At 45.8% G+C, this 104,182-nt stretch overlaps 4 protein-coding genes across 7 annotated transcripts; 2 read left to right on the top strand and 2 right to left on the bottom strand.

Moving 5' to 3' along the window:
* The first annotated feature begins 20,496 nt into the window (after positions 1–20,496).
* KIAA0232 (KIAA0232 ortholog) lies at positions 20,497–76,889 on the top strand. Of its 3 annotated transcripts, none has more exons than XM_077310605.1 (9): positions 20,497–20,667; positions 39,906–39,947; positions 57,698–57,835; positions 62,454–62,520; positions 63,124–63,205; positions 65,777–69,074; positions 72,692–72,800; positions 73,681–73,778; positions 74,352–76,889. In XM_077310605.1, the coding sequence occupies exons 3-9, from the start codon at positions 57,788–57,790 to the stop codon at positions 74,529–74,531; spliced, it is 3,882 nt and encodes a 1,293-aa protein (XP_077166720.1). In that variant the 5' UTR covers positions 20,497–20,667; positions 39,906–39,947; positions 57,698–57,787; the 3' UTR covers positions 74,532–76,889. The 3 variants fall into 3 exon arrangements, with proteins under 3 accessions (XP_077166720.1, XP_077166719.1, XP_077166721.1); XM_077310604.1 differs by having other exon boundaries at positions 39,906–40,409; XM_077310606.1 differs by lacking the exon at positions 39,906–39,947 and having other exon boundaries at positions 20,523–20,667.
* CFAP184 (cilia and flagella associated protein 184) lies at positions 76,233–83,952 on the bottom strand. The gene is made up of 2 exons (XM_077310796.1): positions 82,783–83,952; positions 76,233–80,524 (listed from the first exon to the last, which is right to left on the bottom strand). Exons 1-2 carry the CDS (start codon positions 83,950–83,952, stop codon positions 79,979–79,981), a joined length of 1,716 nt encoding a protein of 571 aa, XP_077166911.1. The 3' UTR covers positions 76,233–79,978.
* Positions 83,953–84,162: 210 nt separating this feature from the next.
* Positions 84,163–90,802, top strand: TADA2B (transcriptional adaptor 2B). Its single transcript, XM_077309640.1, has 2 exons — positions 84,163–84,471; positions 86,417–90,802. The coding sequence occupies exons 1-2, from the start codon at positions 84,202–84,204 to the stop codon at positions 87,407–87,409; spliced, it is 1,263 nt and encodes a 420-aa protein (XP_077165755.1). The 5' UTR covers positions 84,163–84,201; the 3' UTR covers positions 87,410–90,802.
* A 1,286-nt stretch (positions 90,803–92,088) lies between these two features.
* GRPEL1 (GrpE like 1, mitochondrial) lies at positions 92,089–102,335 on the bottom strand. Of its 2 annotated transcripts, XM_077309641.1 has the most exons (5): positions 102,297–102,335; positions 97,279–97,484; positions 95,404–95,575; positions 94,786–94,867; positions 92,089–93,407 (listed from the first exon to the last, which is right to left on the bottom strand). In XM_077309641.1, exons 1-5 carry the CDS (start codon positions 102,318–102,320, stop codon positions 93,061–93,063), a joined length of 831 nt encoding a protein of 276 aa, XP_077165756.1. In that variant the 5' UTR covers positions 102,321–102,335; the 3' UTR covers positions 92,089–93,060. The 2 variants fall into 2 exon arrangements, with proteins under 2 accessions (XP_077165756.1, XP_077165757.1); XM_077309642.1 differs by lacking the exons at positions 97,279–97,484; positions 102,297–102,335 and adding an exon at positions 96,387–96,541.
* Positions 102,336–104,182: the final 1,847 nt, after the last annotated feature.

Below are 104,182 nucleotides of genomic sequence, written 5' to 3'. Positions count from 1 at the left end.
CTTGTCTTCCTCCCCAGCTGCTGCCTCCAGGGCTGCCCTGCCACTCTGCCGCTGGCTCACCTTTGGTGCTCTCCGGTGGCTGCCATGGCTGGGGCTCCCCCTCGGAGGGCATTGGACAGCTGCTGCTGGCAGCGCCCCCAGTGGGCGGCGGGAAGTCAGGGCACCGGCGGGAAAGCAAGCAGAGCAGGAGCTCAGGCGGCGGCAACGTCTCTCAGCAAAAGACTACCCCCCGGACCTCATAAAATTGTCAAACGTTGACCGGTCCCTGGTGATAAAAAGGTTGGGGACCACTGGGTTACACCATACAATCCACACTTCAAAACATCAAAGAGAACTATAGTCTCAAAATAAGCTGTAAATCTGGGGGGTCCCCAGGTCCCACCTGGAAACTGGCATCCTGTGTCTCCCATTTAATTGTCTGATGAAGTGTGCTCTACAAATGAAAACTTGCACATGGAATAAAGCTTAGTTGGTCTTAATGGTGCCATTGAACCCAAACTTTGTTCTGCTACTTCAGCCCAACACAGCTACCTACTTTAATTCACCTTCAGTCAAGTGAGAAAGGTAGACTATAAATAATAGACTTAAAATAAAAAGCCATTAGAGCAGCAGCAAACCTAGGTACGGAAGGTATGGTATGTGCCCTGGGCAGGACTTGATAGGGGCATTACAGCTTTCATTAAAGTCAGACAAGCTATACTTGGATAGTGAAAAGGAATTTTCTTCAGATATATGAAGAAAAACTGTATGAAAAAAACTGATTTTGTTTCAGATTGGTCTATAATATGGTCAAGGAAAGCAAGGAAAGTGCAATTATAATTACCTTGTAGTGCCATCATTTGTTAATTAAAAGATTAACAAGTTTGACTTGAGTTTACCCCCAAAGCCAGAAGGACACCAGAACATAACTCAATGTGCTGACATCAGCTGGAAGTAACGCTAGCATGTTGGGATCTTCAAGGGTGTTTGTCCTAGGTGCCATTTTCCATAGATATGCCTGTGCATTAGAATCCACTCTCCAGGAGGAATTGATCTCTGTAGTTTGGAGATAAATAAATTCTGGGAAATCTCCAGGCCCTGTGCCATCCTCAAAGTGGGGCCTAGAGATCTTCCAGAATTCTAACTACTCTCGATACTACAGAGATCAGTTCCCCTGGAGAAATAATGGCTGCTTGGCTGATTGGACACTGTTGTATCTCATGCCTACTGAACTCCCTTTCAGTAAATAGCGGACTCAATAGCATAGTGGCTGCCGTTGCAAAGACCAGGGTAAACCAATCATGTCGGTCTGTTCTGTGATCAGCTGCTCTAGCACACAGTCATTTATTATATCCCAAAACCTTGTCTGCATGGTGTGTGTAAAGTGATGCAGAAGAAGAAAACGGATGCCTAGCTAAGCTTAACCCAAGCAGCCTTTAAAGTGATGGCTTGTAGTGGCTATTTTAACCTCCTATGGGAAGGCAAAAGCACCAAGCTGCTTAACTAGGTACAAATGAGACTCCTCAGAAACTTGGCTGAACCCTTTTTCTGTCTCCCCACAGAGTGATACCAGCTAGCTACTTTACAATGTTGTTGAGAGTGGGGGCTTGGGTTAAGGCAGAAATACGAGGCTGCTAAGTCAAGCACATACAAACTCAACCCAAGCATCACTCTCCATACCTGCCACTCTTTCCTTTGGAATAAAAACATTTTTATTAAACCTCTCATCCTGTCAAAACAATACAGAACCATTTAGAATCGACAATAAAACGAGCACAACTGTACAACAAATCCAACAGCGTGCAAAGGACTCATCATCCTCTTCGTATCATGATTGGAGATGGGCACGAACTGTGGTTTTGCATTTTGTTGTAGTTTGTAGCTGAATTCTCATTCTGCTTCTTCATTTCAGTACATTTATATGCACTACAATGCATTTATATACAGTTTTTACTGCTTCTTCTTCCAAGTTTGTCTTCTGCTTTCAAAGTAAGCACTCCATCTCTCCTCAAATTAACCTGTTTCTCAAATAGGTTGTTAATTTTGCCATTACTGCATAGTCAGCAAGTTTATTTTCCCATTCTTCTAAGCCTGAAACGACATTTTATTTCCATTTTGCTGCAAAAATTATTCTAGCCACTGTCACCATGTCTTTGAAAATCTCTTCCAATACTTTTAGTGATTTGTTAGATCCTCTTAAACTTTTAAGTGAACTCCAAAATATTACAACAAGGGGGCCAGGCCACAGGGGTGTCACAAAAAATATGTTGATGTTATTTAAAAGACCCTCTTGAAATTCAGTTGGTGGAAGCATATGAAAAGAACCACAGAAGATGACATCATTGTGCAGCTAGGTTTTAATGGGAGAAGGTACTTTTAAGATACTCTGATCCCCCATCATACAGGGCTTAGAAACACCCTTTCAAATCTCTTTGAAACCAATTGGTAACTAGTATAGGTACAAAGTAAATAAAACATGCTTCCAGATGCTTGTTCCCACCAACAATCTGTCAACTACATTCTGGGCCATTTGGAGTTCCCAAAAGCTCATCTACTGTAGTGGTCTGCCATCTTCACCTACATGCTCTGTTGGATCCTCACATATTTTTGCATCTACCTCACCTAGTTTTCTATATAAGAGCAGTTTCAAGCTGAGCTATAGAGCTGAGATAGTACTGGTTATCTAAGTTCATAATCTCCATCGTTGTTACTCCAGCAGGGTTTTCTGCCTCGATGCAGTGGATCATGTCTTTTAGGGACATTTGGAAGCAGAAGTAGGTGCCAGGAGATGTCCCTTGGATGGGTTTAAATTGTTCTTCATTGACCAGACCCAAACAGTTGCTATTGGAAATCAGTTATCTTCTGCAAGGGGGATGTCTTGGACTCCAAGGGGTGCATTATTATCCCCTATGTTATTAATCCACTCTGTAAAGCCTTTATAGTTTCATTCATTCATAGTTTTGTGTCAATACAGTTTCAATACTGTTAACAACTGCATGAGATACAGAATTTTAAGCTGGTAATATTGGGATGGAAAAAAATATGAACATGGGACTTGTGCCATCTTGCACAGAGGATAACATCACAGCAGCAGATAGGACACTGTAATCACACATACACACAATACCTTTATTGGCATAAAGCAGGTTAGCAAAATGAACAGAGATAGTCAGGATACATCAGTCAGTTTAAGTTTAAAAACTGAAGACAAAAATTCAGCCATAATTGGCATCCTTATCACTCAATAAAAATTGGCAGATCAGGTCTTTTGAATGGTTTCTCCGTTTCGATATTAAAGGTATAATATGCCTTCGCTGGACAATAAACAAGGGACAATCCAGTAAGATATGTTGCATGGTGTCAGGAGTGTTTAATTCACAGGGACATAGTCTATTTTTGAAAGGAATCTTGGCAAATCTCCCTTGTAATACTTTGGATGGAAATGCGTTGAGCTGAGCAAGCGAAAACGCTCTGCGATAAAGGGGATTTGCCAAGTTATAGAAATAATCCTATTTCTATGTTTGGTTCAGTGCAAATTGGATTATGTTGGAAGGTGATTCCTAAGTATTTTAACCATTTGACCTGCTCAATTTGATGACCACCAATACGCCACTTTGCACTTCTGTGCAAAGACCATCACTTTGGTTTTTTCGAAGTTAATCGATAGGTCATTAAGTTAGCAATATTCATAAAAAGCATTCAGATATCTTTTCAGACCAATTCTGGAATAGGAAAGCAAGAGTGTATTATCAGCATATAGAAGAAGTGGGATTGGCAGTTTATCTAGTTTGGGAGGATGACCATTTATGAGTCTTAGGGTTTTTGGAAGATCGTGTAAAAAAAGGTTAAATAAATGAGGAGCAAGGACGCGGCCTTGTTTAACTCCTCTCAGGAAAATCTATTTACTTGGAATGTATTTACTGCATACAATACTACATTTCTATGACTGTGCAACTCTGCTATATTTCAGTACGTGACCGAGACCTGGGTACGGAGTGGCGAAACGGTCGCCTTAAAGGAACTCGCCCCCCCCCCCCAGGTTTTGCGGTCCTGCACCAATCTTGGATCCAACAGTAGGGGAGTGGGGGTGGCAATTGTGGTCCAGGATGCTTTAGCCTACAGGGCTCTCCCAGCACCTAACATCGGGCAAGTGGAGTGTGTCGGCATTGCGTGAGTCTTGGTCGAGAGCTTGGCTATCTGGTTGGTATACTGTCTCCCCAATGCGCCACCAGATGCCCTGCCGAGCCTGCTGGAGGCAGCAGCTGCCTGGGTTTTGCAGTTCCCCAGGCTTATAATCTTGGGGGACTTCAATGTTCATACGGACGCGCCATCCACAGGACTTGGCTTGGACCTAGTGTCCATGGCGACACTGGGGCTCTCGCAGTTTGTTGCTGGGCCCACCCATCAGGCCAGCCACACCCTTGACCTGATCTTCGGGGCTGGGATAGAGGTGGTTCTGGATACGGCTCTTGACATACCACTACACCCTGCGGGCTTGGATCAAGATCCCACCCCCTCCCCAATTGGGCAGCGGGAGCATTTTTGCCCACCCGCGGAGACTTATGGATCCAGTTAGTTTCCAGAATGCTCTGCGGGACCCGATGCCTCCTGCCATCTCATTGGCAGCCATGGTGGAGGACTGGCAGTCCCGCCTGTCAGCTGCCATAGACAAGATTGCTCCTAGATGTCCTCTCCGCCCTCGACTCAGACGGACTCCCTGGTACACCGGGGAGCTCCGGGAGAAGAAAAGTGAGACAACTAGAGCGAGTGTGGCGGAAGTCTTGTGACGAGGCGGCAAGAACATCTTATTGCACGCTTATGAGGGCGTATGAGATGGCAGTGAAAGTGGCAAAACTCACCCAGCTTGATTATTTAGGGTAGTTTGATCTCCCACCGCCCTGGAGGAAGGGCACCAAAATAGTAGAAAATTGGCCCTTAACTGTGAGGCATTTGCGAGCTACTTTGCGGATAAAGTCTTGTCACTCCGCCGCGACCTTCCTGCTATGGTTAATATAGTAAATGAACTGGATACGGTCCTTCCTCCAAAGCCAGATACAGAGGGTAGCCGTGGGGGAAGAGTTATTGGGCCCTTATTGGCTCCCTTGTGGGGTCCCTCAGGGCTCAGTGCTCTCCCCCACATTATTCAACATCTTTATGTGTCCTCTGGCTCAGCTGGTGCGGAGTTATGCACTGGGTTGTCATCAGTACGCTGATGACACCCAACTCTCCTCATGGATAGCCACCCAGACTCTCCCCCAGAACCATTCACCAAATGTTTGGAAGCTGTGGCTGGATTGCTCGAGCAGAGTTGCCTGAAACTCAGCCCCTCCAAGACGGAGGTTCTTTGGCTGGGCTGTAGGGGGGCAGACCAGGAAGCTCACTTACCCACTCTGGCGGGGATGCAACTTAAGATCACGTCCCAGGCCAGAAATTTGGGGGTGATCATTAATTCCTCACTAACACTCGAGGCACAGGTCAAATAGGTTGCTGGCCAGGCATTTTCCCATCTTTGCCAGTCTCAGTTACAAGCGCCCTATCTGTCCTTTGAACACCTGGCAATAGTCACCTCCAGAATAGATTTCTGTAACTCGCTCTACACTAGCCTACCTCTGGGCTTGATCTGGAAACTGCAGCTGGTCCAAAACACAGCTGCTAGGGTCCTCAGAGGCACATCTTGGAGACCCCGCATCCAGCCAGTGCTGAGGCAGCTGCATTGGCTACCAGTTATATTCTAGATCAGGTTCAAGGTTTTGGCTTTGACCTTTAGGGCCATCCATGGTCTGGGCCCAGTGTATATGAGCAACTGCCTAATCGCCCTATGCCCCCTGAAGGGCTTTATGCTCTGCGGGTGCTAACCTATTGGTCGTCCCTGGCCCCAAGGAAGCTCGCCTGGCCTCAGCCAAGGCCAGGACCTTTTCGGTCCTGGCTCCAACCTGGTGGAATGAGCTCTGGGAAGAGCTGCGGGCCCTGCAGGAACTTCCAGCATTCTGCAGGGCTGGCAAGACGGAGCTCTTTCGCCAGGTTTATGGTTGAGGCCGGGCAGCAAGGAAGATCTGCCCCCCTCACAAAATGGCAGTAGCGTGTTTCATTAGCTCCCCTCCATCCGCCTTTTAGATGGGGATGCGATTTGGGTGAGACTAGGATGAGTTTCGCCACCATTCTTGATCAATAGGTTTTATTATGTTAGTTTTATTGGCTTATTGGTTTTAGGGGATTGTGCGGATTTTATGTGACCCACCTTGAGCCTTTGGGGGGAGGTGGGATATAAATAAAATAAGAAGATGAAGAAGAAGAAGAACGAGAACAAGAACAAGAACAACAATAATATGCATATTCCCCAATAAGGACCAAATTTGCTGATCTATGCAAAACTGAATTACAGGGCTTTTCTACACAGATGATAGGTATTGTTTGTTTGTTTGTTTGTTTAATATAGGGCCATCCCCGAAGGCTCAGGGCAGTTTACACGAAACGGGAACAATACAATTAACTCAGTTTAAAATGATGTGGTAACAACAGTAACAGTAACAACCAGATAATGATAGTAATAAACATTGTAGAACAGTAGAATACTTGAACATTGATTAACTTGTACTGAAGCCCAGTGATTTGGGCGGATCTGTAATTATTGTTGAAAGGAGGCTTGGGGGGCCATTGGGAAGTGATGGTTCAGATCGACCCAAACCTGGGGGAAGAGCTCCCTTTTGCAGGTCCTGCAGAACTGTTGGAGTTAAATCTGTGGGTTCAGTAAGACACAGACATTCAACTCCAGCAACATCACTGGAACCAGAAATACTGAACACAGATGCTGAGAACCAAGGAACGTGCTTGAGACTCCTGCCCCTGATAGATCCGTACGTCTGTTTGCTGATTGGTTGCAAAGCGGGGCCTGGGAAATTCCTAACATAAGCTCCCGATTCCATAAGTTCAGGATACCACAATAATAAGAAACGTTTGGCCCTGGAACGGGTCAGGAGTTTGCCTCTTTTCCCTCTGCTGGCCAGGGGCTTGAAGGATTTCCAGGCAACTCTCCTGGCAGGTCTGGCGCTGCTTTCCGTCCCGGACCTCTGCATGTATACCAGGCCACCAGATGTAGCTTCTGGCTCAGGGTTTCAGATGCTTGGTGCCTGGTTGGCTTTCATACAGGGCCTCTAATACTCGGAGTCTCAACTTGGTCGACATTACCATTTGATGTCCCCACAACAAACATTCCTCTTGGGCAGATAATTTGTACTGCTGGGATATAAAGGGCATGAAAACTGAGTGCTGCCTCCCCCACATGCTGGGTGACCTGGGCTTGCCACAGCACTGATAAAGCTGTTCTGACCGAGCAGGAATATGAGGTCTTTCTCAGACTCACCTCCCTCACAGGGGGTCTGTTGTGGGGAGAGGAAAGGGTAGGCGACTGGAAGCCGCTTGAGACTCCTTTGGGTAGAGAAAAAGCAGCATAGAAGAACCAACTCTTCTTCTTCAGTAATATCAGGGCTCTCAGCCTCACCCACCTCACAGGGTGTCTGTTGTAGGGAGAGGAAAGAGAAGGCAACTGTAAGTCACTTTGAGACTCCTTCAGGTAGAGAAAAATGGCATATAAGAGCCAACTCTTCTTCAGTAATATCAGGGCTCTCTCAGCCTCACCCACCTCACAGGGTGTCCATTGTGGAGAGAGGAAAGGGAAGGCGAATGTAAGCCACTTTGAGACTCCTTTGGGTAGAGAAAAGCAACAAAAGCGAGTCCCAATGCAAGTTTAGGCCGAACTGGGATGGGGGCCGTCGGAGTGGAAGTCCCTGTAGAAGACCTTCGTTCACCCCCTCTTGTGGATCACACGCTTTCCGCCCGTTCCTGAGAGAGCCCCCCAGCATGCCCCTGCCAATACAATCGTGGTTGAACGGGCGGAGAAAACTACGTGCCTACTGGTGAGAAGAGAAGAGCTGCCCCCTGCTTGGCCTTGGAGTCCGGCTTGGTTCCCCTGTGTGGACACGGTGGTGAATTGCGGTGGCGGCGGTGGAGGGGAGCGGCTGGATCCCCGGGGCTGGCTGAGGGAGCTGGGAGATGTCTGAGGAGCCCACAGGAGGTACCAGCACGCAAGGGGAGAGAGGCCCGGGGTGGCATCCTGACCTACTCGCGCCTGCAGGACAGCTCTGTCCTCACCTGTAGAAGCACAGCCTGGAGGACAGAGAAGCCTTTGCTGCTTCTCCTTTAAGATCTGGAAGGAGACTGATGAAGCAGAGACCAGGTCTCTTGACTGCCACCTAGAGGTAATTGGAATATCGCCCAGAATTAATTCTGGCTTTTTGTCTCTCAGACTCCATCTGGTGGCTTTGTCCGGAACAGCACTGGACCTGTCTCCTTTTTATTGCTTCTGATTGGTCTTCTGTTGCCAGTTCTGTTCTGTGTAGAAAGAGGGTGATTGGGGTGCCATCACCGGGAGAGGATGAGGGATAGAGTTAGGCTCAGCTGAGCTGAGGAAGTTGACCCACTGGCCAGAGAGAACCCCTGGTCCAGGTGGGATCTCGTCAGGTGGCTAGACTTACCTTACTAGCTGCTAGGATAGGTGGGTGAGGGGGGGAGGGGTTGGGATTGGAATATAGTGGGCCGGGTGGGTTAGGGCAGGCGTCATGCAGCTAGGGGAGGAGAAGCTAGCTTGGGGGAAGAGTAGTGTCCTCTCTCAAAGAGCGGAGAGAGGGGTTATGGATGGGGAGTGGTTTTCTGCGGGGGGGGGCTAACACTGGGGCCGGGATTTCAACGATCATGGGCCAGGAGCGGTATGGCTGGGGGAGGAGGTTGGACAAGAGAAGGGTTGGGAGCACTGGTGTCTCGTTTAGGGCCCAGCCGTGGAGACACGACTGGCACCCTGGGTGCGCTTGATTCCCTTCTAACCTATGTCCCATCCCCAGATTGTGAGGCTGGAGGCTAGAAGAAAGGGTCCAACATTGGTCTTGTGCAATACAAGGTCGACTAAGAACAAGGCTGTGACCCTGCAGCACTTCTTTGTGGAGTCGAAGGCGGACCTTGAGTGCGTGATTGAGACCTGGGTGAAAGAGGGAGAGTCGGTGGCCTTGAAAGATCTGGCCCCCCAGGTTACTTGGTCCTTCACCAATCTTGGAGCCGCAAGAGGGGGAGGGTGGGTGGCAATCCTGGTCCGGGAGGCTTTCGGCTACAGGGCTCTCCCGGGGCTGGAAATTGGGGGAGTGGAGTGTGTCGGTATTGGATGAGGCGTGGTTGAGAGCTTGGCCATCTGGCTGGTCTATCGTCTGCCCAATGCGTCACCAGATGCCCGGCCCCGCCAGCTGGAGGTGGTGGCCGCCTGGGCGCTGCAGTTTCCCAGGCTTCTAACCCTGGGTGACTTCAATGTTCACGCAGACTTCAGGACTTGGCAGAGACCTGGTGTCTTCCATGGCAACACGGGGGCTCTCGCAGTTTGTTGCCAGCCCTACCCATCACGCCAGCCGCACATTCAACCAGATTTTTGGTGCTGGGATAGGGGATGGATCTGGATGCAGATTGCCCCTAAACATCCTCTCTGCCCCCAATTCAAACGGTCCCCCTGGTACACGGGGGGACTCCGGGAGAAGAAAAGGGAAGTGAGACAACTGGAGCGAGTGTGGCGGAAGGCACATGACAAGGCTACAAGAATATCTTATCGCACGCTTATGAGGGTGTATGAGATGGCGGTGAAAGTGGCTAAACGAGAGTTTTTTGCCATGGAAATTGCGTCCACAAACTCTCGCCCGGCCCAATTATTAGTTAGATATCTCACCACCTTTGAGGGGCGCCAAAATACTAGACAATTGGAACTTGGCATTCTTTTTTAGTAATCTCAGGGCTCTCTCAGCCTCACCCACCTCACAGGGTGTCTGTTGTGGGGAGAGGAAAGGGAAGGCATATGTAAGCCGCTTTGAGACTCCTTCAGGTAGAGAAGAGCGGCATATAAGAACCAACTCTTCTTCTTCTTCTTTAGGCCATTCACACTCGGTTAAGGACTTGGGAAATCAATCATTCACTGAATGAGCAGTCGCACTGGAAGTTTGGGGAGGCATCTGGGGAAAAATATTGAAGAGCAGCACGACATGGGCTGGCAAGGGATCTGCATGAAAATTTGTTAGTGGTAAGTGGCTGAGGGCGTCAGCATTATCCATGCCTTTTCCTGGATGATATTGCAAGATTTAGTCAAAGCCATTGAGGAAGATGGACCAACTGAGAATTCTTGGGGATAGTATTTAAGTTATTCAACTGTCTGCAGTAAAAAGGCCCAATAGCGGTTTGTAATTTTTGACTATTCTGAAATGGCAACCAGATTATATTTGTTGATGCCAGCAACAATGGTGAAGGCTTCCTTGGCAATTTATGCATAGTTCTGCTTGGCCTAGGACAGCATGCAAGTGTAGAAGTTGATGGGTGCCTTGCGTCCATCAGGTAATCTGTGGCTGAGGACCGCTCTGATCCCATACAGCAGGGGTAGTCAAACTGCGGCCCTCCAGATGTCCATGGACTACAATTCCCACGAGCCCCTATGTCAGGATCAGCTCCTCTGATCTCTGCCATGATTTATTGATAGATGAAGTAACCCCATTTTGCCCTGGTAGTATGTTGTTTGTATAACCTTTTATATTTATATTCCTTTTATGGCCTAGGCCTGGTTTTCACAATCCTGTGTTATTTCTGCTAGCTGTGTTTTGTGTTACTGTCAGGATCAGTCCCCTGATCTCTGATGGCCCTGAGCTTTTTGCACTGCATTGTCCCCTGCTGTGACACTTTGTTGCAAATGCCCTGTGAACATCTTATCTACAAAGAGAGGCGCCAATTCGACCAAGGCTGCTGGAGCCAGGGACGGTCTCTCAGGAAGCCCGGGATGGCACCTGGTGGGGGGGAATATTCCTCCCTGGGAACTGGGGACATTTTGGGCAGGAGAATTGTATTGATAACTGCTTGCTTTTCCTATATCGAACAGTCTTGACTTCAGATGTTAGAGTGATCAGAACTACTTCCAATTAAAGCTTTCTATTAAACCAGAAGCCTTGTTGTGAGTCTGTCTGCCTCTGACACCCTGCCAGCAAATGCAGTTTGCCTACCCCTGCCATACAGGAAGGCATTGCATGCAAGGACAATCAGTTGGGACTCATGAAAGTGAACCAAAATGCCGTCGGAGTCCAGGAGGCTCTTGATAGTTTCAAGCGCTGTTTGTTGAATGTGACCTATGAGGCTTTCTTGTTCAATGCAACAACTTGCCAATAGTTGCCTTGTTAGGAAGGAATAGATGATAGTTGCTCAGTAGTCCTAAGAAGGATTGCAAGCTGTGCTTCAGTTGCAGAAGCAGGGCTTGCTTGTTGGCCTTCAATTTGGATGTTGTGGGCTGCACCCTGTCAGTGTCAATCCAGAACCAGATTGGTACCTCGTTACCCGAGATGGCAGTTTTGCACTTTAAGCCTGGTGCACTGGAAATGGCACAGGACTTCTTGTAGGCATGCTGCAAGTTCAGTGTCAGAGCTGGATTGACATCTATGTCTTGGACCGACATCACACTCCATTGTCCCCCACCCCCTGCCAGAAATAGCTCAGCAGCCTCTGCTGCTCCATACCCCCCCCCCTCCCAATGCCTGGCTGTTCTCAATGGAATGGCTTTCCTGGCCTTGGCACTTGCCTGCCTGTCGGCCCCCTTTACCAAGATCCAGGCATGCTGGTGAGAAAGGCAGTTCTCACATACAATTCAGCAGGCTGATGAGGTTGTAGGCTGGCTTATGAGGGATGGCCATAAGCCAATGTTCGGATTCTCTCGATTAGCCCAGGGTGGCTAGCCCTGGCATGGAGGGAAAAGCAGAAATCGGTCAGTGAAGGGGGAGGGATTTTGGGGCCCCTTTCTCATGCATTGCAGGGAGTTTCCCCTGTTTTCAGGGCAAAAGATGCAGTAATGTCCCCATATCCACCCACACGTGAGCTGCCCCTGCGCTTAACTTTCCTGCCCCACAATGAATCTAAAAAGTCAGGCCAGGCTTTGCTCTGTGCTCCGGCCAGCTGGGCTCATCACAAACAGCTTCCCATCCCCTCATAGCTCTTTTTTAATGCAAATTTGCAACAGTTTGCCTGGGCATGCAGTGAGGACAAGCACCTTGCTTGTCCATCCTTTCTCCTCCTCGGGCAATGGCTGGGATGGGGTAGCTGCAGTATATCTCATTTAACTCCCCCAAGAATGGAAGGAAGGGGCCAGGGTTGTGTCCAAGAAGACACAGCACTGCTTTCTGTCCTTGCTCAAAGGTGGAGCAGTGTGGGAGGGGCCAGGGGGACACAGTGCTCTGTGGTTTTCTGCCTCGCTAAGACCAGAAACGGCCCAGTGTCCTACTCTGCTGGGCCTGTAATAGGGTTAGCGCAAGTATCCGCCACTCTGGATGCCAGTCGTTACCACATGCCAACAAGGATTTTTATGACCAGCGCCCCTCCCCTTTCCATCCCCTCCAGGGGCTTTGTTGGCCATGGGGGGCAGGCAGGTTGACATTACTAAACATGATAATATAACCCAATAGCATTTTATACAAATTAATATCAAAAATTAATTAACTCCCACCCGATTGGTGAAACCCTTCCAGGGCTGTCAAGAACCCCTAGGGCTGTTGAGCAAGTCCAACTTATATGTTGGTATATTTTCACATACCCCTCAAAAACTGCCCGAACTCCCACAGTTCCGCAGGGCCTGCAAAAGGGAGCTCCTCCACCAGGCATTTGCCTGAGACCGACCACAGGTCCCCCTCAGACATCCCCTCCATGGCCTGAACCAGTCCTGTCTCTCTAGGGGTTTTCGCTAAGTTTCTGTTATTGTTATATTGTTGTTGTTCGGATCACTGAAGTTGTGTTGTTTAGAACCACTGTTGGATTGTTATTGTTGTATTTGACTATGTTGTATGTTGATTGGTTCCATGTATCCCCCTATGATGTTGTATGTAAACCGCCCTGTGCCATATGGAAGGGCGGTATAGAAATCAAGTCAAATCCAATCAAATCAATCAATCAGTCAATAAAGGAGGGGCTTCTAAGTGAGCATCAGGAAACTCCTGAGTTGAAATTCATATGCAGATTTCCCCAGTGCTTTTGACCTCAATAAGGTCTGGGAGTGGTAAGCACACCACAGTCATTCCTTCTCCTTATGCACACTGCTTGCCTTGCTGATGTGAGTGGCCCACGCCCACTTGGACGAGATGATTTACTCCTTTGGCTGCATTTAATTTCCATGTGTGCTGTGCCCAGTAACCTGCCTGCCTCTTGCCTGCTTGACCTTTTATCCTTATTTTGTAAGGCCCTAACTTCCCTCCCCTCTTCTGTTTGTTGTACAAACAAATATCACACTTCATCCGCCTAAGTCAGGGGTAGTGAAACTGCGGCCCTCAGGATGTCCATGAACTACAATTCCCATGAGCCCCTGCCAGTGCTGGCAGGGGCTCATGGGAATTGTAGTCCATGGGATCTGGAGGGCCGCAGTTTCACTACCCCTGGCCTAAGTTAACACAACTGTGTACACAAAATACCCAGTTTTTAATTTTTGCACTGACATCATTTAAAGTGTGCTTCCTCTCCAAGGCTCAAGGCACATTCCACACAAGAAGTCGATACCATCAACAGGTTGGGAAATCCAACTGACAAGGGAATAGGATTTGACTTGTAGAAATCTGGAAACCGGCCAGAGGTGAATCATAGTGTAAGTATGACATCTTAAACAAATGCAAAGCTTACATACTAGGAACCACTTATAGGAACAGATAGTATGAAGTTTACATAGTGGTTTAGTCTAGTAGCCCCTACCCTTTACCCTATGTTTCTTTCTGAACCATATTGTTGCCATGCAGCCCTACTTTCTGTGCAAAACGCCTCTGAATAACTCAGCTATGCATTTCTTGATAAAGCCAGGAAAATGGGGGTCTTCCTGACGTCTTTACGCAGACCATTCTGTAAGATGGGGGCCACAACAGGGAATGCCACAACAAGAACTTGGAGTAATGGGTTTAAACTACAAGTACAACAATATAGGCTAGATATCAGGGAAAAAAATTTCACAGTCAGAGTAGTTCAGCAGTGGAATAGGCTGCCTAAGGAGGTGGTGAGCTCCCCCTCACTGGCAGTCTTCAAGCAAAGGTTGGATACACACTTTTCTTGGATGCTTTAGGATGCTTTGGGCTGATCTATGATTCTATGATTCTATGTCTGTGTACAGGCAGTTTTGTATAGTTAACATACAAAGTGAAACAACGCCTCACCAGGCAGCAGAAGGCACATGCTGCATTGAACAGGTAAGTACCCCATTTTGTACAACCCAGAAAGGTAGTAAAAACTGGGAAATTATATCAAGTGCACGATAGGCTATCGGGTATAGTATGCTATGTGTTGTGTAGACCTGGAGTACAGCAAGTATTCTATTGCAAATTCTATATAAAAATGCATTGCTTCATATTTCATTAGAATCATAGAATCATAGAGTTGGAAGGGGCCATACGGGCCATCTAGTCCAACCCCCTGCTCAACGCAGGATCAGCCCTAAGCATCCTAAAGCATCCAAGAAAAGTGTGTATCCAACCTTTGCTTGAAGACTGCCAGTGAGGGGGAGCTCACCACTTCCTTAGGCAGCATATTCCACTGCTGAACTACTCTGACTGTGAAATTTCCCCCCCCCTGATATCTAGCCTATATCGTTGTACTTACTGCATGTCCTTTCCTCTGCAGCCAATCAGAACAGCATCCTGCCCTCCTCCAAATGACAACCTTTCAAAGAGGGCTATCATGTCCCCTCTCAACCTCCTTTTCTCCAGGCTGAACATTCCCAAGTCCCTCAACCTATCTTCATAGGGCTTGGTCCCTTGGCCCCAGATCATCTTCGTCACTCTCCTCTGTACCCTTTCAATTTTATCTTCTTTTAAAAGAAGAGCTGTTTTTAATACCCTGTTTATTACTAGCCAAAAGAGTCCCAGAGTGGTTTATAAATAAATTTCTCATCGTAAGGTAGGTGGGGCTGAGAGACCACTGAGCTGGCTACAAGGGGAGGAGTGGGGAATCAAACCTAGTTCTCAAGATTAAAGGCTGCCGCTCTTATCCATGGCACCAAGCTGGATCTCAAATAAATCAATTACCAAAAAAAAAAAGCTTTCTGACTTTTGGGAAGAAAAAATTACAACCACCAATTAATTAAGAAAAACAGAGTTCCAACCAAATGTGTTCAGTAGAAGCCAGTGTCCAGTTTTTGATGCAGCACTAATACAGATGTGATTAAAAATCTAATGAAATAAAATCATAGAATCATAGAATAATAGTGTTGGAAGGGACCTCATGGGTCATCTAGTCCAACTCCCTGCACTATGCAGGACACTCACATCCCAATCGCTCATCTACTATGACCTGTCAACCCTTTGCCTTCAGAGAATCAGCCTCTCCGTCAGATGGCTATCCAGCCTGTTTAAAAATTTCCAAAGATGGAGAACCCACCACCTCCCGAGGAAGCCTGTTCCACTGAGAAGCCGCTCTAACAGTCTGGAACTTCTTCTGGATGTTTAGATGGCATTTCTTTTGAATTAATTTCATCCAATTTGTTCTGGTCTGTCCCTCTGGAGCAAGAGAGAACAATTCTGCTCCATCCTCCATATGGTACCCTTTTAAATACTTGAAGATTTAAATAAATAATAAATTATCATTTAAATAAATTATAAATTATAAAGGAAGGCAATATTGCTCATTGAAAGTGTCGATATTCCCATCTACAGAATTGTCATCTCTCTCTTCTCAAATTCAAGTTCTGAGTATTTGTATCTGATGCTGTATTATAGGGACAGGACACAAATCCTGGTGTATTGACTGTCCTGCTGTCAAAAAGTTACCATAACTGAACCAGTTTTGTGCAGTGGTTAGGAGTGTGGACGTCTAATCTGGCATGCCGGGTTCGATCTGCACTCCCCCACATGCAGCCAGCTGGGTGACCTTGGGCTCACGAAGGCACTGATAAAACTGTACTGACCGAGCAGTGATATCAGGGCTCTCTCACCCTCACCCACCTCACAGGGTGTCTGTTTTCGGGAGAAGAATGGGAAGGTCACTGTAAGCTGCTTTGAGCTTCCTTTGGGTAGAGAAAAGCACCATATAAGAACCAATTCTTCTTCTTCTTCTTCAGAAGGTAGTTCTGGAATCTCCTTGGCTTCTGGTTGTGTGAAAAAGGCTACCGTTTTCATCATGAGCAGTGTTCTTGGCTTTTGGGGTGTTTTCAAAATTCAGTGACATAACACTTGTACTGAATTGTTTTTTCTCTGAAGTACAAGGGATAGGTAATGAGGAAGGAAGATTTCTATTTGTAATGGACAGATCACCAATTGTGAGGTTTATTTTTGCATGTCCTTATGGTTTTCATGCAGTGCCTGGCCACCACTGGGGGGAGGCTGGGAGGGAGTACCTGAGAGAAATATTAAGAAGAAAAATAAAGCCTGGTCTTTACAGGAAGTTCCGACCACAGAGTATTTAACAATTTCCAGAGCTATCCAGAAGTGACAAGGATAGCACTGTTAATTCATTAATTGCCAGAAAGTCTACTATCAGAACTTCCTATAAATGATTTGGCCTTATTTTTTTTAAGTTTATTCCCAGAATAATTGCCTCCCCTTCCATTTGGCCTATTTCCACCCAAGAATTAGTTAAGCATTCTCAAGAAAGGGCTACAATTAGCTGGAGGCCTCCCAGCATAAGTATGCAAATGGGAACCCTATCAGTGATAGATCATCATAAGGTTCCTAGTTCAGTCCTCTTAATCTCCAGTTTAAAAGATTCAGGTAGTAGTCACCAATCATGATGGTAGTGAACCATTTACTTTGGCCCATGTCTGAAGATACTGGATCCCTATGCCTTCAAATTGTCCTGTTTACTGCTATGGCAGGATAACTTCCATTAACAACTCCCCAACCCTTCTCCCCGCTCAATAGGGCTGTGATGGTGGTGGGGAATACAGGCATTCATATGACAATGTGATGTAATTTCTAGGGTGAACCCAGAGGTGATGTCACACCACTCTAGGATTCAGTGGAAACTCTATGATTAAACCATGTTTCCATTGCGTCCTAGCATGGTATGACATCATCTCCAGGTCTGCTATCATGTCAACGCCCCCCTATGACCCCCCCCCCGTCTCCTGCTAGTTGCTAGCCATCAGCTGGCAACCCTCCTTCAAAGTAACACTGTGTGGGTATTCTGCATCACATGCAGGTCACTTCTGTTGTGTTCTGTGGGGTAGGCACCCATAGGACAGACACAGAAACTCACCTAATCAGTTGCAAACATGGAATGGCTTTTGTTAAATCCATGGGCTCAGCGGTGGACACGGACACCAGTAGCGATTTGAGTTCTTTATTAGGACCCCAGCATGGTACAAGCAGAACTGAGAATGGAACCAACAAACCCAGAAATAACCCCAATTTATATACAACCCTCCCCCCCCACACACAAAAAGATCTTCCCACCAATGTACTCTATTGGTCAGTTTCACTTTTCACTGATTGGATCTAGCAGCTAGGATCTAGTCGTTCATTGGTCAATTTCAGTGCAGGCTTGGATCTCAAACTTGATCCTCAGCCAATCTACAGACAGAGCAGCTTTTAGGGAGACCTGATACTACTCTGTGTATAGAGACAGCAAGACCTGATGCCTCTGCCTCACGGCCATGTCTGCTGATCCTAACCCTGCTGAGTAGCAGGGCAGCATGGCTAAATTACCCAACTGTAGAGACCACCTCTGTTGTGATTCAGCTGCCTTTTGGCATAGGAGAGCCAGTTTGGTGTAGTGGTTAGGAGTGCGGACTTCTAATCTGGCATGCTGGGTTCGATTCTGCACTCCCCCACATGCAACCAGCTGGGTGACCTTGGGCTCGCCACGGCACTGATAAAACAGTTCTGACCGAGCAGTGATATCAGGGCTCTCTCAGCCTCACCCACTCCACAGGGTGTCTGTTGTGGGGAGAGGAATGGGAAGGCGACTGTAAGCCGCTTTGAGCCTCCTTCGGGTAGGGAAAAGCGGAATATAAGAACCAACTCTTCTTCTTCTTCTTCTTTTCAGCTGGCCTTTAGTTGAGTTAAGCTGTTACAACTAATGATTATTCTGGGTTATTCCTTGTATAAAGATGATGGCTATCAGCTTCAGTGATGTCTGTAGCAGAAAAGAGCAGGAGTCAAGTAGTACCTTAAAGACAAACACAATTTGTAGCTGGGTAAGCAGTGACGAGTGACTCATGAAAGCTCCTACCCTGCCACAATTTTTCTTAGTCTTTAAGATGCCCCAGGACTCTTGCTCTGTTCTACTACCGTAGAGACCATAAATCATTCCAGTATTTTTTGTTGTTGTTGTTCTTACAGGTTGTGTCTTCTGGTGCAACAGGACACATACTCCTAGGGAGACATGCAATCCTTCCTAATGTCACTTCCCTGGGAGGGTCATTGGACAGCCCTAAGCAGGATTCTGAGTAGACCTGGGGCTGATTCTGCACTTTGTTTTCTCTGTTGTGGAATTCAGATCGATTTGAACTCGGGTTTTCCTCCCCCCCCCCCCCATTGAAACAGAAAGTGTTCTGCACTTGATTTGGAAAACTCAGAGCGGGGAGAGGAGCCAAGCGCAGTGAGTCTTTTTTTTCTTGAATGACGGGCGGGTGGGGGGGGGGGAGAAGATTGGAGACAGCAGAGGAGGGGGGAATAAATCCAAGAGGCAAATCTCTGCTGAGAGAAGTTGGGGCTTCTGGAGCACGGTCACTTTAAGACAAGCCTTGCAACTGGGAACCAGGAAGTCTTTGATGTCCTGACCAATCAGGGAAGACTGCTTTGCTAGAGGCACTGAGAAGGGAGTTAATTTGCAAATAGCAGGAATCTGCACACTTAGTCCGTTTACGCACTGGGAACTTCACTGCCCCAGCTTCCATACAGGAGCCACGAATCGGGGGCGGATGAGGTACACCAGGGCAAATGCTCCCCCATGTGGGTGCAGGAAGGGGTGGGACAACTGGCCACAACTAAAACTCCGGCCTGCAGCTTGGCATGAAACCTTCAGTGCATAAATGGTCTTAGTCAGGGGTAGTCAAACTGCGGCCCTCCAGATGTCCATGGACTACAATTCCCAGAAGCCCCTGCCAGCATGGACATCTGGAGGGCCGCAGTTTGACTACCCCTGGTCTTAGTGATGCCGATTTTTCAAATATTGAGCCTTATATCCATTTCTGGATATTGCAGGGGAAAGGTAGGGTCACTCTGGATCAATCATGCATGTTGCAGAGGGAAAATTTAAAGCACCCAAAATCAAAATGGAAATCGAATTCAGTGTAGACAGCAAGGATTTATTCGAACTGGGAGCGGGTATAAAGCCCTGTGCAGACACACCCTCCTTAAGCTTGCTCTCATAACATCCTCATTGTTTGTTGTGCTTTGTAAGCTGCCTTGAGTGGGGGGGGGGAGTCTTGGGAGGGTGCCATAAATAATGAAAGGAAAAACAATAATGTTTCAGACCCCATTCTATAAATAAATAAATAAAAATTAAAAACACTATAATAATCTTATTGTACAGCAGTAGGATTACAAAGTGATACAACGCAATATCATCAGTTACAGCTTCAACAGCATCAGGTAGGAAGCCATGTTGGTCTAAAGTAGAAGAACAAAATTTGAGTCCAATGGCACCTTTCAGACCAGCAAAGAATTATTCAAGGCATGAACTCACCTCTTGAGTAAATATTTGTTGGTCAAAGGTGCCATTGGACTCAAATTTTGTTCAGCTTCACTAGCAATCCATTTATCATCTTAAAATAGTGAGCATAAAGCCCCACCTTGATCTCCAGGTCTGACCTGGAGATGTAACACATCTCCATTTTGCAACTCCAGCAGCAATCCCAAGAGTCATCTTTAGTGAGCTTACTAAATGCTACTCTTATGACTGAATGCTAGCAGTGTTTGATGGAAAAAAATTGTCTACTTTGCATTCTGTTTATTAACTCTACCCAATGGTTTCCTATTTTCGCATTGTGGCACTATTATTATTAGATTTGTTATATAAAATATAGGAAGAATATCTGGAATATCTGCATCCATTGGATTATGCACTTTTAATGTGTGTTTTAGAAATAGATTATCCTGCTCCACACCGGAAAATCATGTTGCAGAAACACAGTGAAAGCGGATTATCCGCCATGTGCGGAAAAGGCGCCAAGAATTTCGCGGGGCCCGGCCTCAACAGAACAGCGGCGGGAGAGCCCCGTCAAGTCCCCTCAGCCCATCCCACTGAATAGTCCCGGCCTCGGGGAGGCCAGGCGTGCTTCCCGCCGGCCGGGGACCACTAATTTCCTCGTTCCCGCCGAGCCTGAGCCTGGACGGCGAGGCCGCCGAGGTGTTTTGTGAGGGGGACCCCGGGCCTCAGACGCGGGTTTCGGCCGTGGAGAAGCGCCTTCCCTCCGCCCTGCTTGGGTCACGCGAGGGCCGAGAGCGACCCCGGCGGCGGCCTCTGGGCGGAGGGATCCGGGCGGAGCCGCGCGGCCGCCTATCGGTGGCGCAGTGGGCGGAGAGGGCGGCCCTCCTCCTCCTCCCTCCTCCCTCCCTCCCTTCCCCTCCCCTCGGCGGGGCCGGCGCCGGTTTACGTAACGCCTCTCCGGGCAAATTCCGGCTCGGTCCCGCCGCCTGACTCGGGACAGGTCGCCAGAGGCCCCGGCAGGTAAATCCCACCGGGCGGGGAGGCCTCCGTCCCGCGCAGCCCCCTCCCCGCGCGCCTTTCCCCCCCCCCCTCCCGAGGCCTGCGCCGCGGCGGGCACGGGGCGGCCCGGCCTAGTGCGGCCGAGGGGCCTGGCGGGCGAGAGGCGGGAGGCCAGGGGCGAGGGGCTGGGGCGAGGGCTGGGGTCGCCCCCCTCCTCCCCCGGCTGTCCCCCTCCTTCCCTCCCTCCCTCCCTCCCTCGGCGGGCGGCGTCGGGATCAGGCGCTGGAGGGCGGCCGGGCCGGCTGAGGGGAGGACGTTGTAAGTCGATCTGCGGGAGCGGCGGCGGCGGCAGGCGGGCCTCGCCGTGACCGGGAAGCCCCGCCGTCGGCCCCGTCCCTCGCCGCTCGCCTCAGCCGGCCGCGTCGGGCGCCCGGCTCGCTTCGCCGGCTGCGCTGGGAGAGGCCGTCGGGGGGGCCGCGACCCCCACCCCTCTGCCGCGGCGGCTTGGAAGGACCCCCCTCCCCCTGCGGCGCATCCCGGCGGGGGGCGGTCGCGTCGGCGCCCTGGGCCTGTCCCGTGCGGCGGGGCGGGGGGCGAACAGGGGCTCATGGTCAGTGTAGTCCGTGGGCATCCCGTGTTCCCGATGGGCTTGGCGTCTCGTGACCCTTGCGAAGGCCGAACCAGCCTCAGCTTTTTGAGTGAGAGAGAGAGAGGGAGGCGCCCCCCTCCCCCCCCCCAAAAAAGAAGTGCTGGCGGTCAGTCCTTGCTTGGCGGGCCCCGGTAAGGAGGCATGCCTGCGGTGAACTTGGGCGTAACCCCGGCCCCTTTGGGTCCTTTGCCCTTGAGGAGGCCGGTGGAGGGCTCCAGCACTTACCTCCCTTTGTAAGCCGGCACCTCATGAGGACTTCCTGCCTGCCTGTGAATCCCCCGGACAGCCTTTGCCGGAATAAACTCTGGTTGGTCTGTAAGGTGTTAATAAGACTTTTGTTTGTTTTATGTACTTATTTATTTTTGTTTCGCTGCAGTGGGCTAATGTGGCCACTCCTCCCGAATTACCAATGGGTTCAGCATTTGTTTATTACATTTCTCGGCTCCCTTAAATGCTGATGCACTGGAAGTAGGAGAGGTTTCTATTTTGGGGTATGAGTAAAATGCATGCTTCATACAAAAAAAGAGACACATTAAAGTAGGCCCTCTTTTTCCCTTTTGTTGCTTCCCTCTCACTAATTTCTCCTTCCCTCCCCATTCTTGGGAGTTGATGAGAAAATTGAACAGCAACATCAAAAGGTTATGGTAACTTCAGCGCTTTTAATTTTAGCGAGCAGATTGTTTTACGGCTTGTCTGAATCCAAAGTGAGTTTAGTGCTGCCGTACAAATAGCTTATACTGGCTTCCCTGTTCTGATACTTAGTTGTTGGAACAGCGACATGGTGTAGTCATGGACTAGAGCTGATTATAGCTAGATTATTGCCAGACTGAATGTTTAAATGACAGGAATGAAAAGATGATGGAAGTACAAGCAAACCTGTGTTCTGTCTGGAGTGTCTGTGTCTGTGTGAGAGAGACAGAGAAATCTGCTGATTCCTCCTTGTTACTTCAGCCCGGTTTGACCCTGCATGCTGCGTTCTTCCCAGAGGTCCCCCTGACAGTTGGGTTGGCTTTTACAGTCACATAGGAGGAGGCTGTGAAAAGGGATTGGTGGAAACTGTTCCTCCCATTAATTCTCAGCCATTGCTTGCTTCTTATCCTCCCAAGGCATTGAGCTTTTATTATCTTGGCTGTATCCCCGTGAAGCTGCAGTCATATGCACCTTTGCATATGCACTCCTTTGGGAGTAAAGCCATTGAACTTAGCAGAGTTTTATTCTGTGTAAATATCCTTCAGGCATCAAAATAACTGTAAGCAAAATTAGCTATCCCAAATGTTTGTTTACTTTATACCCTGCTCCCTCTGAGTAAAATAACTTTAGAAATGCTAATATGACTCAGTCATTTCTCTTTAACAATATTATTTTAAAGCAATGCTTTGAAAAAAAATCTGAGTTTTTTGTTTTTCCTCAAATGTCCAAGTTTTCTAGTAGAAGCAGATCTATTCATATTGCCCCACCCTTCACCTCTCTAGTGTCATCATTTTTTTTAGACCAAGCATCATTTCTCCTCCAAGAAGATCATTCTATAGGCAAAGAACTTACATAAAAACAATGATTTCAGGTCTCCTGAACTGTTCAGTCCCCCATAACTGTTTGGAGCGTTTTCAGTTTTCATTTGGTATTTAAAATTACAAAAATGTTATTCTATTTTTGTCAAACAGTGAGAATAAAGATGTACATAGAATAAGTTTAAAAAGAAGCAGTGATGGGACATGGGAATAAGACGGGCATGCATAATAAGTTAGCCAATATTATAAAGGAGAAGCAGGTGTAATGTGAGTGTGTTCTTGTAATGGGGCGGTCTGACTTGGAATTTAACGAACTACACCTGCTCTGGGAACTCCCTGTCAGTTGGGAAGACTGTCATGCCTTGACTGATTGCAGGGCGCAGGCCTGAAGGTTGGCTGTTTGCCTAGTTTAATGTTGTGTTGATTATGGTGCCTATAGCTGGAGCTTTGTAGCATAGCATAGGATAGCATATTAAGTTGGAACTTCAGATACCTGACTGACCAGCAATGCTGACTGTGGGTGATCTATCAGGGGTAGTCAAACTGCGGCCCTCCAGATGTCCATGGACTACAATTCCCATGAACCCCTGCCAGCGAATGCTGGCAGGGGCTCATGGGAATCGTAGTCCATAGACATCTGGAGGGCTGCAGTTTGACTACCCCTTATCTAAGTGAAGCTACCATTTCTCAGCCAAAGTCTCCTGCCTTATATAACCTTACTGATCTTACTGGGGTGAAATACTAAGGACATGCGTAGGCTTTGTCTGCACAACTGTAATCCCTTGCTGAATTAAAAACATCTATTTATTATAGTTTGTTCAGAGTCTTAAGAAGTAGGATAAAATCACAGCTATGAGTATTCTGGGTATCCTCCACTTTCTACAGTGTTTGTAGTATACTCAGCCGCAGGCCGTTTGTTGTTGGCATTGAATTCTAGTTTAGTAATCCTAAACCTTTAGCATTGGACGTCTTCTGCTGAACAATTGCATTGAGTTTTTTGTTCTGTAATCCAAATTGCTTGCGTCTTCTTATAATGAAGTTGGGATATCTTTCGATACATTATTCTGATGACTAGAGCTGTGAATTGTTAAAAGACAGAGAAGGACTCTGTTTGCAGAAAAATGTGAAATCTTGAAAAACAAATACACTGGACAGCTTAAAAAGTCTGAAAATGATAAAAGGAGCACCTGTAACTTTAAGCAACAGATTATTTCAGTGGCTGTTGCTAGGCAACCGCAGCATTCCAAACTTGGTTCTGTCAGTAAAAGCCAGGGAGTAGGACCGTTTCCAGTCCAATTTTGGCATTTGAGGGAGAACTCATTGAGGCCAGGCCTCCCTTGCATTGCCAGCTCCAGGTTGGAAAATTCCTGGAGATTTTGTGATGAAGTCTAAGGAGTGCAAGGTTTGGAATAGGGAGAGACCTCCACATGGAATAACACCACAGAATCCAACCTCCAGAGCAGCTGTTTTCTTCAGGGGGCATATGCTCAGAGTTCATTTGTAATTCCAGGTCTCACCTAGAAGCTGGCAACCCTAGGCCTGACAGTAACTTCTGGGTGACTTGCATAACTCAAATAGACATAGAGGCTTGCTACTGTTCACCAGCAGTAACCCTCATGAAAGCCAGTGTGGTGTAGCGATTGAGCTTCACATCAGGGTCTGCAGGTTGAGATCCCCGTTTTGCTGGGATCTGGATGCATTTGGACCAGTCATATACTTTCAACCTAACCTTATTGGGTGGATGAAAAGGAGGAGATAATGTAAGTTGCTTTGGCCCCTGCTGTGGAGAGAGGTGGGGTAGAAATGAAGTAAATAAAGAATAAATATAGCAGAACATGAGAGGCAGATGCAAGGTAGGTTGGTGAATGATTGAGAAGAAGAGAATGAGGCAGGGAGGATATGGGTATTGCCAAGAGGACGGAATGCAGTTAGGAAATTCCTAGAAAGTTTGGGGGAGGGAGTCCAGGGAAGGTGGGGTTTGAGGAAGGGAGGGAGCTCAGAGGGTTATAATACTATGGACTTCCCCCTCTAAAGCATCATTTTCTTCCAGAGGAGCTAGAGTGGCTAACCTCCAAGCAGGGGCTGGAGATCACCTGGAATGACAGCTACTTTCCAGATGACAGGTCAGTTCCCCTGAAGAAAATGGAGGGTGGACTTAATAGCATTATATCCTGCTGAGATTGTTCCCCTCCCCAAACCTCACACTCTAAACACTCTACCCCTAATCTCCAGGGATTTCCCAACCTTGATCTGACAACCCTGAGGGGACCTTACCTTTAGCTGGGAGATATATTATGATTCCAGGAGATTTCCAGCCTCCATATGGAGGCTGGCAACCCTAAAAGGAGAGAAGGAAACAGGAAAAGGGGAGAGGCTATGGTTGCTTTCAGGAAAGGGAAAGAGGAAACAGTGGGGGAGAAGGAAATGAGATGCTTCCTGCCTTTACAGATTACCACTTCTTGTCTTCTAATTCTGCAATCCTAGTGTGCTATTCATTGGATGTCTTAAGCTGTTTGATTGCACTAAAAAAAAAGATTCCTTGAGTCTCAGGAAGAAAGGCAGGCTATAAATAAAATCTTATTAAAGTTTGGCTTAGAAATATACTTGCTTAGCAACATGACTGAGAGTATGTCCTATCCATTTTGAGCCTTGGGGACAGAAAAATTGATATTGTTACTCATATTTGTTTTATTATGCTTATTTTATTTATTTTTCTTTCTATTCATTAATATACTGCCCTCCTTTGCAGCTCAGGGCGGTTTACATAGAATGTGGGAATAAGTATGGTGCAACAACTTCAAATAAGAGAATAGTAACAGCAATAGTAGTCTCAGCAGCCATAACAGCAGTTCTAACAGCACTTCCGTACTACAACAGTTCCAACATCAATGGTGAGAACGTTGTCAACTATGGTCTTATAGGTTGGTCAGTTTGGGGATAATTTCATGGGAACCCAAAGCATTTTCCATCACTCAACCCCCCTCCCCACTTGAATTGCCTGAGTGACCCTGGGCAGTCACCCTTAGTCCCATCTACCTCACAGGGTTGTTGGGGCAAGGGGTTAACTGCAGTTAACTAGCAATAAAGCATTGATACACACAAGGCAAATTTGAAGGTGCCCTTTCTCTCCCAGAAGGGGCTTCAGACCCAGTCAGTCAAAATTACCCCAGTTTGTTTACTTCATTTTCACTCTTGCTTTCTCCTTGTAGGGACCCACAGTAGCTTACACCTTTCTCCTTTCTTTCATTTTATTCTGTGAAGTAGGTTAGGCTATGAAGTGTGCAGCTGGCCCAAGGGAACCCAGCAGGTTTCTATATCATAGCGGCAGTTTGAGCCTGGGTCTCCCAGATCCTGGTTTGACACTCCCAACCGTTTTAACATATCAAAAGTATTAGTCCTAGCCTAGCACCGTCCTCTTCTAGCAGCAGTTGTCTGTGGCCTCAGACAAACGGGAGAAAAGTCTGCCTTCTTTCTTCGCCACTTCCAGAAAAGTCTTCAATCCAAGGCAGCCTTCCATTTCTTCCTCTGAAATTCAGTGCAGCTTTCCCCAGATTTGAAGACTTGTACATTAAGGTGGCATCACTTTAGTCCTGCTTCCCAGGTTCTCTGTTCCTTTTCCCATCCTGCACATCTTTTGTGCACTTGGAGAAGTGGACCTGAAAGACAGAGCTGGCTTAGCAGGGGTGTCTCCCTTTAGAGGAGGTAAGCTCTGCCTCAGATGCTGTCTTGGCCAACTGTTGTGTTAGCCTGCTTTCCAGCCTAGCAGCCCCCTGAATACCAGACATGTGCCACAGCTGTCATTCTCCCCTCTGTTAAGGGGTGGACAGCTGCATGGAGTGTGACCAGGCAGTTAGGCAGCTGTCAGCCTCCTCAGGCAGCGTGGGCCCTGCCTGGCTCTTGCCGTACTTTCACATTAAGCCTGGGCACTGTGGTCTTCTAGACGTCAGTTTTAAATAGTGGAAAGGGCCAGGCAGAGAAGCTGCTTGGAGGCTAGCAACCTGCCTGCATCTGGCCACTTGTCCTGCAGTCATCCTTTTCAGTCTCTTAGAAGAAGAGTTGGTTCTTATATGCTGCTTTTTTCCACCTGAAGGAGTCTCAAAGCGGCTTACGGTCACCTTCCCTTTCCTCTCCCCACCACAGACCCCCTATGAAGGAGGTCAGGCTGAGAGAGCCCTGATATTACTGAAGAAGAAGAAGAGTTGGTACTTATATGTTGCTTTTCTCTACCTGAAGGAGTCTCAGAGCGGCTTACATTCGCCTTCCCTTTCCTCTCCCCACAACAGACACACTGTGAGGGAGGGAAGGCTGAGAGATCCCTGATATTACTGCTCGGTCAGAACAGCGTTATCAGTGCTGTGGCAAGCCCAAGGTCACCCAGATGGTTGCATGTGGGGGAGCAGGGAATCAAACTCGGCTCGCCATATTAGAAGTCTGCACTCTTAACCACTACACCAAGCTGGCTCTCTTAATAGAGAGGGGGAGACAATGACTAAGGTATGTGTAGCAGGGCAGTTTCCAGCACTTGTGTGTAGTTTGCAGAACATATTCTTGATCACAGAAGCTTGTGTTCTGGAGGAGGAGGAGTCCAGACTGGCAGGGTAGATTTCATTTAAACCACTAAGCAGGAAGACTCGATTTAACCATGGTTTTGTACACAACTCTATTCTTCCTGGTTGTTGCAACTTTAATACATATTCACAACTCAGAAAAAGATGCAGGAAGCTAAACATACATCTGTGAGTTTGAATTTAATTACATTTTGTAAGATATTCCTTTAGCATATCAATAGCGTCTCCTTTCAGTATTGACTATCCACAATACAAGAAAAACGTAATACTATACCATTTTAAACAGATATCAGAAACATTATAGGAGAGAAAAAGAGCACAAAACATACCCTCACCCCCTCCTTAGGCAGCCAATTCCATTGCTGAGCTATATTCCACTCTGACTATATTATCTCATACTATAGAATGACATTACGAATTAATAATCCTTATGCTAAAATCAGATACCTTTGAGTTGTCATGTACCTTTACATAGGGTTTTCTTCAAAAAGCGATTTATCAAAGAATCTGATTTAAGTTTTTGAAATCTGATTTTTTTTAAAGAGAAAATTGTATTTTTATTTATTTATTTATTTATTTCTTTGATTTATCGCTCACCTCTCCCCAGAGGCTCGAGGCGAGTTACAAGATATAAAAAAAACATTAAACCCATACAATAAAACTTATAAAAAACACACATCCTACAAAATTCTCCACATAGTAATCAAGATGTAGTAAAAAGCTCAATCTACACTACCCCTCAGTATCCCCACTATACAAGGGTAGGGAGGACAGAGGGTGTCAGAAGGATTTTGGTACAGATTTTCCATGCAGCCCAGCCTCATCCCACGACCTGGCGGAAGAGCTCCGTTTTGCAGACCTTGCGGAACGCCGAAAGCTCCTGCAAGGCCCACTGCTCCTCTGGGAGCTCATTCCATCAGGTCAGGGCCAGGAACGAAAAGGCCCTGGCCATGGTTGAGACCAGGCACATTTCTCTGGGGCCGGGAATGACCAATAAGTTCGTACCTGCAGAGCGTAAGGCCCTGCAGGTGGGCATAAGGTGACAGGCGGTCCCTCAGATACGTGGGCCCAGGCCGCATAACACCTTAAAGGCCTTAGGTTGACTTTTATCCACTCTGTGTGTTGGAAAGGGAAGAGATACAAGCTAACGTGAAGTCTTCAGACCTTAAAAAGCTACAAGGAAAAAATGGTGACTTATCTGTTCATCTGGTAGCAAGATTGACTTGGGTTCATGACTATTGGTTAGTCATAATTTGATAATTAGGTAAATATACTCAGGCTAGTGGGTGAAATCCTGATCCTCAGAGATGCTTAAGCAGCCTGTTCTGTGCCATCTGGCCCAGCTGGTCCGGAGCTTTGGGCTAGGTTATCATCAGTATGCTGATGACACCCAGCTCTTTCTCCTTATTGTCGGCCAGGTCTTTGACTGAGGCAGAAGATTGGGGGCTCCTTCCACACTAAACACCATCTGTATTGGGAGTTTCAGCACTCCAAGTGTTATGCCTCCCTGAGATGCTGTGGGAAGGAGGGGAGTGGGCAGGGTAGGACTTTTTTTTTTTTTTTTTACGGATTGTCTTGTTGCTGGAGCAAGTTTTTGGTTTTCTATGTAACTAGCAAGAAAGCCCATTGCAATCAGGAATGCAATGGCTGCTAGGACCCAAGGGACACTGGCAGGCGCAGATCTCTCTCTCTCTCTGGGAGGGAGCAGAGGCCCTACAAATGTTGGTTCATCATCCATCTTGTTGTGCAGTCCCACATTGGGACTGCGCTTGCGCAGGCCTGCCACTCGGAACTTCTAGCTAAAAATCTCCAAAGAGGGCACTCGCCCACGTTATCTCGCATGCGCGGGTTTTCCCGCCAGCCGATCACGTGACTACCCGGCGGAGTGCCCACCCTCCTCAGTTCTCTTTTCGCTGCCGCGGATAGTGGACGTCTTTTTGCTAGTCTCCAGCCTATCTTTCTCCTTTCGCGATCAATCGTCTCTAAGGTTTTTATATTTGCGTTATATCTCCCGGGGCATGCACGCGTACACTCTCTCTCTCTCTCTCTCTCTCTCTCTCTCTCTCTCTCTCTCTCTCACACACACACACACACACCAGCAGGAGCCCGGGCTGTTTGTAGCAGGGAATGAGGGCTCGTTTGGGTGGCTCTCCCTCGCAGCAGGAGCCATAGCAGGTAATCAGGTCTGGTTTGCAGTTTGGCAGGGCTCTCTGTGGCTCTGTCTCACGCACTGGCTCCTGCAGAGTCTGAGTCCAGGGAGGGAGGACGGGAGCTGTAAGTGCAGGGCCAATCAGGGTGCGGCCAGCTCTCCATACCCAGGACTGTTTCACAAATATATTAAAAGGAACGATGGATGGATAAGGATTGGGGTTTTTATCGTTTTATTGCTACCTGCTGCAATATGCTGTGCAATAAAGGTAAAGGTAAAGGTATCCCCCGTGCAAGCACCGGGTCATGTCTGACCCTTGGGGTGACGTCCTCTAGTGGGTACTCATTTTACTGACCTCGGAAGGATGGAAGGCTGAGTCAACCTTGAGCCAGCTGCTGGGATTGAACTCCCAGCCTCATGGGCAGAGCTTTCAGACTGCATGTCTGCTGCCTTACCACTCTGCGCCACAAGAGGCCATTATGCTGTGCAATAGCGGCAGATAATAAATCCAAAGAACAACAATAACAACAATTCTCACATACTACATAGCATAGATACACACTTACTTCATTTCCAAGGCAAGAGTATTACTACTTCATATTATGAAACCATTAAATATTGATTGTTTTTAAAAATCTGTGTATATGTAATGATTTGTTATAGTAGTGAGTTAGCCACGAACCATTGTGAATCAGGCTCACATGATGATACAATAGTATACAAGGAGGAACCATCTAATCCTGTTTCACCAGCCCTGTTAATAGAATAATTCTTATTTTAAAACAATAATTAACTAAAAGTAACAAAGCAGGTACAGCAGCTTTCACAGGAAAATACTATCTGAAGATCTATAAAAATTATAATATATGTTTCCTAAGTGATTGTAACTATTTTCCTTTGTTCTGTGCTTACTTGGCTGGTTTGTCACTGCAAATGTTTTTCTGTCTAGTTATAAAAAATAAATAAACCAGTTGTCTATTGCATTAGTTATAGGCAAAAATTGAAATTATTGTACTGAACATGAGGGATTTTTTTAATATGCTAGAATTTCAGGACCAATCACCAAGGACTTTGCTATTTTTATCCATTCCTTTGATGCCTGCCCCCCCACCCCCACTCCTCTTAAAGTTTAGGATATTTTCTGATCAACAAGGATCATAACTTGCAGCAGTCATCAGAAATTTCCCTTCCTGTCTTGTGCTGATTTATTTGGAAATAGACTTGGGGGGGCTCGGTTCAGACCGGGCCCCATAGCAGATTCCAAGCCAAGTTGTTAGGCGGGCTCTATGGGGGGGGCAGTTTGAACTGGGGGCCCCAGCAGATCCCAAGCCCTTTTTATTTAGCAAGCTTTCCCAGGCCCCAATGGATCTTGGACACTTTAAATGCCTCAGAGCCAAAAATAACTTGACTTTTCTGAATATTTTCTGAATCCTAGTACCATACTGATAATTGGAGTTTGGAGTATTAGGAAATATTGATATTTTTGAGGTCCAGTATACCTCAACTGGAAAAATACTGGGGGGGGGGGCGGGATTTGAACATAATTGCTGCAGACCCTGCTGCCGCCACCTGCTGCTGTATTCTTGGGGATCCCCTGATGCTTTGGAGCAGCTGGGGGAGAGGGGAAACATAGGAACAGAAGAAGGAAAGATTCATTTTGTAAACTATCGTGCACAGTTCATAGAATCAACCCCTCCCCCCCAGCAATAATTATAGAAGGAGGATAAACCACTTGGGTAAGTCACTGGGCATTGATGGCCACATAAATATTATAAGAGAATTTTTGATTGACAAGCTGTCATTCTAAATAAGTTCAGTCCAAAGAGTGTTGGAAGGAAAATAGAAAGTAGCCTGCTCAGAAAATGCTGGTGCTGATTAAAACAATTTGATAGCACTTTCCATGATTCAGGTTGTGCAAGATGTTTCGTAAATTCAGTTGCTACCTCTTTTGCAAGTAAAATATCACTTTTAGATTTATTTTCACTTTTCTTTCATGAAATTCTATCAGGAGATGTAAAACAGAGCTATCACAAGGAAAGATGTTTTCTTCATTCAAAAGAGCATCTTTGCATCTGAACCAATGTCTTGAATTATACATTACCAGGTACTTGGTAAGATGAAAATCAGTATCAAAACCTGATCTCACCCTTTAAAATCCAGAACTGTATGGACTAATTCCACTTTTAAAGTAGTGTGTTAAAATATGGACTGTATTTTGGCATGAATTGTAAAACCAGTTTGCAAATATTCTTGCCATGGTAGCAGAATACATGATTTTTCTCGATATGATCAGATTCTTGAAATCACACAACGGCTGTGCATACTGCTTTTTAGAAATATTAATGGTGCCTATAATATGAAGTTCTATGTATGATTTTCCACTCTTTATAATACCGATCTGGTAATCTGCAACTTGCTTTAATAGAGATGTAAGTCAATTTAGCACAATTGAACTGTCAGTGCAATAACAATAGAATTCTTTGTTCTCCCTCTGAGGTGGAGGACATCTTGGTGGAGGACATTATTAACTTAGGGAGGCTGGAAATACTTTTCTTCTTCTTCGGGTCTCCTTGGAAGGCACCCAACCTGCAGTTTTTTTCTTGCCTCCACAGGGAAAGCAGCTAGATCTGTAGGCTCTCTAGCGTCTACTTTTTGTATTTAAAACTATTCAGCTATTCTCCTATTTCTGCCTTTCCCTCCTGTACTTTGCACCATGCATGCAGCTTTATCTTTCTCCTTTCGGTACTAATCTGCCCTGTGCCTCACTACTGACTAGCTAAAGACTCAGCGAAGAGAGGAAAAAGCTCCTTTCTTGTGGTGGCCATTTTCTGCAACTTACCTGTCAGTGTTGCAATTCAGCAACGTGGTGATGTCTGAGAAGGAGCACACTGACAGCAGATTTTTTTAAAATCTGAAAATGATTTGGAAGTTCTGATAGCAACAGGGAGTCATGAGCCAATGATGCCAGTGAGTGTGCTCTCAAAAAAGGCCAACTTACAGAGCGCGTTCTGGAGCCTAAAAAACACCAAAAAGCATGCATTCCAGAGCCTAAAAAGCACAGAGCAGACACACCAGCAGACGCTCAGTTTACAAGGCTGCATCCTTGTGGTGGCCATTTTGATTGCTCTCATCCCATCAATCCAGAACAACCCAGGGTTTCATCAAGCCACGAGGGCTGACAGGCAGTAATGGAAGCAGCCCCCATACCATTTATTTTGCCACCGGAATTCTCTTAGACTATGAGATAAAATATTTCCATTAGACTCCAATCAAGCTGTCCTGCATCCCCCTCTCCTCCCAAATACTGGGGACAAAGGGACTTTGAAAGGGACTTTGAAAGGGGCAAATGATTTTGTTGACCATCTAAAGCTGCCGGAAAGAGGGGAAGGAGCAGCCCATTGCTAGATCATGCACAATCCTCTGACAGTGATACCAACACTAGAGAGGAATGGGAATTCTTCTCAGACGAGGTGGAGGGGATGCAAGTTCCTGAGCAACCTCAATATTTGTTGGTTAAGTTTGTTGGTTAAGTCTTTGCCAGTCCTTGCCAGCTGATGAGCAGATTACTGGAGCAAAGGGAATGAGGAATTCTTCCCTAGTGTAGACACTACCCAAAAGGTTTTTTTCACTCCCAGAATTTTTTGAGAAATTGCTGAAAGCTGAGTGGTTTAAACCGATGGCAAATAGATAATTTCTATCATTTGTTTAGAAAAAATTATATGTTCTGCCTAAATCAGGAAGATCTGGTTGGGGAGTGTTGTGATCTGAGGTTTGTTTTTGATAATTACTATAATTTACTGCAGTTTTCCTCAACTTTTGTTTTACCATTGAGAAACCCCTGAAACATTCTTCAGGCTTTAAGAAACCCCAGAAGTGGAAGGATCATGCAGAATATGGTTGGGAAGTAGAGCTGTGTCCACATCCACCCAAGGCCCCTCCCCTTCCCATCCTCTCCAGGCCCATCATTGGCTATTTTGGGATGGTGGGCGGGGCAACATGACCATATGATCATATCACAGTAAATGTTTATCAAATTTAAAATTCCACCCATTCAAGAAACGCTTCCAGGGCCATCAAGAAACCCCAGGGTTTCACAAAACCCTGGTTGAGAAAGCCTGACTTAGTGGTTTCTGTGCATCATACCAACAGAATTTAGAAACTTCTAAACCTATATTTTGGTATAAAAGCCTTCTTCCCTCAAATGGAAGTTTTCTTCCTCTCCAAAGTGGGCTTGGTTTTTGGAATCTTCACTGTACTGTAACTTCAATATTGTACCTACTAGTTGATCCATGAGGTTCCTTCCAACTCTATGATTCTATGATTCTAAGAAACATTTAAGGTCTCCCACTCAGGTTGTTGTTGAATTGAAAGACTTGAGGCCTAGTGAACAGGGTTGTTTTGCAGATGAAACAGTAGACAAAAGAACCTCTGCAACAGCATCCAGTTTCGTCTGCAGAATAACGCTGTGCAGTAGGCCTCAAATCTGCAGAGAGTCGCTAAGAAGAAATTCACATGGCTTGGCTGTTTCTTCTCTCCAGCAGTGAAGCCAGCCAGAGCAATATTTTAAGTGGGAAGGAGCTTTTCTGTGGCCTCCCTGTCACCTAACTCTTTGGCAGAAGGGGAAAGCTCCCCGCCCTCACAAGGAATGCTCACACCCATACCCTCAGACTCCCTGCCTTGATCTCGGAAATGCCTCCCTCCCGTCACTCAGGGCCTGTCAGAGGCTCCTTTGCAGCAGGCCTGAAGGGAGGGGAGAGGGAGAGCACTCACCAGCCTCCTGCCAGCTCTGTCAGCAAAGTGAGGCAAAGTGAGGGAAGTTACAGTTGGACATGACAGTTAGGGCAGCCTTAGGGCAAAAAGGGCTGCCGCAGGCTGTCCAAGCCCCCGTGCTCATCCCCCTCGGCAGCCTTACCAACCTCCTCTCTCTGCGGTGGTCAGGGGCACACTGGCAGTGATGTCTCCAGATTGCCCCTGGCTGGGCTGGGTGGGTGGGCCCTGTCAGAACTTTGGCCCAATGATTGGGCCAAAGTCCTGAGCGGGCGTGACCTGTCTGCGACAGGGCCCACTTAGTCCTTAGCAAATTATATAACAGCAACAGTGAGCCTGCTGTTACATTGCATTGCATCTTTTGGATGCTTCCCTTGCTCTTCAAATATCTACTGCAAGTGTCCTCAGTGTGGTGCCTGTCTGTGCTGCAACTTCTCTGGTGCCCGCCAAGTGTTTTTAGGAAATGGCTGGTCCGGGGGGGGGGGGGGTTGCCCAGCAAGGCTTCTGACTGCCTGTTAGAAATTTGATTGGCTGTGCAGATTATTAAAAATGTGTTGGCTACAGCTGCCGCCACAACACTATGATCTTTACTGTGTGACTGAAATTAACCTATGGCAGTCATTTTGTCGCAGGCTTTTGCTCCTGTAGCAGTCATTGTGTGGCTATATCTATCATGCTATGCCAGAATTTCAGAGGTCTCCACAAGCTCAAAAATGTTGGACACCTTGGTGTATTGCTAATTTTCCCGTCCTTCTTTCAGAGAGATGCTTTATATCCAGTTTTGTCATGGTTCTAATTTGTGTGTGTGTGTGTGTGATTCTGTTTCAGGCTACATTTCCTTCATTTTCCCCTTGACTTCTGAGATCCATTCCAGCTCCAGTTTTAATGTTTGTCTTCAATACTGGTATCTGTTATCATGTGCCTTCTGTAACAACTTTAGGAACCTCATCCACTGATTCTTTTCTTTGATTTCAACTCGAGCCCAATTTTTCCAGTCATATATATTGAATAAGATTATGAGAGAGACAGATTCCACGGGGTCAAGTATTTTCACTCATCAGAGACCATGGTAAAAAATAAGCCTTGTCTAGTTAAATAGATTGCATGTTTATCATTGGTGGAGCCCCTTTATCCTAGTCATTGAGTGTTTGATAAATGCTGCAGCATCTTAAGTTGATTCATTTGAACGCTTTTCATTTGTTGAAGCAAAAAATTAATGTTAAGCGCTGCAATTATAGGGTGTAGTTTTGTATCCATTGTGGGGGCTGTAGTTCCGTTGTACAGCCAACAAGCCTGCATCTCTCCTTTCATACGTAATATCAAAGATTGCATATTTTAAAGTTAGAGATATTTTACACCATTAATTATTAATTAAGATTAAATAAAAAGCAAGTGTTGTCAAGTTTTTTGTAGCAAATGTGGAAGTGCGAGTGTGACTTACCCATGTTTTGCAGATATGAAACTTAACTAATGTTTTTGGAAGAATAATTAGATATAAGACTAGAATCACTCTGTTTTGTTGTGCTAGTTGCAGTTTTTGGTGATCAAGAAATGGTAATTAACTTTATTAATATCAGCACCAATGGCACTTGTGCCTGGGTGCAAGAAGGTAAATTAATGGACCCATAGTTTAAAATTGGGATGTGGCCTCTGTGATTCAATTGACAAAGCTATGCATGTATCACAGTGGGAAGATATGTGGAAAACTTGTTTTCAGAAAATGAATTTTGTTTGTGATCTTTTGTTTTGGAACAAAGTAATATGCATTAATTTGTTGTCGGAAAATCACGATGACTTATTTGGCTTTCTACATTGCCTCACGTAATTGCATTTTCCAATTTTTGGTTTTAGGTCATTTTTAATAAAATGTAATTTAATTGGAGTACAACATTCTAAAAAAAATACCCTGGTAGGGCTACATTCCAAAGAAGCCTGTTCCGAACTGTGTTGCAAGTTCATCCGGAGGATGTGATGCATTATAGTTTGCCTTGAGCCCTTGGGATATGGCACAGAGACACAGGCAAGGCTGGTGTCAGTATTCCTGTTTGTTGCTCACCCTGACCTCCTTAAGGATAAGTGTCAGTTCTATAATTGAGCTAATAACAAAGTCTTGGAGTGCACACGGCAAACATAAGCTGCTTAGTGTTGGACCTGATGGTGCCCCTCTTCTCTTAGAACTTCTGGACTCATAAACTACTAGGAGCTACTTCTTTGCCATGTCAGACTATTAGACCCAGTACTGTCTGCCTAGATTAAAGACACAGTCTTTACAGCTTATGGACAAAAGTGTTGTCTGGTCAACTCGGTTGCTTGAGTTGTGAGGAATTAAACTTGACCTGTTGCTCCCACTCCCCAGGACCTCAAATCAGGACATTTTATTTCATTTTTCTGTGACATTTCTGGTAGCCTCTGTGGAAATACAATGAATTCTTTTTTCACAATTGTGTACACTAGAACAGGGGCAGGGGCTCATGGGAATTGTAGTCCATGGACATCTGGAGGACCACAGGTTGACTACCCCTGCACTAGAACATGAAGCTGTCCAGGAAACATCTCTGTACCACCCATATAGGCACCATTATGACATTCTCAGTAATGATGGTTGGGTTTGAGGGAGTAGCTGTAGTGTGGCAGAAGAAAAGTATGCTTAATCTGACTGCGTTGCATTTTAAGATATTCTCCTTGCTGAGCTGCAAGTGCACGGAGTGCAAAATCAGTTGCACCCCTTTTTTTTAGGAACCCAATCATGCATGGCTTGGAACTCCTGGTAACCACTATGTATTTTAGAACTGGGAATTATAATGAATAGCTGTTGTCCTGTAATGAGCAACATTTTGTTGGGTAGAAACCAGATATTCTGTTTTTGTTTTTCTTTAGACTATGCAGTCATATGTTGTGCCCAGAAAGATGGAAAGGTACTTTCCATCTCTATCAGTTGTGCTCATAATACTGATGTGGGTTGTGTGTGTGTTTTTTTTTAATTACTGTGAAAATACAGTACTATATAAACTTATGTTAAACAGTACGTAAACTAGGGTTGAGCATTTTGGTGCGGGTCAGCTGCCATGGCGATCACCAAAGCCCATGGCAGCACAACGAGGAGGGCCGGCAGTGGTGCATCAGCCAGCGGCCGCACACAGGTGCCTGCAAGCGGCCACCAGCTGGTGTGCAGCCGCCAGCCCTCCTCTCTGTGGCGCTGGCCGCCTTAACTGTAATTTAAGCTGCTGTTCATCTTGCGTCTCACTGAGAAAGATTTGTGATAAATGAAGTAATTAAATGCAATCTATAAAGATATCAGTAAATCTTAATTCTGAACATGACCCCATCTTCAGATAATTAAACTCCCACAGTTCCGCATGGCCTGCAAAAGGGAGTTCCTCCACCAGGCATTTGCCTGAGACCGACCACAGGTCCCCCCCACCTCTGACATCCCCTCCATGGCCTGAAGCAGCCTGACCTCTCTAGGGAGTTTAGCTTGTATGTTGTTATTGTTGGGGCCACTGAAGTTGTTGTTAGAACCTCTGTTGGGTTGTTATTGTTGTATATTGACTATGTTGCATGTTGACTCGTTCCGTGTATCCCCTATGATGTTGTATGTAAACCACCCTAAGCCATATGGAAGGGCGGTATAGAAATCAAATGAAATAAAAATAAATAAAATAAATTTCGGGCCATAGAAATAGAAAACTTTTTCTTCAAGCTTGGGGAACACACCCCCCCCCCCCGGTTTGCAAAGAACTCTGAAACTTAACCAAAAATAGGATTTAATCCTCCAAAAGATAAATGTGGTCTGTACAATTAGACAGTGTTCCTCCATTGACCTGTGGTGCTGGAGAAAGGGGAGAGAGCAGGAATTGCTACTATGCCCCCAAAGAGGTAGGAGACACATTCCCCCGTCACTGCTACCATCCACCCTGCTACTGAGGTGTCAAAGCAGTGTAGTGGTTACAGTCAGACTAGGATCTGGTTCGGATTCCCATTCTCCCATGGGTGGACCAGTCACGTGATTTTAGACTATCCTACCTCCCAGGGTGGTTGGTTGTGAGGATAAAATGTAGGCGAGGAGAAGGTGAGGTATATAAGTAAGTAAAAAAATTGCAGGTGGGTAGGGGAGGAAGGGCTGCGTCTTACCCGATCTCAATGTGCAGGCATTGAGGTAAATTACTAGGTGGTGGGGGAGAAGGAAATGTGGAAACCACTGCTAATCCCTGCCATTCCCCCCTGCACCGCAGTAGGATGATTAAGGAAATAAGGCAATGGCAGGAAGTACTGCAACCAAGAATATCACTAGTAGGTCTGCGCTTCTCTCAGTTCATTGCTGTACCCTGTTTTTATAGGTGAAAGTTTTGAAGAATAGGATTGGATCTTAAAGGTGTAGCAAAGCCTTGAAGAACTGCCCTGCTTGGAGTTCAGGTCTCGAGCTCCTTCTTGGCCTGGTTCTCTTTGAGGCAAGATCTCAAACTGCTGTCGGGTAAACAGTGGACAGGCTAAACTTTTTACTCTTATTATAACCTCCATTTGGATCCCTTACCTTACATAAAGCCAAGCTGTAGATTGGCAGAAAAATCAATTCATAATTTCAGGCAATTTTCTGGGCTTTTCTGTGGTATTTGAACCAACAGCTCAACTTTCTGTTCCCCCATCATCATCTATGATGTTTGTCGTTGGCTTAATCTGCAGTTCTTGGTTCCTTTGACAGAACAGTGGGGGTGGGATAATGAATGGGAAGCAGGAGGAAGCCTCACCCCCTCATAAATATGAAGTCCAAGTGGTACTCAGAAATTCAAGCACTCAATGAGGAAGTAAATAAAGGATGAGGAACCTGGCTAATTTGCCACTTGTGTACCTGTCCATGACTACTAAAATTGCCCTAAGGAGTGTTCATACTTACATGACGTAGGGCCTATATACATTGCAGAGTTGTGATACACAGTGCCATATTGTCTTTTAAAAAAATCTAAAAATGCATTATGTAGTGCTTAGGTACAGCATTTAAATATTCATGTAAAATACTCATAACAGGCTGGGTTCCGCCCAGGAGATGAGAAGAGTTTGTCCCCTCCTGTCTCCCTGACTCTATAAGTTTTACGGGCCTGATGAACTTGCTCCTCCTCTTCAGGTCATTCTCAACAGCTCATTTTTTCATCAGGCTATTCTTGAGGGTGTTTCCTTTTTCATGTTCATTTGCAAAGTCATTATTTCTTCTGAGTAAGTAGAAACCCTTACCCTATTAGTGTGTGGTCTAATACCACTGCTTTTGCAGTTGGCGCTAGGCTAGCTAATTTCAATATGGTGATGTGCATAACTTAGTCAATTTTGTAGACTTAGCAATGCTTTCTCAAGGTTTTTTTTTTTTTTAAGAGTTCCCTAACTTCAGGGAGAGAAAGATTGGGTATCCATACACTTGGGCATACCAGGTATCTTTCCAAGTCTCATTTTTTCATGCTCTGAATATTCTCTATGGGCCCTTGTCTCAGAATCTTCTGTAGGTGTGATTATTTTTGTAATAAAATAAGAGTTATAGGAAACGAAATCCATTGACATTGATTTGTGTGTCCTGCTGAATTGTCCTTTGTCCTCTTGATGGATGTCACAACTTCCAATTTTTTCTCTTATAGGTCCTGCTGGGGATTTGCATCTGGCTTCAATGTGAAATTAAGGTAGAAAAATGCACATAAGCATGTGTTTCCTGATAAGATTTAGTGTACTCAGTGGTTATGCCTGAAGAGTGGGTCTTGTCTTTAGACGGATAACTGCCAGGAAATATAAATGATTGCCCTAGAAGTCAAGCTTCTCTCCTTACTGGAGTGAAAAAGTCCACCTCCAGGTTCCCACGGAATATCATCTGCAGAAAATGCATCACGTTCTAAGGATGACAGCCACCTAGATTCATGCACCCAATCTATACAGTTGTTGTGGATGGTTTGCCATCTGAAAGCTCCTCAAGTTCCTGTCTGGGCCCAGTACCTGTTTCTGAAATGTCTCTGCTTCATGCTTTGGGCCCCGTGCAGACCTGGCTGGGACAAGAGCTAGAAAAATGTGGCATTGATGCCATGATTTATACTCGCTATGTCCTCAGTCTTCTGCTGCATGATAGTTATGACTACGACCTACAGGAACAGGTATTTACTTATTTTAGATGTGTTTTGAGTAAAAATGAGTGCATGTTTTACTTGTATGATACATGTTGAAATCCTGTGTGTTCCTTGATTTTAGTTTATGGCTTAAATGGTAAATGTTTAGAGAAGAAAAAGACATGCTTGGATCCAGAGAGCTGCATTGGGATTTAGGCATGTTCACAGGATGTTGAGTGGTGATTAGCTGACTGTTGTGTCATACCATAACCTGCTTCAGAAAGCCTGATTCAAAGGCAGTTTGCCAGGTAGCACCCAAGTACAGACTTCAAAAGATGCATAAGGATTGCTTGGATACAGTGTTGTAGGATTTGTGTAAAATGAGATTTCTGTAAAATTGCTACATGAAGAAGTTTATTTATTTCTATAAATTTCTGTAAATTTCTATATTTATAATATAAGTTTCTAAATGGGATGACCTGTAAAAGAACTTGCATGGCTTCTCACTGAAACATAGATACGTTGAGGTTCCTTACTGTCTTCTAAATATCCTGTCTTATCTCGTCAGATACAAGGTGGTTAGCAAAGCAGCAAAGGTTGCAATGACCTTAAAAATATAACCATCCATCAACAAGTTAAAAGCAGAAAGCAGTCCCAAACACGCCAGGTTTGCTGGACTAGTTTACCCTCCATCAAGTTCCCCTGGAATAAAACCATTGTGCACACCTTCCCCTTGGGGAGGGTCCATGGCTCAGTGGCAGAGCATCTGCTTGACATGCCGAAGGTCCCAAGTTCTGTCCCCAGCATTTCCATGTCAAAAATGCCCTAGTAGGTAATGTGAAAGACTAAGACCCTAAACAATGGCTGCCAGTCTGAGTAGACATTACTACCCTTGACAGACCAAGGGTTTGTTTACTATATGGCAGCTTCATAGATGTAATGCATAAGATGAAGGTGCCTTCTAAAACCACCCTGACAGACTGTTTCAGAAGAAAAAGCTCGTGACCATGTGGACCCCCCTAGGAAAAAAAATTGATTGGAGAGCTTGATGGGCATATGAGCATATACAGGGAGATGCTGCCTGATAAATGATGGGCTTTAAGGCAATAACCACCATTTTGAATAGGGATTGGGATAATACATGATAACCAGTGTAGTTGATGCAGTGCTGGATGTTCCAGTCAGCCAATACCAAACAGGAGTCATCTTGTTGCAGCATTTTGTGCCTTTTGAAACTTCTGATAAGAGTCCCAGTGTAGAGCTCATTTCACTAACCCCCTGTACAGGTTACAGTAGTGTGATTCAGTGTGACTAAGTTAGCAGAGCCCAAATAAGGGCCATCATGTCAGCCGGATGTAGTTGAAATAAGACACTCCTACTAACAGTGCCAGTTGATTTGTCTATAGTCCTTGTCAAGTGTAAAAGCTTTCCTAAGTATCTTGTCTTGCTAAGGAGAGTTTAACCTACTGATAGATTGGTATCACCCAAACCCTTTGCCTTCCCAACCAGCATTCTCCACATTGTCTGGAATAAGCCTTGGCTTGCTCCCCCTTTTTTTTCAAAAGAAAACAGGAAGGGATATTGGATACAGTTGCCAGTATCAAATTGCTGAGGCCTTGGGAACTCCAGAATGTTAAGCTTTCTTCTACAAAATGGTTTGTATAGGTTTTGGGTCCAGGGCAACTGCTCATATGTAAAGCTTGCTGCATCAGCATGTTTTCACACAGCAGCCAACCAGTTCTCCCTGGAGAGTGAACCAACAGAGCATAGAGGCCAAGGCCTTTCCCAGTTACTGCTTCTTAGCACTGGTAAACATAGGTTTGCTGCCTCTGAATATGGATGCTCCCTTTATTCACCTTGACTAATAACTTTGATGGATCTCTCCTCCATGACTCTGTTTAGCTCTCTTTTAAAGAAATGTATGCACAATGTCTGCTGGCAGCGACTCACACTGTTCAATTACTCCTCTGTTCTGAAACTATTACTCATCAACTTAGTTGGCTATCTTTGCATTCTCACTCTAGGTCAGGAGGACAGCTTGGTGGGTGATTTCCCATCTCTCTTCGAGGGAGGCAGGTCAAAGAAAAACTTCCTGTCTCCCCAGTGGGAAACGCCCTCCTTGCCCAGTCTTCTTCCTGCCTCGCTTGAGGGAGTGCACGCAGACTAATGTCTCCGGCTCAAAGAAGACTTTTTTCCTTAGTGTTAACCTACTTCTTACCGATCATACCCCCCCCCCCATCCTCCCCGCCTTCTGATTCCAGTGTTTTTCCAGGTGAAAGAGGATAGAAAAGGAGTTTGGAGGGCAATCCGACCACTCGGCTGCTCTCCCCCTCCAGGTTCACACGCTTTTAGTCGCGTTGGCCATTTTGAAGCCGCATTTTTTCTGCATCTCTGGCCTTTTGTGTTCCGACCCTACAGCAGATGTATTGAATGTTTAATTTGCCCAGAAGGGTTTGAGATCAAGTGATGCTAACATTGCCAGGTTGCCATTAACAACAACACCCTCCCCCGCCTTGATGATATCTGTTCCCCTAAACTTACTATGATATATTATACTTTTATTATATATTATTATATATTAACAATTAACAATAAGATTCTTGGCCAATGTAGAGTATAGTACTAAGTGTAGTACTAAGACAGATTGGGACGTTCAAACCATGTCAGAGTGCTGAGTTTTGGTGAGCCAACATGAGATAAGTGAAAGAGGATTCATCTTCTACTTCTGTGCTCCGTTGAAGGTTAGTTCATTCAAGTGACTAGAACATTGGATCCCCAAGTCAAATAAGAATTTCTTGAGGCATAATTTCTGTTACAGAATGAGATGGAGAGTTCAGGAGAGACATAAGAAACATGTCTGGTTATAGATGCATGCTTCCCAAGAGCCAGAAAATAAACTGTGAGCTGGTAATTTTCATCCTCCAAAGAGAGGGTTTTTTTTAATCCCCCAATCATTCTGTAGCATTGCGTACCTGGAAGTAATCTCCTAATGTTCAGTGTTCCCAGATAAAGAAGCATAGTGTTGGACTATGAAAATCACGTATTATAATAAGGGGATTTATTTTTTGGAATATATTTGTGGTACTCACCGTTTTAAGGGTAGTTCTGCCATTTTTGTTCTATATCTGCCATTATTGCTGTATTATTAACAAAGCTTATTCTATTTCTTTGCATAATACTTGGTTATACTACTTCTGTTATGTTAATAATTGGGTCCTCCCACCAAGGAGACAGTAAGGGAGAAAAAATAGTTCCTGACTCCTTAAGTGGACAGTAGGAATCACTCACCAAGATATCCTCCACTCAGAAGGAGAACACTTCAAGGACCACTGACTACTCTTGATAAATTCCTTTAATAATTTTGGCTCTTGAGGCATAATTATTGTTTACTCGGGCTATAGTTTTGTGGTTTTTTTCCTCATAGTATAGTCCAGTTTTCTCAGTATAGTCAACATTTCAGTCTAATATGATAGGCCCATTCTAAGGAAGTGGGTGTGGTTTAATGAATAGCTAATGGAAAAATGGAAGGAAGAAGACATACAAAATAATAGAAGAAAGTATGAATTTTCCAGTCAATGTGAAGTCCTGAACTGAAATGCTTTTTATGAGGTACACATCCCCTTTCCTTGAATCAAGTCACAAAAGACTTATTTGTATTACAGAGGAGCTGATTGCTTTGGTCTCAGCAGTTTGATGTAGTGGTTAAGAGTGATGGCCTGTAATCTGGAGAGCCAGGTTTGATTCCCCACTTCTCCATATGCAGCCAGCTTGAGCTACCCGCAGTCCTGTTAGAGCAATTCTCACATAGCAGTTCTGTCAGAGCTCTCTCAGCTCTACATAACTCACAGGGTGTCTTCTTGCTTGGAAACTCCTTTGGGTAGCGAAGAGCAGGATATAAAAGCCAACTCTTCTTCTGTATGATGCCTCAGGTTCCACTCCAGTTTTTCAGCAAAAGAGGAGAATTTTGGAATGTGTAGTAGGAATGGAACATGCATATATATGCCTCTCTACCCTTCTTTTGCTCGTTTTAGAAAGGAGAGATTAATGGAATACAATTACAATGCATATCTTTGATCAGATCGTTTCACTGGACTGGAAGAGAAGGTTTTGTCATGGCCAGACTGTTATCCAGTAGAGCTTGGGCTTGCAAGGACCCTGAAACTCTACAGGACTGGGGGGGGGTGTAATTAAACTCTTGGAGACAGACCTAATGGGCTGGTTTCACCTAGGCTTTCACTATTAAAGTGTCTGAGGATGGTGTCAAAACCCTCCTCAACATCTGAAGTGGGCAGAGAGCTCAGGTGTAGGGTTGGGTGCTTTGGCGGCCGCAGCACTGGCTGCTTCGGGCTGGAACAGCTGCTTCGGCCATCAAGGCACGCAACCTTACTCAGGTGGTAGACATGTTTGTTCCTAGAAGACTTTTCTCACCAACTGGGACCCAGCCATCTCCTTGATATTCCCAGGCACTTGCAGTGATGAAGTAGCATGAAGGGCTTGACTGAGTAATGATGGTGAAAGACTCATAAGGAATTTACTTGGTAATGTGTTGGAGCTCCTCTTAAAGCCTATTCTTTGTCAGAAAAATAAGCACTGCCATCGTTGCAGTACATTCCAATGGAGCCATTCTGGTCCTCATTTTGTTATTTGTTAGTATCCAAATAGACCTAGGTTAACTATGATTTGGTGTGATGTTTGAATTGAAGTTGTCTGGTATTCTTAAGGAATAGCAGTGAATATCTTGCAGATGTGCAGAATTGGTTTGGCCTGCTGAATCCAAATCATCCCCAAATGTATTTACAATACTTTTACCATGTTTTTCAGAACAGACTTATGGTGTGCATGTGGCTAAACAGAGCCCCAAAAAACCTTACTGGGTATTTTTCAGGCCAAAGAATCTGTTTGGCTACCCTTATAGTTCAGCTCGAAGTCCTCTCCCTCGGCCTCGAAGCCCTTTCCCGCCCGCGAAGCCCTCTCCCCCCCCCCCCCGGCCCAGCTTCCTGGCTTCGCAGCCGGGGTAAGGGACCAATCGTTACCCCCCCCCCCCCAATCCTGGACAGTGCCCACCCCTACAGGCCTCACTCTTTTATTTATACCGCTCCTGTGGAGCGGTTTAAAAATATTCAGCTATACCAGTCAACTGGGATGGTGGGAACTCCTGCCACCCCAGCTGATCCTCTCAGGTCTCTGTGCAGGATCTAGGTCCCTTTAAAGGGATCTAGGTCCCTTTAAATGCCTCGGACTCAAGGAGCTGAAAAAATCCACATTCTGATTAATGTATTTTGCTACGTGTTGAAAACAAAATATGTAGAAACTTGTAGATTTTGTGTTGTGCGTCACCAAGCAAGTTTGAGGTATGTTTCTTCCAGTCTAAGCCCAGAGCACAACAAGCATATAGCCCTAAATTCATCTTTGTGGCTTCTGTGCAGTCACAGGTGAGACTGAGCAAGAGCAGACCAGCCATGGAGGTGAAACTTCTTTGCTTTCTCATGTTTTTTACACTGCTAGAAGCACCCTCCTCCCCTCAGTTTGCATTGGATCTTCTCACATAAACCTATGCATGATCAAAGGGAGGAATGATGGTGAACGGGATCTTTGGGCATCTTCCAACCCAAATTGTTTCCAAATGCCAAGAAGAAAGATTTTGGTCCACTAGGACGGTGCTCCCCAACCACCGGGCTGCGGCTCCCTCTCCCTGCCCCCCCCCCCGCAGTAAGAAACTTCCCAGGCCGCAAGCAAATCGGCCGCAAAAGCAGCCGATTAGCTTGAAGACCAGCAAGCTTCGTTTTGTGAGAGGGGGGGAGAGGGAAACAGGTCTGCACATGCGCATTTGCGCCATATGTGGCCACAAACGTGAATGTGTGGCAGTTTTGCACATGCCCGGAAGTGCCACGCATGCGTGTTGCAGCCACACATGGCGCAACCCCGGATGCGCGGCATGCGCGGCTGCCCTCCCCACCACCACTGGTCTGCAGCCTTGGAAAGGTTGTGGACCACTGCACTAGGAGATGGGCTGTTAGACTACCAGACTGTGCTATAATGCATTCGGATCTAATATTTCACAACTGTCAGCCACACCTATGTGGATAGCTGAGGGAGCCTGGTTTCAAGGCATAACATTGAGTCAGACACACACCTGGGAACTCTGAGAAAATGCTGCAGAAACGATTATCGGGGCGGTTCTATATTGTACGTGCAATCTGGGTGCCAGATGGTGATGCCATAGCATAGAAGTGGCAGGGGTTTTGTGCGATATAACTGAGTAGCCAGAGGAATGTACTGTCCACCTCTTCTATGGAGAAATTTTGTCACAGCTCCCTCCTTACTTCTGAAAGAGTTGGAAATTTACTTCAGGTGAGGTGTCTAGTTAAGGGAATGATGAAAGGCTATTCCTAGATACCTGAATGTGCGTACCTGCTCAATTTTGTAACCGTTGATTTTCCAATTTGTTAATTTTCTTGGTTCTGCCAAAGACTAAAATTTCGGATTTTTCATAATTTATGGACAAAACGTTGGCTTTGCAATAAGATGTTAAGGAGTAGAGAAGTCTCAGTCATCCTGTAGATGCCAGCCAATGCACTAACCCCCATACCAACCCCAGTACTAACTCAGTACAGAGGGCAATAATGGGAGGAGACATCAAGAAAAGTCTAAGAATAAGAGGGCTACAAGGTCTCCTAGGGATCAGCCCTGTTGGGAGAGATCATTCCAATGACTAGGGGTAGTCACCAGCACATCTGCTTTTGTCACAGATCAGTTTGCTCTTTTCTGTGATGCTTGGAAGAAAATCCTAAGAGAGTCTTGGGTCTTCTCCACAGTCTGTTCTTATCACTACTTAGACACTATAGTTTGAGATTTCCCTATTGTCCAACCTTTCCTTCCTTACCGAGTTGTTCTCCCTCTGCTATTGAATTCTGAATGGCTACATTGTCAGATGTGCTTTCCTTACTGGAGATGAGCTCCTAGTTTACATCTTGTTGAAAATACTTGCCTTACCAGTGTAAAGGTGATTATTTCCAATACACTATGCAGTCCTGCAACATTTTTCTGCCAAGGCAGCTATCATCTCCTTTCTCCTCCAGAGGCGGAAGACATCTTGGGTGTTTTCATCCCTTGGTTCAGGGAGGCAGGCTCACATTTTTCTCCTCTTCCTGTTTCTGGTGTGGGCGTGCCTCTCTGTCCTAGTTCTTTTCTGCCTTTGCCAAGGAAGGCTTTTCGCTATGCTAGCAGGTTACTTTAACTTAATCTAAACTCTTAACTTTTTCTCTTTCTCTTTCATCCTCTACTTTTTCACCTTATTGTTGCTTGTCTCCTACTCTCCTTTTATTTTGAAGCTACCAGCCGAGGGAGTTTTTTCTTTTGGAGTCTGCAACTCTCCACGGAGACTTCAAATCTCCCTGGTAGCACAGGAGAGACACAGCTACATCGGAGGTGGCTTGATGGCTTCACGGAGAGACGAGGAATTCCTCTCTGAGGAGGATGTCTCAGCAGCCGCACTAGATGAAAATAAACAGCTCCCTGGGCCGGCGGGCACACCCTCAGAGGTCCTCCCGTGTCTGGTCAGAGCACAGAAAGGCGGACAGGGAAAAAAGTGCGCCAAAACCCTGAAGACGAATGAAGCACATTCCCCTGGCGAGCCTCAAGATAGCAGGGGCCATCTTAGTGATTGGCGATCCTTCTGTCAGGCCCTCCAAGTCATCGGGATCATAGGCTGGATGGGAGAGGATAAGAGAATAGTAGAGGGTATCAATAGGATATTGCAGGCTGCTCTCCCTCAGCTGAACATTCATGACTGCACATTCCAAAGGGGAGTGGCCTCATTGTCCAACAATTAATTAATATCTCTCTCTCTCTCTCTCTCTCTCTCTCTCTCTCTCTCTCTCTCTCTCTCTCTCTCCCTCTCTCTCTCTTTCTCTCTCTCTCTCTCTCTCTCTCTCTCTCTCTCTCCTCCCCCCCCCCCCGCCCGCCCGCCTGCCCGCCCACTGCAGAGGCACTTCGGAAAACACTTGTTAGAGACTCCCTTCTTTGCAAGATAGTTTTTTTCCCCCAAAGCATCAGTACAGGAGCAGGATTTGAAAAGGGAAGCTTTTTATTGTGTGCATGTAAAGTGCTGTCACATAACAGCTGATTTACAGTGACTCCAGCAAAGGGCTTTCAATGCAAGTGAGAAGGAAAGGTGCTTTGCTGTTGCCTTTATCAACAATCTTTCTTTCCATTTACTGATCATGGCTAGGTTCCGAGATTTGTCTGAAATCAGGCTATACTGTAATTCTTTTCTTAAACCAAGCTTTTTATTAATGGTAGTGTAATTTATCTTTTTCTGGCTGAGAAAAAATCAGAAAATAACATTAGCACTTAGCTTGGGGGGGAGCTTCTGCTTTGGGGAAGGGAAGGAACTTTGACATGGGTAATTCCATCAGAGATGCAGGATTAAAATTCTTCCAACTTCTTGTTTCCTGGGTAGAGTCATCCACTTTCTTCAGCTTGATAACTCCTGAAGCAGCATCTACAGCTATGTCTGAGAAAAAACATTTGGGGGAAGTTTCTTGATCCCTGGCAACTATAGGTTTGTAAGTCAACAGTTGGGATAGTGGAGGCAATCTGGAATGGAGAACATGGTTACCCACTGAAAAATGGAAAGGGAAAGACTCATGAGGCTAGGTTATTCATGGGATTTCTACACTGAGGATTTATAACTCTTCAGGGAAAGTGTGTCCAGGTGGTGCAAATGTTAACACCTAGAACCATTAGCCCTACATGATACCAAATCCTGGAGTTCCTGCTAGATGGCAGAATGAGCTGGTGGTCCCCTTGTATTCCCGGGCTGGTTCTCTTGGCTGTCCAGTCGTGCGGTGCCAGAGTGCGGTCTGGGGACTGAGGACTTGAGCTGGAAGTCCAAGGCATCGGATAGAATGCAGCCCAGATGTGTGAGACTTCTGCCGCCTTCATTGACACTGTAGATCTTTAGGACAGTGGTGTGGAGCTTCCTTGGCGTCTTCTTTCCTGACGCAAAGTCTTGCAAGGCTCGGGGCAGCAGAGGTACCAATGGAATGGCAGCCTAAGAGGAGGCAGGACTTTGCCTTTAATAACTGGCTCAGTCATTGGAGTGTGGAGGGAGGACAGTCTGTTCTTTTGCGCCATCTGTTGGCGATTAAAAGACCTGGAGGAGCTGTTACCTCTGGAACGCAGAGACAGGGTTTCCAGTGTTGCCCAATGGTGGCAAGAAGAACTGGACTGGTCTGAACTATCTTTGACCCATCTGCCTGGTCTTAGGTCTAAACCTGGGATCCAAGATATGTGAGGGGATTGCTCTGTGAGATCAGCAGAGAAGGGTAGGATGACTTGGGCAGGATTTTTTGTCACGGCTGGGAGGCTGGAGTGGGGCTGAGAGAACCCCTGTTACAGGTGGGATCTGGCCATACTCCTTCCTCCACTAGTGCTAGTGTTGCCAGCTGGTAGGCTAGGGTAGGGTGGGGGGAGGCTGTTTCACAAATATATAGAGGAACTACCTTTACCCTGCTCTGTGGGGGCGGAATAAATAAAACGCTAAGGGCTATGTGGGAGGGGTAGGTCCGGGATGGGGGGGGCAACGATTGGCCCTTGCCCCCAAACTGACATGCGGAGTGCCCAGTTGGCTGGCAAAAAGCGCCAGCCAAATGGGCCCTCTGCTTGTCAGCTTGCCTCCTGAACCGCCCACCCCCCAACCTAGCCCGTCTTCAGATGCAGCCGCCCGCTCTACCCTGCCATGTGGCCTTGGGAACGATGGGCTCACCACGCACCACCCACCGGACCCTTCGCCTCCCCCCACCTCATTACCCACCCCTGCCCACTACACTCTGCCCCCGCCGCTTCACTCCCTCCTCCGCCGCTGCTTTCCTACCCCCCTGCCCTGCACACACACACACACACTGATCTTCCACCGCTGCCTCCCACCTGCCACCGCCGTTCCACCGTTGCTTCCCTGCCCCCAACCGCTGAGACACCCACCCAGCCACTGCACGCTTCTGCCCCCCCACTATTCGTCCCCGAGCTCCCACTCCCCTCCACCGCACATTTACCCACTCCACACACCCAGCCACCCACCCATCACCCTCTTTCGCCTCCGCCCCCCCACAAATCCCTCTCCGAACGGCAGTCACTTTCCCCACCCCAAACACCTACACACCCTCCCCTCTCTACCCCACAATCTTACCCAGCCACCCCCCTTCCCAACTGGCCCCCCCTCGCAACTCCCCCCCAACCATCCTGCGGACCCTTCACACATCACCCTCCTTCCCCCCCTTTCCCATCCCATCCCATCCCATCTTCCTTCCTTCCTTCCTTCCTTCCTTCCTTCCTTCCTTCCTTCCTTCCTTCCTTCCTTCCTTCCTTCCTTCCTTCCTCACTTCTTCTATTTCTCTACCTCTTCCCCCCCAACTCCCGCTCCCGATTTGCCCCCTCACGACTCCCCCCCAGACCCTTCACACACACCCCTGTCCCATCCCATTCCACCTACCTACCTACCTCCCTGCCTGTCTTCCTTCCTCCTTCCTTCCTTCCTTCCTTCCTTCCTTCCTTCCTTCCTTCCTTCCTTCCTTCCTTCCTTCCTTCCTTCCTTCCTTCCTTCCTTCCTTCCTTCCTTCCTTCCTTCCTTCCTTCCTTCCTTCCTTCCTGACTTCCTCTAATTATCTATTTCCTGCCTCTTTCTCTCTCCCTCTCACTTGCTCTCTTTGGCCCTTCCTGTCTTTCTGCCTTTTTACCTTTCTCCCTGCCTTTCTTTCTGCTTTCTATCCATCCCCTCACCCACCCCTTGCCCTCCTTTCTCACTCCTATCCCTCCTCCCCTTTACTACATTTTTCCTCCCCATCCACTAGTGCCCAGTGTATTTTATGTACAGCAGGCTTACTTTCTAGTAGATACAATAAGACTAAGCAAATACACTAACACCTACAGCAGAAAAAAAAAAGGTAGGAAATGGCTGAGTTTGGGGAAGAGGACAGCACGGTTCATAAGATTACCAATCTTGCACAGAGAAGTTGGGTGCGCTGAGGACGGGGGGTCAGCAACACGAATGAAGCCAGCATCCGAGTCGGGCGTCACCAGAGGGAAGTGATCACCCTGAGGGCTCCAAAGAAGGGTTTTTAATACCCTTTCCTTAGTAAATACGTGGTAATACGTGGTAAAAAGTCACGTAGGCAAAAAGTGGGCTTTGGACAAAAGGTGCAGATGCCCCCTTTGATGTGGGCCCAAAAGGTTGATTTATCCAGGATCAAAGTAATCGAAGAAAATGATCTGGGAAACTTGGGACCTGGTTTCATAGAATCATAGAGTTGGAAGGGACCTCATGCATCATCTAGTCCAATCCCCTACACTATGCAGTACACTCACATCCCAATCACTCATCTATTCTAACCTGCCACCCCTTTGCCTTCACAGAATCAGCCTCTCTGTCAGATGTCTATCTGGCCTCTGTTTAAAAATTTCCAAAGATGGAGAACCCACCACCTCCCGAGGAAGCCTGTTCCACTGACAAACCGTTCTAACTGTCAAGAACTTTCCCTGGATGTTTAGATGGAATTTCTTTTGAATCAATTTCATCCCATTCGTTCTGGTCTGTCCCTCTGGTCCCATCCTCCATATGGCAACCTTTTAAATACTTGAAGTTGTTTATCAGATCCCCTCTCAGTCGTCTTCTCTCTAGGCTAAACAGACCAAGCTCCCCCAACCTTTCTTCATATGTCTTGGTCTCCAAACCCCTCACCATCTTTGTTGCCCTCCTCTGGACACGTTCCAGTTTGTCAACATCCCTCTTCAACTGGGGTGCGCAAAATTGAACACAGTACTCCAAGTGACGCCGAACCAGAGCAGAGTAAAGCGGTACCATCACCTCCCGTGATCTGGACACGATACTCCGTTTGATACAGCCCAAAATCCCATTTGCCTTTTTTGTCACTGAGTCACACTGCTGACTCATGTTCAGTGTATGGCAAGGAAGAGGAAGAAGAAGAGTTGGTTTTTATATGTCACTTTTCTCTAGGTGCTGTGGCAAGCCCAAGGTCATGCAGTTGGCTGCATGTGGAGGAGCGGGGAATCTAACCTGGCTTTCCAGATTAGAAGCTGCTGCTCTTAACCACTGCACCACGCTGGCTCTTTCAAGCTCTCTTAACATGATTCTTCATCTCTAGGGTAATGGCTGTCATTTTTCTGTGAGGGGGTATATGGATGGGGAGGGGCTGACCAATTTGGGCTAGTGATTCATGGCATTTTAAATCTTCTGTCCTTGGCACTGCCATGACTCGTGGCATTGTCACCATATGTGATAATCTTCATCATGACAAAGAATGGATCCCTGACCTGGCAAGCTTAAAAGCACAATTTTAGTGGGACGATGAGTCAGGGAAGAATAGAAAGGGAAGGCTTAATGAGTGGGAGTTTTTCTCTTGGGAATGAGGACTGAGGTGTTAAGTCAAAAGCTGAATGGGGAAAGTTTAGAGGACAGGCTCCAAGCTAAAGAGCCCAGCCTAAATGCTGTTGAAGAGAGTTCCAGGCATCAGCAGGCAGTAAAGCAGAAGTACTTTGCAAGCAGCAAACCTTCAGGCAGCTGAGGACAGCAGAGCTGGAACTCTGGATCGGCCTAAATGCTGTTGAAGAGAGTTCCAGGCATCAGCAGGCAGTAAAGCAGAAGTACTTTGCAAGCAGCAAACCTTCGGGCAGCTGAGGACAGAAGAGCTGGATCGGTAAAGAAGGCGACTGCGGCCTTTGGCTGTATCAACAAGGGCATCACATTAAAATCACAAGATCTCATAGTCCCGTTGTATACAGCATTGGTCAAACCCACCTAGAGTACTTTGTGCAGTTCTGGAGGCCTGACTCTAAAAAGGATGTGGACAAAATGGAGAGGGTGCAGAGGAGAGCACTGAGGATAATCCAGGACCTGGGGACCAAGGGACTTGGGAATGTTCAGCCTGGAGAAGAGGAGGCTGAGAGGGGACAGGATGGCTCTCTTCAACTATCTGAAAGGCTGTCTCTTAGACGAAGGCAGAAAAGGTGCCTGTTGGGGAGCAGAGGACTGGAACTACAGTAATGGCGTTAAACTACATGTAGAACAATGGTTCTCAACCTTCCTGATGCTGCAACCCTTTGATACAGTTCCTCCTGTTGTGGTGACCCCCAACTATAAAATTATGCAATTGTTCTTTCACAGAAATTAAACCAAAACTGACCAATGACGTGAAGATCCATTGTTCATGATTGGAAATAAATTGGTTTTTCTCCCCGGGATTTCTCAGTTCAGTTCTGCCTCTTGTCCCACCATGCCAATCTTGCTCTTTTCCGCTGCTCCAGACAGATGGATCTACTCCACAAGTCTGTTGTGTAGATGGTGCCCTCTCCACTGGCCAAGCCGCTAGCCTTGCTGCAACCCCTGTGAAAGAGTCGTTCGACCCCCAAAGGGGTCCCAACCCCCAGCTTGAGAACCACTGATGTAGAACGATATCAGCTAGATATCAGGATAAATTTTTTCAAGGAGTAATTCCGCAATGGAGTCGACTGCCTAAGGATGTGGTGAGCTTCTCACTGGCAGTTGTCAAGCAGTGGCTGGACAGATATTTGTCATGGATGCTTTAGATTAGGGTAGGCTTTCTCAGCCAGGGTTTTATGAAAACCTGGGGTTTCATGACGGCCCTGGAAGGGTCTCCCGAATGGGTCGCGGTTAATTAATTTTAAATATATTTAATTTGTTAAACGTTTATTGGGTGATATGACCATATATGGTCATGTCGACCCCTCCACCCCCTCCCAAAATGGCCAGTGAAGGGCCTGGAGGGGATGGCAAGAGGAGGGGCCTGTGGTGGGCATGTACACAGCCCTGGTCCCCAACCACACTCTGCGGATTGTGCCACTTCTGGGGTTTCTCGAAGTCTGAAGAATGTTTCAGGAGGTTCTCAATGGTAAAACGTTGAGAAAGGCTGGGTCCCGCAATGAACAGGGGTTGGACTTGATGGTTCCTTCCCACTCCGTATGTGTTATAGAAGTAGAGCTGCTACAGTCCAGTAACACCTTTAAAGATGAGAAGATTTTTGGCATATGAGTTTTGACAGCTCACACCCTGAATATCATGTTGGTCTCAAAGGTGCTACTGGTCTAGAATCCAGCTGTTCTGCTGCCCTGTGAAATGATAGAAACAGGCATTTAACTGGCAGTAGGTATGGAGACTAAGTATGAAAGTAAGGCTTTGAGGATGTAAAGATTTTGCACGGGCTGTGGCAGATGATGGGACCGTAAGGAGCTGAGAAGGAGAGTTATGTATCCTAGACACTGGCAGCAGAGTTCTGCAGAGCGGTGAGAAGGTGGAAGTTTTCTTAGTCAAGGTGGGTGGGGATCAGTTTGAACAGAGAGATGATGAGTAATAGTGCCTTTTCACAATTGTACCTGGGAGAGTAGCATAACAAAAGCAGGTAGGTTTTTCCTTGTTCTTGGTATCTGACCAAGGGGAGCCCTGGCTCTTGAATGCTCATAACCTGAATATCTTTATTATTTATTTATTTATTTGATTTCTATACCACCCTTCCATATGGCTCAGTGTGGTTTACATGCAACAACAAAGGGGGGATACATGGAACAAATTAATATATAACATAAGCAAATACAACAACAACTAAATAACACAATTTCAGTAATCTTAAACAATATAACAGGAACAGGAACTTAGCTAAGGCCCTTAGAGAGGCCAGACGGGTTCAGGCCATAGAGGGAATGTCTGAGGGGGACCTGTGGTCAGTCTCAGGCAAATGCCTGGTGGAGGAGCTGCTTTTTGCAGGCCCTGTGGAATTGTGGGAGTTCGGACAGGATAGAAAAAGCGCTGACAGGTTTCAAAGGGCCTACTGGCTCTTCTACTGTAGACCAACACAGCTACCCTCTGAAACTATTTCCTCAGTCTTTGCCACACTTATAAAAAGTTAAAGCAGGATATTCTTGCTCATTTTGCAGGGTTAGCGGTCAGTGGGTATAGTTAAGGAGGGAGCGGTTTTGGAGGAACAATGAACACTTTGTTCTTGGATGATATATTTGGTACAGCAGTGAAACAAGTCTTGGTCGGGCTTCATCAGCATATAGGTAGTACAGAAATTCATGGGATTTTTTGAAATGGCTTGTGGAGGTGACTTGTAGACAGAACAGCTGGGGACCAAGAATCACATCTTAAGAAACGGCTCCCTCTCTAGTAATACTAGTACTAGAGCATGTAATGTAGTGGGCAGTAGAATCAGGACAGACAAAAGGGAAATACTTCCTTATTCAAAGTGTTATTAATTGATAGAATTCCCTACCTACCACAAGATGTAGCAGTGAGTTTGGTCAACTTTCAGAAGGGATTAAACAAGTTCATGGGAGACAAGTCCACCAGTAGCTAAAAGGAACCTCTGTGTTCACACTCTGTGTTACTCTGTGTAAAACTGCATACTCATGTTTGGGGGCCTTTGCTTCCATGCCCTGCTTCCATTCTGAAGAGATCTGGGTGGCCGCTGGATGTAGGATGCTAGATGGACAGTTGGTCTGATTCAACACAGGCTTGTACATTCATATGAGGAAGACAGCTAAGAGGAAGCTTTATTTCAGGCAAAACATTGAACGCATAGTTCTGGGGAGAGCCAAATGAGAATAGTGTGTCAGAAAGACGTAGTAGAGGTAGTCATGAAGATTAGAGATGTCACCTATATCAAAAACAGCAGAGAGGAAAAGGGCATGGTGCAGAGCTTTAGATCTGGCAGTCAGAATTATAATTTCAACAGGCTTATTCCAGCACAGAGGAGAAGTTGGATTATAGGAGGTTAAGAAGAAGTGTTGGTTCTTATAGGCCACTTTTCTCTACCAGAAGGAGTCTCAAAGCAGCTTACAATTGCTTTCCCTTTCCCTGTGAGGAAGGTGAGGCTGAGGGAGTCCTGAGATTACTGCTTGGTCAGATCAGCTATATGTGTGCTGTGGCGAGCCCAATGTCACCCAGCTGGTTCCATGTGGAGGAGGAGTGGGGAATCAAACCCAGCTCGCCAGATTAGAAGTCCGTACTCCACTACACCAAGCTGGCTCTCTGATTAAGGTAGATATTGGAGTTTACAAGCCAAGGCCTCAGCAGTAAGAGAGAATGGAGTTTGAATTATGGGTGGATAGCAGGATGTGTCAAAAGAGAACATGGGTGAAATGTTTGAATGCAGCAGGAAAGGGAACATAGGAGAGTTGATATGGAGATGAGTCTTGATTCCACCATTCTGCTCAAGATGATTCTCCTTCCTATAGTTTTTATTCATTGCCTCACATAGCATTGGAAAAGTCTTGAATACTGTCCAGTCTGTCTCTATAACTGCTGTACCCATCTGAATACTTACTTACCTGTTAGATTCCCATGCTAATAATTCCCAGTTGAGAGACTGGATTTTTAATTTAATTTAATTTCTTTATTTCTACAAAGTCAATCTGCAGTGTGGTTCAAGTTATTTAAAAATGCTAATTGTAGATCATCTTACCTAGCTGCGATCTCAAATAATAATTTAAGTGCCCTTATAGCACTGCGCTCCGAAACCACACCAACCACCATCCAGTTAGGCTGGTAAAACAGGACACCAAAGAATGAATGATTTTGTATTTGTGGACTGTGGAGGATTTACCACATTACATCCTCAAATGCCATCTGTATTTGTAACTTAGGGCCAAGTTTGTAGACTGGGTTCAGATATTGTTTCTAAGATCTCAGACTGTCTCTGTTTGCTAGGGCAGTAAAAACAGTAAGAGCCAATCGTATTTTGTCAAATGTGGATACTTAAGATAGCTTTTATACGTTTTATGTACAGTATTTGCTGGCGTATAAGACTACTTTTCCCCCCTGAAAAACATGCCTCCAAGTTGGGGGGTCGTCCTAGACGCCGGGTGCACTTCAGTTGGGATAGACATAGCTGCCCATAGTGGCCCATAGTACTGTGATGTAATGTAACAAACTCTATATTTTGAGTGGAAATGTTGGGGGGTCGTCTTATACGCCCAGTCGTCGTATACGCCGGCAAATACGGTATGTTACATAAAAGATTGTTGAGTATATTGTATGCTGTACATATATAGTGTTTTACAGTAGTGTTTTACAGTGGTATACCGTTTTGAGCTCTGTTGAATGTATTTTATTCTTGTGTGTTTTGGGTCATATGCAATAAAATTGTTCCTTTTCTTTTACTACTTACTTTATATTACAATATATGCTTCCTGTGTGTAACTCTGCCATACGATAAATCATCATCATCCTCTTAAAAGTGATCTCCAGTAAAATATTCTAGCTATTTTTAATACTCTTTGCCTCATTCCCCCCCCCCCCCTTTTAGGAGAATGACATCTTCCTGGGCTGGGAAAAAGGAGCTTACAAGAAATGGGGAAAGAGTAAGAAAAAATGCTCTGATCTAACACTAGAAGAAATGAAAAAACAGGCTGCTGTTCAGTGTCTTCGCTCTGCTTCCGATGAAGTAAGAACCAACACAACCGTTTTTGATGTGTTTAATTTTTTTTCCTGGGGTAGATAAAAATGATAGTGGTCAACAAAAGACTGTTTTATGTTTTAGTATGTTTTACATTTTGGTATTTACTGTAAAAGAGCCTCTTGTGGCGCAGAGTGGTAAGGCAGCCGTCTGAAAGCTTTGCCCATGAGGTTGGGAGTTCAATCCCAGCAGCCGGCTCAAGGTTGACTCAGCCTTCCATCCTTCCGAGGTCGGTAAAATGAGTACCCAGCTTACTGCTGGGGGGTAAACGGTAATGACTGGGGAAGGCACTGGCAAACCACCCCATATTGAGTCTGCCATGAAAACGCTGGAGGGCGTCACCCCAAGGGTCAGATATGACTCGGTGCTTGCACAGGGGATACCTTTACCTTTATTTACTGTTTTGTGTTTATTTATTTATTTTATTAGATCTTTTTATACCGCCCTTTCCATATGGCCCAAGGCAGTTTACTTGGAATGTTTTGGGAAACATAGAACAAGACATTACACTCTGCAATTTAGGTTAAATGAATAAATCACTCCCCCCCCTCCCCCCCCCGTCAAGTCACTGTCAATTTATGGTTACCATCTACATCTAGGGTTTTTAGGGCAAGAGACCTTCAGAGGTGGTTTGCCATTGCCTGCCTATGTGTAGCAACCCTGAGCTTCCTTAGTGACCTCCCATCCAAGTATTGGCTAGGGCCAACCCTAATTATGTTCCGAGATCTGACAAGGCCGGACCAGCCTGTGTTATCCAGGTCAGGGATTAAGTAACTTTAAATCATGCACCCACTTCGTAATATATTTTTGAAAATTTGTGTGTCCTTATTACCACAACAACTAAACATACTGAAATCCCTGGCCCCAAAGAAGTACGTTGGACCTCAACAAGGACCAGAGCCTTCTCTGTACTGGCCCCCACCTGGTGGAACGAGATCTGGTCGAACTCTCAGAATTCCACAGGGCCTCCAAAAGGGAGCTCCTCCACCAGGCATTTGATTGAGGTTAATCTGACTTCGAAACATCTGACCAAAAACATCTGGTGGTCCCCCTTAAGCCATACTCTCCATAACCTGATGGATCCTGACCATCCTAGGGGTTGTTCTATTGAAATTGTTCAATGAATTAACTATAGTAATCTGCTAAAATTATATTTATTGTTAGAACGGTTACTGATATGTTATGACTGTTATTGAAATATGATGTTCACGTGCGTTTTGTTGACCTATTAACTTTATTCCTTCAGATAATGGTAATTTCAGAGTTGGTGTCGTCCTTTTGCAATAGCAGATTAATTCTTTGAAATCCTACTGTTTCTCCAGCATAACAGTTTGAAGTAATAACGTCTGTAATTATCAGTATAATGTAACACATCTAGGAAGCTTTCTATAAATTTTGCCAAACCCAGTTTTGGACTGGAAAATTAGGGTGGAACGAGCAATGGGATCTGCTTGAGTAAAATGTATCCTAGATCTTTATTTCTTCATTGTGCTTTTCTATATGCAGTTTTCGGTCTCAAAAATTCTAACATTTCAAAATGAATGTATAGTCTGTTAAGGGAAAATCATGGCAAAAATAATGCTGATGTGTACACAGAACCTTACCTGGACATGTCATATGGCTTGTAAAACTTCTCTTACATTTTTAACCACCACTGCTTCAGGGAGTGGTAGATCTAAGTCTTATTGTGCAAATCTGTATGTATTGCGACAGATGTAAACACTTGGTGTCATGGTGCATCATCATGATATTTAAGCTATCATTACAGGCAAATGGTATCTCCATTTTATGGATAGGAGGAACTAGGTGGACATATTTTTGTATTTGAATAACAAATTGCTATAACAAGCTACAAACAATATAAATCAATTTCAGTCCTTTGAAAGAACAGATAAAGCCCTCCAACTAAGTTGGCCGTACAGGATATAAATATTTAAAAGCTCACCTGCCCCCTTACCACGGGTACCCCGAATTCAAGCAGCCAGCTGCAGTTGCCTGCTTTATTGTCATGGCTTTTATGCAGTCCCACATGCAAACCATGCGAGCCAGCCACAGAAGGCTCCAGAGTTGATCAGTGCAAAAGGTGCTCCCCTTCTTCCTCTTGTCTTTTCCACCTATGAGTCACTGAGGGGAGACATGGTCCTCTTGAGTCACCATAAGAATTCTCCAACACTTACACTGGGAGAAGCCCGTGGTTGGAACTCCAGCTGTTGATTGGGTTTCCCATTGCAGTGAGTTGCAAGCTCTTGCAAGTAGACAGTGCCTTGTATAACTCTGAGCTCCTACACTTGAAGAAAAGGTTCTGTATCAGCGTCAAGGGAAACTTGTGCACAAGATTTTTGTCACACCACAGTTTGTCTAGTTTCGAGACTCTTGAGATATGCCAGTTTGCTGTTTGTAATGAAAGACATAAAAATATTATTTGATTAATGGATTTGAATTTGTTATATTTAGTAGTTGGCAGGAATGCTGGTGATGCTTTATTGCATCTTGGAAACGTGTTGATATTCTGTTCAGTTTCAGTTTGCTACTTAGTAGGAATAGCTACGGAACAACGGTTTAGAGCCAGGGCTTCAGTCCAAGGACAAGGCAAGCAGCAGTCAGAAGCATAATAAAAATAAATGGGCAGCAATTAGGGACGTAGTCAGAGGCTGGGCTGAACATTGAAGAAGACAGAGGGTCAAGGTGTGGTCCAGAAGCAGTCCAACAGGTGAAGGTCAGGGTTTTGGAGTATGCCGTGTGGGTTCTGTGCAAAGGTGAAACATTATTCACACATGTTGCACCTACATTGACCTGCTTTTGCAAACCACTTATATAGGCAATTCCTAAGTCCAGATCCTGGAATTACTTCCATCAACTGGGTCTCTGTATTCAGCCCTCATCCTCCGAAGATCTCCCTTCTTCCAATTCCCTGAGATAGCAAGCTTGTAGACAAACAGTACCTATTTTCTCTTTAAGTTATTGTCTTTCCTGCTGTCTTTGCTCCAATGGTGTGCATGATTCAGGTGAGATGGATACTTCTTTTTCTGACCTGCTGATGGCTCAGGTGTGGGAGGTTCGTTATCAGGAGATGAACCTTATGTAGAATCTCTCTCCAGAGACTATACTTCAGAATGTTTGCTGATTACACTTGGATCCAAACTGAAAGAGCCAGATTCCTTGTCTCCCGAGGAGACCTCCTGTGCTAAGGGCCAACTCATGGTACTATCCTCCCCACTCAAAGCCCCCCTCCTCTATACCCTGGGCTCCTGGCTTGTGTAGATATGCGTGATGAAAGGCTTCCAGCAGTGCAGGTGCAAGATTCTGATATGTGGGTTCCCACAAACGCTTCTCAGGGCTGTACCCAACCCAGTCAATCAGATATTAGAGACGCTCGCAACATCATCAGGAGACCAGTACATTAGCTCCTTCAACTTTTTCATAGCCACCAATCGTTACAGGTGGCAGAGGGAAAAACTGCATACAAATAGAGTCTTGGACCATTTACGCACTGGGAACTTCACTCCCCCAGCTCTCATGCAGGAGCACAAATCGGGGGCGGATGAGGTGCACCGGACCAAATGCTCCCCTGTGTGAGTGCAGGAAGAGGTGGGCCAACCTGCCATGGCTAAAACTCCAGCCTGCACCCCGGCATGAAACCTCCAGTGTGTAAACGGTCTTGGGGGGATACAGGGATTGAAAGTGACCAGTGAAATACAGGGTGTACTTGCAGATGGGCTGGTCAGGCTACCCAAAAGGCAACAGGGTGATTTGTTGAATTACACGGAAGGGCCCATCTGCTTTCTAAAGTTTCATCTCTGCATACAGCTGGGACCAGTAACTGCCAACCCAAGCACTAGCCAACAGCATATAAATTTAAGCCATGTTGGATCAGGCCAGTGGCCCATCCAGTCCAGCGTTCTATGTCATGCAGTGGCCAAAACCCAGGTGCCATCAGGAGGTCCATCAGCAGGACCAGAACTCCAGAAGCCATGTTGGATCAGCCCAGTGGCTCATGGGGAGGTTCACCTCTTTAGAAATGGTTGCAGAGCCTGGGGAGGGGAGTGAAAAAATCCTTCTCCATGTTTCCTACTATTAATTAGAATTAGATTGGGGGGTGGTTGAGACACCTAACTATAATTTTGGTGTATGGAAGGTTTCAAAGATTGCAGCGTACCTACATCATCTGGTTTCAAGGAGGAGAGCAACAAAACTGCTGTTCTTCTGCAAATATTTGCTTCTGTGCTTTTATCTTGATATCTTGTATAGTTTTCTGTATCACAATAAGAGCCTTAAAGAGATTGCCAACAACTATTTTTCACTTTGCAAATTGATATAATTATGAATGGAATGCAACCTGGTGTAGCATAATGACTAAGATAGTCGGCTTGAGCAAAGGGAAGCCTGCACTACAAGTATCGCCTCAAACCAGAGCAAGCTACCATTTACTTGGTATCCATCTTCAGTTTCCCCACAGGAATCCGTAGGGCGGGGATAATATTGATATACCATACAGTATTTGTGCAGGCTGAATAATGCTTGTGGATCTCTTTAAACACTTGAAAAGATAATGAGTAAATTAGCATGCTGTTGAATAATATGCCCATTATTCATTGTTATTCTACAGAGCTCTGGGATTGAGACTTTAGTGGAAGAGCTCTGCTGCAGATTGAAGGATCTCCAGAGTAAACAAGGTGAGAACTCATTTTAGACGAAGTGGCTTCAGATATTAGACTTCGGGTCAGTGCCCCCCCCCCCCCGATATAACAGACTCTATGATGGCACAGTGCCTCCAGGGCAATTCCAGGGGTGCCTGATGACTTGTCTAGCCAACGAGGGGCCCAGATCTAACTCGCCCTGGCTTCAACCAAAGACTTGGCAGAGGAGCTCTGTCTTGCAAGCCCTGCAGAACTGAGAAAACTCCGTCGGGGCCCCTCATTTCTCCCAGGAGTTCTTTCTACCGAAAAGGCCCTGTCCCTGGTCAAGGCCAGGGAAACTTCCTTTTGGGCCACTCCTTTTAAATCCGTTAACTCTCTGTCTTGCTTGTCTCCAAATGAAAAGAATAGTATGCTACTAAAAGCTGGTGATACCAAAGCTTTGTTTGTAAATCCAGCATTTTTAATGGTTGCAAGAACCTATGAATCTTTAGGAGTCACTGAATCGTGGGGTTGTATTATTGTAGATTCAGTTCTGTAGGATGATGAATGCTTTTGTGTATAGTAAGAAGATATATAAGTGCAAGGGGGAAATGAAAGTCTGAGGCTGTGTTTTCAGGTGATTATCTTATTCTAAAACAGAAGAGAAGATTCACAAGAAACTTGAGGGCCCTTTGCCTCCTGAAGCTGATTTATCTCCTGCGGCAAAGGATCAAGTGGAAATGTACGTCTCCTCCTTTGTTACAGTAAAATGTCCTGTTTGCTTTCTGTTTACATATACCTATGCACACTTTGATGTATGATCCAGGGCTGCTTTGAAAAGACGACACTTTATTGTTACTACCTTGAAAGACAGGTTTGATAAACAGATTTGATCTCAGAAACCTTTTATTGGTTAGGGATGAGGTGGCTGATGACAGGCCAGGCTCCACTCTTCCTTGTCTAGGGTGTGGTGGCAGAACAGCTCCAGGATTTCCTGAATGACAAATCTGCCCTTGACACATTTCAGTCTGTTTTAGGCCTGGGTTTGGTACCAGAATGGCTTTAGTTGCACTGATGGGTGATCTTGGTTTAAATGTGGACAGGGAATAACCTTCTCCGTTGATGGGCCTCCCAGCAGTCTTTGATGCAGTTGACAACACCATTCTTATCCATTGGCTAGGAGATGTAGTTGGTATTAAGGGCATTATAGCCCTTTTGGTGGTTTCACTGTTTTTACTGTTTTATGTCTGACTGGAAGTGGCGTCTCCACTGCAAGTGCAGAATCAACCGAGTGGAATTTATCTTGTGGGATGTCACACTGTTCTGTGGTCTAGTGATTAAGAGCAGTGACCTGGATTTCCCACTCTTCCCCATGAAGCTTGCTGGGTAACCTTAGGCCAGTCACAGTTCCCCCAGAACTCTCTCAGCCTGATGTACCTCACAAGGTGTCTGGAACAAGGAATGGGAAGAAGATTGTAAGCTGCTTTAAGACTCCTTAGGGTAGAGGAAAATGGGATATAAAAGCCAACTCTCCTCCTTTCACCCATATTCTTTAAGATATACATGAGGCCACTGGAATGGCTGCTTTGGTGGCTGAAATGCCCAACCCCAATTGATATCCTAGATCAGGCTTTCTCAACCTGGGTCTCATGAAACTCTGGGGTTTCTTGATAGCCTTGGAAGGGTTTCCCAAATGGATGAGGGTTAATTAATTTAACATATTTTTAAAATTTGTTAAACATTTATTGAGTGATATGATTATATATGATCATGTTGACCTGCCTCCCCCTCCCAAATTGGTCAGTGATGGGCCTGGAGGGGCTGGGCGTGTCCACAGCTCTGCTTCCCAACTGTATTCTGCATGATTGCGCCACGTGGGGTTTCTTGAAGCCTGTTTCAGGGGTTTCTCAACCGTAAAAAGATTGAGAAAGGCTGTTCTAGATGGACGGAATCCACTAGTCCTAGATGAAGCACCATAGGCTTTTTAAGAGCTTGGGGGTGCTCATGAACCCTGATGCACAAAAGGGACTCACAGAAGCTTCTGTCCTGCCACAAATCTCATATGCCTGTGAGGTGATACAGGACTCTTTTTCTGCTGCTTTTCAAATAGCGAGGCAGGGCTCATGAACACCCCCAACTTCCTAACCTGCTCTGAAAAGCCAGCGTCACTCTTCTAGGACAAGCGGATTTAGTCCATCTAGAGCTGGGGTAGTCAAACTGCAGCCCTCCAGATGTCCATGGACTACAATTCCCAGGAGCCCCTGCCAGCGAATGCTGGCAGGGGCTCCTGGGAATTGTAGTCCATGGACATCTGGAGGGCCGCAGTTTGACTACCCCTGATCTAGAGTAAGGGTGGCCAAACTGTGGCTATCCAGATGTTCATGCATGGTGCTGGCAGGACTCATAGTAATTGCACTCCATGGACAGTTAATTTGGCCATCCCTGCTCTTAATTACACTGGTTGAAACATTGCATGCCCTTACATCATTGGGGCAGTGTTTTTCTCATATCAGTAATGTTGCCAAAAAGTTTGTTAGTTAGTTGTATATTATTAAAATTAGAATTAGAATTAGAATTCATTAAATATGCTTTTTGTAATCCATTTAAAAAGTAGGCAGCATTTTATCTTTTTGGAAGAGGAAATAGAATACTTTGAGATCAGCAGGCAAGGGTGTTCATAGCACAAAACAGAATTATTGCTAAGTAGCCAGTGACCATTAAAATTATTGTATCTGTGGCTCTTTGAACAAAGTAGAATTAGAAGAGATAAGTATAATGAGAGCCAGTTTGGTGTAGTGGTTAAGAGCAGGGGCCCTCTCATCTGGAGATGCGGGTTTGATTTCTCACTCCTCAACATGCAACCGACTGGGTAACTTTGGGCTAGTCCCAGTCCTGCTAGAACTTCGTATTGGGTATTTCCCATCTCAAGCACTGAAACAATGCTGCATTAACTACAACAGTGCTAGGAGCCAGCTTGGTGGCATGATTAAGAGCAGTGGCCTCTAATCTGGAGAATTGGGTTTGATTCCCCACTCCTCCTCCACATGCAGCCAGCTGGGTAAACCTGGGAGAGTCACAGTCCTGTTAGAGCAGGTCTCACGGAACAGTTCTGCCAGAGCTCTCTCAGTAGCCCCACCTACCTGTTGGGGTGTCAGTTGTGGGAAGAGGAAGGTGATTGTAAGCCACTTTGAGGTTCCTTTGGGTAGTGAAAAGCAGGGTATAAAAACCAAGTCTTCTTCTTCATAATAATATGTAATCTTTTTTACTGGCCATGTATCAATATAAACGTATGGAATTTCTTGTCTCTTTTCAGGTACTATGAAGCATTTCCACCTCTTTCCAAGAAACCAGTTTGCCTGCAAGAAATTATGACTGTATGGAATAAATCCAAAATTTGTTCTTACTCTAGCTCCTCCTCTTCTTCTACTGCCCCTCCAACTAGCACGGATACATCATCATCTCCCAAGGACTGCATTAGTGAAAATGAAGTATCTAAAGAAAGAAACAGCAACAAAGGACCAGCTGATGTGCACGAGAGAGCCTCACTGAAGAAAGATAAGGATGAAAAAGAGAACCAGTTTGGAAGCAGTGCTGTCGAAGAGAAACCCACTTTATACAAGAAGCAAGTCCGACATAAATCCGAGGGGAAGATGCGTCCTCGATCTTGGTCTTCTGGCTCTAGTGAAGGAGGTTCCAACTCTAGCGGCAACCAAGCTGCATTCAAAGCCACCACCAAATGTGTTAAAGTGAGGCATAAAACAAGGGAGGTTCGGAGCAAAAAAGGACGAAATGGGCCAAGCAGGCACTTGGTAAAAGCTAGTGAGAAGACCGAAAGAAAATTTCACGGTGGCGGCAGCAGCAGCAGCAGCAGCAGCAATGGATCTCTCAAACAACTGTGTAAAAGGGGCAAAAGGCCATTCAAAGAAACTGGAAGGAAAGATGTTGGGAACTATGAGGGAAGAGAGCTATATTTTGATAGCAGAAATGAAAAAGAATATAAAGAAGAGCCCTTGTGGTATACTGAGCCAATAACCGAATATTTTCTTCCCCAGAGTAGGAAAAGTAAGCTTGAGACCACCTACCGCAGCAGCAGGCAAGATGCGTGTGAGAGAACATCCGAGGCTGTAGAAGGACTGGCTGAATCAGTGCAAGGTCTTTGCATTAGCAACAATAATATTAATAAAACATACCTCGCGGCAGGTACTTTCATCGATGGCCATTTTGTGGAAATGCCTGCAGTTCTAAATGAGGACATTGGCCTCACTAGGACCTCAATGTGTTCTCAACCAGAGGACGACGCACACTCAGATGGTGTTCATCTGTCAGAACTAACACACTTCTATGAAGTGGATATTGACCAATCCATGTTGGATTCTGGTGCCTCAGGCAAGATGCAAGGAGAGAGTCGGATTTTGAATATGATTCGGCAGAAGAGTAAAGAGGGGGCTAATTTTGAGGCAGAATGTTGCATAGTGTTTGATGGGATGGAGTTGCAAGGGGAAAGTGCAATATGGGCAGACTCAGCCACCTCTGTTGGTGCTGAAGGGTGGTTCTTGCAAGATCTTAGTAATTTAGCTCAATTTTGGGAGTGCTGTTCATCTTCTAGCTCTGGTGATGCCGATGGGGAGAGCTTTGGAGGAGATTCTCCTGTTAGGCTTTCCCCTCCCTTAGACAGCACAATGCTTAATTCACACATGCTAGCAGGCAATCAAGAGCTGTTTTCAGATACTAATGAAGGGTCTGGTTTAAATTCTTTTTCAGTGTTTGAAGTGCAATGCAGTAATTCTGTCTTACCATTTCCTTTCGAAAAACTCAGTTTGGGAAATGAAAATACAGATTCTAGTAGCAATGTTGGTATGTTTGGGAAAACACAGTCTAGATTGTTAATATGGACCAAAAATAGTGCCTTTGATGAAAATGAACACTGTTCTAATCTATCAACAAGAACTTGTAGTCCATGGTCATACTCTGAAGAAACACGTTCAGACAATGAAACTTTAAATATTCCATTTGAAGAATCCCCTCAGTTTAATTCGGATGATGTTAATTATGTAGTTCCTAGAGCATCCTCAAGTTATGTAGATGAAGAAGTTATAAATTTTTTGCAAGAGGAAACCTGCCAGGAACAGGCTAGACCTTTAGGAGAAATGCCCACCTTAATTTTTACAAAAAAATCTAAACTAGAATCTATTTGTGGAATACAGTTAGAACAAAAATTTGAAGGCAAAGAATATGAACCTACACAGGCGTGTAGTGACAGCAGTCCACATGAAGATGACTATGGCTCAGGGGTTATTAAAGACATTTGGACAAATGTGTCAGACAGAAGTTCTGCAGCAATTGTGGAAATAGATGGCATAGAAGAGGAGTTATTTTCAGCTGATGTAAATAATTATTGCTGCTGCTTAAATAATGAAGCAAAGGAAGAAGTTCTTCAGGATCTGAATAAAGCTGTGCAGAGATCAGAATATCATCTTTGGGAAGGTCAGAAAGAGAACTTGGAGAAAAGAGCTTTTGCTTCAAACCGTGTATCAAAAGTAGATTGTGGCGATTATACTACACCCTCCAAACCGTGGGACGTGAACCCAGATAAAGAGAGTTCCTTTATTCTTGGTGGAGTCTATGGGGAGTTGAAAACGTTCAACAGCGATGATGAGTGGGCAGTGGTGCCACCCAGTCACCCAAAAGGCAATTTATTGCAGTGTGCAGCATCCGATGTAGTTACAATAGCTGGTACAGATGTCTTTATGACCCCAGGACACAGCTTTGCCCCTGGCCACAGACAGTTATGGAGACCACTGCTATCGTTTGAACAGAGCGAGCCGTTGAAGTGTGGTGATCACGGATTAAATAGGGGCTTTTCGTTTATCTTCCATGAAGACTTGTTAGAAGCTTGTGGTAATTTTCAAGGTGAGGAGTCTGGTGTTGAATACTCATTCTCTTCCTTTGACTTGAATAATCCATTTTCACAAGTCCTTCATGTAGAATGTACATTTGAACCAGAAGGGATTGCATCCTTCAGCCCTTGCTTTAAACCCAAATCTATCCTTTGCTCTGGCTCTGATAGAGAAGTTTTCCATCCTCGAATATGTGGTGCTGGAAGGACGCAGTACAGAGCGATACGGATTTCTCCAAGAACTCACTTCCGCCCAATTTCTGCCTCTGAACTTTCTCCATGTGGTGGAAGCGAGTCTGACTTTGAATCGGAGAAAGATGAGGGGAACGGTGCTGCCCCCCCTCCAGCGGAAGTGTTTGACGATCCACAAGCAGATCTCAAGCCACTGGAAGAGGATGCAGAAAAGGAAGGACATTATTACGGCAAGTCAGAGCTTGAGTCTGGGAAGTTCCTTCCGAGGTTAAAAAAGTGTGGGATGGAAAAGAGTGCCCAGACGTCTCTAGATTCCCAGGAAGAGTCATCTGGAGTGTTGCTGTCGGAAAATGAGAATTCTTGCTTGGAGTGCAGCAGGAACGAACTGCAAGACCCGAGGGCGGGGGAAAGCTCCCAAATGAATTGCAATGTTGTGGAGCCACAAGAAGAGGAGGCCAAGTCTTGCAGTTGTGCAGATGACTCGTACAAAGATAATCTTATTTCTTCAGCACAGCTGAAAGAGGTACCTTCTTGCATAATATATGTCTAGTGTTTTTTTTTTAATGTAGCTAAAAGTCGCTAGAAAGACTTTGTTGAATCACACGAAATGTAGTAGTTCAGCCATGCCTTAGTGCATTCAGCCCTGCAGAGCATGCAGATAGCCCTTGCTTGGCCTGGCAGGGAGGGCTGCAGGAGGCACCCAATCAAGCTGACCAAGAGGTGGGGCTGACAGGACCCTTCTCCATCCCTCCTTTGTGGAGGCAGGGCTGGACAGGCCTCGGGGGTGTGGCTCTTGTCTGGGGCCATTTTTTTCTTTCCAGGCTGCTTCTGATGTACTACAGAGGATAATTGGGGAAGATTTATTGAAAAAGCTGGCTGGAACCAACCAAGGATGCTTAAATGTCAAAATCCTGGCTTTTCCTGTATCCTCCGCTTCTGTTGGCCGCAGAGGATTGGTACCAGTTCTTCTGTGACAATGGCTTTAAACTACATGTAGAGTGGATATCAAGGGGGGAAATTTCATAGAGTAGTTTAGCAGTGGAACACACTGCCTAAGGAGATGGTGAGCTCCCCTCCCCCCCAGGGATCTTTAAGCAGTGGCTGGACAGATACCTATCATGGATGCTTTAGACTGATCCAGCATTGAGTAGGGAGTTGGACTAGAAGGTCTGTTATGGCCCCTTCCAATTCTATTTTTCTATATTATTTGGGGGTACATGGATGTGAGACATAAACCTGAGAGGTCTCACTGAATGGTCAATCAGCCAAGGATGTCTTGAGGACAAAATAGAGCAGCAGAATTATGAGGAAGGCTACTCTGGGCTGCCTGGAGGAAGGAATAGGCTAAACTGTATTTTAAAAGATTTTAAAAACAAAGGACAATTTGTGGCTGCTCTGAGGCTTGGAGACAAGAGGTACGGTGGAATTTGGGACCTAGAGTTCTTAATTACTTGTCTAAGTCAAGTGTCACAGGATTTGCGGGCCCTTCTGGTAGTTAAGTACCTTGTGTGTGCGCTTACCAGTTAAGCTGCAAAGTTGAACTGGTACCAGTTCTTCTGTGACAATTCCAAGTGGAATATGATTATCACTAGATGTAGCCAAAGATGCAGCCTATTCATAGTAATGCCCAGTTTGTGTAGACTCAGTTGTGCTAAATAGCAAGGCTTGGATCCATCAATGTACCTATACACACTTTTCCTATCCCCCTTTTACTGAGCAATCCCTGAAACATCTGAAAATCTGGATGTCCCAGGACCCTCAAAAGGACAAAAAGTCTTGTAGCCCGTAGTAGTGGTGGGGAGCTGGGTGAAATATCCCTACCATCCCCTGCCCTGATGGGAGCAATGCTGGCCAATAAGAACAGGAGGCCATTTCACTGAGTATCCCCTCCTCTCTACAGCCTGCTCCACAGTTATGTGTCTTGTGTTCTCCAGTGTCAGCTTTGAGAGGACTGGTCTGCAATTTATTAGCATAAATTATTCCCTACTTTCCTTCAATCGAAAGACAAAATACTATGCAGGTGGTTAAAGTTAATATGCTGTGTGCAGAAGGCAATAAGCATTTAAAGGCCAGTGATTGAGATGTTAAGCCCCCCTGGATGATTCAGGTACAGGTTTGGTTATGAATTTTGTAATATGTTTTGGATGATGTCATTGACTTTTCAGATTTAGAAAAGAAACACGAGTGGTGAGTTTGGAGCTTGATGATGCCTCTTTCTGGGTTAGAGCCATCTTTACCACAATAATTACAGTCCCTTTAATAACATAATCTGGATCTGTGACTGGCAGGACTCCAATTTAGTAGTCAGGCCAAGCATCTGCTCTCATACTTGTTGCTGTAGAAGGCATTCTGTCAATGAGCGCTTGAGAAGCACTCTGATTTCTGGTGGTGTGCCAGTTTCTTGCATGTAATTTCAGGCAGCAGTGTTTCCTTTCTTTTCTAGGGTAAGCCTGGACCAGTACTAAAAGGATTCCAAATAACTCTCTTTTTGGGGTTTGTTTTTTTGCCATCAAGTCAAAGCGAGAAACACTCAGAGGTGGTTTGCCGTTGCCTGTCTAGGTATCATCACCCTGATATTTCTTGATCGTCTCCCATCCAAATACATATCAGGGCCGACCATTGTTAGTTTCTGAGATCTGAGCTGTCTAGGTCAGGGCAATAATTCATTTTGAAATTTGTACTGCAGACACAAACACACACACACACATCCTGCAGCACTTCCCCCAGTTTGATATCACAGTTCTGTCCATCAGAGATGCTTAGATCACGTGTCCATCAGAGACGGGTTCTTATTTCATTATCACCAGTTTAAATGAATGCACTTCAGCCAGTCCTCTCTCAAGCAGTTGCCTTGTGATTCACGGGAAAATGCATAATGTATTTAAAAGGCAGAAGCTAAAACATCTGCCCAGTAGTATAGTCCTAACTTTTCAACTTTCTGGAAGTGACACAGTCTTGTTTAAAATGTTCTGATCATAAACTTGCAAGGAAGAAGAAACAAATCTCATTTTAAAAATATGTGGCTGGAAAAGCATGGGGACTTTCTGAGGAGGGCAGGGCTTCCGTCTTGCAGGATGTGAGCGTGCATAGAACCTTTATGACGGATTAAACACTGCCCGTGCCTCCAGTGCAGTCAACCTGGGTGTTAGCATTTAACTAAAAAGCCAAAAGCTTAAAACGAGAAACAGGTACAAAATGAAAGTATGTGTAGGTGAAAAACCATAGCCAGGAATATATTGCACATTGAACTTCTCAGTGAAATTATTTGCATTACTAGATTTAAAGCTTGTAGAATCTGTAAGTACAATGGGTGCTAGCATCCCCATCCCTCTCTCCTCCTCCCCGGGCAGCCCACCAGCACTCCCCCGTGCCCCGAAAAGGCCTGCCACGGCTTCTCCAAGTCTTGCAGGCCTTTTCAGGGCAGGGGACTCCCTTCTTGCTCCTCTCCCCCCCTGGCCAGCCCCAATGGTGCCAGTCAGGGGCAGACTGCAATTGCACCAGACTGCCCCTCACCAGGTTCATTGGGGGTCAGTCTGGCCTCTTTATTTCCAGTCCATGGGCCAATCAGCAAAGCTGTGCATGTCCTGATTGGCCCATGGACCAGAAACAAAGCCTGGACAAGCTCCGCACAGAAGGCCGCTGCCCAAATGTTAAAGGTAAAGGTATCCCCTGTGCAAGCACCGAGTCATGTCTGACCCTTGGGGTGACGCCCTCTAGCATTTTCTTGGCAGACTCAATACGGGGTGGTTTGCCAGTGCCTTCCCCAGTCATTACCGTTTACCCCCCAGCAAGCTGGGTACTCATTTTACCAACCTCGGAAGGATGGAAGGCTGAGTCAACCTTGAGCCGGCTGCTGGGATCGAACTCCCAGCCTCATGGTCAGAGCTTCAGACAGCATGTTGACTGCCTTACCACCCTGTGCCACAAGAGGCTCTTGCTCAAATATTAAGAGCAGCTATTTGTTAACGATTAGTATATAGAACCAATCAAGGATAAGACGGAGCCATTTAGTATTGCTAATAACACAAATGCCGTCACAGCTTGTTTTCACGTACAGATGAATCTTAAGCCACACCTGTATTTCATTGTGGTGAGATGGGCCATTTGCTTTGGACTGAAATGCAGTTATTCTCCAAACAGTTTCCTGGCTTGAATAATGATCTTCAGAAAATGAGCTACAATCAAGCAAAGCAGAGCTGGTGGGAGAAAGCTCTCTATACCCCACTCTTCCCTACGCCACAGTATGAAGGTAGCAGCATCTTTTTTGGCTGAAATGTAGACTAATTGGGTGCCCATAAATTAGAAGGAAAGACATCTAGGAAGCCAGTCGTCTTACCAAGAGGTGGAGAGAAATGTGCTGTCTTCTCCTTGCTGTGGCTTCCTTTCCAGTGCAACAGTGTGGTCAGATTCTAATCCCTTGCCAGAACGCTTGCTGGAGTCCCATTAGGGGTCTACATAGGGATTGTGGTGAAGGGATCGTTGCGCATGGTCCCGGGGCTGCCACAAACCCAGGATGAGGCTGCTGGCACAACTGCACTGCCTTTTTGGTTCTGCTAGCAGTCTTCTTCCTTCTGGTTTGCTGCTGGAAAAAGGACAGCGGAGCATGTCTGTATGAATTAACTAACTAATTAGTACATATTTATTAAAATATTAATAATACCCAGCTTTCCTCTTGGCTCAAGGCAGCTTGTCACACTGGCCTCGCTGCTTCCAGCTTAGCAGGATGGTTGGATTGATCAGCTTGAGAAGATACTGATGCATCTAGGAAACTAGGAGTAGTGAATTCAGAAATATGGGGAAATTGGGGGACACACACACACAAAAAGGTGCATTTTAATTCATGCTTTTATTCTGTCCTTTTTTGGCAAGACAGCTGTGCCAAGAGGGTGTGGTATAGAAATCAATCAAATAAATACATAAATAAAAAGGCCACAGAAGCCTCTTTCTTGTACTGGCTTGCATTACAGTTCTTTCTCCCTTTTGACATTTTAATTATTCTAAGTACACATCCTTATTTATCACCTAATAAAGATTTTTAGCATTACATTTAATTAAAACAACAGGTTGTAATAGAATTCCATTTTCTCTCCTCCATCTTCCAATGAACCTCTCAAATAAAACTTTTAAAGAATGCTGTACAAGTGTCGAGAAGGCGATTGCTATTGGAGAATGTACAGATATAAAAGAAATGCCGCACACTGAAGAACATCTTTTAGATATTAATATGGTAAGATTTTTTTGGTCACTATGGCATTGATTTCAACTGTCATATGACTAGATATGAAGCAATCTGGACCATATGCCTGTCTCCTTTTTGTTGTAAAACCATTTCATTCATCGAGGTTATTGGCCAGAATGGGATGTATCTGAAATGAATGTGATTTTTGCAAAATAAAATCATGCCTTGTTATGAATTCTTGGAAGGTTGCTTTGAAGGTGGCAAAATAATTGGGGGAAAGTTTTTAACAAAACTGTACTCGGGGAAATGAATGTGAAAAGCCAAGATTCAAGGAAACACTTGACTGAGAGGCAAGTCACCTTGTTGAGGGGAAGTTGTTGATTTCCCTTCTCAAAAAAGTCCACTGCTTTGAATTTCCTTTGGAATATGGGAAGTCCCAGGGGCTGCAATGGGGAAAGCCATATCCAGGTGTTCTTTTGAATCAAGGCAATGATGTGAGGATATAACTGTATATATATATAGCAGGGTTACTTTGCTCTGGGAAAAATATTATTCTTTACCATTCTTCTCCTTTTTGTAAATCCTCGTGTTTAACAACTTTTTAAAAACATGAATCCGTAGGTATCTTCTGTTCACGAAGCAAGATGTGCAAACCCTACAAGCTGCGAAACAAAATCAAATGGCTTTAGGAAGAAGCTCTACTCCAGTGATAGCTCCAGCTCTGAGGGCTCAGCTTCAGAAGGGGGAAATGGATGGGCAGATCCCTGCGAAGAGGAGCTTTTTTCTCGAACTCACCTGTAAAGCTACAAAGGAAAAGCGGATGATTAAGATTAGCCTGAGATGGAAAACTCTCTTCCTGAGAATCTGTAACTTGAAATTAAATTGAGTTTCCCCTTCAGTTAATGGATTCAGAAGTGTATTTATCTTTCTCTTCTTGGTATTTTTATTTTCAGTAGGTGGGAGCGCTGTCCCACTGGAAGGCTTTTTTTTTTTTCTCCCTCCAAACTCTTCGCTTCTTGGCTATTTGGACCTAGAGTAGATTGTGTTGTCAAATCCAGAATGGATGTGCATGTGATTTGTCTTGGTAGTATCACTGCTCTTTTGCATTCTAGCTGCAGTTACTTTTCTTTTGAACTGTAGCCCTGTCAGTATTACTACCTTACTAGCATTGCAGTGTCTACAACTATTCAGAGATTTTAACCTTTTAGCACATTAGGCTTTGTTCTTTAAGATTTGGGAGATAAATACTTAACACTGTAATCTATCAGTGCCTTTCTGAATGTGGGAGGAACGTGTGTGTGTGCCGTGTCCAGTCTTTAAGATCTCATAACTTTGGAGTAGGAATCCTAGGGCTGTGCTTTAGAGACTTTCAGAAACTGTGTTTTCTATGCTATGATCTCTCTTCTTGACTCAGACAACACAGTTGAAGCTATCATTTGTTTCCTTCTTGCTAACTGAGGAAGTCAAGGGTTTGTGTAGGCAAGGGGGGAAACCACAATTTTCTCTCCCCCTCTCCCTCTTGTTTGTCTTTTTCAGGGTTTGGTGTTGTAAAGTAAATAATTAAAAGCAAGGGACACTTAACTGACAGTTCCCTGGCACACTTCTTCATAGGAAAGCCCTTTTGATTGAGTGGCACTTGTAGCTAAGTGTGCCTCGGATTTTGTCCTTAAACTCCCCCCCCCCCGGGAAATCAGTGGGCCGTGGATTGTGTCACTATCTACAGAGATCTGGCCTGGATGACTGAAGCCATCTCAGAGTCACTGTTCAGCCGTTTCTATGCAGAGGGCTGGCGGGTCATTCAAAGGAAATCCAGTGGCTCCTGCAGTTAGCTATTCTTGTGGCTCTGATTTAGCAAAACTGGTAGCTTAAACTTTGTCTGAGAGAATGTTAGGAATAAGTTGTGTGTTGTAAGTGGGAGTGGAGGACATGTGTGATTGCAGTAGTGATTGTTGCTTTATGTGACCTGCTCTTAAAAGTTTATTTTAACATAGTCAATGCATTTGTCTTGTTGTAACTGTGCAAGACTATCAACTCCCTGTGCTACTAACGTATTATGCAAATCATATGAGCCAGGAGGAGCAATATTGGTTTTTATCATTTCATAGTTTAAAAAAAAATGATCTATACAATAGTAGCATGTTTAAGACATCAGAAAAGTGCAGAAAGTTTACTATTGACTTGAAAATGCTAAGCCATTAATTTTGAGAGGCAAGAAACTCCTAACAATTATATAGTTAGTTGTCTGAAGTGATGGGCTAAACTGGCTTTGAAACTCTATTCTGTACTAGTGAGCTAAACTGAATTTGAGTTTTGTTGCCTTTTCTTAATTGGTAGTACATGATTAAGATCTCGGGTATCAACACCTTCTAAGGTTGCATGTATCTTTTCTGTTGAAATTGGACTCCATTGGCTTGGTTTGTACTTTACAGGGAAATGTTATTAATAACTGCTTTTAAGCTACATTATTTTATTCAGTGAAACTTTACAGCGTTTTTTTTCCTGTTCTTCTCCTTCCTTATTTGAGATTCTGGATAAGTTTTCATTTATTTACTTTCTTCTGGAGCTTCCTTAAAAATGTTGTATAGCACATGCACTGAGAATATTGTCTGTTGACATGAAAGCAAAAAGAACGAAACCAAGAAAATCCTAATGATTAACATAACTAGAGTGTCATTATTAGAATAAAGAATGACCAAACAGGAATATTTGGGAGGGAAAACCCACACCTTTTAAACTCAGCTTATTTAGGATAGAGATCTCAGTGAAAGGGTGATGTTGATGTTGGTTATCTTATGATTTAATATTTTAACACCTTTGGAAATTTACATGTTACATGTGTGGGCAATAACAAATAATATTTATTTGTTTTCATAATTGAATGGAAAAAAATTGAAGCTTTCCAGTGAGAAGGTTGACGTGTGAGTTTGTGTTTTTGGGGTTTTTTTGCAAGGATAATTTAAAAGTGGAGATGCTGAAATGCACTGTGGTATGAAGCGCATATCCGTAGCACTGAAGTATCAGTTTTTCATTCCTGGGCTGAATTTGTTTCTACTTTTTTGCTTCAAGTGCTTGTATTGTTCTGATTTCACATACACCAGAGTAACTGAATTTGTTTTTTGTGGAGTTACTTAACACCAAATAAAAGATAAAAGGACAGTTGCATTGGTTTTGCTTTGTGTTCTTCTAATCAGCATACAGGATTTCCCATTTAGGACTGTGATAATGCTCATGAGCGACAAATTATCCAAACACTAAGCAAACTAAATGTACGCAAGACAACCATCTGGGCTAGAAGAGGATTATACAAAGAAATCTATTAGCCTAAAAAGAGAGTTGGGTTTTATACCCACGTTTTTTATATCCCCTTTTGTTGTTGAATTCCTCACAGTAATGCTGGCCCTTTTCCTATTGAAATTGCAGTTGCAGAGAAGACTTCTGTACCTATTCTTTGATTTTAGCACCCTTGGATCTCTCAGCTTCCTTACTACCATTTTTGGAGCCTCTTAGGAGAACTGTCTAGGAGTTGGGGTGCCTCTACCACACTTATTCCTAACTTAAGTGGACTGTACCATTGCAGCAAAATCATTTTTAAAGAACTGTTTTGATGCACTAGAACTTATTGTCTTCTCTCAAACCTCTTAACATCTCTTCTTTACATCTCATAGGGTGTTCTCCCCCCTTCTGTACCATGGGGGTCAGTTCTCATTGCCCTCTCTAAGAGGGTTATACAAAGAAATCTATTGGCCTAAAAAGAGAGTTGGTTTTTATACCCCACTTTTCACTACTTGAGTCTCAAAGCGGTTTACAATTCTCTCCCTACAACAAGACACGTTGTGAGGGCTGAGAACTGTGAATGGCCCAAAGTCACCTAGCAGGTGTTATGTGGAGGGAGAGTGGGGAATCAAATCCAGCCCTCCAGATTAAGAGGTCGCCACTCTTAATCTAATGCTGGTTCTCAGCATGGACAGCAAAGTGGGCGAGCCTTAAGAGGACTGAAAAAGCCCTGCCTTTGGTCCTCCTGGCCTCCACAGGTGGGGCATAGAGAACAGAGGACTTTCTTGTGTGAGATCTTAACGGGTGGGCTGGAATTACAGGAAGAGGCCAGCCTTCATGCGCCCTAAACAGTCAAGTCTTTACTGTGCACAGCTAGTGCAGCTACATCTCTGGATTGTTACACCCCTCTATCAGTGGCTGTGCTCGTTTCAATGGAGAGCAAAATCTTTGCCACGCATTTCCTTTCATTTTATCCCATTCATTGGGCCGTGGCATTCCTTAGCGTATCTATGGCTTCTCTTCCTCCTCACTGTGAGAGCTTCCTGAAGGCAGGCAAGCTTATGATACAAGTAATGACTCAGACTAGGCTCATTTGAATTGCTCGCAAGTTGGAAAGCCATTAGCCCTCTGCTTCTCAAGTCAGGACAGTCTCAGCACTACAAGAGTGCCTTTGGCCCTTAGCTGCTTTCCTCCTGGATCATTTTGAAGCACACATGTTGCTTTTCCATGGAAAAAGAATACTCAGCTCTCCTTTATGCCAGGCTGAATTGCATTTAGCTCAAACGACAGCCCTAATAGCCAAACATTTATGTCCACTAGAGTTCTCTTGACAATGTTTGAGGGGGGACCCTGTGTTTATTTTCTGTTCTTATTTAATCTATTGCATATATGTTTCTCTCTAACCTACCTAGTTTTACAGTACTGGTGGGAAAGCAGCGTTGGGCGTAAAGGGAATGTTACATTACAGCATGCCTCATGCTTTCACTCTGAGCCTCAAGGGTAGCTGCCATAGAATTATTAAAAACAATAATAGTGTAATTTTAAAAATACCATCAACAAAAGAACCACTATTGGGTAACCAGCAAAATGTAGCAAGCTATCTACATTTGTTGGGTTTTACTGAAGTTTTACATTGTCAGTAATCTCTCACATTGTGGGATGCAAAACAAAAATGTTCTAAACAAAACAGGAATGTTATTACAGACTCCTTTCTTTAACTGGCATTTATGAAGAAGAAAAGTTGGTTTTTTATACCCCATTTTTCAGTGCCCTAAGGAGTCTCATGGCAACTTACAAACACCTTTTCCTTCAACAGACACCCTGTGAGTAGGTGGGGCTGAGAGAGCTCTGACAGAAACTGCTCTGTCAGAACAGCATTATCAGATCTGTGATGAGCCCAAGGTCACCCAGCTGGCTGTGCATGGAGGAGCAGGGAATCAAACCAGCTTGCCAGATTAGAAGCTGCCACTCTTAAGCACTACATCACGCTGGCTCTCAGTAATAGTGTAATTTATGCTACATTTACATTAAATGTCATACTATTTGCTATCTGGTGGCTTCATACCTGTACTGGTTTCCCTCATGAAGATAAACAGGATTTTTTAACCTCTCACAGTCGCTATTATGTATGATTGCTGTCAGTATAGGCTAAAACATGATTAAGAATCTACAGACAGTGTTGGGTTATACTCTCACATGGCTGAGCTAATCATGCAGGAAGGCGGTGAAGCACTTGGTTTAAAGTTATGAATACAACTGAGAATCCTTTCACACACACCCATTAAAATGAACAGTACTGACAGGTGCAACTGAATCCAGTGGCTGCCACCATGCAACTCGGCCAGTTTTCCTGGCTGCCAAAGGGATGGAAGGAAGAAAAGTTGGAGATAATGGAGTCAGATAATGGTTGGTTGGTTGCTGAGTGGGAAGAACAAAAACAAGTCAGGCAAGGGGAAGATTTGGTGAGAAGGGAAAGAGAAATAGTGGGGGGATGTAAAAATGAGATGCCCTCAGCAAGTCCATGTGGTCTCCTCCTTGTACAATTCTAGTAGGGAATACCAATGTGCATTTTAATTCTCCAATCACACAAAAGGAAGGGTATTATGGCCTTGCCCCCCAAAAAGGGCTGCATAGTTCCATCCCAAAAAGAGTAGCAGCAAGGAAAGATCAACTAGCATTCTTCCTAACTGGAGATAAATATCTTTAGCAGCACTTCACTGTTAAAATAACAGCCTAAGGGCTAGGTGGGCAGCTAGGGACAATCTGGTGGTATCGCCGCCAGTTTGCCCCCGGCCACTGAGACCGCGGCAAGTAAGTGTTGTCTTTTCATATATGGGCCTGCCACCAGTGTATTGAATGCTTTATGTGAGCCAAGAGGCAAACCACTTTTTCTCAGGAGAATAAAAATGCCATAAATATATTTAATATTCTTTGTTCACACAAAAATGTAATTTCGACATGGAACTCAAAGTTGTTCAGATAGGCAGGAAAGATTTTATTCCTCTGATTTTCTTCTTAACTCCATCACAGGTTAGGGCAAGTCCAGCATGCTGAAGTTTCAGTACTTCCAGCCTCTCCTTCAGTACCTCCGCAGCATTCACTTTCTCCTCAAAGTCCCTCAACAAGACTTTATCGCCAAGCAAGCCACATTTCTGGTGAAGCTTTTCATTGTCTATTCGCAGCCTATCGCGTGCCTGTTTGGTCTTGGTTAGGATATCTCTTCTTTGGGCTACCAGGGCCTCCACTGCCATCAGCTGAGCCTTTTGGCCTTGATTCTCAGCTTCCACAAACTGCAGTTTTTCCTTTACTTGGGTTAGGACCTGTACTGTGTTGGTGATCTTTCTCCGGAGCTTCAGAAGCTCCTCATTGCGTTCTTCTATTTTCTCGTTGTAGGTCTGGTTTTCAATCTTCAGCTGCTCAAAATCTATTAAATGCAGACCCTCTGCTAACTCCTCCTGGGCTTTTAAGCTTGCTTCAAGCTTAGAGATCCTGTGTTTCAACTTTATGTTTTCCAGACGGACCTAAAATGATTTAAAACAGGTCAACTACACTGGCAAATCATTTGTCTGTTCTAGTTTTACTCAAGCTGTACATTGATGCCAGAGAAGAGGCAGCAGACAGGCACCCTTACATTATACCTGGATAATAAAGTCAGAGTCCAATAGCACCTTTAAGACCCACAGAGTTTTATTCAAGGTGTGAGCTTTTGAGTGCAAGCACTCTTCCTCACACTTTGAATAAATCTTTGTTGGTCTATTGGACTCTGATTTTATTGTGCTACTTCAGACCAACCAAGCTACCCACTTGAATTTATGCCTGGATGTTCACCTTGATAAATATGGCTACCAAATGTCATAAGCAAGGCCAGAAAATGAAGAGGCAACAACCAGGGATGGTGGGGATATCTTGCTGCATCCTATTAGCCCAGGGATTCCCAACCAGGGGGGCTTTGGTCTTCCCCTTCCTGACTCAATGGATTTGACCACAAGCTAGGGAACTGGCTGGGTGGTGATGTCACTGTAGCAGGGAAGCATGGCCAGGTGACGAACACTTCCAGGGCTCCTCAAAGCCTAAAAAATTATCTCAGGGTCATGGTCAAAAGGTTAAAAACCTGGAACCTGCCTTTCATCCATGCAAACAGTTCAGAGACAGAGATTGGCCCTGCTGAAGGAAAAGCATGCCTCAAAGAATATGACAGAGATGGAAAGTGAAATCTGATGTCTTTATTATTATTATCCCCACTTTGTAATTCATTAGAACAAAGTTTGAGTCCAGTGGCACCTTCAAGACCAACAAAGTTTAATCCTGGGTATAAGCTTTTGGGTGCATGCACACAAAAGAATTAAACTTCATTGGTCTTAAAGGTGCCACTGGACTCAAACTTTGTTCTACTGTTTCAGACAAACATGGTGACCCACCTGAATTTGTAATTCATTATCATATAAGAACTAAATTTTAGGAGTGAGGTCAATTTAAAAATTGCTGAGCTGCCCATTTATCTGTCCTTTGGTGTGCTGGTGATTTCCTAAGTCACACATATGATATTCCCCATGCTAAATAAATCCAGAATGACTGTATTAGTCTGTTGCAGCAAAAATGAACTGGAGACACTCAGCAAGCTTTTTATTACAGCATACTGTTTTCTGGACCAGTGCCCAAGTATATCAGTTGCCCTGAGTTTTAGTCTACAAAAGCTAACAATTGTTGACATCCAGGTTTGATCAGTGGATTTTGCTGAGTGTGGCAGCGTGTATAAGCAAGGAAATGGATTACTACCTCCACAAAAATCAGAAGATGAAATCTAAAGTATCTTTAGGCTATGAAAAGGCTTTTTGCACATCCACTTAAAGCAGGCTTTCTCAACATGTTTTTTTGTGAAACCTTGGGCTTCTCAACAGCCTTGGAAGGATTTTGCTGATTGGGTGGGAGTTAATTAAAATTCATTAATATATTTTAAGTTTGTTTAAAAAATTTATCAGGTGATATGACCATATACAATCATATTGGCCTGCTTCCCCTCCCCAAACAATGATGGGCCTGAAGGAGATGGGAAGGCTCATAAAAATCCTTGCTGACTGAGGCTCATTGCATGTGGCTCATTTTAACTTAACTGCACGGGGGAGGATGACAACAGTGCTGAATGCCTGCCCCAGCCCTGGGCCACAGAGTGCTCTCTCTTGGGCTGTAGGCAGCCCCTTCCTGGCATGGCTGCAGGAGGGGAAGGGATGGGCAGATCTCCACATCCCGATTTTTTTCTTTTCCTCTGGGCTGGGGCTGGCTGCTGAGGGAAGCAGAGTGCTGGCTCATGGCTGCCTCTCTTGAGCCACCCTGGTTGAGCCTTGTGACTGCAGTAGCTAGCTGAAGTGTGTGAGAGCTGCCTTTCTGACTGGCACACTTGAAGCTTGGGGAAAGGGGCAGACAGGTAGGCCGGCACCAAGGCCAGGGAGCTATACAGAGAGCGCAGCCAGTCACTGGTGGGGGAAATGGTGTAGGTCTACGCTGGTGCAGCAGAATGAGCTACTGGTTTATTTCTGGGGTGTGTGACGTCACATCCTGTTGGAGTGTCTGGGTGATGTCACTTCTGAGGGCATAGCTGGGAGTTGTGGCTTGCCGACATCAGTTCTGGGGTTTCTTGAAGCTTGAAGGGGTTTCTCATGGGTGGTAAGTCTACCAATGGCTGACTCAGAGTAAATTATTGTTTAGAAGTAAAAACAGACACCCATAAGGTAAATGGGCAAAGATGACAAGGCACTAAACCTTCAACACTGTCTCTGCTCACCTCCGTCATCTCCTTTTCCTTGCTCTCCTCTCTACACTGGATCTGGTCGACCTGCTGGATGGCGGCCTGCTTGCCGCCCAGGCGCCGGCCCATGGTGTGGACGGCCACCTCCTTCTTGGCGGCCTGATAGGCCCTCCACTGGCCGCCGACCTTGGCCAGCTTCTCCTCGCAGGTGTGCCGGAGGGCGTCCACCTGCTGCTGGTACCAGCCCATCTCCTCGTGCTGCTGGCTGCGCAGCTCCTGCAGCATGGCCAGGTAGCGGCCGTAGCGCTGCTCCTTGTCGGAGATGTGCTGCTCGAGCTCGGCGCGGGCGCGCTCCTTGCCCTTGGCCTTGTTCAGCGCCTCGGCCAGGCGGCTTTGCAGCTTGGAGCTGTAGCGCCGGAGCCGGGCCCGCTCGGCCGCCAGCTGCCGGTACTGCTCCACCAGCTCGGCCCGCTGCCGCTGCTCCTCGGCCCGGCGCGCCTCCGCCGTCTCCTCGCTCTCGGCGTCCGACGGCGGCCCCTCGGGGCTCCCGCCCGGCTCCAGCGCCTCGCCGCCGCTCTGCGCCTCCAGCTCCCGCAGCCGCTGGCTGATACGGCGGCCCAGCGGCTCGCCCACCTGCAGCGCCGGCGGCTCCGGGGACTCGCCCTCGTCGAAGCTGGCGCTCGTGGGCAGCAGCCCCGCCAGGGAGCCCTGCCGCGGGGGAGACGCCGCCGCCGCCGCCCCCTCCGGCTCCCCCTCCGGCCCCTCCTCCGCCGCGCCCCCCTCGGCCCCCTCCTCCGGCGCCCCCTCCTCCTCCTCCTCCTTCTCCGGCGACCCCTCGGCCTTCTCCGCCGCCGCTCCCGCCTCCTCCTCCTTCTCCGGCGAGCCCTCGGCCTTTTCCTCGGGCGACCCCTCGGCCTGCTCCTCCGGCGAGCCCTCGGCCTGCTGCTCCTCCTCCTCCTCCGCCGCCGCCTCGGGCTGCTCCTCCTCGGGCTGCTCCTGGACCTTTTCCTCCGCCTCCGCCGCCGCCAACAGGGCGCTGGTGGTGGACGCGGCGTCCGTCATCCTGGGGCTCCCCTCCGCGCCGCCCGCCGTGGCCTCCTCCGCTTCCCCCTGGGCCGGCGGGGCCTCCTCGGGGCCGGCGCCGGCGCCTTCGGGCAGCGCCTCATCGCGGGGCTCGGCCTCGGCCGCCGCGGCCTCTCCCTCCATCGTCCCCTCAGCGGCGGCTCGGCGCCCGCGTCGCCATGGCAGCGGCCCCGCCTGCCCTGGGCCAATGAGGCCGGAGGAAGAGGCTTCGGCGTCTGGTTGGCGGTTGCCCGGGGGAACGGCGTCCCGCGGCCCGCCGCTGGTTGGCTCCCCGCGCGCCGTCCGCCAATGGGCCGAGGGTCCCGCCCCCGTCGCGGTGGGTGACGCCGCCTCCGCGCCGGCTGGCGGGCGGGTGGGCGGGGGGCAGGCAAGATGGCGGAGCTGGGGAAAAAGTACTGCGTGTACTGCCTGGCCGAGGTGAGCTCGCTCCGCTTCCGCTGCACCGAGTGCGCCGACATCGAGCTCTGCCCCGAGTGCTTCTCGGCCGGCGCCGAGATCGGCCCGCACCGCCGCTGGCATGGCTACCAGCTGGTGGACGGCGGGCGCTTCACCCTGTGGGGCGCCGAGGCCGAGGGCGGCTGGAGCAGCCGGGAGGAGCAGCTGCTGCTGGACGCCATCGAGCAGTTCGGCTTCGGCAACTGGGTGAGCACCGGCGGGCGAGGGCGAATCCCCGGCCCGTCCTCCGCGCCTCCTTGCGGGCCCGCGAACGAACCCCGAGGCAGAACTGGAGCGCTCGGCTGAGGCTCCCCCTGGGCACCCCTTGGGCGATGCGCCTTCCGTGCGCTTTGGGAGGAGGGCTGCCTCTTTCGCACACGGAGATCCAGCGGCAAAAGCACGCGGAAAGTGCCTCGTGCAGCGGTGCGGAAACTGATTCTGCAATGGGTTGTATCCAGGAGGACTGCAGATACGAGAGTCTACTGCTGGTTGTTAGCTCTTAAGGGAATATAACCGCTGTTCTTTGTGATGGTGTACCCCAGGGGTAGTCATACTGCGGCCCTCCAGATGTCCATGGACTACAATTCCCAGGAGCCCCCTGCCAGCGAATGCTGGCAGGGGGCTCCTGGGAATTGTAGTCCATGGACATCTGGAGGGCCGCAGTTTGACTACCCCTGGTACCCTATTTTATGTAAAAGGATTTGTTCTGATACTGAAGGGCACCCAGTTTCAAGTCCCCACTTGGCCATGAAACTCAGTGGCTGATCTGGAACTAGTGAAACACATTCTGAATATAAACTGGGGGAGGCAGGGTGGGATAAAAATGTGAAAAGTAGGTAAAAGAAAGCTAGTGAGACGGGAAGATAAAGCAACCCTTGCAGAAATACAGTATTTGGTATGCACCCATACCAAAGTGGGGGGAGGGGATGATGAGCAGGAGTGCCACAGACTAAAGTGAATGACCTGGAGGTCCCTTCCAACGCTATGATTCTACATGTAAAGCAATCATAGTTTGTCAATAGTAGAATGAATCTATAGAATCCTCAGTCCTTTTCCTAGTATCATTTACTTTTGATTTTGTGAAGCCATGGTTTGTAATTCAAAGATGATTTCAAAAATATGGATTGTTACGGAACCTATTACTTTCTGAACTGCTGTGGGGAGTTTGAGCCTTATGAACCACACAAGCGTTTCTGTAATGATGAACATTGGATTTGTTATTGTGTACAAATCATATTAACAATGTTCTCAACTTCTTTGGCACCAGCTTAATAGAATTAGTATATGTAACTAAAACTGAAGATTTAAAAAAAAATTTTAGATGCAATGCATTATGGTTTTATTATGTGATTAAATATTTTAAGTCCTTTCTAAGATTAATTGGTTCTGTCCTGGGATGGTAAATTAGCAAGGGAACACTGGTCTCATCAAACTGATTCAGTTTTTCTGAGTCAGAAACAGATACTCTGTATGCAGATATTCTGTTTTGCTAGAGAGGTTCTATGTGATAAAGTTTACAGGGAAAGAAATGGCTAGAACTATCACATCGGATGTATTTGAAACTGAACAAAGTTCAATTATTAAAGTATTTATGCCACATCTTTCCTTTTTGACTCAAGTTTGAACTCTTCTAATTCAAGCGTCCCCAGCATGGTGCCTCAAGTGACCTGCTACTGGCTGACTCTTTTCCTGGTGCCTCCCAAGTGTTTTTAGGAAGTGGGCAGACCTTGAAAGACCACTGAAAACTTGATTTGCTGTGTAGATTTTTAACAGCATTGCTTTGGTAGTATTTGCCACCACAGCCTGAGGATCTTTATTGCATGGCTGGAAGTAAGCTGTGGAAGCCATTTTGTCTCAACCATATTGTGGCTGTGCCCATCACATTGTGTTGAAATTCCAAAGGTGTCACCAGGATAAAAAAAGGTTGGGGACCCCTGCTCTAACCCAGCAAACCTTCCTCTTTGGAGGAAGGCTCCTTTTGGTGTAGGAAAACTGCATGGAGGATGATTGGTTCCACTCCATTGCTTTTTAATATTACAGAGAATGTCACTGTCTACTTTTTAGAAAGTATTTTGTGGAATTTGTGTGAGAGCTGTTTTCTAGAGGTTCTTCATACTTTTATTTAATGTTTTGGACTCTGTTTTCATTCTAGGAAGATATGGCCGCCCACGTTGGAGCATCACGGACTCCTCAGGAAGTGATGGAGCACTATGTAAGCATGTACATCCATGGTAACCTTGGAAAAGCGTGCATCCCTGACATCATCCCAAACAGAGTGACTGACCACACCTGCCCAAGTGGTGGCCCGCTTTCTCCCAGCCTGACCATGCCTCTGCCGCCTCTAGACATATCAGTGGCTGAGCAGCAGCAGCTTGGATATATGCCACTCCGAGATGACTATGAAATAGAATATGACCAGGATGCTGAGACTCTGATCAGTGGTCTGTCAGTGAACTACGATGATGACGATGTGGAAATAGAATTAAAGAGGGCTCATGTGGACATGTATGTGAGAAAGCTAAAAGAGAGGCAGCGCAGAAAGAACATTGCCCGTGACTACAATCTAGTTCCTGCTTTTTTAGGGAAGGATAGAAAGGACAAAGAAAAACCTTCCAAACGCAAAGTCACAAAAGAAGAAAAAGAGCTGAGGTTAAAACTGAGGTCTCTCTACCAATTTATGTCTTGTAAGGAATTTGATGATTTCTTTGAAAACCTGCACAAAGAGAAGGTTCTGCGAACCAAGATTAGGGAACTACAGCGGTATCGTCGGAATGGAATCACAAAAATGGAAGAGTCAGCAGAGTATGAAGCTGCTAGACACAAACGAGAGAAGAGGAAAGAGAACAAAAATATTACTACTGCTAAGAGGGGAAAGGAAGATGGCAAAGATGGAGAATTTGCTGCCATTGAAAATCTTCCTGGCTTTGAGCTGCTTTCGGACCGAGAAAAAGTACTTTGTAGCTCTATAAATCTGAGTCCAGCACGTTATGTGACAGTTAAAACTATTATAATTAAAGATCACCTACAAAAAAGACAAGGCATTCCATCAAAAAGCCGTCTTCCTAGTTACTTAGACAAGGTACTAAAGAAAAGGATTTTGAATTTCTTAACAGAGAGCGGTTGGATATCCAGAGATGCTTCTTGAATCTTGTCTTTATGCTTTGGCATAGTATTCACACGAACAAAAGGGCTCATCACTGCCCTAATTGTTACAATCTTCCCTTTTCTCCAGCCCTAGGATTTATCTTGTGAAAGTTTGATACCCTCCGTTTAAATGGATTCTTTTTCAGTGTTGGATCATGCAAAAGTTGAACGGTCCCACTCCTAACTTCCTTAACCTGAGGAAGTTTGCCAAGTGGCTCACATATACTGAGACTGGTGAAATGAGACGTGGAACCCTGACACTGTTACTGAGCAGCGCTTTTGCGACACCAGTTATTTGTGAAGACCCCCATCAGCTTGTATTGTGCTGGCCAACATTATAAGCTTTTGTGCTCTTTACTCGGGAGCAAGACCCATTGCATTCCATGGGACTTGTTGCCAAGTAAACCTGAATAGGGTCAGGCTGCATGTGTCTTTTTACTGAATCCTGTACATTGCAGTTGAGAAGAAATTAGAATTTCTTGTTGAATATCCTCATAAGTGAACCTGTTTTTGTTTTTCATTGTCAAAGCTTATCTATTTCATGGGACGGGCAGCAGACCATTCAGAAAACTTGCTGGGAGTATAGAAGGCAGCTATAGGGTTGGGAAACAAGGAGTTGTTGCATTTGCTCGAGGGGCAATACATTAATGATTATTGGGGGGGGTTGTTGGGCTTCATAATCTAGGTGACTGCAGAATAGTGGAATCCTTTTGGCCAGTGGTCCCCAACCTTTTTTAGGCTGGGGACCGGCGGGGCAACTGTCCCGCCCGCGCATCGTGCTTGCGCGGGGGGCCCGCGCAAACGCCATGCGCGGCCGAAATCGCACATGCGCGGCACTTCGTGCATGCGCACATTGCAAATTGCAGCACATGCGTGATTTCGGTCACGCATGGTGCAGGCGTGGCCCGGCCTGCGCGATGCGCAGGCGTGGCCCTGATTCCCTCCCCCCCCCTTCCGCAGTAAGAAGCTTCCCGGGCCGCAAGCTTGCGGCCTGGGAAGTTTTTTACTGTGGGGGGACGGGGAGAGGGAACCACGGCCCAGCGCCATGGCCTTCGCGGCCCGGCACCAGGCCGCAGCCTGCAGGTTGAGGACCACTGCTTTTGGCCAATAATGAGCATATTCTTTGTGAATATAGTCATGATTCAGGAGCTCTTGTATGAGTGCATAGGGGCTGCCCTGTTACTTTCTCAGTGGTTGTGAAGGATGTATGCAGGCATGCACAGAACGCCTCACTTAATATAAATGACAATGCTAATTCAAGGACTGTTTGGAAAACACCAATTAGGTAGGAGTAATGCAGTCTGGGATTTGTAGAGTTAATCTCTGCATCATGTGTTGGAGCCAATCATCTGTGAGTAGTGTGAATTCTTGTGGCCCTGTTTTTTCTGTGATGAAAGAGAACCCCAAGGACACTGTACAAGTGGTTGAAGGAGGGAGACTTGGCAGAAATCCCCCTGGGCAGCTTTTTGGGAAAAGTCACCCAAGAGCAGAGAGGGATAACTTATTCTTTCTTTTTTCCCCCTCCTTTCTTGCTTTGATCATAGTGTCCTTAAGGGTCCCCCAGTATTCAGGGGCAGCTTTTTGGGAGTGCAGCTATTGTGAAGGGTAAATGGCAACAAGGCTTCTATGAACTTGTTCTGCTTGCAAGTGGTAGGATCCATCACCTACCCCAAGGTTGTAGCAAGGCCTGCCAGATGTTTGATAGTCCCCTGGGTTCTTCAGCAGCAAAAATGGAAGGCTTACTAGGCTCCTGCTGGGAGGTTGGCAATGGATGACTTGTGCACAGGCCTGACTTGGGGCAAAAGATGCCCATGTCAACCATTGCTAGCATCAGGCAGCCTCATACTAGGCACAGATCAGCAACAAGTGGTTGGCTCGAAGGGGCTGGGGCAAATGGAAACACTCACTGATTGCCTTTTATCAGTGAGTAGAGAGCTGACAGTACAATCCAGAGATCTTGATTTTGTTTAGTGGGTTTTCCCTTCCTAGGAGAAACCCTTCCTAGTTGCTTTGGTGACTCAGAGGCGGCTCCCTGAGCAATCTTGCTATGTAGTTTCACAATGTCTGTCTCAAGTCCACCTTTGGTGTGACAGAAGGGATTCTCTGGATCCTGCTGCCGCCTGTGGGCAAAGAGTTTTCTGTTCTGCTCCTCTGGGGATTGTGAGCTTTGCTGTCTACCACTGAGCTTATCATCTAAAAATAAGCAGCCTGCCTGGGCCTTGGAAAACAAAAGCCATTGCATGCCACCAATGCTGCAAACACATGTTCACTGAAGTCCCATGGATGAGAATGTGACTCTCTTCCTAGTAAACATCTTTTGGATTACAGCCTTTAACTTTTTCAAAACATTTTTGAATTTGGAATGGAGCTACATCATATAGATGGAAGCATAAATCAAGTTAACAAAACCCTGAGTCACTGGAACTTCAAACTACGAGGGAGCTGCTTTTTTAATGCTTCCTCATCTATTACCACACCACCGTTATACAGAACCAGTAAGCTGGAGACAGAAGTGTAATGCAGTCCTCTCCCTGAAGCATTTGCTTATTATGTTTGAGTTGGGAACATACACTGGTAGCCTTGAGTTGTAGTCGTACTACAGAAGGTGCAGATCCAGCATGTGTTTGCTAAAAACTGAAGTAAAATTCAAAATCTTGTACAGTTCTGTAGAGGCACAGCTGAATAATTTTAGCCCTTGGCCCAAACACCACCAACTGAGGAGGCAAGTGGTATTCCTTTTTTCCCCTAACGTACGTGCTCTCATGCCTCAGCAAGGACTTAACTTTGGTCTCCTTCATAAACTATTTAGTTAAATGGTACCTTGTTTTGACAACAGCTCTGTACTCTGGTTACGAACTTGAATGTATCATACAGCTATAGATTTTGGCCCCAGTTCAGAGTTAATCACATTTTGGCCATATAGCTGTCAGCCGCATTGGAACATAGCCAGCTTCCTCTGGGATGGAGCCATTAGCTTACCTTGCCCTTCCTAGCCCTCTTATATAGCTTGACAGATTGTTCCTCTTAAGACTTTGTGACACAGATGCCATTATGTGCCTACCTTATTTATAGAGCTAGGACGTTGGTATGTATGATGCAGCTAAAGTGAGGCATCTCATGGAAAAATAATCTCACAGGCAGGCATGATAGAAGGAAAAGTTTTACCTTTTGTTAGCCCTTTCTTGTTGCCTACAAAAAGCAATTTTGGTGCTAAAGATACAGTTGATAAATTGATGTGTTTTTTTTCAGTGTATCAATGCTCTGAAAAAGACTTGTGTAAACATTTTCATATGAAAGCTAACATTTCTGCAAAGCTTAACAAAAAAGAGTGAATAAATTTTTCAGCTAATGTTTCTAAGGTTGTTAAAGAAGTAAAATCATTTGCCACTAGAAACCTCTCTGGCCTGCAATAATTAATCCCATAGCAAAAATGAAATTGCTAGAATGCTGCTGTGAAAACCATACAAGTCATTTCTTTGCCAATAAGTTATTTTCTGCATATGGTAAAGTGTGTTTGTATGTCTAAGCAACACTGACAATTGTATAATTATTTTTTTGTCTTCTAGATGCATAGTAAAAGATAGCAATAGCAATCCAGGTGTTTTTGTTGTCTTGGTTTGAAAACTTAAGATTCAACTTCTGCTCCAGTGTAGCTGTGAGAAGTTGCCCTTCATGGGCTTCAGAGCAGTCTTAGGGCTCATGAACCTACAGATAAGTGATGTGTGCAGATGGCTGTTTATGCACAAAGGGAAAAGGCATCTCCAAATTATGCAGAAAATGTTCTTGAACAATTAAAATGTTACATATGTGAAAAGTGAATACTCATTTTTAGCAGAAAGTATCCAAATTTAGGCCTCAAGGCAGGTCAAAATGAAGCACTGTTCTGCACAGGAGATGTACTTTGAAACACCTCCTGCAACAAGGAGCAGTTCTATTTCTGGCTGCAGATTTCTCTTTGGCCATACATCAAACAGACTGCTGAAGTGATGCTTCTGTTCCCTCCAGTTGCCAACGCAAGGCCCCTACCTGGAAACAGTTTCACGACTAGTAAGGCAGCTTAATCACTATCTGCACATTCATGCCCACTGCCTGAGGGGCCACTTTCCAAATCAGAAGCCTTCAGTGGCAAATATGTAAGGGTATTAGATGCCTACTGACTGTCTGCAGATTCTTTGGGTCTCTGCTCTAGCTTAAAAGGAGCAGCAAAGCAAGCTTTCACAATGAGGGCCAGAATTTACTTGCCAGAATTACCCGCCCCTTAACAAAACTGTATTTTTGTCATTTAGTTCACTGCCCAGGAAAAAACTGCACTTTGAAATCTACTTCAGGACATCCACCATTTCTGTCATGCTTCTAGCTATGTGGAATTTGTTTCATTGGATTACTACTATCGCAGTAGGCGATGTGTGTTCTCAGTGCTTCCCTAACAGCCAAATTGGAGAGTTAGGGCCCTGTCATTAAGGTAACTAGGCTTTAGAGGCCATGCAAGTCACAAATGAGGGAAACAAATAGCAGGTGAACAGAGGTGCCTGCCAAATATTTTCACTTTCTTCTTGGGACTCTCCAACTATGCAAAGTACCTCTGAAACCGGGTAATATGCTGTTGATCTCAGAAATCCAACACAACAGCTCACTAGCTGTCTGGTACTCAAGCAGAATCAATGGAGGTCGCTGCTACACTTGAGGTATGTATTTTCCTTTATTTTCACTGTTCTGAAATGTTAAATCGGGCTAATGGAATGTCAAAGAGGTCATACTTTTCATTTATAATTTCCACCAACTGCACTAGCTTATTTGTGCCTTTTTTTTGATTCTGAAGTATTAGTACAGCAAATATGAACCTTAGCCCTTCATCTTAAAAACTGCTGATTTCCAGTAAAAATTCACATACAAAAGTCTTCACTAGGAACATAATCTGGAATGATGCTCTTGTGCTATGCATCATGTACCTTTTAAATAATCTTAACTCAGAATTCTACCAATGGGGCTAAAAATCTCATCTTGCTGACTACACTGGAGGAAAAGGGGCATGAGCAAGAAGCCAGTTACAGGGAGGGAAGGATGGGTGTGTGTGTGGGGGGGGGGGTGGGAACCACAAATCTTTGCTGCTGTGTGCTAGTTCTATCAGCGAGACTCAGACATCAACATTTTGTAAATGTGCCAATTAAACATGGACCTTTGCTTCAATTCAGCAAACTGAATATGGAAAATACTTAAACCAAATATTTTTTTTCTTATTTTACTGCTAGACTTCTATGAGAACAAAAGCAGTTATTGACTCAATCGGTTGCCCAGCCCCATGTTTACAAAGCAAGGAGGCAAAGATGGATTCCAAAAGGTGGCATTGTGGATAAATGCAGGAGCCCAAAGGCTGCCATTCTAGGCCACAATCAACACCGTTGATTCTTTTTTGCCAAGAAACTGCTTAGTTACAACACAGGGCTCTTTAATCACCACAATATTTAGCAGAATGTGCAGATAATGTACAGGTTTATATACGTGAAAAATTCACATAGCAATCCCACATTATCCATATTCCATTTGAACACTGTGGGCTTAAGGTCCTGCATCCTTTGCTGCATCATCAATATGTGATGTGGACCATTATACAGATATCTAACAGTTGTGTAGCACTTCTTTCAAATCAAAGTCTTACGGTTCTTTCACCACACCAACTAAGGCAGGCCTCAGAGTACGGCCATGCAATTTATAGCCAACCTTGGATACCAAAGCTACCGTGCCAGGCTCCTTCCCTTCCATCGGAACATGGAATAACGCTTCGTGTTCATAAGGATCAAACTTGGCCCCAAGAGGATTCAGTTTCACCAAGCCATGTTTTCCAAATACTTTCTGTATCTGAACTTCAGTCATGGCAAGACCTTCGTAGAGGTTTTTCAGATGAGGGTTTTCATCCTTGAGCTCCTCTCTGGGAACACTCTCCGTTGCTTTCTCCAGAACATCAGCAACTTCTAACAAGTCTTTGCAGAAACTCTGAATTCCTAAAGCAAGAAATCAATCATATTCCAGTCAATCCTGAGTATAATAATATTCTAACTGCGTGAGAGAAAATGCTTGTTCTAAATTTGCTTGCAAGACTCGGGCCCAGGATTCACCTTCTATACAACTGAGAAATCTCTCTTAGGATCCAGATTGCAGAATACAGATTACACTTAAGGGCCCTGTGTGTGTTTATTAGAGACAGGCATGAACTTATTCACAAAGCAAAATTTGTCATGAATTTTGCCATCTGTGGTGCGCAAACTGAAATTCATAACAATTCATGATAAATGTAAAGTTCTTTACTTAGGTAGGAATAATCAATAGGATGGTTGAGACTTGTTTTGGCGGTAGTATGTGTGAAAAGGATCTGGGGATCTTAGTAGACCAGACACTGAACATGAGCCAGCAATATGACTCGGTAGCTAAAAAGGCAAATGGGATTTTGGGCTGTATTAAAAGCAGCATAGTGTCCAAATTCCGCAAGATGATGTTACTGGTAAAACCTCGTGTGGAGTCCTGTGTTCAGTTTTGGGCACCACAACCGAAGGAGGATGTAGAGCAACTGGAGTGCGTCCAGAGGAGAGCAACGAGAATAGGACCAGGTAGGGCTTTTGCTCAGCAAGGCAAAAAAAAAAAAAAAAAAAGACTATTGCAGATTTTATTGGCTGTGCAGATTTTTTTTTATTTTAATGTTGTTTTGAAAGCATATGCCACCACAGCCCAAGGATCTGCATTGTGTGACTGAAGTTCAGCTGCAGGAGCCCTTTTGGTGTAGTGGTTAGGAATGCGGACTTCTAATCTGGCATGTCGGATTCAATTCTGCACTCGCCCCACATGCAGCCAGCTGGGTGACCATGGGCTCACCACAGCACTGATAAACCTGTTCTGACCGAGCAGTGATATCAGGACTCTCTCAGCCTCACTCACCTCACAGGGTGTCTGTTGTGGGGAGAGGAAAGGGAAGGCGACTGTAAGCTGCTTTGAGCCTCCTTCGGGTAGAGAAAAGCGGCATATAAGAACAAACTCTTCTTCTTTTTCTTCTTCTTCTCCTTCTTTTGTGGCTGCCTCTGCATCCTGCAGCAGCCAATTTGGGGCAAGCATTTCATTGCTGCCCATACCATGCCGCTATTAGAATTCCAAGCGTGCCCACAGACTCAAAATGGCCAGTGCCCCTTACTTTAGATCAGCCTTTGTCAGTTTCAAATATTAACTCTCACCCATCCAGGAAATCCTTTTAGGGCCATCAAGAGACCCCAGGCTTTCACAGCACCCTGGCTCAGAAAGCCTGCTTTAGGTGAATGGGGATTTTGTTACTGTCCCAAGATTCAGCCTTCATTTCTGTTTATTAGGACGCCACCCTGACAACCCTACACTTACCATATAACTTTGCTTCTTCTACCAATTTCTGAGTTCTTTGCCGCAGATTTTCCACATCTGCAAGGGCACGTTTATACTTGTCCTGAAAAAACAAAAACAATAGTGTTTTATTAAACTGTACAGCTACTTGCCAGCTTTTACAAACAAAATGTCTTCTTCCTCATGGTCCCAGAAGCATGTACATGTTATGCAGGGCCCATGAGATGTCTTCTGTTTTTTGGACCCTGTTTGAGTTGTCTAACTAATGAGAGGAAAAACTGAAATCTGATTCGGAAGCTAATCTTCCTTTCCTAAAATGTGAATGGCTACTTCGGTTATAGTTTTTCAATTTGTGAACTGAAGCTCATTTTCCTTGCCTAAAATGGGAATGGCTAGATTTTACTTTGGCTACAAAGTTTCCATATAGACTTCACTAGCAATTCAAGCCACTTTAGTTTATACTTTGGCTGAAATCCGAAGGACACCTTCATGGGACTATGCCTCATTTAATAACACGGGCATTACTTCTGATTATTTCATATCTCCTTTTTCTGACATCAGAAATGATTACTGACACTAACTTGGATAGTGTTACCAATCTACTGAATATTTTGAGAGGACAAACTCAAGGATCCTTACTGTCATTTCTTTTAGTTGCTCTTCCAGTTTGGTCTTTTCCTCTGTTAATAACTTTTCAGGAGCAGCAGAGTCAGAATCTGATTTCTGTTCATTCCGGTGGTGACTTGCCTCCTCTTCCAAGTTCGGTCCAGTACTTTTCTCCTGAGTCACTGTACAAAGCAATCGAGAAGTCCTGAAACAAAATTATATTCAATAGGAATCAAGCAGCTTTCTTTGAGAGAACTTGTTAGTCCAGTACATGGAAGTAGCATGCACATGAAAGCTTATACTCAGGACAAAACATTATGGGATGATAGTTTGCTGAAGAATGTCTATAGACCTTATTTCAAAGAGCTGAGTGTTAGAAAAAAGCCTTAGCATACTGAGTGCTAGTCACTATGCATTATTTTTAGATTTATATACCACCACTCCCCAGCAGGTCTCGTGGCAGTTTACATAATAAACTATTAAAAATATAATAAAAACCTCATAATTTACGCAATTTACACTAAAAACAATATAACAGGCAGCGGTGGACATCCTCTATAATCTATTCTAATCCCATTTTGTTCAGCCTGAGGCCCTGCCATCCCTCCAGTGAGAGAGTAGCTGGGAGAGGGGGCAACCATCAGAGTCCAGTAGTACCTTATAGGGCTTAACCAGGGTTTTGTGACAGCCCCAGAAGGGTTTCGCTGATTGAGTGAGTTACAAATCCTTGGTAGCTGAGGCCTGTCTCATGTAGTACTGGCTGGAATCCAGAGAGGTAAGTACTCTCATTTTAACTCAACTGGGGGGGGGGATGAAGCAGCATAGGCCTACCCCACCCACCCCTGCTCCAATGGAATCATCCACTGGGATGTTTCTGGTGTTGGGATGGGAAAGACTGAGCAGCATAGGCTGCCCTGGCCCTGTTTATGCAGGCTCCCACTACAGACTCCCTTTGGTGAAGAATAGCAAACTGGTAGCCAGTCCAGAGTATAGATATAGTTCTGTTCACTAATCACCTGAAAATATTTTTGCAGTCACTTCCTGTTCTGTGACAGTGGCCTGGTGATGCCACATCCAGTGGGAGTGTTTGGGTAATGTCACTTCTGATGACATGTGACTTCTGGGGGTGTGACAGGGCACAGTAGACTTCTGACATCACTTTCGGGGTTTCTCAAAGCCTGAAGAATGTTTCAGGGGTAAACATGTTGAGAAAAGCTGTTAAAGACTAACTAAATTAGTGGCAGGGGAAGAGTTTCATTATTCACTCAGTGATTCATGGAAGCCCTTCCTCTGCCACAATTTTGGTTAGTCTTTGAGGCACTACTAGACTCTTGCAGACTTCTATTTACCAAAAAAAAAAGTTAAATGGGTTGAGTGGAGCCAGAAGTGGGCAGGGAGGAACTTCAGCTGACTATAATGCTATGGATTCCACTTTCCAAAGCTGTCATCTTGTCCAGGGGAACTGACCTCTGTTGCCTGAAGATGAACTATAAAACCAGGGGATTCCCAGGTGCCACCAGGAGACTGGAGACTTCTTACAATAGCACCTCCAAAGCAGCCCTCTATCTCCAGGCACAGATCTCCGTCTCCTGGAATAAACTGCAATTCCAGGAGATCCCCAGGTCCCACCTGGAGGCTGGCATCCTTACGCTCTCCATCCTTCCTGCTTTTCTCTCCTCCTCCCTTTTGCAGGTCCCCCTCTCTCCAGCCCCCCTCCTACTTTCCTCTCGTCACCGGGGAGGGGGGGGGGCGCCACGGCTAAGATCCTCCGACACGTTTTGCCCACGTGCAAATCGGGCCTTCCCCTCCCCCACCGGCAGGGAGACCCCCGGGTGGCCCACCCAACCCTCCCCGCCAGACCTCTCTCCGTCCCTCCCTCCGGGGGGGCTTCGCCCTGTCCTGCCTTACCGGCCCGGGAAGAACCAGAGCCGGGCCGCCCGCCCGGCAAAGCGCTGCGCGCCCCACACGACCGCCGCCGCCATCTTGCCGCTTCTACCTGGCGAACGACTCCGTCCCGCGCGCCTGACGCAACCCCCTCGCCCAATCAGCGGACAGGACGAGGCGGCAGCGAATCCCCAGAGCGGCAAGCCCCGCCTCGCCTCCAGCATGTTCGGCTGAGAGAGAAAAAGAGAGCGAGCCACTTCATTGTCAAGGCAACCGCACTGGGCCCGGCCGGCCTAGGCCACAGCCTGGCCGGCCTCGCTTCCTCCGGCGGGCCGTGACGGCGGAGCGATCCTCGCTCCCTGGTGCCGTTGGAAATGGCCCTGCCCATTAAGCAAGGGGTAGTCAAACTGCGGCCCTCCAGATGTCCAGCGAATGCTGGCAGGGGCTCATGGGAATTGTAGTCCATGGACATCTGGAGGGCCGCAGTTTGACTACCCCTGCATTAAGCGGTGAAGGCCGCTTCCAGCTAGGGATACTACTAACCACACAAACGCGCACCCAAAAAAGAGGGCTTTTAATCAGTTTTTTAAAATGAGCCAAAAGAGGCCAGACAGACAGAGGCGCTCTGGGGACCCTGCTGTATGGCTTGAATAAATATATATTCTTGGATCCAAATGGGTAGCCGTGTTGGTCTGAAGCAGCACAATAAAATCAGAGTCCAGGAGCACCTTTAAGACCCTCAAAGATTTATTCAAGGCAGGAGCTTTCGAGTGGAAGCACCCTTCCCCAGACTTGCACTGGAAAACTCACACCTTGAATAAATCTTCGTTGGTCTTAAAGGTGCTCCTGGACTCTGATTTTGTATATTCTGGGATGGCCTCCCTGCTGGTGCCCCGCAAAGAGCACTACGTGCTGCTCCTGGCAAGGGATCCTGGCCCCTGCAAGATGGAGCTCTTCTGTTAGGCCTTGGGTCAAGGTCAGCAGCAACATCTATGTGGGCCCCAGGACCCCCTCCCCCTCAGTTATACCCCCTCTGCGGGGTTGCGGTCCTAAGGTCAGCTGTGAGAAAAATGTGCTTATGATTACTGTCGATGTTGTTAATTTTGTGGTCACTGAACTATTGCATTCTGTTACGCAATTCATGTTCTCTTCAAACCACCCTGAGCTGCAAGGGAGTGCGGAATTTTAATATAAATAATAATAATGCAATCTTTGCAGGTAATAGAGAAATGAACGGAAAACTATTTCTTTTGGCAAACATTACACTACATTTAGCGGGTATGGAAATGCCCACAGTCTTCCCTGTGGGGGCTGTCAAGATTTGGGAGCTCTGCTCCTGCTGGGGTGAAGAAGCAGCAGGCGGCCAACAAAGTGCACTTTGCCCAGAAGAATGAGAGGGCTTCACTCAACTGTGTGGGGCTGGAAACAGCCAGTCACCCCAAGGGTCTTGTAAGGACCTCTGAGGTAACAATTACTCATTTCATTAAAGAGCCAACTCTCTCAAGGCCCTTAGAGCTTCCATTACCAGTCATGTAAGAGACTATCCTCCAGCGTAGCCCAAAGGGGACAGCAGCAGATAAAAGACTACTCAGTGGCGAATAAAAACCTGCAACCTGCTCTCACCTCCAGCCACAGCACCGCTTTCCCAATTCAAATCACACTGTAAGTGCCCCTTCCGGTTTGGCCCCCCACCTGCCTGCTTTCCCACGTCCTTTTCTCATCTACAAACCATTTTCCTCTCCTTCCCTGCCTTCATTCTAGTCCCACGCCCTCTGCGGTCCCTTTGTGACACTTATGACACACACCTTCCTAGTTGTAGCGACTGCCTCCATGAGGCTTCCCAGTTGGCAAGATGAATCCTGTGGATCCATCCTGATAGCAGGAGTGCCTTTCTCCAAAGCAAAGCTTCTCCTGCCAGAGGAACGGGGCTCTGCTCATGGAACGGATCTGTGGGATCCAATCCAGGGAGACAAATTAGCTGCTTACACTCATCTCCCCTGCTCCATTTTAAATGCTAATCAATAATGGGCTCCATATGGGAGACGGCGCAACTGTTAAACATGCTCCCTCCCCAGAGGTTTTGCTTTTCATTTGCATATTTTTCATCATCATTTATTCATATATGCCCTATTATCTAATATATCACATACATGCACTCATTTGTACGCATAACATTTATCTTGATTTTCAACCGTTCTCTTCCATGGCTCTTTCAGCCAGTGTGGATGGCAGGTGTTGGGGCTCCAGCACACCAGAGAGGGGTCTTCAGTCAAGGGGGGTGAACACATCATATTGTCCGTCATCTGGGACATTAGGGCGCCTATCAAACGGAACACGCTTTCTCCAGGGCCTCTTGCCGTCTTCTGCCCATCAAGACAATAGCATTCCACGTTCTACATTTTTTGGTTTGTTTGATGTGTTTTGTGGTGGAGTCTTTATATAGTGAACAGATTGTGTTGATGCTAAAATAAGCTGAAAGTCTCCTGTCTAAAGAATATAGCTTATTCATACAAGAGAAGAGAAAATGAATAATATTGAAACATTTATAACAGCCATTATATTTGAAGAAAGCATTTAATAGAGCAAAGAGGGGATATAAATTTTTAAAAATTAAATCCGTTATACCATTTCAATTGAAGAGGTATTTTTTAAAAAATGGTGATTAAAAATTTATTTAAATTGGTGGTTTAAAATTTATTTAAAATCTGAATAAGCTTCAAATGCATGTAGGTGCTGGGGAAGATCTAGAGTGCAATATGTGTTCTGCAGATGTTCATATAAACCTGGGTGTGCCAGCCTTAGGCATCACCTCTTCTCTCTAAGAGTCAGGACTTACTCTACATAAGGTCACTGATCAGGGTCTGGCACCGGATCTAGCAAGCAAGGGCTACATTTTTGCAGACCAGCTTATCCAGGCCCCAGCCTAACTATGCCTGAAGATAGTTATCCAGTTGTATTGCTGACCAGTGCTGGAATTCCTGAGGGGACTCTGCATACCAGCCAGGATCCTGCAACGACTTACCCATTCTAGTGCTACCCTGGTGTTACTAGCAGCCAGCCTGGCCATTTGCTTCCTCTGTGACACTCAGGCTTGGGCCTTCTGCTGCTGGTACTCCTGCAAGTCCAGAAAAGGTCCTGGGGGGCTACAGGACCAAGGTCAAGTCTTGCATGGCAGAGGCCTGGTGACTCTCAGGGGCCCCCTGCTGGAGAGGCTTTCCGTGGTGCTGAAGAGGCACTGCCTGCAGGTGGCTCTGCAGAGCAGGGCCCATCCTTCTCCGTCTGGTAGTCCTCCACCACTGATCTTGGTGCCCACCCCCAGGGATTCGAGTCAGTCCGTGAGGAGGCCATAAGGGATTATGACCCCAAGTCAGCTCTCTAATTTGCGTGAAAATCTAGAGAAATCAATGGGAATTTTTAGAACCTTAGAAAGGAGTGAGCCCAACTGGATATAGTGGCCCTTCCTTCTTGCTTGCTTCCACTGTCACAAACACTCCTTCACTGAGATTGGAAAAAGATTCAGGTGGGTAGCCATGTGGGTCTGAAGCAGCAGAACAAATTTACAGTCCAGGGGCACCTTTAAGGCCAACAAAGTTTTATTCAAGGTGTGCTTGAATACCTTGAAATGCTTATTTTGTGTGCACGCAGCATTTGCTGGCAGGGGCTCATGGGAATTGTAGTCCATGAACATCTGGAGGACCACAGGTTGACTACCCCTGCCTTAGACTGAACTGTCTCACAATAGACAATGAAAAAATGTTATTCATTGGGCTCAAAGGTGTTATCGATCTATTTGTATCCATCCTTCATCTGAGGATATCCATTGGTGCCTTTTAAGACCAACAGAGTATTCATTCATTCATTCATTCATTCATTCATTCATTCATTCATTCATTCATTCATTCATTCATTGGCATTCCACAGCATTACAACATGTAAGTGAGAAAAAGTCAAACAACCGGAGATATATATAAACAACAACAAAACAATTACAGTAATAATATATGCTAAAAGAATTTAGTTCTAACTTTTAGAACTTCTACCAAAAGTTTTGCAACTGTGGATGAAATTTCAGGTGAATAATTGTTTAATAAGTATCAAAATGCACTTCCCTGATTTACAAACCCTTTATATAGTATGTAATAAAAGTAGAAGGAGTTCTTTACAAGGAACCTCATGAAGCTGGCAATCTAAATGATGTGTTGGGTCGAATCCGGTAAGTTTGCACAGGAGATACCTTTACCTTTTTACCTCTCCTGCACCCCCAACCATGTGTGGTAATTGTTGTCCATTTGGGCTGTCTGAAAGGCCGGTTAGAAGGGCCAGGGAAAGGAGGCATCTACTCTCTCTCAGTCCCCAGTTGCCTATTCCCTGCTTCCTGAAAGCCTGTCAGAGGTGACAGCATGGATTGCTCGTTAAGTGGCACAGGGATAGAGGCGCTATGATCTGGCTGGTTTTTCACTAGCATGATCAATCCCCCCTTCTCTCCTTTTGCTGAATGGAGCTTTCTTTATATCACCCCTGAAAGAAGACACAAGCCAGTTTGTACTTTAGTAGCTTTGAAGGTAAAGGTATGTTCTGAAGACCTCTGGTATTGCCAAGCCTGTTTTGAACCTTAAAAGCAGCCTCTTCAAACACGGCAGCTCCTCTCCTCCTCTTGCCCTCTAGGCGTCTCCTCAGCTAAACAGAGAGATGGAGCAACCGAGTGCAGCACAATTATTAAGAGAGCATTTTGTGTTTTAACGAACATACCAGACTAGAACAATAAAATCAGAGTCCAGTAGCACCTTTAAGACCAACAAAGATTTATTCAGGGCGTGAGCTTTCAGGTGCAAGCACTCTTCAGCAGACTATAATCTCCTTACATGACAGGGAATATAGAGCAAAAATTAATTTTGTTACATTAGTAGACTGTGTCACACAACCAAATACAGCCAATGATAATCCTTTGTCAAAACAGCCAATCAATCCTCTGAATTCAGTGTAGTTTACAAAAACACAAGGAGAGACCAAACTGCCTGTTAGTAGTGATCAAAGGCTCTCACCTCCCTATACGCTGCTTGCTCCATCGGTCTCCAGACAACTGTGAAACATTCCTGCCAGGGAATTCCTGGTAACTATCCATCCCAAGGCTAGGGAGTCAAATTCAAAATTCCATTACATTGCCATATCTTACAGTCACATTATTATCTTTAACCCGGCCGCGGTGTGGGCGCCGCAGACTAAATAAAGCAGTAAGGGCTGGTGGGGATGAGTTAGGGCGGGCTCTGTTCGGGATAAAAACTCGGAGGAGCAAATCAGGAGCCGCTTTGCGGCTCCTGATTTGCTCCTCCAAGTGGCACTCCAGGGCCAAGTGTCCAATTCCCTATTGGACACTTGGCCGGTCTCCCGAATGCCGCGCCTCCAACTCTGCAGTCCTCCCGGGCGGCCATCCTGCCCGGATGGCCGCCAGGGAGGAGGCTCACCCCACGCCGCGGGAAGTCGGGGGAAACTGCTTCCCCGCCCAGCGACTGCCCTTCCCCTCTGATGCGGCGACAAACGACTCCGACGACGACCGTGCCCATCCCCACCCTCCCCACCCCCACCCCAAACATCTGTCGTCGCCCGCGAGCGCCTGCCACCTTCCCCCCCCACTTCCCACTCGCCGTTTCGCCGCCTCTCGACGCCCTTCCCCATCGCCGCCACATCCACGCCCGACCTCCTGGACCCGCTTCCCGGCTGGCACGCCTATAGATAAATTTTGATGCTGCCGCCAGGCCCGCCGCTCCACGACCCCACCAATAACAGACGCACTGCTGCCCACGCGTTCCGCCGCCAACGCCCTTTGTCCTTGTTGAGTCCTGGATATGTCACAGTATTGAGTGTTTTAAGAACTTGCATTTCTCCCTTTTCTAGCCTGTTCTTGACTAGCGTTCTTCTTAAAAATGAAATAAGATTTGCTACCAATTCCCAATCAAAAGCTTTTTCCAAACTGAGTGAAGGAGTATCTGTGACGCTGGAAGCCAGCAAGAAGGGCTAATGTATCCAGTTGGACTCATTCCCAGACAGCTCTTCATAAGACTGCAGTGGTTACATCTGACTAAGCCGAGCTCAGCAACAAGGCAATACTTAGAACAAAGTCTGAATCCAGGGGCATTTTTTAAGGACCAATGAAGTTTAATTCTGGGTATAACCTTTTGGGTGCATGCACACTTCTTCAGATTAACTGAAACAAGACTTCCTTGACTATTGCATACTAGCTTCAAAGCCCATTCCTAAGAACAGGCCTTGACAGGGTCCCCTCCCCTGGCCCCTGGCCAGGCAGCTTGAGGTGGCCTTGGGCAGCAGCTTGCAGCCAGATCAAGTGGGGCGGGTGGGGGCAGGGCCGACAGAGCTCCTAGTCAGCTCCTTAGCTGTCCTTAAGAAGCAGTCAGGCCGGGAGGCCCTCGTTAGGAGACCCCCCACCCAGGGACTCTCCCCTTCCCTGTGAATAGCAGCAATTAGCATACAGGTCATAAAGAGTTTATTTATTTATTTATCATACTTCTATACCGCCCTCCCTGGAGTTAAGAAACAGTTAACAGAAGAGTTGGTTCTTTATGCCGCTTTTCCCTACCCAAAGGAGGCTCAAAGTGGTTTACAGTCGCCTTCCCATTCCACTCCCCACAACAGACACCCTGTGGGGTGGGTGAGGCTGAGAGAGCCCTGATATCGCTGCTCGGTCAGAACAGTTTTATCAGTGCCGCGACGAGCCCGAGGTCACCCAGCTGGCTGCATGTGGGGGAGCGCAGAATCAAACCTGACATGCCAGATTAGAAGTCTGCACTCCTAACCACTACACCAAACTGGCTCTCTAGGTCTGAGTCCAGGGCCAACTTTAAGATTAGCAAAATTAAATTCTGGATATAAGGGAGAACAGAATGATTTAGCAAGTGTAGTGAGATAAGAACCT

Source organism: Paroedura picta, chromosome 14, assembly GCF_049243985.1.
Source record: "Paroedura picta isolate Pp20150507F chromosome 14, Ppicta_v3.0, whole genome shotgun sequence".
Lineage (NCBI taxonomy): Eukaryota > Metazoa > Chordata > Lepidosauria > Squamata > Gekkonidae > Paroedura > Paroedura picta.
Note: the sequence above shows the minus strand (reverse complement) of the source record. Positions and strands in the feature narration are given on the sequence as shown.

Coding starts and splice junctions, on each gene's coding strand:
- KIAA0232 (XM_077310604.1), top strand. CDS start 40,179: ATGCACCCAATCTATACAGTTGTTGTGGATGGTTTGCCATCTGAAAGC. Junction 72,801..73,680: donor CCCTACGCCACAGTATGAAG/GTAGCAGCATCT, acceptor AAACTTTTAAAG/AATGCTGTACAAGTGTCGAG. Junction 73,779..74,351: donor ATCTTTTAGATATTAATATG/GTAAGATTTTTT, acceptor ATGAATCCGTAG/GTATCTTCTGTTCACGAAGC.
- CFAP184 (XM_077310796.1), bottom strand. CDS start 83,952: ATGGAGGGAGAGGCCGCGGCGGCCGAGGCCGAGCCCCGCGATGAGGCG. Junction 80,525..82,782: donor AGGAAAAGGAGATGACGGAG/GTGAGCAGAGAC, acceptor AAATCATTTTAG/GTCCGTCTGGAAAACATAAA.
- TADA2B (XM_077309640.1), top strand. CDS start 84,202: ATGGCGGAGCTGGGGAAAAAGTACTGCGTGTACTGCCTGGCCGAGGTG. Junction 84,472..86,416: donor AGTTCGGCTTCGGCAACTGG/GTGAGCACCGGC, acceptor TTTTCATTCTAG/GAAGATATGGCCGCCCACGT.
- GRPEL1 (XM_077309641.1), bottom strand. CDS start 102,320: ATGGAGCAAGCAGCGTATAGGGAG. Junction 94,868..95,403: donor AGCAACTAAAAGAAATGACA/GTAAGGATCCTT, acceptor TTGTTTTTTCAG/GACAAGTATAAACGTGCCCT. Junction 93,408..94,785: donor AGAAGAAGCAAAGTTATATG/GTAAGTGTAGGG, acceptor TTCTTGCTTTAG/GAATTCAGAGTTTCTGCAAA.